This window comes from Pongo abelii, chromosome 15 (assembly GCF_028885655.2).
Source record: "Pongo abelii isolate AG06213 chromosome 15, NHGRI_mPonAbe1-v2.0_pri, whole genome shotgun sequence".
In the NCBI taxonomy this organism is placed as follows: Eukaryota; Metazoa; Chordata; class Mammalia; order Primates; family Hominidae; genus Pongo; species Pongo abelii.
Window position 1 is genome coordinate 109,435,857 of NC_072000.2, and position 121,896 is coordinate 109,557,752.

A 121,896-nucleotide genomic window follows, 5' to 3' on the forward strand; every position below is an offset into this window, starting at 1 on the left:
CTCTGGTGATCTTTTGTATTTCTGTGATATCAGTTGTAATGTCTCTTTTTTGTTTCTGGTTTTGGTTATTTGGGTTGTCTCTCTTTTTTTCTTCATTATCAACTTAGAATATTTTCAGCTTCCATTTATGATGGGCTTATCAGGACATAGCTCCACCATGAGGTGAGGAGGTGTGTCTGATGTGCTTACGGTGGGGTTTAAGTGCTCCCACAAGCCTGCTCTGACAGTCTGTACTTATTTGGGGTAAAAACAAAAACAAAAACAAAAAACCTTAGCTCTGCTGACAAATAATGAGTCATATTTTCCCACAAAGATAATTTTTGAAATAACAAAGGAAATTAAAGAAAAAATGTTTTGGCTGGGCACGGTGGCTCACGCCTGTAATCCCAGCACTTTGGGAGGCCGAGGCGGGTGGATCACGAGGTCAGGAGATCGAGACCATCCTGGCTAACACGGTGAAACCCCGTCTCTACTAAAAATACAAAAAATTAGCTGGGCGCAGTGGCAGGCGCCTGTAGTCCCAGCTACTCAGGAGGCTGAGGCAGGAGAATGGCGTGAACCCAGGAGGCAGAGCTTGCAGTGAGCCGAGATGGCACCACTGCACTCCAGCCTGGGCGACAGAGCGAGACTCCATCTCAAAACAAAACAAAACAAAAAAAGTTTTGCTTCATGGGAAATCCCCAAAGTCCCTCCCCACACCCCATGGGACCAAAGGGCCCTAGACCTCAGGGTGGGGCCTGCAGCGCAGGGAGCAGAGCCGGCAAGGAGCTGCCCTCAGGTGGTTCCTGGCCACACAGCCAGCCTCAGAGCCACTGAGGGGCCTGCCCTGGGCCCTGAGTCTAGAGGCCCCTTCCAGCCTCAATCTTTCTTCCAGGGTAAGCAGCCTGAGAGGCCAAGAGGACAGTCCACCGAACCCTGAGCCCAAGGCCCAGGATTCCTTGCTTAAACGTCCCCAAGCCTGGATCCATCCTCCCGAGGTAGAGCTGCAGGAGCTGTACCCAGTCCCGCTGGCCTGAGGAGCAGCCAGGGGAGGTGGCGTGGTGGTTTTCTGGGGCTGCAATGAGCTCGGACCCACGGGCTGGGTGTAGCATGTGGGCTCATTGAGGCCCCTCACAATGTGGGGAAATCGGAGAGGGGGCTGGCTGGGGCTGGCTCTCCTGCAAGGACTTCTGAGAGTGCCCCAAGGAGCCCTGGGGTCCTCCACTTGCCCCTGGCCTTCCAGGCCCTCACACACCATTGTTGTCAAGACAGAAGAGACTGGGCGCTGTGGTTCACGCCTGTAATCCCAGCACTTTGGGAGGCCGAGGCGGGTGGATCATCTGAGTTCAGGAGTTTGAGACCAGCCTGGCCAACATGGTGAAACCCCGTCTCTAATAAAAAATACAAAAATTAGCCAGGCGTGGTGGCAGGTGCCTTAATCCCAGCTACTTGGGAGGCAGAGGCAGGAGAATCGTTTGCACCCGGGAGGCAGAAGTTGCAGTGAGCTGAAATAAAGCCATTGCACTCAAACCTGGGGTACAAGAGCGAGACTTCTCTCAAAGGAAAAAGAAACCAAAAAAAAGACAGAAGAGAACCTGTTCTGTCTAACTGCCTTTCGCTTGAGTGCGGGGAAGGCAGCCTCCCTTCATACTCATGTCCCAGCCCTGCAAATGTCACAGCAGGACCCACCTGGCTGCCCCTCCCCATACCCAGAGTAACCCTCACCCAGAGTCCCTGGAGGACCCAATCCTCGGGGGCATGCCTGGGGCCCAGCTGCATTCAGGCATCCAGCAACCCATCCAGAGGGCTGGGGCTCCCCAACCATGGCCGGGAGTTAAGGGCTGACCCCAAGGCCAAATCAGAGCATCAAGAAGGTGAAGAGAGATCTGGGAGGGGCTAGGGAGAGGCTGGATCTCTTCCCCATTCACTTCGTGGCCCACCCAGACTGGCCCCAGGGGTGCAGCTGACAGGCCCCACCCTTAGGAACTGCACCCTCCTGACTGGTGTCCTGCAGGCACCCTGAGGCCATCATCCTGGACCCCTGCCCTACATAGGCCTTACAAGGAGGAGCCAGGGTGGACACCCAGACCTCATTGAAAGTAGGGGTGTTCTCAAGGTCCCAGACCTTACTCAGGGACCCCAGTCAGGGGTGGAGAGTGGGAGGCAGAGCCCCTTGCTAGGAGCTTCTAGCCAGGCCTACCTTTTCAGATATGCCAGTGAGCAGCCCCAGCTTTGTTCTCCAAGATAAAGACCCTAGTTACCTCCACTGCTCAGCCTCCCTTGTAGCTAAGTGTAGCCATGTGACTAAGTTCTAGATCAAGTTCCAGATCACAGATAAGTGGAAGTGCCCTGTGGGGCTTCCGGGAAGTCTCCTCTGGGATGTCCCTTATTCTCTGCTAAGAACACAGAGGCAATGGCTGAGCTCCAGCAGCCACTGTGAGGCCATGAAGCCAGGGATCCTAGGGACTAGGATCTGAGAGCCTGGCTCCCAGTGGAAGTGGAGCAATGCCATCATCTCTAGCAAGGCCGTCTCTAGCCTGCCAGCCCCTGAACCTGCTTAGTGTTCGAGAGTAATGAACAACCTTGCTGAAGCCACTGTTCCTTAGGTGTCTGTGGCCTGCAGCTGAGCTTGACTCTGATTCGTAGGCCCGCAACTGGAGGGCCTCTACCTCGAGGGAGTGGGGTGTAGATTTTTCCTGGAGGTGAAGGTTCTCAGCCCTACCCTCTAGCCCACCCACCCAGCTCCAGCCATCTGTTTCTGTCTCGGATGAGAGGGTGCCTCTCAGGACAAAGAGGAAGTAGCTGGAAGGGGAAGGAGCCAGCTGCAGAGAGGAGGAGGTGAGCTGCAGAGAGGAGGAGGTGAGCTGCAGAGAAGAGGAGGTTGGCGTGGAGCACAGGCAGCACCGAGCCTGCCCTGTGAGCTGAGGGCCTGCAGTCTGTGGCTGGAATCAGGAGGGACACCAAGGCAGGACCCCCAGAGGTATGTGCCAATGAGGCCAGGACAGCTGAGAAAAGCCAGGCCTGGGGAAGCGGCTGCTGTCTGCCTCCCTGTGGCCTCAGCCTCCCAGCAACCCCATGTCCAGAGAGTCACACAGCCTCCAGCTAGTCCTGTAGATGACTCACTCCTTCCCCAGCCTGTGCAGCTGGGATAAGCAGGGCCCTGGCTCTCCAGCCAGGTGACAGCTGGGCCATCTACCTCAGCCTGGGACTGGCAGCCATGCCTAATGTCCTGCAGGGCAGGAAATCTGGCACCTTCAGCCATGACCTCTGATGCCTGCAGGGTCTTATGCTATCTACCATGGGACCGGGGGCTACAGCCCTACTCTGCAGGGGTCTCTCAGCTTGAGCCAACCTGGCTGGCGGGCCTCCCAGGTTCCATTGCAGGAGGAGGTGGTGAGGCGCTCTGGGGTCTGTAGTCCTGGGAGGGGCCTTGGACAGGCTCCAAGTCTGAGATGGGGCCTGCAAGAGGCAGGGCCTCTGTGCTCTGAGCTGCCCATCTACCTGGAGCATTTAAGGGAGCAAGGGCCCTCTCTGGTGAGGGCAGGGAGGGTGGGGAGCAGCTGTTCAAGAACAGTCCTGGCACCTCGTTGCCCAGCCACAGCCCAGGATTCCATGTTTCCTCTCATTGACCAGCCACAGCCCAGGATTCCATGTTTTCTCTCCTGAGAGTTAGTGGGGGAGGGCAAAGGCCTGATGCTGGGCCCTGAATCCCCGGGGACAGTGGGGACACGGTGGGCACCCTGAGGTCTCCTCTGTGGGGTGGGGGTAGCATCCCCCAGAGTTCAGCTCTGGGGTGGGGGCGGCACCCAACCCACCTCTGCAGGACCCCCTAGTGTGGGGGGAGTTGGGCCGCAGTGACTTGGCCTGAGTCCCCTGTCCCCACACTTGGTTTATGCTCCTACCCCCAATCCCCCATAACGCTTGGTTTCCAGGGCAGACACAGCCCAGGCCCAACTCCTATGGTGTTCCTGGTGTTTCCACCCCATGCTGAGGCAGGCCATGTTCTCAAAGCCCTCAGCCATGACCCGTGGGAGGACAGCCCAGACGAACCCCAGAGGCCTGGAGGCTGAGCTGGCTGCTCCTGGGTGGACAGCCGACCCACAGAGCCCCTGGGTCCCAGCTCCCAGCCTGGCTGCAGACACTGGCACTCAGCACTGCCCAGGCCCAGGCCCCAAACCTCGGAGACCTCCCCATCCCAGCCAGGGGCCAGCCAGCTCCTGCCCTGGTGGATGTCTCAGTCAGAGGCTGGCCAGCCAGGTGACCATGCTGGGCACAGACCCCTCCCTGCACCCAGGGAGGGTGCCTCTGTGCTTGTGAGGCACCTTTCCCCCATGGTGGCACCAGGGGCAGCCTGACTGCTTGCTTTGGGGGTAGGAGTGGGGGTGGGAGCCCACATCTCATGGGGCCCAGATGGCCTGGCTCCCAGCTCCTTGTGGGGTGACCACTCTGAGGAGACAAGGCAAGTCCCTGCAGCAGAGGACAACCCCCTCTCCCAGCAGTGCAGGGGTCCCACTCCGCCGCCATCTCTGCCCTCTCCACGCCTAGCGTCTCCAGCCAGGGTGCTGCCCAGCTGCCCCCTCTGACCTGTGGCTCTCAGGAGGGGCTGCCGTGGGGCCAAGACAGGAGCCCAGCCCAGGAGGGAAGCAGTTATTTATAGGCCAGCAATAAGAAGACCAAGCAACAAAAGCAGAAACGGCCCTTTCAGACGCAGTTTCAGTTGTGGTTGAAACAGGGAACTGAGATGCAAATACCTAGATACTCACTGAGTGGGAGACCCTGAAAGGGGAGACACAGAAAGCTGGGTTATGTGGCCAGGCACAGACGCCCACCCTGCCCCTCATGCTTGGCCCAGGCTCAGCCCTGGGGACCGCCTTAGCAGTAGTCCCTCCGGCTTGGCCGGGGGACAGGGCAGGTGACATGTGGCCGGCTGCGGGCTCCAACACCCACACGGCTTGTCCTTGTGGAAAGCACATCCCCAACATCCAGGGTGTGACCTCGGGCATGAGTGGGGGGCTTTTGGGGGCTTATGTGGGTGTCTGTGCAGGGGTGTCCCCAGTGCCCAGCTGCCCAGGCACTGAGGGGCAGTTCTGGGCAGAGCTGGAGCTGCTAGTGATGCCAGGCTGCCCTGTGCAGATGCTGAAGCCTCTTCGGAGAGCAGCAGGGGCCCCCACGTGGCCATGCTCCATGACGCCCCACCGCCCGTGGGACAGAGAGGCTGGCACGGTAGGACTGGGGGGGCCCAGGGAGGAGGTGGCTGGGATCAATGGCCTTTCAAGAGCTCTGAGCCAGAGTGGAGAGGACACAAGCAGCCTTGAGTCAAGGGGCCTCCAAGCAGAGGTGCCCTGACCAGTGGGCAAGGGAAGCCTCCCTGGGCTGCTCCAGACCTTCCCTTTATCCCCCTGCTGGAGGTGCTGGGGACAGCCAGTTGCCACGAGCCACAGCATTGCAGAGTGGGCTGCAGGCCCCCTGACCCCCGCCACCACCCTGGGCTGGGGGCCTTCTCTGTATCACCCTCCCCTCTCCCTTGTCCACCGTAGTCCCACCCCAGTGGCAGCCCAGGTCCAGGAAGTCAAGATGGTCTCTGTCTCAGCACTGAAGGGGCCATCATGGCCCAGCCAGAAGTCAAGCCCCCACCTGTCTGGTGACCCTGCGGGTGCTGCCCCATCCAGTTGCAGGTCCTGGGAGTGCTGGCTGTGCTGTGGCTGGGCTCCGTGGCTCTTATCTACCTCTTGTGGCAAGTGCCCCGTTCTCCCACCTGGGGCCAGGTGCAGCCCAAGGACGTGCCCAGGTCCTGGGGGCATGGTTCCAGCCCAGCTTGGGAGCCCCTGGAAGCGGAGGCCAGGCAGCAGAGGGACTCCTGCCAGTAAGTGAGCCCATGGAGGCCTGCGGGGGCAGGTCTCAGTTTGGGGCTGCTGCCTGTGTTTCTGCCCTTGGATCTGCCCATGAGATAAGGGCGGCCCTCTACCAGCTCCTCTAGGAAGGTGCAGGTCACCAGGAAGGGCCACAACCATATGAGCTGGAGTGGGGGCTGGGGACGGGGCAGGCGTGTGGTGCTTTTTGCAGCAAACAGAGGCTGCCACCTGGGGGCTCTGACAGGCTGGAGAACACTGCCTGTGCTGAGGCTCACCCCCTCAGTCCTTCCACCCCTGGGGGTAATGTCACTGTCCCCTCCAGCCCCTCAGCCTTCCTTCCCACCCTTCTTTCCCTGCTGTTGGGGTCCTGGAATCCCAGGACTGCCCTGGAGGAACCTGTTGGGCCATCCTGCACACATCCCCTGGAAATGGGAGCTCACCTGCCCCTGGCCCAATCTTTCCCTTCCAAGCCAGCTCTGGCCACTACCAAGGGCTTCCACACCAGGAGGCCACCCCAGACCCCAGACTCCACAGCTCTGCTCTACTCGGCCCAGCTTCAGGAGCAGCTGCTCCTTGTGGGCAGTGCCTCAGGGCTTGGTGGGGCCAGGACCCCCCAGTCTAGCCTGCTCTGGACCAGGCAGCCCCTCTCAGGCTCCTTCCCAACTTGCTCCTGGGTGTCCCCACCCCAGCAGCATGCTGGGCTCAGGCCCACCCTGCCCAGTCTGTTTTGTTGCCTATACCTTAAACCCTTACCCTGCACTCTTGGCCTGGGCTCATCCCGGGGGCCACCTGAGTGGCAGTTGCTCTGGCTTGGCAGCGGGATGGGGCAGGTGATGTGAGGTGGGCTGGGGGCTCCTGCACCCATACTGAGCCCAGTGTGGCTCTCTCCACAGGCTTGTCCTTGTGGAAAGCATCCCCCAGGACCTGCCATCTGCAGCCGGCAGCCCCTCTGCCCAGCCTCTGGGCCAGGCCTGGCTGCAGCTGCTGGACACTGCCCAGGAGAGCGTCCACGTGGCTTCATACTACTGGTCCCTCACAGGGCCCGACATCGGGGTCAACGACTCATCTTCCCAGCTGGTGCGCTCCGCCCTGGCCCCACCACATCCTGGTGCTGGAAACACAGCAAGTCAGGCTGCCCATCTATGCAGGCGTCTCGGGCACCAGGCCCGGGGGCTCAGCTTGGTGGTGGGGTCTAGCATGGAACAGGGATTAGGCCGCTCCTTTGGGGGCTCTAAGGGCAGAGGTGTCAAGGAGCTGGGCCTCTGGGTGACTAAACACTCAGACTGTGCCTGGTGCAGTTTGGCTCTCACCAAGGGTCATCCAGATACTTGACCTGACCTTGAGCTGTGGGCAGTCATAGGTGGGCCTCCTGAGGAGGGCATGGGTCCTAGTGGGGGTGCGGAGGAGAGGGCAGCCTGAGATCAGCTCTCATGGCTGGCCTGGCCTTGCAGGGAGAGGCCCTTCTGCAGAAGCTGCAGCAGCTGCTGGGCAGGAACATTTCCCTGGCTGTGGCCACCAGCAGCCCAACACTGGCCAGGAAGTCCACTGACCTGCAGGTCCTGGCTGCCCAAGGTGGGTACCTGCACCATGCTGGGCCCCACTGCCCTAGTGTCAGGCATGGGCTGTCTGGCTGGCACCATGGGACAAGGAAAAGAAGTGGGGGTGGGAAAGGTGTCCTGGACTTCCCTAGGACACCCCAGGAGGGCAGGACCCAGGGCTCTGAGGTCCTTTGAGTCAGCTTCACCTGGGCACAGGGCTGGTTCCAAGGAACCAAAAGTGCCATTTTCCACAGGGCAGAGCATGGGTGGCCTCGGAGCCCTGCTGAGCCCAGCAGCTGACCTGTGGGTGAAGGCTCAGGCTGAGACCTCTGGCTGGGGAGCGAGAGGCCATGGGCAGTCACCACAAAGGCAGGCTCTGGAGCTGAGCTGCCCAGAGGGATCCTGGGCCAGTCTATCCCTCAGTGTCCTCACCTATCAAATGGGGATGAGGATAGCAGCAGCAGCTTAGTAGGACTGTTGTGAGGACATCTGAGTGAACCCCACTGTCAAGTTCTTGGGGTCAGGCTCACCATGAAGCTGGCACTTAGCAAGACTTAGTTCATCCCATTGCCTGAACTCTCCACCAGGTGCCCATGTACGACAGGTGCCCATGGGGCGGCTCACCGGGGGCGTTTTGCACTCCAAATTCTGGGTTGTGGATGGACGGCACATATACATGGGCAGTGCCAACATGGACTGGCGGTCTCTGACGCAGGTGAGTGCCAGGGTCCTAACACAGGAGGCCTGCCTGAAGCTTTTCCCCTCCTGCACTCCTGGGGACTTGGCCTGACATCTCAGTGCATCTGGAGAAAGTCGTGTAGTCCTGTTTACAATTCACCATGGTAGAAACAATCGGAGACTGGTCTAATAAATGATGGAATTCTACACAGCCACTGAACTCATGCTGTGGAATCACATTGAATGACATGGAAAGATGTTCTAGTCACATTACCCAGGGAAGCATGCAGATTACAAAACAAGCCTTTTTAGGAAGAGCAGTGCATGAAAAACGTGTCAGAATGGTCATGGCAAAGGCAACCATGGTTATCGCTTGACAGTGGGATTAAGAATGATCCCATTCTTAATGCCTTGATGCATTAAGAATTGTTTTTGTAATAAACATGTATTGCTTTGATCATTGGAATACAATGTTCAAAAACACAGGCACCTGCTGGGCACTCCTCCCACCAGCACACTCTGTTACGGATTCCTACATGCAATGCTTCCCGCAAGTGCGGACCAGTCGGGCAGGGGCTGCACCTGCCCCAGCATCCCCGGCCTGGGTGGAGTGGGGTGGAGGCCCCATAGAGGGGTTTTTCTCCCACAGCGCCTGACTTTGGTCCCTGCAGGTGAAGGAGCTTGGCGCTGTCATCTATAACTGCAGCCACCTGGCCCAAGACCTGGAGAAGACCTTCCAGACCTACTGGGTGCTGGGGGTGCCCAAGGCTGTCCTCCCCAAAACCTGGCCTCAGAACTTCTCATCTCACATCAACCGTTTCCAGCCCTTCCACGGCCTCTTTGATGGGGTGCCCACCACTGCCTACTTCTCAGTAAGACAGGTTGAGAAGGAGCCCATCAGAGGCCCCTGTTCTCCCCTGGCTGGCCAGATCCACAGGGAGCCCTCTGGGCTGGCCCTGCAGACACCAGCAGCATCAGCTGGGTCCTCAGGTAGCCAGCATCAGCTGGGTCCTCAGGTAGCCAGCACCATGGGTGGGGCTGTGACCCTGGGGTGAGCAGCAGGCTGGCATCAGCAGGCTCTGGGCTGTGCCTGGAGGCAGGTTTAGCTCCAGGAGGACAGCTGGTCAGCACCATCCCTGGGAAACAGGCTGCCTGGGAGGTGGTGGGAGGACCTGGGGCCCTGGGAGTCTCCAGACTCCTGGGCGAGGCCAAGCGTCTTAGCTGGGCACTGGAGAGTGAGGGGAACCCCACTTGCTCTGTGGGGAAGGAATGGAAGAGTGAGGGGTAGGCAGATCCTCCTTTATCAGCCCACGGGGGTGGGAGTGGACAGCCCTCCAGCCAGCCTAGGGACTGGTCTGTAGTAGAGGCTGTATCAGAACAAGGGAAGCCTCCCTAGATGGGGATGGGGGTGGCACCCTGAAGGGAGTGGAGAAGCTTCCCTGTGGCCAGGCACTGTTTCTGGGAGGTCAATCCAGCCTAGAGCCCAGGGCAGTCCAGCTGCTTCCCCACTCTCTCTGCCAGGCCTCAGAGCCAGTCCCCAGGACCCTTGTTGAGCCGACTCCTTCTTTCCTCACATTTCCAGGCATCTGGGCCCCCTCCCTCCACCACCACATGGGGCCTCTTGGGTGGTGCATGGTGGGGTCACAAGTCCAGAATGGGCTGGGCTGGCAGAGCTTTCAGGGATCCCTCTCCCGTCACAGGCGTCGCCACCAGCACTCTGTCCCCAGGGCCGCACCCGGGACCTGGAGGCGCTGCTGGCGGTGATGGGGAGCGCCCAGGAGTTCATCTATGCCTGCGTGATGGAGTATTTCCCCACGACGCGCTTCAGCCACCCCCCCAGGTAGGTCTGAGTGGGAGGCGGGCGGCCTGCTCTGCTGACGGGCAGCTCCTGGGCACGTCCCCTCCTGCTGGGACCCCTGTCGGGCCCGGCTTGTAAGCAGAGCCCCGTCCCTCCCCACCCCAAGGTACTGGCCGGTGCTGGACAACGCGCTGCGGGCGGCAGCCTTCAGCAAGGGCGTGCGCGTGCGCCTGCTGGTCAGCTGCGGACTCAACACGGACCCCACCATGTTCCCCTACCTGCGGTCCCTGCAGGCGCTCAGCAACCCCGCGGCCAACGTCTCTGTGGACGTGGTGAGGGCGCGCTCCCGGCCGGGCGTGGGGAAGGCGGCCCTCCTGCCACCCTTCCTGACGCGCTGCCTCTGCTCCCCTAAGAAAGTCTTCATCGTGCCGGTGGGGAATCATTCCAACATCCCCTTCAGCAGGGTGAACCACAGCAAGTTCATGGTTACGGAGAAAGCAGCCTACATAGGTGAGCGCGAACAGATGGCCAGGCACGGGCGAGGTGGTGGCCAGGCATGGGCGAGGGAGGCACTGGCTTTGTGACCGGCGTGGACACCTCAGGACAGAGGGGCTGCTGCTGAAGGGGGACGGGGTCTCCATTGGAGTTCCGGGGACCAGGCCACCCGCCTGTCACCTGGCCCCACAGGGCCCCAGAACACTGAGTCAGGACGCCTGTCCCCGAGTGATGAGGGTGGAGTTCTACCGCGACCAGCTGTGCCTCCCGCACCTAAGCGAGGGGCTTCCCCGGCTGGAGTTTGATGACAGCGGAAGGGCCAGCTGCCAACAGTCCCCAAACCCGTGGCCAGGCCTGGCGCTGAGCGGGCTGCAGAGGGGCCTGGGGGAGCCGGCGCCCCAGTGTCTCCTCCGTCCTCCCCGCAGGCACCTCCAACTGGTCGGAGGATTACTTCAGCAGCACGGCGGGGGTGGGCTTGGTGGTCACCCAGAGCCCTGGCGCGCAGCCCGCGGGGGCCACGGTGCAGGAGCAGCTGCGGCAGCTCTTTGAGCGGGACTGGAGTTCGCGCTACGCCGTCGGCCTGGACGGACAGGCTCCGGGCCAGGACTGCGTTTGGCAGGGCTGAGGGGGGCCCCTTTTTCTCTCGGCGACCCCGCCCCGCACCCGCCCTCCCCTCTGACCCCGGCCTGGGCTTCAGCCGCTTCCTCCCGCAAGCAGCCCGGGTCCGCACTGCGCCAGGATCCGCCTGCGACCGCCCGGGCGCCGCAAACCGCCCGCCTGCTCTCTGATTTCCGAGTCCAGCCCCCCCCAAGCCCCACCTCCTCCAGGGAGCCCTCCAGGAAGCCCCTTCCCTGACTCCTGGCCCACAGGCCAGGCCTAAAAAACACTCGTGGCTTCCCGGTGCCTCTGTGTGAGTCCAGCGCGGGCGGCCCTTCATCCTCTTGCCAAGGGCCCGCCTCCACGCGCCCGCCCCTGCGAAACTGCGCCGCGCGACCGCCGTGGCAGCGCCTCAGCTAGTCCCGGGTCCGCGAGAACCCGGGGCGGGGCGGGGCGGGGACCAGACGGGCCTCCCAGGCCGAGCGAACCCTCCACCTCCCACCCCGCGCCGGGCTGCCGCGCTCCGGAACCGAAATTCCCGCCCCGAGGCTGCCGGGGGAAGCGAGAGGCGCGGAGCCCACGCCTGGAACTCCAGCGGAGGGAACGCAGACCAAGGCGCAGCGCCGCGCACCCACCGCCAGGGGGCAGCTCCTACGGCGCCGGACAGGCGCGGCGCGGGAGGGGAGCCGGGTTGAGGGGACAGAGAGGGCGGGAGGGGACCCGCGGCTGAGGGGACAGGGAGGGCGGGAGGGGACCCGCGACTGAGGGGACAGGGAGGGCGGGAGGGGACCCGGGGCCGAGGGGACGGGGAGGGCGGGAGGGGACGGGGAGGGCGGGAGGGGACCCGCGGCTGAAGGGGCAGAGAGGGCGGGAGGGGACCCGGGGCCGAGGGGACGGGGAGGGCGGGAGGGGACCCGGGGCTGGGGGACAGGGAGGGCGGTAGGGGACCCGCGGCTGAAGGGGCAGAGAGGGCGGGAGGGGACCCGCGGCCGAGGGGACGGGGAGGGCGGGAGGGGACCCGCGGCCGAGGGGACGGGGAGGGCGGGAGGGGACCCGGGGCCGAGGGGACGGGGAGGGCGGGAGGGGACGGGGAGGGCGGGAGGGGACCCGGGGCCGGGGGGACGGGGAGGGCGGGAGGGGACCCGCGGCTGAAGGGACGGGTAGGGCGGGAGGGGACCCGGGGCTGGGGGACGGGGAGGGCGGGAGGGGACCCGGGGCTGGGGGACGGGGAGGGCGGGAGGGAACCTACGACTGAGGGGACGGGGAGGGCGGGAGGGGACCCGGGACTGAGGGGACGGGGAGGGCGGGAGGGGACCCGGGGCTGAGGGGACGGGGAGGGCGGGAGGGGACCCGCGGCTGAAGGGGCAGAGAGGGCCGGAGGGGACCCGCGGCTGAGGGGACGGGGAGGGCGGGAGGGGACCCGGGGCTGAGGGGACGGGGAGGGCGGGAGGGAACCTGCGACTGAGGGGACAGGGAGGACGTGAGGCGACCCGGGGCTGAGTGAGGGGAGGGTGGGAGGGGACCCGCCGCTGAGGGGACAGGTCCTGCGTGCGGGCTGGGGAGACAGGCGGGCGAGGATAGGGGTGCACAGGGCTGTGTGGTTTGTGGGCTGTTGTGCAGGGTGGGTCCAAGAATGTGGGGGCAGGGTTGTCCTGGGGATGCAGTGCCCAGGATTGGTGGATGGGGCTGAGAGGACCAGCATTTGAGCTGGAGGGCAGGAAGGTGACTCCAGTCTGAGACGAGGACTTGGATGCAGCTCCACTGGAACTCACCCTATCCTGGGAGCCACCTGGGCACCTGTCCTGCAGATGCAGGATTTGAACCCAGGTTTGGCAACTCAGTTCTCACTCTTCTGCTATGAATGCTGGGTCAGAAGGCTTCTCAAAGCACCCTGGCTTATCTCACCTGATGGTTCCTGACCAAGACCACAGGGTACCCTCCCCTGGTGGAGGTCCATGGGGCCACACTAGGCTGGAGTTCAGGGATGGCTCAGCCGTATGAAGGAGCACTGGATGCTGAATGGACCCCAGGGTGCCCCGAATGCTCTCGCGGTCTTGAGGCACCACTTTCTTTTCCTACCCTTCTCTAGTTTTTTCTTTCCTACATTTGTGTCCCTGCCACACTGAACTCAGCCGTATCTTCCTCTTCCCTCTTTGCTTTGGGGAAAGCTAGCAAAGTTCATCTCAGATACAGTACAAGTTACTTTTCTGTTCGATTGGTGACCTCATACTTCCCCCATCTAAAGGACACCTTAGACTTCAGCATTCTGTCTGTGCAGAAAGTCTCCTACACCCATCCTGCCTCCCTGCCCAAGCTTGTGAAAAGCTTGCTGCAGATGCTGCAGGGGGATGGGGATCCACACAGCCCTGCAAGGCCTTCAGGAGCCTCTGGGGGCTGCTTTGTATGTGAGCTGCACTTGGCCAAGCCAAGCTCTGACAGTTGCAGTGGCTGCTCCCTGTGGCTTCCTATCCCTCATTCATGCTCCATATCTCCTCAGCAACCATCTGGCAAAAAGCTGCGTGGCAACACCTGGCTCAGAAGCCGATATCATCCCAGACTAAGCTCTGCCCTTCAGGGTTGCACATGTGGGTTTGCTCCCTGGTTCTTGGCCTTATACCTGAATGTGTCTCCGAGCACTTGGCCTGCCAACTATGTTCTAGGAGGGCTCTGTGCTCCAGGCTGTGATTTGGACAACTGGCTGGTGGCCCTCAGCCAGTGAAAGGCCTCTTTCCACACACCTGGGGACTGGCAGTCACACCTCAGTGGCACTGTCAGAGGCCTGCTTCAAGGCAGATGCCTATTCCAAAGGAAATCCAGCTTGACAAGGCTTGGGAGACCCCAGGAGGGTGCCACAATGTGGCCTCTTCTGGGCTATAGCAGACAGACTCTAGAATGACTCCCTTGACCCCCACCTCCTGGTATGCATGCCCTTGTGTGATCTCACCTTGAGTGTGTGCAGGACCTGTGCCTTGTTGTAACCAATAGAATACAGAGGTAATGGGATATCACTCCTGTGACACCCTGTGATCATGTGACATAAGATTATACCATTATCAAGGAATAGCAGTCTATCCCTTGCTAGCTTTAAAAAGTGAGCTGCTAGGCTATGAGCTGTCCTATGAAGAGGCCCATGCAGCAGGGTACTGGGGTCGCCTCCAGCCCCCAACTAGCAAGAAACTGGGGCCCTCAATCATCCCATCCACAAGGAGTTGAGTGCGGCTAGCAACAACGTGAGCTTCAGAAGTGGCTCCTTTCCTGGACATACCTGAAGGGGAGACCACAGCCCCAGCTGACATCTTGATTGTAGCCTAATGGGACCTTGAGCAGAGAACCCAACAAAGCCTTGGGCTCCTGATCCACAGAAACTGGGAGATCATAAATGTGTGTTGTTTTAAGTTGCTAATTTGTAGTGATGTTCTTATGCAGCATAGATAACTCATACACAGAGAACTAAGGCCACGCCAGAACCCTGTGGGGGCCCCTGCTGCTCAGCCACTCCTCACATGCTGGGACAGCTGTCTCTCTGGCCTCTAGCACCAAGGTCCCCACTATCCCAGGCCTTGACTCTTGGATCAGAGAGGGACAAAAGCCCCATGGAGCCAAGCAGACTCCTCCCCCTGGGCTGCACTCACCTAGCTTGTCTGGCACACACAAGTTGGAGTAGAGGAGGCAAGAAGCCCTGGGAAGGGAGAGGGTGACAGCCTTGCTTAACTGGGATGAGTGTCCACCAAATTTCCCTTCCCCCTTCCGCTGCTCATGAGCTCCCAGGGGACCTGTGTCAGTTCACTTTCTAGAGGCTTCTATGTGCCCTGACTTGGATGACACCCACGGGCCTCCCCAACTCAGCACAGGGAACATATGCCCATGGTGGCATGGGGAAAGAACCCAGCCTCTCCCCTGCCGAGGCTCCTGCACCCCACAGCTGTCACCCCTCTGGAACCTCTCAGGGCAGCACGAGTGGTAGCCTCGGAATGGCCTTCACCCTCCAGGCACTGCAGTCCTCCAGACTGGCTCACAGCCCAGCTCTTCTCCCATACCCACAGCCATGAAAGCAGCCACCTCCCCAGGGGGCCATGAGCACTTCTCACCAGGAGCCCACCTAGGCCAGGAGGGAGCTGGGGGCAAGTTCCAACTGCCCCCTTGAACACTGCGTACCCATGAACCTGGCAGGAGCATCTGAGGGCAGCTGGGAAGAGATCTGACCACTGAAAGACTGTAGGGAACCCCTTGAACCTCACTCCGCTACCCCATGTGGATTTGCTTCCTGTGGGCTGCCCAAGAGAGCCTCTGTGGTGAAGGAAGCTTCTGAGGATGGGCCATTAAAGATGGCCAAGGACACCTTTCTGTGCTGTCCCCACTCTGCACTCCATCTCCCATCCCACACTGCCTCCACAGGGAGGGAGGGAGGGAGGGTTGTGCGTCTGTGTCCCTGCCACACTGTGAACTCAGCCCTATCTTCCTTGTCTTCCTCACAGCCTCTGGCTCAGAGGAGGACCTGGACAAATGGATGATATGTAGGCAACCACTCTAATGTTCCTCATTGACTGTTCTCTAGAGCTGCTTAGTAGAGACCGGGAGTGTGTGGGAGGAAAGCACTGGTAAACTTCGACCCTGAGACAGAAGACCTCAGCAGCCTTCACCATGGGATGCAGCACTTTCTTTATTGCCCATCCAGGGAACAGCCAAGCCAGCTCCATCTGCATTCTGGCTGCAGTGTGTACATTAGGGGACTCAGGGGCCACAGTGTGGGACCGTGCACGCTGGCAAGGCACTGGCGGATGCTGGCAGGCTAGTGGACATGGATAGATGAGAATGACAACTCACAGATGTCCTAGCTTCTGCTGGCCCGGCTGCCAGCCACTGGCCATCACCCTTTTGCCCAGCATGTGTGCATTGTCACCCAAAACATCTTGAAGCTTGCCATTAGTGAGGCATTCAACAAAGAAGTAAGCTAAGTGAGTAGGAAACAGTGTTTCCTGGAATATACCACACTCTGCCTGAAATAGGAAACCTATGTTTGCCGGGAAGCAGCAGCAGCAGGAAAGAAGTTATACCAAAAACTACTTGTCCACCACAGACATTATAATCCTTTCCTCAAAGAAACAGTCATGTTCTGTTGGGTATTATGGACAGGTCTCTGGAAATTTATCTAATAAAGACCAACAAACTTCCCCAGCAGTGCCTCTGAGTACCGTGTGAATTCTGGTGTCTTGTGGAAGTCAGGGTGCCTTCTTTGCATCCAAAGCTTTGAGGGAGCTGGGAAGCTTTGGTTCCATTTTAGGAGGGCTGTGTGATGGTGACAAAGATGTTCTGGTCATTTCTGCCCTGTTCTCAGTTCTGTGAAGTGAGGTGGATGTAATGGGCTGTGGGATGGGGTGCTCCATATGTGTGTGTAGGCTTTACTTTCCAACTTAGTTGTTTGCATCTCTCTTGTACTGACGAGCCATACCTCTCAGCCTTCATTTGGTCCCAGGCCTGAGCCTTTGCCTTCATCATCAGCTTTTCTGTCCTGCTCTAGCAGGATTAACTCTGTTCTTGCCGCGGATGTCACCATCTCTCTGGAGTCCAACCCAGTGCCCACAGGCCCGACCAGTTCACCCTCTTCCTTCTCTTCGGGGGAGAAACTTTCTCGGGCATCAAAAAAGGTGATTGTTTCTTCTTGAAGTTTTTGTTCTTCCAGCTCTGCCTCATCTTCGGTGTTTTTGCTTTTCTTGGTAGGAGATGAGGAGAATCCTAATTTGGGAAATCGGAACCAGCCTGCCTTCTCCTGTTTTTTAGGCAGTTCTGCCTCTGGTCGTGCCTCAGGCTGTGTTTGAATGGGAGCAGATCTCTGGACATCATTTTTGGAATCAACACCTGTCTCATCAACAGAAGAGGAAAACCCAATGTTTGGAAGCCAAAACCAGAGCAGACCAGATTTTTTACTTTCTGATTTGTCTTTTGGAGCCCTGCCTTCATCTGCCAGTGGTGTGGTTGCCTCTTGGCTATCATCAGGGGGAAACTCAAGAATTTCTGCTGGCTCCTCATCTGAACAGCTGTCTGCAAGCTGGTGGCCAGAAGGAACTTCAAATGTGAGTGTTTGCTGTCCCAGTACATTGATGCTGGAAGAGATCATCTCAAATGGTTCTCCAGTGTCAGGCTGGAGATCTCCAGAAACGGAGTCTACTCCTGGGGTGGCTTGTATGGGAGCCTCTTCTGCACCCTCCTGAGTCCTAGAGTGTTGAGTCATTGTTGTGTACACTCTAGCCTGCGTGTGGGGCTCTGGGATTTTCACTTTTAATAAGGAAAATCCATACGAAGGTGTTTGAATCTCAGATGTGGGGATCTCTGATTCCCGCACAATCTGAGTGGAAAAAGTCCTGGGTGCTGAGAGATCTACAAACTCTGGTGTCACTATGCTGTGTATAGTGACCTCTTGACTTTCAACCTGAGCACCCTGAATATGCACTCTGACCTTTGAAATTGGGGGAGCTTCCAAAGGCAGGTTAAGGTCCACAGGCTGCTCCCTGGGGACCCCAGCACCTGCCTTCAGGATGCTGGCTCCCCAGAGCCCCGGACTTTCCTTACAAAGGGCTGTATCAATATTGGCCTCTGGACACTGCACTTCCCTCACAGTGGGGATGAACACATCATCCTCTGAGCTGGGGGCAGGGAAGGAGAACCTGGGTACCATTAATTTGGGGAATTTGACAGTTAGGACAGAATCTTCCCACAGTTGATCCACATTAACCACAGAAATCTGGGACGGCATATCAGTACTTGAAGCTTTCAATTTAAGTGGACCTTCAGGCTGGGAAGACCATTTCTCTGTTTTATCCTCCATGCTGGCAAGGTCATGTCCTGGCTTGGAAAGAGGAGTCTCATCGATTTCTCCTGGAAGAACCTGGGTTTCTGGAAGCCTCATCCCAGGTATCTGAAAAGGGAGAGGTCCTTTGGATGGATGGATCCTGACCTCAGAAGTGGAAAGCTCATCCCCAGTCATCCCAGCAGTGGAGAGGTGCAGCTTCAAGCCTGTGCTGTCAAGATCACAGCTTAGAATATCTGTGAATGATTTGCTCTCAGAAGCTGTCACTTCTGCATCTGCCTCTGGGAGCTGTAGGGACATACTTGCCTCCACGTTTGACCCAGAAACAAGGAACTGTTTGACTTTAGCTGCTGCTTCACCCCCTGTTGCTGCCGGTGCCTGTGTCTGAGCCACTTCCGGCTTTCCCGCCCCGCCTCTGTCCCTGGAAGAGCGCCTAAGGCTGGGCATGCGGAACTTGGGCATTTTAAACCAGCTTTCCTGCGAGTCCCTGGTCGTGGCTTCCTCCTCTGGGCTTTCCACTGTGGGGACTTCAGCATCTGGTTTTCTACAGGATGGCTGGAGGGGGTCTTCAGGTGTGGGGGCTATCCCCTCCCCACAAGGCTGGCTTGCTGGGACATCCCCGAGCCCACATCCTCTGCTGTCACCTTCGGTAGACGGATCATGTTTAGGAAGAGGCAGGTCAGCTTCAGGCTGGCTCACCTCCACCTTGGCCTTGGAGGATCTGAGATCAGGTTTGGCAAAGCCCAAACTGGGAATGTGGACCTGTGGCCGGTGGAGGTTCACACCCTCACCTCCTGTGGCACTTGCTGTTGCACCAAGTCCTCCCCTACCACCGTCACTGCTGGCCTTTTCTGTGTCTTGAAAGCTACCCCCTGCTGTGGCACTAGAAAGAGAAGGATCCATGTCTCTCTGTGGCAGGCTGACCCCACTCTTAGAAGCCTTCATTTTGGGACGTGCAAGTTTTGGCATGGCAAAGCCAGGCTTTGTGCTCTTTCCCTTCTCTCCATCCCTCTCAGGAGGCAGATCCATGTGGATGGCAGACTGCGGTGCCACTTCATCCTTGTCTAAAACCAGGCTGAGTTTTGAGTCCTCCATGCTGCATTCTGGGTCCATCTTTGGCCCTGCTTCCTTCTTCGGGGACCACCTAAATGATGGAAGCTTAATCTTAGGCATTTTCAAGGGACTCCCTTTCCCTTCGTGGTCAGCATCTTCAGAAGGGGCTTCTCCAGGGGCCACTACTGATGTCTGCAAGGAGGCCACAAGCTCTTCCGGGCCCTGGGACACAGAGGTGCCTGGGGATGGCAGCTGGGTGCTTGGCAAGGGGCACTGCACTCCTTCTCCAGGGCCAAGAGGAGACATGACTGGGGCACCCACTGCTGCATGTAGGTCTCCCTCAGGAACTGCCATTTGGGGGACTGAAAACACAAACTTTGGTTTATAGAATTTAGGAAAAGACACCTGACCAAGAGAAACAGGAATCATGGAATTCAGTGGGCCAGAGTGACTCTCAGTTTGAGATGTTGGAACTCCCTCTGGAGGCTGCAGGTCAGCGGAGCACTCTGTCTTGCGAAGAGGAATATCAGCCTGAGACCCAGAAGGAATTTCCAGAGCAAGCTCAGGGGCCAAGGCAGCTCTGGGAACAGTCACCTTGTATTTTGTAAGTGTAACATCCTCACAGGGAGAGAGAATAGAAGATTCAAAGTGAGGACCAGTGAGATCAAGCCGGGATGATGGAAACCCAGCCAAACCAACCTTAGGCATCTGCATGGATGGCTCTGAACCAGCTGAAACCTGTTGTAATTCAAAACTTGAGGATTCTGAAGATGATAAGGGAATCGTGGAAACACCTATGCTAGACTTTGCACCTGAGACTAAACTATCTTTAGGAGTTTTGGTAGAAGAAAATGAAACTTTGGGCATTTTCAAATGCAGTTTCTTATACTTCGAATCCACTCCAACTTCTCCAACAGCAAGCCCCAAGTTACCATCGCGAGATGCATCATGAAGATCACCTTCACAAACAACAGATTCCACAATGGGAAATGCGGAAGTCTTCTCATGGAATGTAACATGTCCTTCGATTTCAGAGGAAGACATGGAAACTTTCTTTGACGACCATTCAAAACCAGAGGTGCTCAGTTTTGGCCCTTGAAACTTACTGTCTTTCGCAGCTACATCCTCGTGGGCCAGGGACAGGTCCCCCTCAAGCTGCGCGCCGTCCACCATGGATCCAGGGGCCTGGACATCCATCTCCACGCTGGGCAGAGACACCTCCACGTCGGGGGCCGTCACCTCTGCCTTTGGGCCTTTCAGGTGCAGCTTGGGGCCCTTGACGTCCACCTGGGGGCCCTTGAGGTCCACTTTGGGCATCTTTAAACTGGGCATCTGCACCTTGGGCAGGTGCCCTTTGAGGCCAGTTCCTTTGGGCATGTGGCCCTCCGGGAGCTTCACATCCACCTGGCCAGCTTGGACCTTCAGGTCAGCCAAAGGGGGCTGAATGCTGAGGTCACTGGTCTTGAGATCCTCCTGCATGGAGGGGAGGCTCACATCGGCCTCCACCTTCGGCACAGACACATCCACCGAGGCCTCAATGGACTTGCCTGCGGCGGACACCCCAAAGGACCGCATCTTGAACTTGGGCATTTTGAACTTGCTGTCTTTGGCAGTCACGTCCTTGTCGGCCAGGGACACATCCCCCTCCAGCCGCGCACCACCCAGCTCAGCTCCTGGGGCCTGCATGTCTACCTCCACGCTGGGCAGAGACACCTCCACATCAGAGGCTGTGACTTCTGCCTTGGGGCCTTTCAGGTCCAGCTTGGGGCCCTTGACGTCCACCTGGGGGCCCTTGAGGTCCACTTTGGGCATCTTCAAACTGGGCATCTGCACCTTGGGCAGATGTCCTTTGAGGCCGGCTCCCTCGAGCACGTGGCCTTCCGGGAGCTTCACATCCACCTGGCCAGCCTGGACCTTCAGGTCGGCAGAAGGGGGCTGAATGCTGAGGTCAGCGGTCTTCAGGTCCCCCTGCATGGAGGGGAGGCTCACGTCGGCCTCCACCTTGGGTGCAGACACATCCACCGAGGCCTCGGTGGACTTCCCTGGGGCCGATACCCCGAACGACGGCATCTTGAATTTGGGCATTTTGAACTTGCTATCTTTGGCAGTCACGTCCTTGTCAGCCAGGGACAGGTCTCCCTCCAGCCCTGCACCATCCAGCTTGGCCTTCGGGACCTGGACATCCACCTCCATGCTGGGCAGAGACACCTCGATATTGGGGGCTGTCACTTCCGCCTTGGGGCCTTTCAGGTCCAGCTTGGGGCCCTTAACATCTATCTGGGGACCCTTGAGGTCCACTTTGGGCATCTTGAAACTGGGCATCTGCACCTTGGGCAGGTGCCCTTTGAGGCCGGCTCCCTCGGGCAATTGGCCCTCTGGGAGCTTCACGTCCACCTGGCCAGCCTGAACCTCCAGGTCGGCGGAAGGGGTCTGAATGCTGAGGTGAGTGGTCTTCAGGTCCCCTTGCATGGAGGGGAGGCTCACATCGGCCTCCACCTTGGGTGCAGACATATCCACCGAGGCCTCGATGGACTTGCCTGGGGCCGACACCCCGAACGATGGCATCTTGAACTTGGGCATTTTGAACTTGCTGTCTTTGGCAGTCACATCCTTGTCGGCCAGGGACAGGTCCCCCTCCAGCCGCGCACCATCCAGCTTGGCTTTCGGGGCCCTGACATCCACCTCCACGCTGGGCAGAGACACCTCCACATCGGGGGCTGTCACTTCCACCTTGGGGTCTTCTAGGTCCAGCTTGGGGCCCTTGATGTCTATTTGGGGGCCCTTGAGGTCCACTTTGGACACCTTGAAACTGGGCATCTGCAGCTTGGGCAGGTGCCCTTTGAGGCCGGCTCCCTCGTGCACGGGGCCCTCCAGGAGTTTCACGTCCACCTGGCCAGCCTGGAGCTCCAGGTCAGCGGAAGGGGGCTGAATGCTGAGGTCAGTGGTCTTCAGGTCCCCCTGCATGGAGGGGAGGCTCACGTCGGCCTCCACCTTGGGTGCAGACAGGTCCACGGAGGCCTCGATGGACTTCCCTGGGGCCGACACCCCAAATGACGGCATCTTGAACTTGGGCATTTTGAACTTGCTGTCCTTGGCCGTCACGTCCTTGTCGGCCAGGGACAGGTCACCCTCCAGCCGCGCGCCATCCAGCTTCGCTCCCGGGGCCTGGATGTCCACCTCCACGCTGGGCAGAGACATATCCACGTCGTGGGCTGTGACCTCTACCTTGGGACCTTTCAGGTCCAGCTTGGGGCCCCTGACGTCCACCTGGGGGCCCTTGAGGTCCACTTTGGGCATCTTGAAACTGGGCATCTCCACCTTGGGCAGGTGCCCTTTGAGGCCGGCTCCCTCGGGCATGTGGCCTTCTGGAAGCTTCAAGTCCACCTGGCCAGCCTGGACCTCCAGGTCAGCAGAAGGGGGCTGAATGCTGAGGTCAGTGGTCTTGAGGTCCCCCTGCATGGAAAGGAGACTCACGTCGGCCTCCACCTTCGGCACAGACACATCCACCGAGGCCTCAATGGACTTGCCTGGGGCCGACACCCCGAATGATGGCATCTTGAACTTGGGCATTTTGAACTTGCTATCTTTGGCAGTCACGTCCTTGTCGGCCAGGGACAGGTCACCCTCCAGCCGCGCACTGTCCAGCATGGCTCCCGGGGCCTCGACGTCCACCTCCACGCTGGGCAGAGACACCTCCACGTCGGGGGCCGTCACCTCCGCCTTGGGGCCTTTCAGGTCCAGCTTGGGGCCCTTGACATCTATCTGGGGGCCCTTGAGATCCACTTTGGGCATCTTGAAACTGGGCATCTGCACCTTGGGCAGGTGCCCTTTGAGACCAGTTCCTTTGGGCATGTGGCCCTCCTGGAGCTTCACGTCCACCTGGCCAGCTTGGACCTTCAGGTCGACGGAAGGGGGCTGAATGCTGAGGTCAGTGGTCTTCAGGTCCCCCTGCATGAAGGGGAGACTCACGTCGGCCTCCACCTTAGGTGCAGACACATCCACCGAGGCCTCGATGGACTTCCCTGGGGCCGATACCCTGAACGACGGCATCTTGAATTTGGGCATTTTGAACTTGCTGTCTTTGGCAGTCACGTCCTTGTCAGCCAGGGACAGGTCTCCCTCCAGCCCTGCACCATCCAGCTTGGCCTTCGGGACCTGGACATCCACCTCCATGCTGGGCAGAGACACCTCGATATCGGGGGCTGTCACTTCCGCCTTGGGGCCTTTCAGGTCCAGCTTGGGGCCCTTAACATCTATCTGGGGACCCTTGAGGTCCACTTTGGACATCTTGAAACTGGGCATCTGCACCTTGGGCAGGTGCCCTTTAAGCCCGGCTCCCTCGGGCAAGTGGCCCTCTGGGAGCTTCACGTCCACCTGGCCAGCCTGAACCTCCAGGTCGGCAGAAGGGGGCTGAATGCTGAGGTCAGTGGTCTTCAGGTCCCCCTGCATGGAGGGGAGGCTCACATCGGCCTCCACCTTGGGTACAGACATGTCCACCGAGGCCTCGATGGACTTGCCTGGGGCCGACACCCCGAATGATGGCATCTTGACCTTGGGCATTTTGAACTTGCTGTCTTTGGCAGTCACATCCTTGTCGGCCAGGGACAGGTCCCCCTCCAGCCGCGCACCATCCAGCTTGGCTTTTGGGGCCTTGACGTCCACCTCCATGCTGGGCAGAGACACCTCCACATCGGGGGCTGTCACTTCCACCTTGGGGTCTTCTAGGTCCAGCTTGGGGCCCTTGATGTCTATTTGGGGGCCCTTGAGGTCCACTTTGGACACCTTGAAACTGGGCATCTGCAGCTTGGGCAGGTGCCCTTTGAGGCCGGCTCCCTCGTGCACGGGGCCCTCCGGGAGTTTCACGTCCACCTGGCCAGCCTGGAGCTCCAGGTCAGCGGAAGGGGGCTGAATGCTGAGGTCAGTGGTCTTCAGGTCCCCCTGCATGGAGGGGAGGCTCACGTCAGCCTCCACCTTGGGTGCAGACAGGTCCACGGAGGCCTCGATGGACTTCCCTGGGGCCGACACCCCAAATGACGGCATCTTGAACTTGGGCATTTTGAACTTGCTGTCCTTGGCCGTCACGTCCTTGTCGGCCAGGGACAGGTCACCCTCCAGCTGCGCGCCATCCAGCTTCGCTCCCGGGGCCTGGATGTCCACCTCCACGCTGGGCAGAGACATATCCACGTCGTGGGCTGTGACCTCTACCTTGGGATCTTTCAGGTCCAGCTTGGGGCCCCTGACGTCCACCTGGGGGCTCTTGAGGTCCACTTTGGGCATCTTGAAACTGGGCATCTCCACCTTGGGCAGGTGCCCTTTGAGGCCGGCTCCCTCGGGCATGTGGCCTTCTGGAAGCTTCAAGTCCACCTGGCCAGCCTGGACCTCCAGGTCAGCGGAAGGGGGCTGAATGCTGAGGTCAGTGGTCTTCAGGTCCTCCTGCATGGAAAGGAGACTCACGTCGGCCTCCACCTTCGGCGCAGACACATCCACCGAGGCCTCGATGGACTTGCCTGGGGCCGACACCCCAAATGATGGCATCTTGAACTTGGGCATTTTGAACTTGCTGTCTTTGGCAGTCACGTCCTTGTCGGCCAGGGACAGGTCACCCTCCAGCCGCGCACTGTCCAGCATGGCTCCCGGGGCCTCGACGTCCACCTCCACGCTGGGCAGAGACACCTCCACGTCGGGGGCCGTCACCTCCGCCTTGGGGCCTTTCAGGTCCAGCTTGGGGCCCTTGACATCTATCTGGGGGCCCTTGAGATCCACTTTGGGCATCTTGAAACTGGGCATCTGCACCTTGGGCAGGTGCCCTTTGAGACCAGTTCCTTTGGGCATGTGGCCCTCCTGGAGCTTCACGTCCACCTGGCCAGCTTGGACCTTCAGGTCGACGGAAGGGGGCTGAATGCTGAGGTCAGTGGTCTTCAGGTCCCCCTGCATGGAGGGGAGACTCACGTCGGCCTCCACCTTAGGTGCAGACACATCCACCGAGGCCTCGATGGACTTCCCTGGGGCCGATACCCTGAACGACGGCATCTTGAATTTGGGCATTTTGAACTTGCTGTCTTTGGCAGTCACGTCCTTGTCAGCCAGGGACAGGTCTCCCTCCAGCCCTGCACCATCCACCTTGGCCTTCGGGACCTGGACATCCACCTCCATGCTGGGCAGAGACACCTCGATATCGGGGGCTGTCACTTCCGCCTTGGGGCCTTTCAGGTCCAGCTTGGGGCCCTTAACATCTATCTGGGGACCCTTGAGGTCCACTTTAGACATCTTGAAACTGGGCATCTGCACCTTGGGCAGGTGCCCTTTAAGGCCAGCTCCCTCGGGCAAGTGGCCCTCTGGGAGCTTCACGTCCACCTGGCCAGCCTGAACCTCCAGGTCGGCAGAAGGGGGCTGAATGCTGAGGTGAGTGGTCTTCAGGTCCCCCTGCATGGAGGGGAGGCTCACATCGGCCTCCACCTTGGGTGCAGACATGTCCACCGAGGCCTCGATGGACTTGCCTGGGGCCGACACCCCGAACGATGGCATCTTGACCTTGGGCATTTTGAACTTGCTGTCTTTGGCAGTCACATCCTTGTCGGCCAGGGACAGGTCCCCCTCCAGCCGCGCACCATCCAGCTTGGCTTTTGGGGCCTCAACGTCCACCTCCATGCTGGGCAGAGACACCTCCACATCGGGGGCTGTCACTTCCACCTTGGGGTCTTCTAGGTCCAGCTTGGGGCCCTTGATGTCTATTTGGGGGCCCTTGAGGTCCACTTTGGGCACCTTGAAACTGGGCATCTGCAGCTTGGGCAGGTGCCCTTTGAGGCCGGCTCCCTCGTGCACGGGGCCCTCCGGGAGTTTCACGTCCACCTGGCCAGCCTGGAGCTCCAGGTCAGCGGAAGGGGGCTGAATGCTGAGGTCAGTGGTCTTCAGGTCCCCCTGCATGGAGGGGAGGCTCACGTCGGCCTCCACCTTGGGTGCAGACAGGTCCACGGAGGCCTCGATGGACTTCCCTGGGGCCGACACCCCAAATGACGGCATCTTGAACTTGGGCATTTTGAACTTGCTGTCCTTGGCCGTCACGTCCTTGTCGGCCAGGGACAGATCCCCCTCCAGCTGCATGCCATCCAGCTTCGCTCCCGGGGCCTGGATGTCCACCTCCACGCTGGGCAGAGACACGTCCACGTCGTGGGCCGTGACCTCTACCTTGGGACCTTTCAGGTCCAGCTTGGGGCCCCTGACGTCCACCTGGGGGCTCTTGAGGTCCACTTTGGGCATCTTGAAACTGGGCATCTCCACCTTGGGCAGGTGCCCTTTGAGGCCGGCTCCCTCGGGCATGTGGCCTTCTGGAAGCTTCAAGTCCACCTGGCCAGCCTGGACCTCCAGGTCAGCGGAAGGGGGCTGAATGCTGAGGTCAGTGGTCTTGAGGTCCCCCTGCATGGAAAGGAGACTCACGTCGGCCTCCACCTTCGGGACAGACACATCCACTGAGGCCTCGATGGACTTGCCTGGGGCCGACACCCCGAATGATGGCATCTTGAACTTGGGCATTTTGAACTTGCTGTCTTTGGCAGTCACATCCTTGTCGGCCACGGACAGGTCACCCTCCAGCCGCGCACTGTCCAGCTTGGCTCCCGGGGCCTCGACGTCCACCTCCATGCTGGGCAGAGACACCTCCACGTCGGGGGCCGTCACCTCCGCCTTGGGACCTTTCAGGTCCAGCTTGGGGCCCTTGATGTCTATCTGGGGGCCCTTGAGATCCACTTTGGGCATCTTGAAACTGGGCATCTGCACCTTGGGCAGGTGCCCTTTGAGACCAGTTCCTTTAGGCATGTGGCCCTCCGGGAGCTTCACGTCCACCTGGCCAGCCTGGACCTTCAGGTCGACGGAAGGGGGCTGAATGCTGAGGTCAGTGGTCTTCAGGTCCCCCTGCATGGAGGGGAGACTCACATCGGCCTCCACCTTGGGTGCAGACACGTCCACCGAGGCCTCGATGGACTTGCCTGGGGCGGACACCCCAAAGGACGGCATCTTGAACTTGGGCATTTTGAACTTGCTGTCTTTGGCAGTCACGTCCTTGTCAGCCAGGGACAGGTCCCCCTCCAGCCGCGCACCACCCAGCTCAGCTCCTGGGGCCTGCATGTCTACCTCCACGCTGGGCAGAGACACCTCCATATCAGAGGCTGTGACTTCGACCTTAGGGCCTTTCAGGTCCAGCTTGGGGCCCTTAACATCTATCTGGGGACCCTTGAGGTCCACTTTGGGCATCTTGAAACTTGGCATCTGCACCTTGGGCAGGTGCCCCTTAAGGCTGGCTCCCTCGGGCAAGTGGCCTTCCGGGAGCTTCACGTCCACCTGGCCAGCCTGAACCTCCAGGTCGGCGGAAGGGGGCTGAATGCTGAGGTGAGTGGTCTTCAGGTCCCCCTGCATGGAGGGGAGACTCACGTCGGCCTCCACCTTGGGTGCAGACACATCCACCGAGGCCTCGATGGACTTCCCTGGTGCAGACACCCCAAATGACGGCATCTTGAACTTGGGCATTTTGAACTTGCTGTCTTTGGCAGTCACGTCCTTGTCAGCCAGGGACAGGTCTCCCTGCAGCTCTGCACCATCCAGCTTGGCCTTCGGGGCCTGGACATCCACCTCCATGCTGGGCAGAGACACCTCAACATTGGGGGCTGTCACTTCCGCCTTGGGGCCTTTCAGGTCCAGCTTGGGGCCCTTAACATCTATATGGGGGCCCTTGAGGTCCACTTTGGGCATCTTGAAACTGGGCATCTGCACCTTGGGCAGGTGTCCTTTGAGTCCTGCTCCCTCGGGCACGGGGCCCTCTGGGAGTTTCAGGACCACTTGGCCAGCCTGGACCTCCAGGTCAGCGGAATGGGGCTGAACCCTTAGGTCAGTGGCCTTGAGTTCTCCCTGCATGGACGGGAGGCTCACGTCGGCCTCCACCTTCGGTGCAGACACATCCTCTGAGGCCTCAATGGACTTGCCTGGGGAAGACACCCCGAAGGACGGCATCTTGAACTTGGGCATTTTGAACTTGCTGTCTTTGGCCGTCACGTCCTTGTCGGCCAGGGACAGGTCCCCGTCCAGCCGCACGCCATCCAGCTTCGCTGCTGGGGCCTGGATGTCCGCCTCCATGCTGGGTAGAGACACATCCACGTCGTGGGCCGTGACCTCTGCCTTGGGACCCTTCAGATCCACCTGGGGGCCCTTGAGGTCCACTTTGGGCATCTTGAAACCGGGCATCTCCACCTTTGGCAGGCGTCCTTTGAGGCCAGCTCCCTCGGACACGGGGCCCTCCGAGAGCTTCACGGTCACCTGGCCAGCCTGAACCTCCAGGTCAGCGGAAGGGGGCTGAATGCTGAGGTCAGTGGTCTTGAGGTCCCCCTGCATGGAGGGGAGGCTCACGTCGGCCTCCACCTTTGGCCCAGACACATCCACCGAGGTCTCGATGGACTTGCCTGGGACCGACACCCCGAACGATGGCATCTTGAACTTGGGCATTTTGAACTTGCTGTCTTTGGCAGTCACGTCCTTGTCGGCCACGGACAGGTCACCCTCCAGCCGCGCACTGTCCAGCTTGGCTCCCGGGGCCTCGACGTCCACCTCCACGCTGGGCAGAGACACCTCCATGTCGGGGGCCGTCACCTCCGCCTTGGGGCCTTTCAGGTCCAGCTTGGGGCCCTTGACGTCCATCTGGGGGCCCTTGAGATCCACTTTGGGCATCTTGAAACTGGGCACCTGCACCTTGGGCAGGTGCCCTTTGAGGCCAGTTCCTTTGGGCATGTGGCCCTCTGGGAGCTTCACATCCACCTGGCCAGCTTGGACCTTCAGGTCGGCGGAAGGGGGCTGAATGCTGAGGTCAGTGGTCTTGCGTTCCTCCTGCATGGAGGGGAGGCTCACATCGGCCTCCACCTTCGGCACAGACACATCCACCAAGGCCTCGATGGACTTGCCTGGGGCGGACACCCCGAAGGACGGCATCTTGAACTTGGGCATTTTGAACTTGCTGTCTTTGGCAGTCACGTCCTTGTTGGCCAGGGACAGGTCCTCCTCCAGCCACGTACCACCCAGCTCAGCTCCTGGGGCCTGCATGTCTACCTCCACGCTGGGCAGAGACACCTCCACATCAGAGGCTGTGACTTCCGCCTTGGGGCCTTTCAGGTCCAGCTTGGGGCCCTTGACGTCCAGCTGGGGGCCCCTGAGGTCCACTTTGGGCATCTTCAAACTGGGCACCTGCACCTTGGGCAGGTGTCCTTTGAGGCCGGCTCCCTCGGGCACATGGCCCTCCGGGAGCTTCACATCCACCTGGCCAGCCTGGACCTTCAGGTCGGCAGAAGGGGGCTGAATGCTGAGGTCAGCGGTCTTCAGGTCCCCCTGCATGGAGGGGAGACTCACGTCGGCCTCCACCTTGGGTGCAGACACATCCACTGGGGCCTCGATGGACTTCCCTGGGGCCGATACCCCGAACGACGGCATCTTGAATTTGGGCATTTTGAACTTGCTGTCTCTGGCAGTCACGTCCTTGTCAGCCAGGGACAGGTCTCCCTCCAGCCCTGCACCATCCAGCTTGGCCTTCGGGGCCTGGACATCCACCTCCATGCTGGGCAGAGAGACCTCGATATCGGGGGCTGTCACTTCCGCCTTGGGGCCTTTCAGGTCCAGCTTGGGGCCCTTAACATCTATCTGGGGACCCTTGAGGTCCACTTTGGGCATCTTGAAACTGGGCATCTGCACCTTGGGCAGGTGCCCTTTAAGGCCGGCTCCCTCGGGCAAGTGGCCCTCCGGGAGCTTCACCTCCACCTGGCCAGCCCGAACCTCCAGGTCGGCGGAAGGGGTCTGAATGCTGAGGTGAGTGGTCTTCAGGTCCCCCTGCATGGAGGGGAGGCTCACGTCGCCCTCCACCTTGGGTGCAGACACGTCCACCGAGGCCTCGATGGACTTGTCTGGGGCAGACACCCCGAAGGACGGCATCTTGAACTTGGGCATTTTGAACTTGCTGTCTTTGGCAGTCACGTCCTTGTCGACCAGGGACACATCCCCCTCCAGCTGCGCACTATCCAGCTTGGCCTTCGGGGCCTGGACGTCCACCTCCACGCTGGGCAGAGACACCTCAACATCGGGGACTCTCACTTCCACCTTGGAGTCTTTTAGGTCCAGCTTGGGGCCCTTGTCGTCCACCTTGGGGACCTTGAGGTCCACTTTGGGCATCTTCAAACTGGGCATCTCCACCTTGGGCAGGTGCCCTTTGAGGCCGGCTCCCTCGGGCATGTGGCCCTCTGGGAGTTTCACATCCACCTGGCCAGCCTGGACCTTCAGTTCGGCAGAAGGGGGCTGAATGCTGAGGTCAGCGGTCTTCAGGTCCCCCTGCATGGAGGGGAGGCTCATGTCGGCCTCCACCTTGGGTGCAGACACATCCACCGAGGCCTCGATGGACTTCCCTGGGGCCGATACCCCGAACGACGGCATCTTGAATTTGGGCATTTTGAACTTGCTGTCTTTGGCAGTCACGTCCTTGTCAGCCAGGGACAGATCTCCCTCCAGCCCTGCACCATCCAGCTTGGCCTTAGGGGCTTGGACATCCACCTCCATGCTGGGCAGAGACACCTCGATATCGGGGGCTGTCACTTCCGCCTTGGGGCCTTTCAGGTCCAGCTTGGGGCCCTTAACATCTATCTGGGGGCCCTTGAGGTCCACTTTGGGCATCTTGAAACTGGGCACCTGCACCTTGGGCAGGTGCCCTTTGAGGCCGGCTCTGTCGGGCACGGGGCCCTCTGGGAGCTTCACGTCCACCTGGCCAGCCTGAACCTCCAGGTCAGCGGAAGGGGGCTGAATGCTGAGGTGAGTGGCCTTGAGGTCCCCCTGCATGGAGGGGAGGCTCATGTCGGCCTCCACCTTCAGAGCAGACACATCCACCGAGGCCTCGATGGACTTGCCTGAGGTCGACAGCCCGAACGATGGCATCTTGAACTTGGGCATTTTGAACTTGCTGTCTTTGGCAGTCACATCCTTGTCGGCCAGGGACAGGTCACCCTCCAGCCGCGCACTGTCCAGCTTGGCTTTCGGGGCCTCGACGTCCACCTCCACGCTGGGCAGAGACACCTCCACGTTGGGGGCCGTCACCTCTGCCTTGGGGCCTTTCAGGTCCAGCTTGGGGCCCTTGTCGTCCACCTTGGGGCCCTTGAGGTCCACTTTGGGCATCTTGAAACTGGGCATCTCCACCTTGGGCATGTGCCCTTTGAGGCTGGCTCCATCGGGCACAGGGCCCTCCGGGAGCTTCACATCCACCTCGCCAGCCTGGACTTTCAGGTCGGCAGAAGGGGGCTGAATGCTGAGGTCAGTGGTCTTGCGTTCCTCCTGCATGGAGGGGAGGCTCACGTCGGCCTCCACCTTGGGTGCAGACACATCCACCGAGGCCTCGATGGACTTCCCTGGGGCCGATACCCCGAACGACGGCATCTTGAATTTGGGCATTTTGAACCTGCTGTCTTTGGCGGCCACGTCCTTTTCTTTCAGAATTTCTTCCTTTTTTAAGCGTTTTTCGTCGTGTGTTAGTTGTATTTTTGTTGTGTTTGTCATTGAGTCACTGTCTTCTTTGTCTTTTAATCCTTCCTCTGTTCTCTGTTCTCTTCTGTCGGCTGTTTCTATGGCCTGTCCTGCCCTTCGCTGCTGTGTGTCTTGTGTGGCTTTTTCTCTGCCTGTCTTTGTGTGCTTGCTTGGCGACCATCCTAAGGAGGGTATCTTGAACTTGGGCATTCTCATCTGTCCTTCTGTGTCTTCCCCGTCCTTGTCCTGTTCCTCAGTGATCCTTGTCCTCTGTAGTCCTTCCTCTCCATCTCCTTCACCCTCCTGTGCTTCTGCATGTGTGGTTGGTTCACTACCCGGCACCCACCCTGCTCCTTCCACCTCCTCACCCTTCAGGCCAGTAGCCGCTTTTGAGGACGCATCCTGTCTCTTCCCTCGCTGTGGGGTACTAAGGCGCCTTTCTCTTTCTGGCTCTTTTTCTGTGGAAAATGCAAATTTTGGTGTCTTTAAATCGTGTATTCGCACCCTAATTTCTGGTGGGCTGATCTGTGTGCCTCCTTCGGTTCTGTCTCTCAAGGACAGTCTGGCGATCCCGATTTCCAGGCTCTGCAGTCCTTCGCCTTCACCCTCCCGGCTGATTCCAGGAGCTGGCTGGGCCCTGGGCTTCCTCTGGGCCAGTGCTGTCTCCTGTGCCTGCCCCTCCAGGGTCTTTCCGTGGAGCCTGGCTGCCCTGAGTCCCCCTTCCTGAGGGGTTCCCTCGCAAAGTCTAGGGTCACCGAGCTCTGTGGGCAACTGCATGCTCTGAGCAGGCATCACTTCTCGATCCTGTTCTGCTCTGTCCTCTCTCCTGCTGCCTCTGGCAGCCCCAGTGTCCTCGAGGCCATCACCCCAGGGCCCCAACTCTTCCAGGACCCCAGCACGGCCCACCCCACTCTGGGACCCCCTGCCTGGCTGTCCTGTCGATGAAGGGCCCTGTCCCGAGCCTGTCCTGAATCTCAGGTTGAGGAACTTCCGCCTCCTCTGGCTGCCCGGCCCTGCCTTCTGCTCTTGGCGCTCCACCGTGAGCTGGGCCTCTGTGTCTGTGCTTGTAGGGGACACGTCATGTGTATCCCTGGGCTCGTAGGCCTCTGACGAGCTGTGTGACCTCTGGGGTCCTGGCCCCCGCTTGCTCTTTATGGATTGAAATTTTGGCCAAGAGAGCCTCTCCCTCTGGGTCTGCCTGCCTCTACCCACCCTGGGTTGGGGGATGAGTCTCTCTTGGTCCCCATCTCCTTCCAGAGTTTTCGTGGGGGTCTCTCTGCACCCATCAGCAACATCTGTGTCCTGAAACATAGGGAGAGGGAATCTGTTAGTGCCAGTCCAAGAAGCCTGAGGCCCTGGCCCAGGGACAGATGGGGTGGGAGTGCTATCCCCTCCCAGGCTCAGCCAGCAGGATAGTGAAGCCAGCTGGGGCCCTGCCTCGCGGGCATAGTGGTCTCACCTCCTTCTCCTTATCCTGTGGGCCGTGCTGGGCATCGCTGGAAGCCCACTCTTCATCCTGTGGGGCAGGGAGCTGCCGTCGGATTTTGAACTGAACCTTGTATGGCTCTGAGTATTGAAGGATTTTGAGAGCATCTTCATATTTTATGTTGTCAAAGAACACGGTTGCACTGAGCAGCTGATCCCCTAGACCAAGAAAGAGCAGCCCCAGGGCCGGGTGTGTGAATGAGACGGGGTCTGCTGTCTTGCCTTGGCTGGCGAGGAGGGCCCCGGGGCATGAATAGGGGGAATCCCACTGAGTCTGCCCCACCAGTCCCCCACTGAGTGCCTCAGGCACAGGGAAGGTGGATGGGGTCCCCCATTTTACTAGATGCAGTGGGTGATCCCAGCCTCAAGCTGTTGAGCAGAGATGTGAGGAGGTCATCCTAAGCTCCAGGTGTGGCTCCTGTCCCCCTCAATACCCCCTCCAGGTCCCTCCCATCCTGGTGGGGAGAATGGTGACCCCAGGGATGGAACTGCCATGGCACCTTCTCTCAAGTTAAAAAGCTTGGCTGCTGAGGAGTCCTTCAGCACTTGCTTGACGAAGATCCCCTGGTCCCCACCACCTGTGACACTGTAGCCACTGGCTCCTGCCTCCACCTCTGTCTTCAGCGTCACCTCTGTTGCCTCCTGGGCGGCCTGGAGCAGAAGCATGTCAGGGCCATGGTGAGCATGTGCCAGTCCCACCATAAGCATCCCTGCTGGGGCCTGTGTCTCCAGAGGATGAGCACCCCACCATCCTTCCCATCAGCCCAGACAACACAGAGCAGGGTAGGGTACCCACCAGGTGGGCTCAGGTAGCTGTCTCTGAGCTCTGGAGGAAGCCAGCTGGAACCTGCCAGAACTCTTGTCCCCACCCCAACCTGCCAGGACTTAGGCACAGCCTGTCCATGCCACCAGGCCCAGCAGGGCACCAGGAGCAGCGCAGAACAGATTCTGCTTTCCCTGTGGCCAAAGTTTCCCTTTTCCAGCTCCTTCATGCATTCTTCACAAACACGTGACGCACCAGTGGTGTGCAGGGCACCTGATGCTCAAGACAAGGAAGAACAGCAACGCCAAGGAAAATACGGGACATTGGGTGCAGTCTGCCAGACCTGGGACAGGATGGGGCCTGTGTCCTGCAGAGCTCTTGGACTGCTGGGGCCTCCAAGGAATAAAACCAGTTGCTTGAGAGGCAGAGTGCCCTCATCATTGGGTGCTAGCAGAGTCTAGCACCTTCCATAGTTACATGGCCTGGGTGCTGACTGGCCCTTTCAGCCCCACGGCTTGAATATGCAACGGACACCAGCACTGCCCCATTGCACAGAGGAGAAAATTGAGGTCTGTACAGCCAGGTCTACCCGGCCAGGAGCTTGGCTATGCATCAAACTCCACACCAGGGACGGGTGGAGAGGGTCAGGACCACATTTAGCCTTCTGGAGCCCCTGCCCTTCCCCAGGCCTGACAAGGGGGACAAGAACACCCCTCCTCCCTAGGTCACGGGGCACACTGCCAGCCTCTTTGCTGCTCCCCTGTCTGCCCTGACCTCGGACTCTCTGGCTGGATCCCTTGAGGACGGACACACCTCTGTGACCCTCAGCTCTTGCTGTACCCACCTCTGGACGACTCATCCTGAAAAATGTCCGTGAGTCCCCTGAATCTCGCTTCCACCAGGATCTCCGTCTCCCAGCAGAACCTTGCCTGCCGGGGGCGTCTTCCTGCAGCCACAAGTGTTGGGAGTTAGGCACCTGCCCCAGCTCAGGGACAGGGAGGGGCACAGGTAAGCTGGTGCCAGACCAGGAGCCCTCCCTTCAGAGGGGCCCAGAACTTCCAACACGCAGCTGCGTGCAGAGAGAGCCGAGCTCCTCCAGGCACATCCACAGAGAAAAGGCAACTCTTGGCCTTCCTGCTTTCCAACAGGGCCCAGCCTACAGCCCACAGCACCCACCCTACAGCCCACAGCGCCCATAGGGAAGCCCCACAGCAACTGGAGTTTTGTATGGAGGGAGATAAGAAATTCAAATTGTACAAAAATGAATCCTTTCATAGACATGGCTCCTCTGATCCCTTCCCTGAGTCCTTGTCTCCAGAGGTAGCCATGGGGCCCTGTCCCCAAAGACAGCATGAGTGTGTTACACAGGTGCAGGGATGCACACACCCTGTGCCCCTGAAACACAAACACAGTAACACGAGGCCTGTCCCCATCAGCCCATACGCATGCTCACAAGAGCTGCAGGGCACCTCCATCCCACTGTGCCCTGGCCAGCCACAGGGAGGGACCCAAGGGCACAGAGGAGTCTGAGAGGACATCTGAGTGGGCACTGCCCAGTGGGCAGCAGGGCAGGGCAGCAAGGCTGCACAGACATGCGTGAGTTGCCCACACAGGGCGATGCAGGAGGAGACCTGGGTGCCTATGGGGCTCTGCCCAGCAGGCTCACCTGGAGTCCAAAGTCAGCAGCCTCAGTCGTGTATTCGTAGACAGGTGAAGACCCCTGTGGCCGTGGTCGAATGACTTCATCCGCAGGCCCTTCAGTCACCTGATGGGAGAGAATCCAGTTACTTTTGCCACTCGGTTCTCCCAGGGCCCAGGGAGAATGGGGGCAGGGTATGAGGAGGACACACTTCCTCCTGCTCTCACTTACAGAGTGCTCATCTTCAGTTTCTGCATCTGGCTCCCCAGGCTGCAGCTGTCGGCCGGACACTGCAGAGAGAGTGGCTGTCAGTGGAGACAAGCAGGCTGGGGGAGCAGATCGTGGCCCGGGGGAGGGAGCCAGGAGTGTATGTACACTGTGGAGGTGTCATAGTCCTTTCCTGGACAATGGATCTCAGAGCAAATTCAGGGGCTGGGGGAAGATCTATAGCCACTGGGCTGGAGACGCTGTGGCATCAGGTCAGGTAGCAGTGAATTGAGACTGGACTTATTCCAAGTTGGAACAGATTTAGTCCGAGAAAGTTACTAAACAAACACAAGGTGTTTGTTATTGTATAACCACACCCTGGGAGGATCAGAATCCAGAGCTGCTAGAATATATTATCTAAAGTGTCCAGCAGCCACCAAAAAATTACAAGTTATGCAAAGAAACGAACGTATGGTCCATACTGAGAAACAAAGCAGTGAATGGAAAGTGTCTCTAAATGTCCACTAATGCTGGGTTTAATACAGACTTCAAAGAAACTATTAAAAGTTTGTTCAGGCCGGGCACGGTGGCTCACGCCTGTAATCCCAGGACTTTGGGAGGCTGAGGCGGGTGGATCACCTGAGGTCGGGAGTTCGAGACCAGCCTGACCAACATGGAGAAACCCCATCTCTACTAAAAATACAAAATTAGCCAGGCATGGTGGCACATGCCTGTAATCCCAGCTACTCGGGAAGCTGAGGGAGGAGAATCGCTTGAACCCAGGAGGCGGAGGTTGTGGTGAGCCGAGATTGCGCCATTGTACTCCAGCCTGGGCAACAAGAGTGAAACTCCGTCTCAAAAAGAAAAAAAAGTTTGTTGAAAACACAAAAACAAATCATGTTTAAAAAAATTAATGGAAAATATGTTAACAATGGCTCAATGAAGAGAGAATCTCATAAAGAAATAAAACTTATTTTTTAAAAGGCAAGCAAAAATTCTGGAGTTGAAAATTTACTACTGGGGTTCACCAACAGATTTGAGATACCAGAAGAATTATCAACTTGTAGATTAATATAAATTAACCAATTTGAAGAATGGGGGTCAGGGGGAAGATTGTTTGAAGAAAAACAGAGTCTCAGAGCATTAACCAGAAGATAAAGAGGCAGAAGAGAGAGTTGAAGAAGTGATAGCTGAAAACAATCTGCAGAATCCAAGAAGCGCGACCAAACCTAAGCAGGAGAAACACAGAGATCCACACCTAGACACGTCATAGTCAAAATGCTTAAGAGAAAGGGCCCCATCACATAATAAGGGCACAAAAATACAACTAATACCTGAATCACATCAAAACCATAGAAGCTACAAGAAAATGGAACAATATATTCAAAGGGCTGAAAGAAACTGTTGTCAACGAAGAATTTGATATCAAGCAACCTATCCTTCAAAAATAAAGGCAAAACAGTCTGGGCATGCTGGCTTATGCCTGTAATCCCAGCACTTTGGGAGGCTGAAGTGGGAGGATTGCTTGAGCCCAGAAACTCAAGGCCAGCCTGAGCAATATAGTAAGATCTCATCCCTACAAAAAAAATTTTTTTTTTTTTTTTTTTTGAGACGGAGTCTCACTCTGTCACCCAGGATGAAGTGCAGTGGCACGATCTTGGCTCACTGCAACCTCCGCCTCCCAGGTTCAAGTGATTCTTCTGCCTCAGCCTCCCGAGTAGCTGGGACTACAGACACACGCTACCATGCCCGGCTAATTTTCATATTTTTAGTAGAGACGGGGTTTCACCATGTTGGCCAGGCTGGTCTCGAACTCTTGACCTCATGATCCACCTGCCTCAGTCTCCCAAAGTGCTGGGATTACAGGCGTGAGCTACCGTGTCCGGCCCAAAATTTTTTTTAAAAATTAGCGGGGCATGGTGGTGCATGCCTATAGTCCCAGCTGCTCAGGAGGCTGAGGCGGGAGGATAGCTTAAGCCTGAGAGGTTGAGGCTGCAGTGAGCTGTGATTGCACCACTTCACTCCAGTCAGACAGAGCAAGACTCTGTCTCAAAAAAATAAAAATTTAAATTTAAAAAAAGGAAAAATAAAGGCATTCCCAAATGAACAAAGACTTGGAAATGTCATTGCTAGCAAATCTGCCTTACAAGATACACTAAAGAAGTCCTTCGGACTGAAAGGAACTAATACCAGACACTAAGTCAAATGCACAGGAAGAAATGAAGAATGCAGAAAATGGTAACTATGTAGGCAAATATAAAAGAATCTACGGATATATATTGTCCTCGTTTTATTTCTTAACTTCTTTCAAAAACAGAGGATTGTATAAAGCAAAGATTGACAAACTTTTCTTGAAAAAGGCAATATAGTGGCTATTTTAAGCTTACCAGGCCAGGTGATCTCTGTTGCAACTCTGCAGCCATAGCACAGAAGCAGCTATAGATTACAGATAATATGTAAATAAATGAGCAAAACTGTTTCAACAAAACTTTACTTGTAAAACAAAAAGGAGGCTGGATTTAGAAGACAGGCAATAGTCTGTGAACCACTTATATAAGGCAACAATTCCAACACTGTATTGTTAGGATTATAACATACATAGATGCAGTATATATGTGACAATAATAGCAAAAAGGAGTAGGAGGAGAGGGTATACAGTCAGCCTTTCACATCAGTGGTTTCTGTATCCTGAGTTCAATGAAACTTGGGTCAAAAATGTTCTCCCAAAAATTGCATCTGTACTGAACATGTATAGACTTTTTTTTCTTGTCATTATTCCCTAAACAATATGGTATACCAGCTATTTACATAGCATTTACATTGTATTAGGTATTATAAGTAATCTAGAGATGATTTAAAGTATAGGGGAGGGAAGATGTATGTAGGTTATTTGCAAATACTACACTGCTTTATAGAAGGGACTTGAGCATCCATGAATTTTGGTATCTGAGGGAGGTCCTAGAAGCAATCCCTCATGGATGCTGAGGCACAAGGGTACCTGGACCAAAGTTTCTATAATTTACCAGAATTAAGCTGGCATTGCCTGGGGCTGGGAGTGGGAAGGGAGATTGATTGTAAATGGGGTTGAGAAAATTTGGAAGGTGATGGAGGTGTTCCAGAACTGGATTGTGGATTGCACAACTCTATAAGGTTAGTAAAATGATTGAATTGTACATTTGCAATGGGTGGGTTCTATGGTTTATAAACTGTACCTCAATGGAACTGTAAAAGAAAAAGGTAATTAACTGTATAAAACAAAAATAAGTCAGCATGGTGGCTCACGCCTGTAATCCCAGCACTTTGGGAGGCCAAGGAGGGCAGATCACTTGAGGCCAGGAGTTTGAGACCAGCCTGACCAACATGGTGAAATGCTGTCTCTACTAAAAATACAAACATTAGCTGGGCATGGTGGTGCACGTCTGTAATCCCAGCTACTCAAGAAGCAGAGGCAGGAGAATCACTTGAACCCAGGAGGTGGAGGTTGCAGTGAGCCGAGATTGTTCCACTGCACTCCAGCCTCGGCAACAGACCAAGACTCTGTCTTCAAAAAAAAAATAACAAAAAAAATAAAATGTATCTTAGAATTTTACAAATATAGAAGTAAAGCATATGACAGGATAGGGATGGAGTGCAAAAGTTGCTGTTGTGGGCCAGGCGCGGTGGCTCACGCCTGTAATCCCAGCACTTTGGAAGGCCGAGGCAGGCGGATCATGAGGTCAGGAGACCAAGACCATCCTGGCTAACACGGTGAAACCCCATCTCTACTAAAAATACAAAAAAGTAGCCGGGCGAGGTGGTGGGCGCCTGTAGTCCCAGCTACTCGGGAGGCTGAGGCAGGAGAATGGCGTGAACCCCGGGGGGTGGAGCCGGCAGTGGGGCGAGATCGCGCCACTGCACTCCAGCCTGGGCGACAACAAGACTCCGTCTCAAAAAAAAAAAAAGTTGCTGTTGTGAAGATCTTACATTATACTTAAAGTAGGACAATCTTACTTGAAATTATACTGTAATAAGTTAAATATTCAGAGTATAAACCATAATGCAACCATTAAAAAAATAAAAAGATGTATAGGTAATAAGCCAATAGTGGAACCAAAATGGAATACTAGGCTGGGCACAGTGGCTTGTGCCGTAATCCCAGCACTTTAGGAGACCGAGGCAGGAGGATCACTTGAGGCCAGGAGTTTGAGACTAGCCTGGGCAACACAGTGAGACCTCATCTCTAGAAAATATTTAAAAATTAGCCATGCATGGTGGTGCACATCTGTAGTCCCAGCTACTCGGGAGGCTGAAGTGGGAGGATCACTTGAGCCCAGGAAGTTAAGGCTGCAGTGAGCCGAGCTCGTGCCACTGCACTCCAGCCGGGGCAGCAGAGCAAGACCCTGTCTCAAAAAACAAACAAACCAAAAAACACCCAGATCTCTTTTTTGAAACACTGCAGTAAAAACTGGCAAAACTGAAAGGAGAAATAAACAAATCCACAATTATTATACAATAGGAGATTTTAGCACTCTTAGGAAATGATAACCATACAAAGTAGAATAGGGGAAGATACAAAACACTTGAAGCACCCATCAACCAACGAGACCAAACTGGCACTGGGAGAACACTCCTGACAGCAGCCGGTGCATGCTGCTCTCAGGTGCACAGGGGACAGTCACTGAGACAGGCCCCATGCTGGCTCAGAAACCTGTCTCGACAAATTTAAAATAACTTCAGTCATCCTAGTTCTCTTCTCTGACCCCCAGTGGAATCAAGACAGTGTGGCAGAAACACAAATCAGTGAACAGAAAACAAAGTCCAGAACAGCCCCACACTTACATGGCCAATTAATTCTTGTTTGTTTGTTTGTTTTGTTTTGAGACAGGGTCTCACTCTGTCGCTCAGGCTGGAATGCAGTGGCACAATCTCAGCTCACAGCAACTTCTGCCTCCTGGGTTCAAGCGTTTCTGGTGCCTCATCCTCCCGAGTAGCTGGGATTACAGGCATGCGCCATCATGCCTCACTAATTTTTTTTTTTTGGTACTTTTAGTACAGATGGGGTTTCACCATGTTGCCCAGGCTTGTCTTGAACTCCTGGCCTCAAGTGATCCACCTGCCTTGGCCTCCCAAAGTACAGGCGTGAGCCACCATGCCCGGCCAAATTCTTGTCAAAGCAGCCCAGTTATTCCAATAGAAAGCAAAGTCTTTTCACCGAATGGTCCTGAAACAGCTGGGTATTTACTGGGAAACCAATAAACCTGGACCCTTCCATACCATCACTCATGAAAATGAATTCGAAATGAATCATAGAGGGAAATGTAAAACCAAAAACTATAAAACTTCTAGAAGAAAATATAGGATAACTTCTTTACCACCTTGAGAGCAGCAAAGTTTTCTTAGGACACAGAAGGTAAGGATCATAGAACGAAAACTGATATATTTAAGTTCTCATAATTTAAAACACTAGCCTTAAGAGCTTTCATTTTCCTCAGAAAATGAAAAGGCAGTGAATGGATCTGGCAAAGGACTTGCATGGAGCCCGTGTACAACTCAACAGAAGACAAAAAGCTCAACTAAAAATGGGCAGAAGATTTGAACAGACATTTCACAAAAGAAGATGTACGAGTGTTCAATAAGTACAAGAAAAGATGCTCAACATTTTCAGTCATCAGGAAAATGCAAATCAAGACCAATGGAACAGAACAGAGATCCCAGAAACAGACACACATACACAAAGCTGTGATGACCTGTTCAATAAATGGCCTGGGATCCATTGGATATCCATATGAAAAACATTAATCTTCGCCCCACCTCAGCCAGAGAAAATTAATTTCATGTGGATTACAGATCCAAAATTAAAGGCTTAACAATAAAACTTCTAGAAAATAAATAGAAATTACTTTTGGAGTAGGGGAAAAATTCTTAAACAGAACACACAAAAAAATGACAGATATTGGTCTATATTAAAATTAAGAGCTTCTGGCCGGGCGCAGTGGCTCACGCCTGTAATCCCAACACTTTGGGAGGCCGAGGCGGGTGGATCATGAGGTCAGGAGATCGAGACCATCCTGGCTAACACAGTGAAACCCTGTCTCTACTAAAAATACAAAAAATTAGCCGGGCGTAGTGGCAGGTGCCTGTAGTCCCAGCTACTCGGGAGGCTGAGGCAGGAGAATGGTGTGAACCCGGGAGGCGGAGCATGCAGTGAGCCGAGATTATGCCACTGAACTCCAGCCTGGGCAACACAGCGAGACTCCATCTCAAAAAAAAAAAAGAAAGAAAAGAAAAAAGAATTAGAGCTTCTGTTCATCAAAAAACACCACTAAAGGCATGAAATGTAAATTAGTATAGCCATGATAGAAAACACTATGGATGGTTCCTCAAAAAATTAAAAATAGAACTACCATTTGATCCAGCAGTCCCACTACTGGGTATATATCCAAAGGAAATGAAATCGATAAATTGCAGCTATCTTTGCCCAAAACACAGATTGGGCGAAGACACCTGCAATACATTTACCAAGCAAAGGCCTCCAACCCAGAATGCACAAAGAATCCTTGCAAACCAAAAGACAAACAACCTGATAGAAACATGGGCAAGAAAACACTGGAAAGTTAGCTCATAGAAGAGGATATTCAACCAGCCGATTAGTATATGGAAAGATGGCCAGCATTTCTAGTCATCTGGGCAATGCCAACAAAACCACGAGGTGCCATATCCTCCCAGGATAATGGCTGAAATGGAAAAGTCGAGGGGGACCACCTGGAGACAAGGCCTGGGGAAGCCGGAACTCCGTCCTGGTGTGGGTTGGGGGTGAGCTGGCACAACCACTTGGAAACAGCCTGGTAGAGTCTATCAAAGCCTGACACGCCTTACCCTGTGGCCCAGCAACTCATAGCCAGGGGCAGAGCCAAGAAATATGCACACATATGTCCCTCAAAAGATGGTTGCAGGAACATCCATCTCAGTATAATTTGCAGCACCCAGAAACTAGAGATTCAAATGTCCATCAACAGTAGAATAAAAAAAAAAAGAGAGGTATTTGTCCAATGGAACAGTATATGGTATAAACTGTGCCTACGTGCAGCGTGGATGAAGTTCACAAACACAAGGTTGAAATAAAGAAGCTAGATATAAAAAGCGCTCGTACCGGGGGAGCCCGTCACATCCAGCTCACAGTCAGGCTCAGGACACCTAGGGCTGAAGTCGCCAGGGGGAGCGGGCAGACAGGGTCTCCTGGAGAGGACTAATTACTTGGGTGTGCCATGGTTTGTACCCTTTCTCCATAAAAAATTTTAGAATTCTATATAAAATCAAACACAATTATAAACTTTACACTAATAAATCTGAAAATTTAGATTGATTGCATATATTCCTAGAAAACCCACAAGAAGAACCAAACTCGTCCAACCCAGGGCCCATAGGCCGCATGTGGCCCAGGACAGCTTTGAATACGGCTTGACACAAATTCATAAACTTCCTAAAACTTTATTATATTCTTTGCAATTGTTTCTTTTAGCTCATCAGCTATCATTAGTGTATTTTATGTGTGACCCAAGACAATTCTTCTTCTTCCAATGAGGCCCAGGGAGGCCAAAAGATAGGACGCCCCTGATGGATAATCCAAGTAGTTTTGTAACGATTTAAAAATCAACATGGTGAAACCCCATCTCTACTAAAAATACAAAAATTAGCTGGGCATGGTGGCGGGCACCTGCAATCCCAGCTACTCGGGAGGCTGAGGCAGGAGAATCACTTGAACCCAGAAGGCAGAGGTTGCAGTGAGCCAAGATCACGCCATTGCACTCCAGCCTGGGCAACAAAAGCAAAACTCTGTCTCAAAAAAAAATAAAGAAAAAGAAAAAATCAAATCCCTTATTTAAAACCATCCCACAAAAAGAACTCCGAATTATACTCTAAATATTCCCCACTCCGAATTATACTCTAAATATTCCAAGAAGAAACAGTACCAATCTTACACCAACTCTGGCGCCCTGGCCTGGGCTCCAGGGCCTCCCTCCTGCAGTGACGAGGAGGGTCTCAGACCTAAGGCCCCCATCTCTGCCCCAGACCCAGTTGCTGGTAGGACACTGATTGGGAAGGAGCATGTCCCTATCCTTTGGGGTGGTGTTCTGGCCTCCGGGACCAGCTGCTCCCTGTCCCCTGCAGTAGGTGTCCTGGCCTTGGGGACTGTCCCATGAAGAGAGATGGGGAGGCCCAGTCCCGGCAGTAGTCTAGGTCTGGCTGCTGCTCTGGCCAATGTGCCGTGTGGCCCTGAGCAAGCTCATCCCCTCTCTGAGCTTTCATTCCCTCATGGATACGTGGACCACCCTGCCTGCCCTGACTGGAGGTTGCTGGGCTACAGACACTGCTCCCGCAGAGGCACCCCCAGGGCCATGCCTGCTCATCCCGAGACCACCTCTGCCTGCGCAGGCCCCTGCCGCTCCCTCGCTGCTTCACAGGCCTTTCGTTGCCCTACAGCCCAGGTCCCCTCTGGCTCTGGTCTCAGGCCTGGCAGGGCTGGAGGATGGCATCTCCTGGAGGAGGTTCTCTCAAGCGAAGGAAGAGAAGGGCAGGAGGTGAGGGCAGGCAGGGCTGGGTCAGTGCCAGGAGGCATCAACACTCATCCCCACATCATCCCGCCCCCGCCACCTTCCTACTGCTCAGGTGGCCAGCCCCAGACCCCAGGCCTCCATGACCTCCCAGCAGAGCCACAACTTCCGTTTCCCCCACCTGCCAGACCAGCCTTGCGCAAGGTGTCAGCCCAAGAATTGTACCCCTGGCAACCCCATGGCGCGATCTCCTCCACAGGCCCCTTCTCCCTAACCAGGCAGTGAAGGGGCAAGGCCCTGTCTCCCTTCTGCACAGCTCTGTCCTGGCCACCTGGACCCATCTCACTCACCTTGGCATTCAGACACTGCCCCACCACCTGACGCACCCCCAACCTGCACAGACAGACCTTGGCCAGCCCCACCGCTCTGCCTCCCAGATGGCTGCCAAACCCTCCACTCCTTGCCCGCCTGCCCCTGCCACTCCCTCCACACGGCCCTGCCAGGGCTCCCCAGTGCACCCCACAACCCTGAGGGACCACCAGCTGGGGCCACCCCGACCCCTCTGGAGCTGCCTGGAGCTCCAGCCACACCAAACCCACAGCAAATTCGTGGGACGGGGCGGTGCCAAGGAAAGGGACAAGAATCTGGCCAGAGCCTGCCCACCGCTAAGCCAAGGGCAATGGCAGGTAAGCCACTCTCTGGCCTCAGTTTCCCTTCCTGCTCTGCCCAGACCCTGCCCCTCAATCCCCAAGATGGGTAACATATGTGAAAACTGAGGCTGGGAGAGGGGAGCCACTTACCCAAGGGGACCCAGCCAGTAGGTGTGGAGCTGGGGCAACTACCTAGCAGGGCTGGGGGCAGAGGAGGGTCCCTGGGTCACTTGGCCCACAGCTGCTCCCCTGCCAGCAGGTGGAGCTGGGGTCATGAGTGGGGAGGGGCTCCACTGCCTCGGAGACCGGGTGTCCCAGGCCCTGCCCAGCACTCAGGGTGGGGCAGGTGTTCTGAGGCTGCCCAGAAACCCAGCCGCCTCCCGCTCCCTCCGCAGCCTCCCCAGCCAAAAAGCCCCACCCAGCAGGCAGGAGCCTGGATGGGTTGGGGGTGGGGGGCAGCTGCCGTGAGGCCCAAGAAAGGGTCAGAAGGGCAACTCCTCGGAGAAGGGACTCGCCAGGCAGGGAAACACAGGTCTGCTGGGCTGGGGGTGGGCACCACGGTCAAGGGCCCCTAAGCTGGGCACAGCCGGCTGCACTCCCAAATCTCTCCAGGGTAGTCTTGTGGGTGTTGGGGCCGGTGAGGGAGGGTGTCGACAGCAAGCCCTGGGCACACCCTGTGCTGGGAACCTGCGTGGGGGAAGGAGGAGGAGACGTGACCAGCCCTGCTCCTGCTGGCCCTCATGCCTGGTCCTGCCGCTGGCCCACGCGGGACAGTCCCCAGCCCCACCCTCAGCCACTGCACTGGGAGCGGCTGTTCCTACACTGCCTGTGGTGGGGATGGAGTGCAGAGGCTCAGCGAGCGGCAGACCCGCCTCTGGCCACAGAGCTGCGGAGTGGGGACCCCTCGAGCCGCTGGGCTGGCAGGAGCCTGGCCCAGGAACACAAACAGGAAGGGGGAAATCCCGCCCGCCTCGGGATAAGGCTGCCCAGCCAGGCTACCGGCCTCGGACCCGCACCAGTGGGGAGAGAGAGGAAGTCCCCCAGTATCCCAGTCCCCCACCAAGAGCACCGCCTCCCAGGCCCGAGGTCCTGAGGAAGCCCCGCCTCGGCCCCAGAGTGCAGGGGAGGCCGCCTCGGCCCCGCCCCGCCTCCGGTTCTCCCAGACAGGCTCTGCAAGTGGCCCCATCATCTGAATCATGACACTGCTTGTTGACGGTCACCAAAGCCCCACTTCACAGAGGAGAATGTGGAGGTGACTTGCCTGAGCCAGACCCAGCTGGTCAGGCTGTTGGCACCTGGTTCCTTCCCCAATGCCCTTCTCGCACTCCCCGGGCCCCCAGCGCCCTGGCCTCAACACTACCATTAACATTCCTGCGGGTGAAAACTTGAACCTTGGGGAGGGACCCCAGGACCCAGGTCAGTCCCTTGCATGCCAGGGCAGGTGGGGGTGGCACCACAGTGAAAGCCGCAGAGGACACCCACCCTGGCCCAGAAAAGCTGCCTCCCCGAGAACTGGACTATTCTGGGGCAGGGCCTGAGCAGGCGGGGCCTCAGGAAGTGTGTTTGGGGGAGGAGCAGATCCTGGCCGGGAGGCGGGGTGCGGGGGTGGGGAGGGGCGGAGCAGGAGGGGAGAAGGAACACAGGCTGGGGAGTGCGGCAGAGGCTTACCAACACCCCTGCTCCACAGCTGGGTCCAAATTGAGGACTCCCACCAGCCACCAGCTAAATGAGAGTTCTTGGAGGGTCCAGAACAGGTCCGTGGGGGGAAGAGGTGGATTTTGCTTAAACAAAAATCCAAGTTTGCATCTAAACTGGCAGCCCCAGGGCCCCATCTCTGGCCTCCAGGTGGGAGGGCATGGTTGGGTGCATTTGCAAGTCACCAGGCCCCTGGGGGCTGGCAGGGAGGAGACTGGCTCTCCAGTGGCCAGAAAAGTCCATTCTGGGTGGGAGGAATGAATGGCCCACTCCAGGTTTGCAGGTGTGTGTGCACACGTGTGTGCTCACAGGATGAACGTGCTCAGGTGCTAGGGCGTGTGTGCACTTGTGTGTCTGGCCTGGGCTCCTCCCTCTGAACACCCATGGACACCCCAGAGTGAGGCCATGGAGGCGGCAGCCCTGTGGGAGTCACTGCCCTCGGGCTGGAAGCCCGGTGCCCACCCAGACACAGGCGCACACAGCCGGCCGCACTTGGGCCTCACCCAGTCGTGGAACTTCATGAAGAAAGTGCCAAGCGGGCTGACTGTCATGAGACCTTCAGACTTTCCTGAGCAACATCCCCCGCCCCTCCCCGATGCTTCTTGAGATAACTTTCTCGGGATGAGCTCAGGCTCTCGCTCCTGCCTGTGTCTGCTTCCAAGGCTGCAGGAGGGCCGGGAAGCCAGACTCAGTCCCCTAGACCTGGGAGCTGGGCTCCTTGCCCATCCAGCAGCCATTCCCCACTGCAGCCCAGCTGCACCCGTGAGGCTATTCACATCACCCTCTCCCAAAACAACCTTCCGTAGCTCCCTGGTGCCGTCCATCGGTCAGACTGGCCTGGCAGCCTCTCCGTGCCTGCTCTAGCCCTAGCCGACATCCCCAGCCTCTCCAGCCCTCACTGTGCCTGCCTGGGCCACAGGCTCTCTTTCTCTGGGCTTTCCCAGGCTGTCTTCTCTGCTGGGCAAATTCACAGACTGAGCTTGGCCACCCTGCCATGGCTTCTGGACACTGCCTGCTCCCTGGTCCCCAGAACACTTTGCTCACCAAGCACTCAGAGCCTGGCACACAGTAGGTGCATAATAAATGCTAGTGCAGGCAGTGCATGGGAAAAAGGAAGGAGCTTGTCAGATCTCCTGGAAAAGTCTGAGGGTGGGAGCCAGTTGATGGGGATGGGAGGGCAGCAGGTGGGCCCAGTTCATCTCCTTCTGCTCCTGGAGAAACTGAGGCACAGGGTAGCACATGAGCCACCTCTCCAAGGGATTTGGCAGCCAAAAGGAACAGCCCCATGCTCCCATCCATCCCAGGCGGGCTAGCCTGAGCCAGTTTCCCTGGGCTGAAAGGCCGGCCCCACAGACGTCCAGGGCAGTGTGACCCTGTGATGGGGCTACCCATTGCCCCAGGCCCCCACAGCCCACCTCGGGCACCCCCAGGAGAGTAAACCTGGCCTTTGGAAGCAACCACCCTCCACAGCCACCCAGGGCCCCTGTGCACCAAGCAAGCACAGGGTCATCTGAGGACCCTTCCCCAGGCCCCACGCCCACCTTGGGGACTTGCAGACCTGCGGCTGCCCTGAGTGCAGGTGCGCTTGGCATTCACCTCCCCCCACACCCAGGCTCCTTGGAAACAAGAGCCACTGTCCCCTACCTGCCCAGGGCCCACAGCTCGGTGTCCTGCCACACACCTTGCATGGCCTGGGCTCCGCCGGCACCCCAGGGACCAGGACCCAGGAGAAGGGGCCCCGGGGCTTTCTCCCTGACATCCCTGCCCAGCCCGCTGGCCCTGGCTGGAGCCACGGTGAACTAACACCCCTGCCCGTCCGTCAGCTGCAGGTCAGCGGGATGCCTAGCCCAGCTCTGTTCCTCCAGCCCCCCTTGCTGGTGGCCTGCGGGCCCCCACAGACCCGCGGAAGAGTGAGGCAAGCAGGTGTCCGGGCATGGGCACAGGAGCCACTTACCAAGGAAGCTACAGACGCTCTCCCAACTGGCCCAAAAGTGAAGATCCCAACTGGCCACCTCCCCCTGCCACGCCCGGTTCTTCCCTCCACAGCTCCTCCCTCTATTGTCCCGCCTCCGCCTGCTCCTAGGGCTGGCTCTGGACCCTGCCAGGACCCCCGCATCCCACCAGAGGGAGTAGGCGGGTCCCCTGATGGGCCAGGAGCCTGGCCAGCCCCCAACACTCACTCAGCTTCTTGGAGCTGGGGACCCCACCCTGAGTGCCCCCCCAAGCCTGAGCAGCTGACTGCAGAAGAACAGACCGCTCTGAGTCACACAGCCAGCCCAGTCTGGTGAGTGCCTTAGTGTGCGCCAGGTCCTGCAGTGTGGACAGACACAGGCCTGAGGCAGGTCCCTCCCAGGCAGGCTCTGCACAAGCCCTGTGTCTCAGTTTCCCTATGGGGGCCAGGACAGAGGCTGGCCCAGAAGGGAGGAGAGGCATAGCCTAAGGGCAGGGCTGAGCCCACTGGGCCAGTGACCTTGGGGCCTGGTCATCTGCCACCTGCCTGAGCCCCCAGGGTAGCCGACCCTAGCCTCCCTTCAGCCCGCTCAGCCCAAACTCACAGCGGCCGCCACACCTCGAAGCACCAGGGTATCTGGTAAGCAGGGTGTGGTGGGGCTCAGGAACCAGCATTTTTTGAAACAGGGTCTCTCTCTCACCCAGGCTGGAGTGCAGTGGTGCGATCATGGCTCACTGCAGCCTCAAACTCCTGGACTCAAACCATCCTCCCGTGTCAGCCTCTCAAGTGGCTGGGGCTCCAGGTGGCGCCACCACACCTGGCTAATTTTAAAAAGTTTTTGTAGAGATAGGATCCTACTATATTGTCTAGGCTGATCTCATACGCATGGGCTCAGGTGATCCTCCCGCCTTGGCCTCCCAAGTGGCTGGGGCTGCAGGCACACACCAGCACGCCTGGCTAATTTTTAAATTTTTTGTAGAGACAAGGTCTCCCTGTATTGCCCAGGCTAGTCTCAAACTCCTGGGCTCAAGTGATCTTTCTGCCTCAGCCTCCCAAACTGCTGGGATTACAGGTGTGAGCCTCTGCACTGGCCTAGCGTTTTTTTTTTAACAAGCCTCCCATCCTTCCCAGTCATTTCAATGCAAGTGGTGGCTGAGAAACACCTGAGTCCCATGACCCCAAGTCCCCCACTATCCAGAGCTCCAGCTGCCTGGCCCACCTCCTGGTCACCTCACCCTGCTGCACCCCGGGCCCTTAGCCCCCACTCCTCTTTGCTCTGGGCAGCCAGGAGGCTCCAGCAGGACTCAACCAGCTGTGCTATGTGTAGCCCCCTTGGGATCCCAGGGTGACAGCCCTGTGCCCGTAGCCTGGGTGTGGACCTGCCTCCAACAGGCAGTCTGGAGCAGGCCCGCACAGCCGAGGCCCAGCCCAGGCCTCAGGGGCAGCGAGGGGTCAGACCCGGCCTGGGAGGTCAGCAATGGAACGGCTTGCACCTGCACCAGGCCCCAGCGGCATGGGAAGAGGTGGGAAGGTGCGGCTGGGAGGGCTGCCCCCGCCACGGGATGCCAGGGTGGCCTGAGGTGGGCACAGAGAGAAGGGGTCCCCAAGTAGGCCAGAGGACTGCGAGGGCGGGGAAGGCTCTGTCCCAGCCCCAGGGTAGGGGCACTGGCTGGCAAATGGGGTGGGAGAGGCCTCAGGGGCTCCTCAGTCCTGAAAGGCGGGGACCTGATCCCAGGCCCCTTCTGGGCCTCCCCGCATTGCAATACCCTAAAAAGGCCGACACAAGAACCTAACGGCCACAAAGATAGAAAACGACTCTATTCACACGGAGGCAGGAAAGCTGGCCACGTCTGCTCCAGGGACACTCCCAGACAGCTCTCACCTGGGAACGCTGTTTACCTGTTTACCACCTGACACCCACACTCAGCCAGGCAGGGCAGGGCAGGGCTGGCTGAGTCAGCGCCGTACCTAGAGGCCCAGCCCGGCTGGAGTGGGACAGGAAGGAGACGCTGGCACAGAGCGGGGCCATCACGCCAGACACAGCACTGACCCCCGAAAGAGCCTTTGCTGGGGCCCCCACCCCAGCTACGCCCACCTCACAGCAGCCAGAGGGAGGTGCCCTGCAGAGCTGGCCACAGCGCCGGCCGCGCAAGCCCTTCCCAGACCCTCCCTGCAGTGCGGCGAGTGTGGTCCGCCAAGCCCTGGAACACATGACCGAGATCTCCTCCTGGGGCACCCTCACCAACACGGACAGCCATGGGAACGCACCACACCCCGCCCCAGGCCCTCTCCAGACTCTAAGCACGTGCCACTTGCTCTGCCTGGGGCACCCTCCCAGCTCAGATCCTGGACTTGCTCCCCCGCCAGGCAGTCAGCACCGAGCCCTCGGCTCCAGAGCCCCGGGCGGTGGGTGCCCACAGCACGGTGCAGACACACAGCAAGGGATGGGGTCAGGCTGGAGGCCCTGGGCTCTGGCTCAGGGCCACTCACTGGGAAGGGTAAGAGCTGGAGAGCCACGCTTCACACCCTGCCCCTGTTGCTACCCAGTCCCAAAAGAGGCACACTTGACCACCAGCAGGCGGGTGCTGGGCAGGGCCTTGCCCACCTGCCTCGGTTCCCGGGGGCCCCACCTACCGGACCCCTGGCACCACGTGGTGGGACTCAGTGGTCAGGCAGGTGTCTGATCAGCTGGAGGGACGGCAAGCAGGGCATCTGCTAAGCCACCACATCACAGACCCTGAGACCTAGGCCATCCAGCATGTCCCATGATGCACACTGCACAGCTAGTCCTGGCTGAGAGCTGCTAGGACCCAGGAGCAGCTAGGAGTCGCCATGGGAACTCGGCTGCTGGCGGGGGTCAGGCAGGGCTGAGGGCAGTGGATGGTGAATCAGCCGGGAGGAGGCCAAGGCGTGAAGCTCGGCATTCTCAGGGCATGTGTCACCAAGGAGCCCGCGGTGCTGGCTCACCCAGAAGCCAGGCCTGCCAGGCAGCAGGAGCAGGCCGAGGACCGAAGGCTGTAGCCCTAAACAAAGGGGCCTTAACTCCACCCAGTTGGGCTGAGTCATGGGGCCTCCTGCCCACCCACACGCCCTCACCTGACAGCCCCTCCAGCCGGCAGGGCTCACACGGACATAGCCCAGTGAGGCTCCCCCAAGTGTCCCGCCCCTGCCACATCCCGGGCACCCCTAGCTGCCCCTGCTTGGCTATACCCTCAGCAGCGTCCAGGCAGGGGTGTGGCTTGAGATCCCTTTCCGGACTCCTGCCTGGAACAGCCTGTGCAATTGCCTAGCCTCCCACCACTGCCACCCCTGCAGGAAGGAGTCCCTCCCAAGAGCTCTGCAGAGAGCAGGCCCCGATGCCACTCCCACCCTCACAAGCACACACTGGGTCAGCAAGTCCGAGTCTGCGCAGCAGAGCTGGCAGGGCAGGGGAGGGCGGTGGCTGCAAAAACCTCTGCGGGCCTCTGTGGGGTGCGGGGATGGGGGAGTACCGCCTCCCGTCCCAGCCCCTCCCCACCCCCTGCCTCCTGGGCCCAGCTCCATGTTTCCATTTTAGAAAGTGCTTCTGACTATTAAATATTTATCCGAGCAAGGAAGGCCTTGACTCCCGGCCAGCCTATGACTTCCAAAAAAAGAAAAATAAAGGGAAATGTGGAGGCCCAGGCTGAGTGCAGGTGGGGCCTGGTGGAGACACCCTCAAGCTCACAGCGTGGCCGGGGATCCCATCACCCTTAGAGGGGGTGGAGGGGAGCAGAGGAGCATGCCCCATCCTCCTTGTGTGCCCAGTTAAGACTCCACTAAGCTCTCTTAGCTAACCTGGCCTCCACGTCCCCCACGGAGCAGCTTCCTTCCCACCAAAACTGCCCTAAGACCTATGGGGCTCCCCGGTGCCCTCAGGACAAAGCCCTCCCTCCAGCAGCTGGCGCTGCCACCTCTCCATCCTCACCCCACCCCGTCCCAGATGCACTGGGTTGAACACCTTGCAGGTCCCTGACTTCGCCCTCAGCCTCTGCAAGCTCCTCCTGCTCTGCCTCCGCTTCTTTTTCGTGGCCAGTCCCGGTCTCCATTGGGCCAGTTGTCCTCCAGGGGTTCCTCTCTGGCCCTTCTGTGCCCCCTAAGGCTGCACTGGCCACAAAAATGGGATTCACATTTGTTGACTGAACAGTGGGTGGATCCTTGCTCTGCTGAGCTATGACCTCCCAAGTCCCAGGGCTCACGGGGTGGCTTTGAGACCCAGAAGGATGGGTGAACAGGCAGCCAGACAGACAAGGAAGCACCCCCACAGCTCACACCATCCCTGAGTGCAGGGTCTGCCTCTGCCAGCCGGAAGACCAAGCTGGGAGAGTGTGGCATTTTACTCCTGAAGTGGGTGGCAGGGACCCCCAGATGGCCAGTGCCCCCCACTTGCTGGGGCTTGGGGGCCTTTCCTCCCCAGCACCTATACTTCTCCACATCTGGCCAAGCCAGCCCCTAGCTGAGCCTGAAACACAGAGGCCTTCCGCATAGGTGTCACAAGAGGAAGGATACAGAGCGGGCCAGAGTCTAAGGGAGAGCTGGGAGTGAGCCCAGCAACCCAGGGGGCTTCCCAGAAGAGGCAGCTCCTAGCCCAGCCCAGGACAGAGCTTGGCCAAATGGAGAGAAGGCAATGAGGGCATTCCTGTTGTAGGCCCAGCCACGATGAGCCCAGATGGGAGTGGGCACTCAGCTTCCTGGGCATGGAGAAGGCCGGGAGGGAGCGGGCTCCTGGGGCATTGGAACTGGAGGCTCTGCGGGCTTGACCCTCCTGTCCACTTCTGAGCCTCATCCCCTTCCCTGAGCTGTACCAGGTGGGTACTGCCTGAGGCTTGGGGCAGGAGCCAGAGGCCAGCAGGCAGCCCAGCTTCCGTTTCCCCACCAGGGAAAGAGCTGGGGTTGTTGTTAGGAACACACTTATAGCATCACTGTCGGTGGCTTCTGAGAGGCCACCTCACTGGAGGGCAGTCCAGGATGCCCTCTGCTGCCTCCTCCTCAAGGCCCATTCTTGCCACTAGCGGCTGCAGAGGGGCTCCTTTGCCTGCGGTCACCCTGCCTGGTGGGGCAGGGCAGAGCCAGCACCTGTCAGAACAGCATGTCACCGACCAAAGCGTGCGACATTCTGCTCTGGCCCCTAAGAGCCCAGGGAGTCACTGCCTCACTGTCCCCAGCCTCAGTGTCCTTGTCTGCAGAATGGGAATACAGCCCTCCCCCAGTGTGGACGACCCAGTCAGGGAGACACCAGGGTGGCAACAGGCCCGCCCGCGCTGTCACTCGGCATCCCTGGCTGCATGGAGCTAGCAGCACAGGCAGCTGCATCACTCCTGTCCCCGAATGTGAGGTCCTGACCCACATTTGCAGCCCGAGGCCCTGAAGAGGGCACCAGCGAGGCACAGAACAGCGAGACCACCTCCACAGCTGCCCTGCTTTGCACTCTTCTTGGGAAAGGGCCCAGTCATCTCATGACTGCCACCCTAGAGAAGAGACCACACACACATCTTCGCATGGTACCACCACCTGCGGCCTTCCCAACACGGTGGTGCTTTCCTGGGGGGGTCGTGGGAGGTGCTCAGACCACGCCGGGGCAGCAGGTGCAGGGCTGGGGCCAGGGCCGGGTGGGGGTTCCCTGTTTCCCCAGTTATCAGGAGCCCAGCTCTGCCCCTGGGAAAGAGGCAACCTGCCCGTGGAGTAGGCAAGGGTGTGACACCCAGAGCCCACTGGGAGTGAACTGGCTGGTGTTACAGTCGGCAGCGCTCTGTGGGGTGGTCCCAGCATGGCCACCAGGGGGCAGCCTCGGCACAAAAGCCGCCCAGGAGATGGCTCCCTGCCGGGCTGGTGCCTGGTGTGGCTGGCAGAGGGCAGGTTTGGACTAGACAGGAAGACGAGAGCAGGGGAGAGTCTGCCCATCTCCAGCCTGCTGAGAGGGGACTGCAGGTGGAAAAGGCCTGGACCAAATCCAGGCTGGGAAAGGCAGTAGATGGCAGGGTGCTTGTCAGGAATGCACATTCCTGGGCTGCAGCGTTGGGGAGGGTCTGGGAACCGGTGTGCTGGACAGAACTCCCAAGGGCTCTGATCTTGCAAGTCTCCTACCAAAGCTCCAGCAAGAGCCACTGACCTTATTCCCGAAGAGCGGATGGTTCCGTAGGCTGGACACAGGGAGGGACTGCCCCAGACGGGCTGGGAACCACGAAGCTAGCACAAGCCTCTGTGGAGGCAGGGGGTGGATGAGATGGTCCTGGACCCTGCAGCTTGGGAGTCTCTGGGTGCCCGTGAGTGAGGAGGAAGCAGAGCAGAAGGGCTGTGCAGGGAAGCTGGGGGCAGGGTAGTGGTCCCATGCCTGGGGGCCCTGCCTTTCTCCCTCTGAGGAGGTCGACCTGCAGCCATGTGGGCAGGGCCAGTCATAGTGAAAGAGGAGGGGGCCAGGGGCCTCCAGCCCACCGGAGCCATCATCCTCCCGCTGCTGTGCCCAGACACCTTGGGCTCCCATCTGCGACACCGTGAAGCAGGTGCTGTAGGGGCCTCCCTGCTCTGGAGCCCCTCAGACAAGCCTCCCACCCTAAGTGCGCACCAGACAGGCCACAGCAGGGGCCTTGGTAGTGCCTGCTGCAGCTGGGGGGCATGCCCAGGCCAAGGGCACCCCTCTGCACCTGCAGCGTTGTGGGCACCATCAGCATTGACCTGTTTTCCCCAAGGAGTGGGGTCCAGCCTGCACCAGTGCCAGCCAGCTCAACCCCCTGGCCGGTAACTGCCAATGCCCTGGGTGTGGTCAGCTGCAGCAGCACAGACCCAGTGCCCAAGGGACTGCCCCCCCCCCCCCAGCCCTGCCCTCCAAGATGCTGAGACACCCAGGCCCTGGAACCAGGCCCAGTGCAGGGACAGACACACAAAAAGCAGCAGGTACACATTCTGTAGCCTGCGGCTCAGAGGGAGGCTACTGACCATCCCTGGGGGCATGCCAGTAGGTAGCACCCACTTTCCCTTGCCCAGCACTGTGGGACCCTGTGGCCTGACTTTGACCCCATTCAGGCCCCTCACCAGGCCCCAGACCTCAGGCCTAGCCCTGCCACAGCCTCCACTTAGCCAGCGACCCCACCACACAGCCACACAGTAGACGCAGCCCAGCCCTGCCTGGAAGCCCTGGACCAAAGTGGAGAGCCCAGACTCCTGTACCAGCCTGGCTGCTCTCCCCCAAAGCAGGTGAGAGGGCAAGCCTGGTGCAGGTGCCCCGGGTCCCGGCGGCCCCGGCTTTCACGGCCCTTGCAGACACCAGCCCTGCTCCAGAGCGCGGTGGCACCTCCCAGGAGGCCGCCTCTCGACCAGACAGCGTCCCAGGAGCGGGGCAGGAGCGAGAAGGAGAGACAGACAGGGACCGCGAGTGACAGAGGGAGTGAGCGACAGAGACGAGTCAGCCACCGAGAAACAGTGAGCGACAGAGACAGCCTCAGAGGCCGGGAGAGGAGCAGGGACCTACAGCCGCGGACAGGTAGAACGCGAGGCACGGGAGAAGAGACTCCAGCGGCCGGGAAGGCCCAGAACCACGCGCGAGTCCCGCAGGCGTCCCCGAGTCCCCCGCCCCCAAGGCCCGCACTGCGCGCCCCTGGACACGCCCCGGCGCGCGCCCTCGCGCGTAGCCCACCCGCCCCAGGGGAGCGGGCTGCAGGCGGGGAGGGGCGCACCGCTGCCGGGGGTTCCGGGCCAGGTGGGCAGCACCATGTGGAAGCAGTCGCACATCGCGGCGGCCAGGCGGTGCAGGCCTGGCGGCCCGTCGCGTCCAGTCGCTGGTCCCGGCTCCGGCGCACCGGGCGGGCGGGCGGGAGCCGCGCTCTGCCCGGCTGCTCTGCGCTGCCGCGGGCGGCCGACCTCGGACTGCGGACACCGCGCGCCAGGCTACCCAGCCGCTCAGCGAGGACCCCGCCCGGCTCCGCCCAGCCCTGCCGGGCCACTGCGGAGCGCGCTCGCGGGCGGTGCCGCCGGCCTCATTCAGCCCATTGGCTGCCGCAGCCGCGGCCCCGCCCCTCCCGGCCAGGCCCCGCCCCACCCCGCGCCCCCGGCCCGCCTGTCGCGTCCGCAGAATTAACTTTGGACTCCCGCCAGGGAGCGACCTCTGGATCCCCGCACGGAGGCCCCTGGACTTGCCGCTGTCTTCACCTCCCATTCCGGGGGAGACAGACACTTTAGTCACAAGCTGGGGTTGGGGGCAGCCTGCGGGGACAACAGTGGTCGCGGGCACCGCAGGAGGTGATCTGGCAGCATAAGGACAAGATAGAATTCTGCAGGGGCTGGTGGGTGGCAGATACGAGGACGCGGCTGAGAGCGTGCAGCGGGAACAGGGCGCCCCGGGCAGGGCTGTGGGGTGGGCGCTGCGTGCGGGAGCGTCCAGCGCTAGGGGCCGTCCTGGAGCCAGAACCCCGCCCAGAGTCATCCTTTCTGCTGATTCTTGTCAAGAGCCTAGGGCCTAGGACACAGCGGCAACCAGCACCCCACTGGCCCTGCCCCAGGGGCTCCAGGTCTGGTGTAGACACAATCAAGCCTGTAAGGATGAGGCGTTCTGCAGGGCGGCACTGCCCTGGGGGCGGGGGAACGGGGGTCCTGGAAGGCTCCTGACAGTGTAAGCTGGGACCTTAGGGGTGAGGCATGTGCCAGGCAGTGTAGGAAGAGTGTTCTGGAGAGAGGGGACAGAGTAGCCTGCGTGCAGAGAATGGGGGCAAAAGGGCTGGGGTTGAAAGTCAGGCCCAGTGGGCGGGGACAGGGCAGCAAGGCGGCTGAGGGGGGGTCTTGTCGGTAGGAGGTGTCACCTAAGGCTCCAAGCAGGGTCTCTGAGCGTGGTGAGAGCTGAGGAAAGACTGCGCAGGTGGCTGGGGTGTTGGCATGGGGCACAGCTGGAAACAGGAGCAGTGGAACCAGGGCCATGGTGTGGGAGAGAGTGAAAAGATATTCAGGCAGAGGGGACTTGGTGAGGATCAGAGTGCAGAGGGTGGGAGCCTCCCTGGGATCTAGCTTGGGCACCACACAGAGGCAGCACACCTGGGGGTGTGGACAGGGAGGGCAGGGGCCCAAGGGAGTTCTAAGAGTTTGGTGACGCCTGGCCTGGTGTAGACCCGAGCCGGGCACACCCCAGAAGGAGTGGAGTTCTGCAGGGATTGTGGGGGGAGGCAGGGCTGGAAGAGACCCAGGAGAGGACCGCCACCTCCATGAGGAGCTGCCTGGCAGTGTCCAGTGGTGTGGGTCAGATGCGGGGACACACACACACACATACACCGACACACACACACGGACACACATACGGATACACACACACATACATACACACAGAGACACACAGACACACATGGACAGAGACACAGACACACAGATACATACACAGGTACACACAGAGGCACACTCACACACAGACACAGACACAGAGACACACAGACACATACTCACACATAGAGACACACACAAACACACATGCTCTGTCATACACACACACACACACACACGGACACCTTTTCCTGGGGTGGGAAGAGGCCAGGCTATACCGGAAGGGCCAGGCAGACACAGACACTCATAGACAAGATCACAAACTCACCAAGACACAGACAGAGGCCACCTGGGATATTTGATACACTCAGGCCTGCATGCATGAACACCCACACCAGGATACAGACCCATGCACGTGTACACATACACACAGGGGCACACGCATTCCTGGGCTCATTTGGAGACCACGCACAGCTAGTGGGCCCAGGTGAGCCACCCGGGCACGATGACTCACTCTAGACAGTTCCCGTTAGCCGCGCTGCAGCCACCGGGCAGCCATCCAGCAGCAGGTCAGACGGACGCCAGAGCCACTGCCGGGAAGAGGCCCTGGCAGCCTCCTGCCAATGAGCCCAGGCATGATGGGCACAACCTTTTCCCTCATGTGGGGACCTGGCGCAGGTCTTACCCCACCCCCTCGCAGTGTCCTTCTTTCAGGGCTGAGCAGTGTTGCCTGGGGTCCAGAGGCCCTGCACTAACCTCCCTCCCCAGGAGCCCACCCTGCTCTGCTAACCTGGAATCAGTTACTCCCTGGGCACAGGGAGAGAGCCACTAGGGTGCCCGGGTGCATACAAAGTCATGTGGCCTCCTGCGTCCCCATCCAAATGAACTGGCCCCTCTCCTGATTGTCTGGCATGATCTGCACAGGGCTATGGGGACTCCCCCTGGCTTTGCAGGATGGGTGAGGATGGAGCCCTGGGTGGGGAAGCCGGGGCTGCCCCCGACATGTTCCTGTCCCTGGGCTACTACCTGCTGCCCCTGCCTCTGTTTTCCTTCAGCAAGATGAGAGAACTCTCCAGGCCATCTTGGTGGGGGCCGAGTGAGAGCGCAAGTTCAGCGTGGCGTCACGGGAGTGTGGGGACCCCACACTTGGGAGGACTTTGCCCTGGTCCTGCCCCTCAGCATGGGGTGGCTGAGATCTTCCCCTAGCTGTGTCCACTGGGCCTGTCCACCCCTGGCTAAGAAATGGTCCCAGAACCAACCACGGCTGCCCAGGTCCAGGAACTTCGCCTCTGCCCTGCACGGGGCTGCCCACTTCCAAGGTAGGCAGAGACACACACACGCAGCTGCGCCGTGCTCCCCTGTGGCCCCAGAATTCAGGATGGGGTCTGGGCAGGGCCTGCTCCACCCGGAGGCCGTCCCTCCCTTCTCCTGCCCATTCTGAGACAGAGGGCTGGTGTCTCTCTGCAGTGGCCCTGAGTGCTGGGGCCGCGGTCTGATTGTGACTGTCGGGGAGCGGGGGACTGCCCCTCCCACTCTCCTTCTGGGGGTCTTCTCCTAGCTTGAGGGTTAAGCTGACAGTGTTCTGAGTAAGACACCTTGGGGTGTCTGTCCAGAGAGCTTCCCCACCTCGGGGAACCTGGGGTCCTGAGAGCTCTATCTCACTCCAGATGCCACTGAGAGGGCCTGCAACTTGGGCAGTGTACCCCTACAAACAGGCAGGCTGCGGCTATGTGCAGTTGAGGACTGGCTCCCCGGGGGCCAGCCAGAATCCCTCCTCCCGCCCACCAGGGCCTCAGCAGCTGAAACAGGGCTCCAGGGTCACAGCTGTGGCAGCAGGGGAGAAGATGAGAGGGGCTGCCAGCCCCCATCCCGGTCCCTCCCCGCCAGCTGAAGCCTGTGCTCTTGTCATCACGCCCAGCTCCAGTCTCCTCCCCATGTGCCCCTCTGAGGACAGATGCCCAGCTAGGGAGGACCACAGAAGCGGGCCTGGGCTGAGGAATTCATGCCCCCACCCACAGCATCCTTGGACACAAGCCCAACTCACAGCCACCTCTAGCACATACAAGGCCCCACACCTGCTGTAGGTGTCACCCCCAGGGAGAGGGCGTCGCATGCTCTGTCCTGTGCACACAGCCTCCACCTCCTCCCTGGACCACTGAGATGGGGACACTGGCCCAGCCCACTGGTTGCCCACAGCCTTCCTGAGGCTGGGTGCCAGGGCTTGGGGTGCAAGCCCTGGCGGGGCCTGGGTGAGGAGCCGAGGTTCCCCAGGCCCTGACCATCAGCAAAGCCGCTGCCCTGCCCCCATAGCCTGACTGGCGCTGCTTGCCTCCATCCTCTGCAGGCAGGGATGCCCACAGCATCAATGATTGATGCTTGCTGCGGCAGCTGCAGCAACATAAGCAAAAATAGCTCTGCTGTGGTCCCTGCCCCGCCCCAGCCACAGCCTTGCATCCAGCCCAGCCTCGTGCCCAGATGGAGGGGTGCAGGGTGAGGTGGGAGCATCTAGGACTGTCTCAGCTGCCGCCTGCCCCTGCTCAGTCTTTTATAAGGAGATGATGGGGGAAGACCCCTGTGACCAGGTGGGGGACACTTGTCCACCCTGCCTCCCACTGTTGCCTGACCACACTGACTCCTGACCTCTAACCGCCTCACTCTCCCCCAAAGCCGGGTGCCCATTTCAGGCCTGGGTATTGTCCCCAGGTCCACTTCCTCTGCACCCACACAGCTGGGATCAGGAAATTGGCAGTAGTGGGGCATGTCAGGGTGCTGCCATCGTTCCACTCGGATGGGTTTCTTTCAACCCATGTCTTCATCAGGCTCTCTGGCTCAGCAGTCCATGTGGGCTAGCCTGGGATCTGAGCAGCAGCAGGTTCCCATGCTGCCGCCTGCAAGCCCTGCCATTCCTGCTGCCGGAGGTGAGGACAGGCACACTCCCCAACTTGCCCTAGGGACTTGGGGCTGAGGATCCCAGAGGACCAGGATGCCTGGGTGCTTCCGGGGACCCCTCCCCAGCCAGTCCTTGCTCATCAGGTGATGCTGGGAGATCCCAAGGTGACTGTGGGGCTCTGTGCGTAGGTGGCACTTGCCCCAGGACCCAGGCTGGCCCCTTCCTCCTGAGACTAGGGTAGGGAAGCTTGGCTCCTCTGCAGAAGGGGAGGTGCTCCCCACACACCCATTGAGCAGGGCTGGGGCTCAGGGTGGACCGAGGTGGCTGGAGAGGTCCTGGGAGGGCCACATGGGCTCCTCGTCCCAACCACACTCCACCTGCCCCCTCCATGGCCCTCGGGAGTCATGGCTAATGTCCCTCACACCCAGGCTTTAATGGGAACCCACCCTCTCTGGCCCAGTCTCCCCTAGCAGCTGGGCCAATTCAATTTGAGCAGTGCCTGCTCCGATCGCCAACCTGGAAGCCTTATCCTCAGCTCGTGCCTTTCAGGCTGTGCCATGAAGCAGGATGGTCTGCCCAGAAGCTGGCCCAAGAAGCCAGCGGCGGCCTAGCAGCCACCTGGGCTGCCCCCACCTCCTCCTGCAACCAGGGTTGGGCACCTGATGTCAAGGTTGCCACTGCCATTTCCTCTGCACCTTGGCTTCCCCGAGGCAGCACTTCTCAGTGGGTTACAAGGGGTCACTCAGGCATATTAGTTCCCTGCTGCTGCCATAACAAAATACCACCAGCACAGTGGTTGAAAACAGCATGTGCGCATTTATCAACTCCAGTTCTAGGTGTGGGCAGGACGGTGTGCCTTCTGGAGGCTTCAGGGGAGATCTGTTTCCTGGTCCTTTCAGCCTCCAGAGGCATCTGCAGTCTCGTATCACTCTGGCTGTGCTTCCATCTTTGCGTCTCCTCTCTGACTCTGACCTTCCTGCTTCCTTCTCAGGACCTTTGTGATTACACGCATCATCCAGGCTCCACTCCTCCTCTCAAGAGCCTTAATTTAAGCCCATCTAGAAAGTGTCTTTGACCCTGTGAGGTCACATATCCACAGGTTCCAGGGATTAGGATGTGGACATCTCTGTGGGGCCCTGTCCAGCTGCCACACCAGCTCTTCAACCCATATGGGTCATTTTTATCCTCCAACCATCCTGGGGGTACCGTGCTCCCCACGCACTTCACATGGAAGCTGAAGCCCAGACGGGGGTGGGGAATTGCAGAGAACCAGGAGAGGAGCTCTTGTCCCAGCTCTGCTTCTCATGCAGGCCTTTGGGGCGGGGCCTCAGTTTCCCCACCTGTACACAAGAACAACACTCCTCCTGCCCCCCTCCCAGTTCTCTGGGCCTCAAGGACGGCAAGGACTGTGCAGTGGATGAGGGGCAGCAGTGGGAACGGGCACTGCCCTTAAGCTGGCAAGACAGGCCCAGGCCTGGTCTACAAACCCAGCCAGCTCCTGATCACCATCCTTAGGGTCACTGCGGTGCTGGGGTGGCCAAGCCAAGGTCCAGTCCTGGACAGTCTGACCAAAGAGCTTCCATACTGCATGGCCTGGCTGCTCTGCCCCTCAGGAAGGAGCGGAGACAGGAGGCTGGGTCTAAGGTGCAGAGAATGATGTCATCTTGTCATTTGTAAAATTAAATTGTTCTGTAGCTTGGCTGAGAAGGACCAGGGAGGGAAGGGGTGATTCAAGCAAGGACAGAGTCCAGGCAGGGCCCCAGGCCCCAGGGTGGGAGAAAAGCGAGCCTGAGGTAGATAGGAGGTGGACAGCAGGTGGCATGGTTCAGGGCTTCACCAGGGCCAGGCCCTCCCCTTACCCAGAGGAGGTGGTGATGGGGGCCAGTCTGGGAAGGCCAGGGAGGAGATGGAGTCAAGGTTGACTCCTTGAGTTTGGGGGTCAGGGCAGATGGCAGAAGGCCTGGAAGCCCGGAGGGGAGCTGGCAGAGGCCAGCCTAGCTCCTTGGTCGTCCAGTGGCTGGAGAGGGGCTTTCCGCCAGCCCTGCTCTGCCCTGGTCTGGCTGGTGACAAAGGAGAGGAGCACTCCGTGGGGCCTGCGAGGGAGGGGTGGAGCCTCCCCGCCGCTCCTTCCCCCAGGAATGGGGACGAGTTAGGCGTGGGTGAGGTTTTGGGATTCAGGAGTCAGCAAGACAGACTTGGCTCTCGCCAGGGAGAGGTGGGGTCCTGAGGGGCCGTCGCTCAGCTGCACCACAGAGGGGTCCGCGGCGCGGCAAGTTAGGCTGCGGGGCGCCGGGAGAAGGGGCTGCGGGTGACGGGTGCGCTGGGACGGACCTGGGGAGCTCGTCGTGAGGAAGAAAGAACCACTCTAGGGCCAGGCACGGTGGCTCAAGCCTGTAATCCCAGCATTTGGGAGGCCGAGGCGGGTGGATCACGAGGTCAGGAGATCGAGACCATCCTGGCTAACACGGTGAAACCCAGTCTCTATTAAAATACAAAAAAATCAGCTGGGCGTGGTGGCGGGCGCCTGTAGTCCCAGCTACTCGGGAGGCTGAGGCAGAAGAATGGGGTGAACCCGGGAGGCGGAGCTTGCAGTGAGTCGAGATCGCGCCACTGAACTCCAGCCTGGGCGACAGAGCGAGACTCCGTCTCAAAAAAAAAGAACCACTCGGGCGGCGAACTGAGCACGGACAGAAAGCTCGAGCGGCCCGGCGCCCAGGGCTCGGCCAGTGGGGAAGCCCGATCCCACCCGCGGCGGAGGCGGCCCGGGGCAGGGAGGGCGGGTCCGGGGCGGGTCCTGGAGGGCGGGGGCCGGCGCTGGCCTCGCCCCGGATGCGTGATGACGCCACGGCGGCGGACGCCGGAAGCGGAGCTGGCGCACGCCGTTGCCAGGCAACGGGGCGGCGCAGGCAGGAGGGAACGGCTGGTTGCAGGTTTCTCTCGGCCTGGCCCAGCGCGGCCCCGCCGAGGCGGCGACCAAGGTGGGTGCGGGGCCCGGGCCCAGGCCCAGGACACGCGGGGACTCTCGGGAGCCGTGGGCCAGGCGCTTAGCTGGCCACCTCGGGCCCCGTCCAGGCTCAGGCGGTCCAGGGCTGCCTGCGGGCCGCGTGCGAGAGGGACTCTCGGGAGGCCCCGGGGCGCCGCACCCACTCCTTCCCACTTGGGCCTCCCGCGGGCGCCCGGCTCACGCTCCTCTGGCCAGCGTGGGCCTCCCAGGCTCCCTCGCGGCTCTCTCCAGAGCAGGAGCCCCACCTTGGGCCGCCCCTCTCACACCTGCCGTGGGTCTGGTACGCGCCCCTGTGTTGGACTCCGCGCCCGCGCGCGTGGGAGGAAGCCAGGACTCCCGGGCGACCGGGCCGTGCCTGTGGTTTGTGTCAGTTCCACAGCAGCACGTGGGCACTTTCCACCGTCAGCCACTGGGCAGCCCGGGGCACTCCTGCAGCGTCCCCAGGCCCTCTCCAGGGCAGGGGAAGGTTGGGCAGTCCTGGGCGGCCAGCACCCCGGCATTTATGTCTCCTGAGCAGCTGCTCATCGGGCCTCTGCTGGCCTGGCGGCTCCAAGATGCAAGGCCGGCGGGAGCTGGGGGGAGAGCCTTTGAGTGACCTCCAGGAGGAAGCAGCCAGCGCTTCCCTCCGAGTGGCACCTGAGAGGCTGAGTGATGACAGTTTGGAATGGAGACGGACCTGCCCCGACCTTCTCCTGTCCGATGGGAAAGCCAGCATCTCCATGCCCCGTGAGGGCGGTTCCACCTGCGCTGCCCGATGTCCTGACCCTGGGGAACACAGCGGCACTTGGGGGGAGTTTGAAGGCTTTCGGGAATCTTCAGCCGAGTCTGGACAATTCTCACAGTCCCTTGAACTCCTGGAGGGACCCACAGAACCCCAGCCACCGAAAACCACTTCTGCCGCAAAAGAGTGCAGTTCTCACCAACCATGCCAGGGTGGACCTTGGGTGACAGGAACTTCTGCCGTCTCACCTTCTGAGGTATTTCTACTGTGCTGTGGTCACCATGTTGAGTGGGATGTGTACACACCAAGAGGCCTGCAGCCCTCGAGTGCTGTGGCGTGCTGGCCAGGGAGGGGGCTGACAGCCTCAGAGCGTCTGCTTGTCTCCTGGCCTTCGTCCCTGGCCATGTGGTTGGCAGTCCCATCCTGAGGCCAGGGAAGGAATGAGTTGGCAGAGGAGGCTGCAGAAATGGGTCACACCAAGGCCAGGTGGGGGCCACCTGAGCTGGGTCGCTCTCTCTGACCATTCCTCCCCCAGCCTGTCCACTCCCCATTGGCGGGGGCTGCACTGGCCCCAGCTCAGGGCATTTGAGGAGGAGCTTTTTGTCTGAATTCTGAATCTGCTAAGTTCAGAAGTCTCAGAGATTCTAAAATCACGTGATCACATTTCAACTTGCTTGTAATGAATTGGGTGACGCCAGATCCAACCTGTCCGAGAGCTTGTAATGAATCGGGTGATGCCCATTCCGACCTGTCCAGGAGCCAGGGTCCCAGCCTTCAGCCCCCTGCCCCCTGCTCTCTTTCAGAGCAGACTGCCGGGTGTTTACCGTTTGGTGACACTTCTGCTCCCTCTCTTTTCCTGTCTTCTTGCTTCCATTGTTCCTCTTTTCTCTGCCACTTCTTCCCAAATGGTTCATCCCAAGCCCCATCATGAGAGATAAGAAATAAAACCACTAAGGAAGGAAATAAAGATATTGCAGTTCTCAGGGCTGGCCTGTTTTCTTTTTCTTTTTTTTTTTTTTGAGACAGAGTCTTACGCTGTGGCTGAGGCTGGAGTGCAGTGGCACTGTGTCGGCTCACTGCAACCTCTGTCTCCTGGGTTCAAGCAGTTCTCCTGCCTCAGCCTCCCGAGTAGCTGGGATTACAGGTGCCCAACACCACGCCTGGCTAACTTTTATATATATATATATATATGTATTTAGTAGAGACTGGGTTTTACCGTGTTGGCCAGGCTGGTCTTGAACTCCTGACCTCAGGTGATCCGCCCACCTCGGCCTCTCAAAGTGCTGGGATTACAGGCATGAGCCACCGTGCCTGGCCAGACTGTTTTCTGAAGCAGTTTCCCTGGAATCCTGATGAGATCCACTCTTAATAGAGTAAGGTCTGCTGTGATGCTTGTTTTGAATACAGGATTTGTTTTCCAGCATGATTGATGTATTAGGGAACGATTTGAGCATAGTTGAAATTTCACAAGAAAGAGTAGATAAATGCAGAAAACTGCCCCCAGCTGAGCTGGGGCCCGTTGGAATACATGAGACTCGCACACGCACACCTTCACACAGCGCTCAGTGCCCCGATGTAGCACACCTGTCAACACCTGGTGTTAGGACTTCGCCCGGTTCAGACCGCCCTCCTCCTACCCCTTCACACTAACTCAGCCTGCGAGCCTTCGTCTTTTCCAAGGTAAAGTGCTGTGCTTATTGTAGTATGTATAATTTCTTTTTTTTTTTTTTTTTTGAGGCGGAGTCTCGCTCTGTCACCCAGGCTGGAGTGCAGGGGCGCAATCTGAGCTCACTGCAACCTCTGCCCCCCCGGGTTCAAGCGATTCTCCTGCCTCAGCCTCCTAAGTAGCTGGGATTATAGGCGCGTACCACCATGCCCAGCTAATTTTTGTATTTTTAGTAGAGATGGGGTTTCACCATGTTGGCCAGGCTGGTCTCGAACTGCTGACCTCGTGATCCGCCCACCTGGGGCTCCCAAAGTGCCAGGATTACAGGCGTGAGCCACTGCGCCGGGCCGCATGTGTAATTTCTTAACCAAACATGGAAAACAGCACTAACATTATTGGGTGGCCATCTTTTTTCATGTGTCACTGATGAAGTTTGAATGTTTTGCCCTAACCCCACCTTTCCCGTGAGTCCTCTGGTTTTGTGTGATTTTGCTAACTTGGTGATTTTTAGGAATGCATATGTCAAGTGATAGTAACACTAATGGTATGATCAATTACAAATTTCATTTCTATCACAATTATTTCTTTGGAATAAGGTAACATTATGTACGTCTTTCTCCTAACTTTGGTATGCTTTTCTTCTTTTCTTTTCAGCCCATTCTCAGCTATGAGAACATTTTAAAGTGTGCTTTTCAAGAAATAACAGTCCAGCAGGCAGCTGAAGACGTTTCCACCATAGACCATTTCCTAGAAATAAGCAGTGAAGAAAAACCTGGCCTTGAATGTGTACATAAATTGTGGTAATGAACTTAAGAAATATTTCTTACAGCAACTGCTTTTGTACTTTTGTTTGATAAAAGTAGGTGTGTGAGGCTTTGTTTTTGCCTTTATAGAGAGTAGCATCTCTCCTGAGGTCCCTGCCATCTGTGGGTCATAGGGGTCCTATGAGAAGCGGGCAGCACGATTGATGCTCCAGCTGTGGCCTTCCACTCTGAGCCCTGTTCATCCCCCTCCCCAACCAGTTCACCTGGAGCAGCTGGACCCGAGCCCAGCCCCTCTTGGGTCTCAGTGCCAGTGCTGGTGGAGTGGGTGGGGGCCTCGCATTCAGTGTGAGTGGCTGGTGGGCCTGGGCAGTGGGCACAGAGCAGGGGCCTTCTGGGGGACTTGGCTGAGTGGGCACTGGCTGCCTCATGGTCCTCAGCCACAGAGTTCTAGAAAACATTCCACACTCTGGAGCCCCATTGTCAGCCCCAGGCCCAGCCCCAGGGGTGCTCCCGGTGCTGCCTGCAGGGCCGCGGGCTCCTAGGGGAAAGTGCACCCGTGGTCACTCGCAGATGGCCATTTTCCAGGGACACACTTTCAACTGAGCATTGAAGACAAACAGTGCTCTAGTGGATTAGGCAGCAGTGGTTGAGAAGCTCGAGGTAAGTTGGCCCAAGGCCCCAGAGGGAGGAGGGAAGTGAAGGTTGAGGTGAGCTAGCTTCCCTGTCCCTCGGTGTGGTCTGTGGAGTGGGTCTCCCAGCAGCCAGGGGAGAGCCAGGTCAGCCTGCTGATTTTTTGTGTCTCTGAGCAGGCCTGGACTTTCAGAGAGCTCTGCAGACAGGCCATTCTGGGCTCCAGCCCTGGCCCACTGTGGCCTCTACTGGGGTCCAACCCAGCGCCTGCCCCAGGGTACCCTCTACAGGGGCTTGAGGACAGAGGCCTGGAACCCAGAAGGCCACAACCAGCGTTGCCCAGATGGCCAGCGTGCCCTCTGTATGTGGTGCTTCTGCAAAGCATGATCCCTGGGGAAAAACTGCAAAGAATGTGGTCCCAGCAAGCTGACGGTGGGGTGGGCACTGTACTGGTGGTATTGACATCTCTGTCCCCAGCAGCACGACTCGCGGACCCAGAGGCATGGGGAGTCCTGGGTGTCAGGACTTGGCAGGGCTGGACACTCGTGGGACAGAAGGCTGGATGGTACTTTGGGGGTGGAGTAGAGCGTGGTTTGTGTGTTCTGAAACACTGGGGTATTTTTGGAAATGGTCTGGTGTTTAGCACATCTGCTCTTCTTCTGTACTTATCTGGAGTGCAGTGGCGCGATCTCAGCTCACTACAACCTCCGCCTCCTAGGCTTAAGCGATCTTCCCGCCTCAGCCTCCTGAGTACTGGGACTACAGGCACCCGCCACTACACCCAGCTAATTTTTGTATTTCTTGTAGAGACAGGGTTTTGCTATGTTGCTCAGGCTGGTCTCAAACTCCTGAGCTCAAGTGATTTGCCCTCCTGTCTCCCAAAGTGCTGGCTTTACAGGTGTGAGCTGCTGCACCTACCCTTGCATTCATTTTCCCTTCCCTACTAGAGCGTGAACTTCCTACAGGCAGACCTTCTCAGTCCCTCACAGTACGTAGCAGTGACGTGTGGCACATAGTAGACATTCATCGTTGGTTTGTTCATTTGTTCTCGTAAGCATGCACTGGTACTCTTAGTTTGTGAGCATCTATTTTGTACTCAGCACAGTTCTAGGTACTTGAGTGAACAAAACCAGCAAAATATCTGCCATCATGGAGCTTCCACTCCTTGGAGGAGATAGTAACTGCAGTGAGTAAGCTACTCCAGGGCAGGTGCTGTGAGGGATAGAGGGGGCACATGTTGTTTGAATAAAAGTATAAATGAACAAATAAATGAGACAGCCCAGTGCTCCTGCAGGGAACGCTGTTTTTTTGTTTGTTTGTTTGTTTGTTTTTTTGAGACAGAGTCTCACTCTGTTGCCCAGGCTGGAGTGCAGTGGCACAATCTCCGCTCCCTGCAACCTCCGCCTCCTGGGTTCAAGCGATTCTCCTGCCTCAACCTCCCCAGTAGCTGGGATTACAGGCACCCATCAGCACGCCTGGCTAATTTTTTGTATTTTTAGTAGAGATGGGGTTTCACTATGTTGGCCAGGCAGATCTTGAACTCCTGACCTCCTGATCTGTCTGCCTCAGCCTCCCAAAGTGCTGGGATTACAGGCGTGAGCCACTGTGCCCAGCCCGGGAACGCTGCTTTTAGAGTTCTTAACAGCCATACGCCTCTTGGCTTGTGTGCCTCTCGGCTTGCGGGTAAAGGCCAGGCGCCCCACTGTGTGCCTCAGGCCGTGCCTCGTGATCTCCTCAGAAGGCTTTCAAGGTCACCTTTTAACAATTGCATCTGTTTTTCAGTAACGAATCCAGAAAACTCTGGAGAGCCCTTCAGAGCATACACACCACGTCTACTTCTCAGTGCCTCTGGAGCGAGTCCCGTTGCCAGGAGAACTTCTTTCTTGTTCTCGGAATAGATGCTGCGCAGAAGGTAGGCGGTTTGGGTTGACACAGGGCTCCTGGGAGTGTGGTTGAATTTCACTGTAGCCAGTGGCCCTTGGCTGCGCCCAAGGGGTGGGTGCAGGCAGAAGTGTGGGTTCAGATGGGTTATAGCCACTAGGTGGCCCCATAAACGTGTCAAGGCCATTGAATGAATCCCGAATGCTTGAGGTAGGAGCCAGCAAAGCCTAGAGCAGGAGGTAGGGAAAGGCTCTGGAAGAAACGGGCCTGAGCCTGCAGCAGACAACGCATACAGAGATGTGCATCAGTGCACACACACTGATGCACACACGCCACCACACACTGCTGCGCGCACACACTGCCACGCACACGCCACTGCTGCTGAGCGCACACACCGCCACGTGCACATACTGCTGCCGCGCGCAACACACCACACACACCGCCACGTGCACCACTGCCACGCACAGACTGCCGTGCATGTGCTGAAGCTCCTGGGCTGTCACAGAAAACGCCAGTCATAGGGAGGGCCGCCTTTCAGCGATCTAGATTTCAAGGATCTTTCTTCATTCTTCAATATTACGGAAATTTTCAAACATGGAAAACTCAAAAAGGGCCAGCCAGGCAGGCAGATTGGCCCTGGTGAAGACGGGCATGAAGATGGTTGCCCTCTTGGCCCATGGGCCACATTGGGCTGGCCAGGAAGGAAGTGAAGGGCAGAAAGGAACAGAGAGGCTCCCAGTGAGAACAGCCCTGACTGTGTCACTGTGTGAGGAAAACAGAGAACCAGGAGGCTAGGAAATGGGGGAGGCCTGAATAGAAACCTCAGATGCGGGCCAGCTCTGAGTGGCAGCAGCCTGAAGGGTGTGTCTGAAAGGGGCCCTGAAGACATTATTCCCATTGAACAGTTGAGGGGCGCTGAGGTCCTGAAGGGGAGCGAGGCCTGTGAGCTGGGGATGAGGCAGCGAGTGGCAGGGCTACACAGGGGAAACTGGTAAGCTGACCTTCAGAGGGGCCTGAGAGAACTTTGCAGTTTTAGCGTGAAACTAGTAGAGGGGCTCAGGGGAAAAGGAAACAGGAGACAAAATGGTGACTGTACTGGCTGTCTGATGGGGTCTGTCTCCTTAGAACCTTTCTGGAGGCGAGGGCCACATCATGGAAGATTGTGACCTCAAAGAGCCTGAAGGACTCCTCACTGTCAGCAGCTTCTGTCTCCAGCATTGCAAAGCCCTGATCCAGACCAAGGTGAGTGGCCACCAAGGAGAGGCCTCAGGGAACCGCGCTGGCGGTGTCCACACATGTGGAGCCCTCCGCTTTCTCTGCAAGGAGAGGCCTCGGGGGACTGCGTTGGTGGTGTCCACACATGTGGAGCCCTCCGCTTTCTCTGATGTGAGTCAGTTGCTTGTTTTCTTCCTTTGAGTCTTGTGGATTTCCAGAAAACAAACATTTCTGCTATTTAGGGCAGACAGGCAAATTGTTAACACCACTGCAGGGTGCCAAGGAATATAAATATCATCCGGAAAGACTCTTAGGCCAGAGGACCCAGGATATGGGTGGGTCACACAGGAGAACTGGCAGGAGAAGCCAGGCAGAGAAGAGAGCTGCAGGGAAGCTGAGACTCCAGGTGTGGATGATGAGGCTGGAAGGATGAGGCAGGACCAGGCTGTGACTGTTGGGCCAGGGGATGTTGACTCCGCCTGGGCAGCTGTCGTGAACGGATCTGACTGGCGGCTTCAGTCATAGGCCGCTTACCTTACACAGGGTCTGCCCACAGCTTTTCTCTCATGAGCTGCTGTTCTTGCCGCAGAGTCACTTCATCACATCATCACAGCCGGGCTCAAGGCGGAAGAGGGGATGGGCAGAGAAGGGGACTTCTTCCTGCAGCTCTCTCTTTTATCAGGGGGAAGAAAAGCTTTTCTGGGCTGGAGTCTGGAACCCACCCTCAGACCAGGTATTGCAGGAGGGGTGAGATGGCCAGGCCTAGCTCACCTGGTTTCCTGCTCACCCTGGAGACCTGGGACCCTGGAACAGTCGGGGCTCATTGTGTACACCCAGAAGATGGTGGGAGGGGCGCAAGGGCGGCCGTCAGCATGAAGAGTGACACGCAGGGAGGCGCAGGGTAAAGTACTGCCCTGTGGCTGGTAGGAGGTGACAAGGACCTGAGACTGAGCTGGGACAGCAGGAAGGTTGCATAGCACAGGAGGCGGCCAGGGTCAGCTTCTGGGCAGGAATTTGGCATGAATGTGGCACTGTCCCCAGGTGACGTGGGGTGGGTGCCCTGCATGGTCAGCACACAGGTGACGGTGACAGGTGCCATGGGGCAACAGGAGAGGGCCCTCATTGGCCATCTTCACAGGCTGTCCATCTTTTTGAAAAACACCGTAGCACAGGAGGATTGTCCTAGAGCAGCAGGCCGTAAAGAAATGTTCGTGGCTGTGTTGTTCACAACAGCCGATGGGGGAGACGTCCAGCCGCAGCTGTTTGGGGGAAGTCTGTGGTGTAGTCCAAGAGTGGCCACTGCAGGGCTGTGAGTGTGGAAGGTAGTGGCAGCCTCCACCAAGGAGTGCCAGACACGTAGCACAAGGGCCAGAGACCCCGCCTAAGATGTGGGCCCACTGCTGTCTTCGGGGCTGGCTGCAGGCCAGAGCCATAGACCGAACCATGAGGAAGCCCCGGCATGTTTTCCCTGTGCACCTCTCTGGTGACATCCCATGATGAGAAGGCTTCTAAGAGGAGAACCAAGGAGAGAACACTAGGGGGCCGAGAGGCAGGGGGCGGCCAGGGGCAAACGCCCAAGCGAGCGCTTCTCATTGCCCGGGGTGCGCGTGCCTGACTGCTGTCCTCTCATCTCAGCTCTCGGGGCGGCCTGGCAGCAGACAGGGGAGGCTGATGACATGCAGCCGCTTCCTGAAGACCCCCTCATGCGGAGGTGGCCAGCACATCACTATTCCAAGGAAAAAGATGTTCACTCCACGCAAGCTCAAATTGACACTCTTTAATAGCGATGTTTGCTAAAATCAGGAGTACTTTGTACCTTTATGAGGAATTTTTCATTTTCTTCCTGGCTGGGTTGATGTGGAAACCAGAACTGTCTGTGGAGCTGTTTTCCAGACCCCAGGCCCATTCCTGGGATCTCTCCAACAGGACCTGTCCTGTGCTCTGGGCTCGTCTCAGGTCTGACCAGGAGATGGAGGATGTGTCCTTGGCAAAGCCAAGGGGGACAGAGGTTTCTGGGTGCCATGGCAGGCTGTCGGGGTCCAGGTGGCACCCATGGGCCCCCTGCCCCATGTGAATGCTGCTGGCACCTGGTGGGGGGTGCCCAGGGATAGACCCTGGGCATGGATGGCTTCTGGGCTGCTTAGTCCAGGCGGAACAACTTGTGGTCAAATCCATGAGTTCAGAGGAAAAGGGGAAGGCACTGAAAAGTCACCAGAGACAGCTGTTGAGACCGCTCAGAAGCCCTCTGTCTGTCACACTCTGCCCTGGCTGCTGTGTGGTCAGGGCACCATGAGGGTGTGCAGATGTGCTGTTCCCTCAAAGCCTCGCAGGTGCCCTCACTGCCTGGGCCCCTGCCCAGCAGCCTCAAGGACGGGCCTTTCTCCCTCATGGTTGTGGACAGGAGGTCGCACCACTGGCCTGCGAGAGCTTCTGGTGGGCCCGTGGCTTCCCCTAATTATCTGTTAAGGAAAACTGTGCTCTTTGAAGAGAAGAGCCAAGAAGTCAGCCCTGACTTTTGTAAAATTTTATTAAATAAAACCGCCTAGATAAGCCTGTTCTCACTGGTTCATCTGGGGGGACTGATACCTGAAATCCTGTCCCCAGGGGAGGCCTGAAGTGTAAGCAAGCAGCCACCCTGGCTGTCTCTTTTCCAGCCAAGGCCACACGGGGGACCGTAGCCTCCATGTCACCGTGGTATCAGTGGGATGTGTGCAGTGATGGGCAGGATATTCCATCGTGAGGGAGGAGGAAGCGGATGTCCCTGCACAAACCCTGGCCGCGGCCACCCAGCTGCACAGCCAGCACCATGTTGCACGTGGCTCTAGGTCTGTGATGAGGATCATTCCTTTTGGTTTGTTTGTTTTTGGGTATCACATGTTGTGGAAAGCTGCCTTTATTTTCATTTTCAGCAAGGTGAAAGTGGGGATTTAGAGACTTTTTCTAACACACCTCCTTCAAAGGCACTGTTCTCCTTCAAAGGCACTGTCCTCCTTCAAAGGCACTGTCCTCCTTCAAAGGCACTGTTCTCCTTCAAAGGCACTGTCCTCCTTCAAAGGCACTGTTCTCCTTCAAAGGCACTGTCCTCCTTCAAAGGCACTGTCTTTTGGGCCCTGCCAGCAGAGCCCCTCCAGGAGATGCCCTGGTTTCCTAACCTTTAAAAGTTAGACTTTTAACAAGCCAAAATACTCCATCCTGCTCCTCCCACTCCAAGATTCGGGTTCAGACTGTGCCATGGCATCATGGTGTCACCCGTGGTGGCCTTTCCTCCTCACCTGGCTGGACGTTGGTGACCCACAGACCTCAGAAGGCCAAGCCTTTCTTCTGACTTCTCTGTGGCACCCAGTAGAGAAGAGAGGCCCTGCTGCTCTTGTCCCCAGAGGGGAGTGAGAGGAAGAGGCCCCTCACAGTCAGGTAAGGAGGGACCAGGCAGTGTACATGCAAACTGCTTGCCCACTAGTGCGGCTGCCAAGCCCCCAGGGTCTGGAGGACCCTGCAACAGGCAAGTCCAAAGCTCCCTGGACTCCCTCAGGTCCACACTGAGTGCTCAGGAAGAAAGTGCCAAAAGCTGGGAGTGGGGGCAGGGAGCTGACGGACACTCCCCTGAGAACGCCCCTCTCATAGACATGCTGGAATTTTTGTTCCCAAAGTCTGGAGGCCCAGCAGGGGAGCTGGGACAGTGGGCAGGAGGCAAGCCCCCAAAGGCTGAGGAAGAGGCAGCAGGGCTGCAAGACGCCCCAGGCACAAGGCGAGGGGCTGGAATGGAGAGCAAAGGAAGCCTCCAGTGGCTGAAAAGGACGGCAGTCCGGCCGAAGAACGGAGAAATCGTGCAGCCCCCAAAGCCAGTGGCTTGGCTGCGACACACAGGCTGATGTCCAGAATCACTGTGCTCAGAGCTCAGACCCCACCGAAGCCGTGCCCTGATGCCACCCTCAGGGCGTCTGAAGGCCTAACTACAGCTGCAGAGAAGTCCAGAGCTAGCTCAATTACAGGGAAGGACAACTCTGTTCCCACTCTGGCAACCTCACAATGGAAGGCACGTGCCCCTCTCTGGAAATAAACATTGTTTGCTTCAGCCTCGATTGTTCTTTTATATGAACTGTCTAGCCTACATTACAAGACACATGAAAAGGCAAGAAAACGTGAGCTACAGTGAGCAGCAGAAGCAGAGACAGCTCCAGTGGTAACACTGAAGTCAAGGGCCTTGAAGGAACTCTGGGGAGGTGGGGAGGGCCTGTGGAAATGGCGGGTGACATTCACCAAGAGATAGAGACGGTCAGCAGAAACAGGGACACTTCAGTAAAGGACAAAATGAAGATGCTAGAAATGAAAAATACAGTATATAAATGAATAATCTTTAGATGGGTTTAACAGCAGACTGGACACCACAGAGGAATGGATCAGTTAACTTGAAGATTGGTCACTAGAGAAGATCCAAACACACAGAGAGGGGAGGGAAAACGACAGAGGGTCCAAGATCTGTGGGCCAAAGTCAGATGGCCTAACTGGGTGTAACTGCAGTCCCAGAGCAGGAACAGGAGAGAATAAAGAAGAAATATTCCAAGACCAAATCGCTAAGAACTTTCTGAAATTCATGAAAGAAAATAATCCACAAATCCAAGAATCTCTGTAACTGCAAGGAGGTGACGTGGAGAAAACCGTACCTGAACACATCCCACAGGCCTTAAAGGCAGCTAGGGTGGAAACATGAGATTCATATAGAGAAGCAATGATAGGAACAATGGCTCACTTCCCACCAGAAGGCCACGCACGCACCCACATCTGTGGTGCTGAAGGGAAAAGGAAGGTCAACTTAGAAGTTCACATACATTGAAATATTCTTTAGGCTGGTCACAGGGGCTCTCACCTGTAATCCCAGCACTTTGGGAGGCTGAGACAGGTGGATCACCTGAGATCAGGAGTTTGAGACCAGCCTGGCCAACATGGAGAAACCCCATCTCTACTAAAAGTACAAAAATTAGCCAGGCATGGTGGTGCATGCCTATAATCCCAGCTACTTGGGAGGCTGAGACAAGAGAGTTACTTGAACCTGGGAGGGGAAGGTTGCAGTGAGCCGAGATCACGCCATTGCACTCCAGTCTGGGCAACAGAGCGAGACTCTATCTCAAAAAAAAAAAAAAAAAAAAAAGAAAAAAAATATTCTTTAGAAATGAAGGCATTATCAGCCAGGATACAGAAACCACACCAGTTATCTGAAGAGGAAAAAATATAAAGAATTACTAGGCCCGGTGTGTGGTTCACACCTGTAATCCCAGCACTTTGAGAGGCCAAGGTGGAGGGAACGCTTGAGGCCGGGAGTTTGAGACCAGGCTGGGCAACATAGTGAGACCCCATCTCTACAAAAAAGTAAAAAAAAAAAATTAGCCTGGTGTGGTGGCGCTCACCTGCAGTCCCAGCTACTCAGGAGGCTGAGGTGGGAGGACTGCTTGAGCCCAGGAGTTAGAGGCTGCAGTGAGCTGTGATCACACCACTGCACTCCAGCCTGGGCAACAGAGTAAGACCCTATCTCTTAAAAAAAAAAAAAAAAAGAATTAAGTAGTAAAAGTTGGTTAACTACTAAAAGGGTCTTGGTTTGGTTTGGCTTGGGTTAGAGATAGGGTCTTGCGATGTTGCCCATGCTCGTTTTGAACTCCTGAACTCAAGCAATCCTCCTGCCTTGGCCTTTTGTTTTTCGTTTTTCAATAAAGACTTACTTAATAGGCCCTGAAGTAGCAGGTGTGGGAAAGCAGCTTCTCTGGGTTGGCGGTGAGGTACTGTGAGGAATTAAGGCCTGGCCAAGGCCCCCTGCCCTCCCAGGCTGAGATGCAGGCCTTTCACAGTGAGTGTGACTGTATAGGAACAGGCCTAGGCAAAGGAGCTGAGCTGGAGCTGGTGTGCAGGGACAGCTGGCAGGACAGGTGCCCCCAGGAGCACCCTACTGGAGTGGCTCAGGAGCAGAGCCAGTGCAAACACGGGGCATGCTGGGGCCCATCGTGCCATGCTGGGCTCCTGTGCCAAATAATACTGATAGAGGACCAGACCCAAGAGGGAAGCCCCCTCTCCCAGCCAGCTGCTGCCCCTTCCCAGCTGTCCCCAGTCAGTGCTGAGTATAGACCGGTGCAGAGCCAGCCGTTTCTGCCCACCTCGGCCTCAGATGGACACTCTCTCCTGGGCCCATGGGTGTGGCAAAGGCCCTTCCTCCCGCAGATGCCAGGCTTGCATCGAGGCTGACAGCTTTCGTCTGCCTGCTCCTGCTTTCTAACCTTTTTGTCCTTCATAAGTATTTCCCCAAATAAACTTCTTGAATGTGTAAATCTATCCTGGCCTTTGATTCCTAGAGGCCCTGAAGGAACGTGACCATCACCTGACCTGAGTGACACTGCAAAGCCCTCATTCTTTCTAGCGGACATGGAATTCTCTCCAAGCAGATGAGATGCTGAGCCGTCAGCCACATCAGAGGCCAGGGACATGGCCTTCAGAGGCTTTGGCCATCATGCAAAACACCTGGCCACCCTGAAGCCTCTATGCTGAAGAAATGTCTGGAGCGATCCCACAGAGATGCTGACAGATGCCCAAGGACCCAGCTGCTGGAGCCTTCCGGCCAGCATGCCAGCCCTGGGAGGAAGGAAGCCTTCAGGGTGGGGTGCATACAGCTGCAGCCGCTGCCTGACAGCAGTGGCCTGACAGATCCCAGCAAGAACCACCCGGCTGAGCCCAGCCAAGCCGTGGCATGAGATCATGGCAGTAACAGATGGTAGGTGCTGCACGCTGTGAAGCTAGTGATGGCGGCTACACAGCAGGAGGTCACGAGAACATGTCCAGATAACCAGTGGGTCCATAGAGGTCACTGGAAACTTAGTAATTGAAACTGAATAATGAAAATGGCACTGATCAAAATCTGAGTGAAAGCAGTGCATAGAATGAAATTTATAGCTTTAAATGTTTATATCAGAAAGTACGAAAAGTACAAAACCACCTAAGATTTCATGTTAATGTGCAAGAAAAAGAGCAAATTAAACCAAAAGTAAGCAGAAAGAAGGAAATAAAACTGAGAGCCAAAATCAACAAAATGGAAAATGGCAGAATACTAGGAAAAAGGGATGGTCCTAAGTGAAGACGTAAGAGCATGTGATGTGCGGCTCTCGCATGACTCCTGATTCAAACAAACCAAATGTAGAGACAACTTGCAATAACACACAGCGAGGAAAAGTAGGCAGCCTCTGCCCAACACAGCCAGGAGACAGCCTCGGAAATCGGAGAAAATATTTGGAAACCATATATCTGATAAGGGGTTAATATCCAAAATACATAAGGAACTCAAACAACAGGAAGAAAACCCAGGTAACCTGATTGAAAAAATAGGAAAAGGACCTGAACAGACATTTTTCTTTTTTTTCTCTGTCATCCAGGCTGGGGTGCAGTGGTGCGATGTTAGCTCACTGCAAACTCTGCCTCCTGAGTTCAAGTGATTCTCCTGCCTCAGCCTCCCGAGTAGCTGGGACTACAGGTGCCGCCACCATGCCCAGCTAATTTTTGTATTTTTAGTAGAGACAGGGTTTCACCATGTTGGCCAGACTGGTCTCGAACTCCTGACCTCAGGTGATCCACCCCCCTCGGCCTCCCAAAGTGCTGGGATTATAGGCGTGAGCCACCGCGCCCAGCCGAGCAGACATTTTCCAAAAATATATATATATATCTATTTTTATATATATATATTTATATATATATGTATACACACACACAAATGGCCAACAGCTATACAAAACCAGTGCTCCATATCAGTAATCATCAGGGAAATGCAAATCAAGACTGCAATAAGATACCCCCTCACACCTGTTAGGATGGCTATTCTAAACAGATGAAATGTCGGTGATGGTGTAGAGAAATGGGAATGCTTGTGCACTGTTGGTGGGAGTGTAAAGTAGTGCCGCCATTATGGAAAACAGTATGGAGGTGCCAGAAAAAGTTAAAAATAGAACTACCATATCATCCAGCAATCCCACTACTGGGTATTTATCCAAAGGAAAGGAAATCAGTATGTTGAAGAGATACCCGCACCCCCATGTTTACTGCAGCACTAGTCACCATAGCCAAGCTATGGAACCAACCTAGGTGTCCAACAACAGATGAATGGATAAAGAAAATGTGGTACATACGCACAATGGGATACTATTCAGCTGTAAAAAAAAAAAAAAAGAAATCCTCTCATTTGCAACTATCTAGATGAACCTGAAGCATTTATGCTAAGCGAAATAAGCTGGTACGGAAAGACAGACCCCACATGATCTCACTCATATGTGGAACCCAAAAAGTCAAACTTGCCAGGCTTGGTGGCTCATGCCTGTAATCCCAGCACTTTGGGAGGCCAAGGCAAGAGGATCACGTGAGTCCAGGAGTTTGAAACCAGCCTGGGCAACAGAGTGATAACTCATCTCTACACAAATACAAAATAAAGGCCGGGGCCTGACGTGGTGGCTCACGCCTGTAATCCAAGCACTTTGGGAGGCCAAGGCAGGTGGATCAAGTCAATAGATCAAGACCCTCCTGGCCAACATGGTGAAACCCTGTCTCTACTAAAACAAAAATTGGCTGGGCATGGTGGTGTGTGCCTGTAGTCCCAGCTACTCGGGAGGCTGAGGCAGGAGAATTGCTTGAACCCAAAAGGCATAGGTTGCAGTGAGCCAAGATCGGGCCACTGCAGTCCAGCCTGGCAACAGAGCGAGACTCTGTCTCTAAATAAATAAATAAAATAAAATAAAGGCTGGGCATGGTGGCTCATGGCTGTAGTCCCAGGACTTTGGGAGGCCAAGCCGGGCAGATCACTTGACGTCAGGAGTTTGAGACCAGCCTGACCAACATGGTGAAACCCCGTCTCTACTAAAATACAAAAATTAGCCAGGCGTGATGGTGCGTGCCTGTAATCCCAACTACTCGGGAGGCTGAGGCAGGAGAATCACTTGGACCCGGGAGGCAGAGGTTGCATTGAGCCAAGATCGTAATCACTGCACTCCAGTCTGGGTGACAGAGCGAGACTCTGTCTCAAAAAAAAAAAAAAAAAAAAAAAAAAAACTCAACCCAAGAGGTTGAGGCTGCAGTGAGCCACGTTTGCGCTACTGCACTCCAGCGTGGGTAAGAGCAAGACCCTGTCTCAAAAAAGAGGGAAATTCATAGATGCAGAGTAGAATGGTGGTTGCCAGGGGCTGAGGGAGGGTGGCTGGGGAGATGGTGGTGAAAAGATGCAAAATTTCATTTGGAAGGAATGAGCTCAGGGGATCTCTTGTACACAAGGACTGTAATCAGTAACAATGGATTATATTATTGAAAACCACTAGGAGAGACAGGGTATGGTGGCTCACGCCTGTAATCCCAGTACTTTGGGAGGCTGAGGCGGGCGGATCACGAGGTCAGGAGTTTGAGACCAGCCTGGCCAACATGATGAAACCCCATCTCTACTAATAATACAAAAATTAGCCTGGTGTGGTGGCACATGCCTGTAGTCCCAGCTACTCAGGAGGCCGAGGCAGGAGAATCGCTTGAACCTGGGAGGTGGAGGTTGCAGTGAGCAGAGATTGCACCACTGCACTCCAGCCTGGGCGGCAGAGCAAGACTCCATCTCAAAAAAAATAATAAAACCACTAGGAGAGTAGATTTAAGTGTTCTCACCCCAAAAAGTGACGAGTATATGTGGCAGTGCATATTAATTAGCTCGACTTAGCTGTTTCACAGTGTACACATATTTCAAAACATGTTGTACATGATAAACATGCAATTTTTATTTGTCAATTTAAAAATTAATTTTTTTTTTTTTTTTTTTTGAGACAGAGTCTCACTCTGTCACCCAGGCTGGAGTGCAGTGGTGCCATCTCGGCTCACTGCAACCTCTGCCTCCCAGGTTCAAGCGATTCTCCTGCCTTAGCCTCCCGAGTAGCTGTGACTACAGGCCACCATGCCTGGCTAATTTTTGTATTTTTAGTAGAGACGGAGTTTCTCCATATTGGCCAGGCTGGTCTCGAACTCCTGGCCTCGTGATCCGCCCGCCTTAGCCTCCCAAAGTGTTGGGATTACAGGCATGAGCCACCACGCCCGGCCTAAAAATTTATTATTATTATTATTTATTTTTTTTTTTTTGAGATGGAGTGTCGCTTTGTTGCCCAGGCTGGAGTGCAGTGGCACAATCTCGGCTCACTGCAGCCTCCTCCTCCTGGGTTCAAGCAATTCTCTGCTTCAGCTTCCCAAGTAGCTGGGATTACAGGCACCCGCCACCACGCCTGGCTAATTTTTGTATTTTTAGTAGAGACAGGGTTTCACCATCTTGGCCGGGCTGGTCTTGAACTCCTGACCTCATGATCCACCCACCTCAGCCTCCCAAAGTGCTGGGATTACAGGCGTGAGCCACCGCGCCCGACCAAAAAAAATAATTTTTTAAAAAAGAACAGCAACACACACAACCTGGGCAAACGTCACGACATGTAAAGGCCAGGGCCTGCAGGTGCCCATTCACAAGCACATCAGGCCCACAAATCCTGTTGGCTCAGTGGGGACGCACCTCCCCTACCTTAACCCATAGCAGCTACAGGGTGTCTTCCCGTGTAAACTGTTGCCAAGCAGACACTGACAATTCTGGCATGTTCTGGACTCTACTATGTACCTCAATTTTTAAAAGTTAAAAAGGAAATAAAGGGGCCGGGTGCGGTGGCTCACGCCTGTAATCCCAACACTTTGGGTGGCCGAGGCATGCGGATCACGAGGTCAGGAGATTGAGACCATCCTGGCTAACACGGTGAAACCCCGTCTCTACTAAAAATACAAAGAATTAGCCGGGCATGGTGGCGGGAGCCTGTAGTCCCAGCTACTCGGGAGGCTGAGGCAGGAGAATGGCGTGAACCCGGGAGGCGGAGCTTGCAGTGAGCGGAGATCGTGCCACTGCACTCCAGCCTAGGCGACAGAGCGAGACTCCATCTCCAAAAAAAAAAGAAAAGGACAATTTAGGGAGAAAATCAAAGACATTTGACTATGAAGCAGGTGTTAGATATTAAAGAATTCTCCCTAATTTTCCACTTACAATATTGTATAAACCAAAAAGCATCTGAGGCAGCTCTCAATCAAGTCAGAGGTTTATTTTGCCAGCGCCCAGGAAAAAGAAACACAAAACCACAGGAACAGTCTGTGATCTGTGCTTTTTCCAAAGAGAGCAAGATTTGGGGACTTCAATACATACATATATTTTATGAGACGGAATCTTGCCCTGTTGCCCAGGCTGGAGTGCAGTGGCGCAATCTCGGCTCACTGCAACCTCTGCCTCCCAGGTTCGTCACGCAGTCGTCTCTCGCTCAGCAAATTGTGCTTTCGTAAGATACAGCAGACAAGCACAGCTGCCTGTGGAGGCCTGTGGCCTTCTACCTGCAGCTGTTTGCTCAGAAACAAAAAGAAAGGTGGTTTCTTGAATGAGTCAGTTTCCAGCTTAATTTTTCCCTTTGGCATAGTGAATTTGGGGGCCCTGAAATTGTATTTTTCTTTCACAATGGTATTGTGGTTGTGTAAGAAAATGTTTTTTTTTGGCCGGGCGCATTGGCTCACACCTGTAATACCAGCACTTTGGGAGGTCAAAGCAAGAGGATCACCTGAGGTCAGGAGTTTGAGATAAGCCTAGCCAACATGTTGAAACCCCGCCTCTACTAAAAATACAAAAAATTAGCTGGGCATGGTAGCGGGCACCTGTAATCCCAGGTACTTGGGAGGCTGAGGAAGGAGAATTGCTTGAACCCGGGAGACAGAGGTTGCAGTGAGCTGAGATCGCGCCACTGCACTCCAGCCTGGGCGACGAGCGAAACTCCACCTCAAAAAATAAATAAATAAATAAAAGTCTTTTAAAAAAAGTTTAACCTGGCCGGGCGTGGTGGCTGACACCTGTAATCCCAGCACTTTGGGAGGCCGAGGCGAGCGGATCACGAGGTAGGAGTTCAAGACCAGCCTGGCCAACATGGTGAAACCCTGTCTGTACTAATAATACAAAAATTAGCTGGGCGTGGTGGCACAGGCCTGTAGTCCCAGCTACTCGGGAGGCTGAGGCAGGAGAATTGCTCGTACCGGGGAGGCAGAGGTTGCAAGGAGTTGAGATCACATGCCACTGCACTCCAGCCTGGGTGACGGAGGGAGACTCAGTCTCAAAAAAAAAAAAAAAAAAGGAAAGAAGTTTAACGTGTTTTTAGGGTCAAAATGTCTCAACATCTGGGATTTGTTTTAAAATTCTTTCAGAAACTCAAAAAGGCCGGGTGCGGTGGCTCATGACTCTAATTCCAGCACTTTGGGAGGCCAAGGCGGGCAGATCACTTGAGGTCAGGAGTTTGAGACCAGTCTGGCCAACATGGCGAAATCCCGTCTCTACTAAAAATAATTAGCCGGGCGTGGTGGTGGGCACCTATAACCCACGCTACTCGGGAGGCTGAAGCTGAGGCAGGAGAATCGCTTGAACCTAGGAGTGAGCCAAGATTGCGCCACTGCACTCCAGCCTAGGTGACAGAGTAAGAGACTCTGTCTCAAATTAAAAAAAAAAAAAGAATGAACAGTGCTAATACCTGGTCAGCCCAGGCAGCAGACCCGGGGCTCAGTGTCCTGCTTCCCAGCTCTGGGCTCCAGGTGTGTGAACTGTCCCAAGCAAGCCTGCCTGCTTCGGGACAGCACCTCTACCTCTGGCTGGGAGCTCTGCCTGGCCCTCAACTTGCATCCAGAAGGCAAAGCACGGGGAACCATGAGGCCACAGTCGAGGACCAAGTGTTTGGGGTGGTAGCAGGGGTTGTGGCCTCCTGGGGACCCTCCCAGTCCCCAGTGACCCTCAGCACCAGACTGGCCAGGCCCACGGGCAAGGAGGAAAATGCACGGCCCGTGCTCCTGGCAGCTGCACCCAGTGTGACCACGGCTGAGCAGCTCTGCAGGAGTGGTGGCCCCGTGGTCACAGGGACAGGATCACAAACCAGGATCCTCCAACAGGCTGGGATCTGACCACTTCCCCGGCCCTCACCCCCAGCACCCCCTCCAGCTGTACATGCACATACATGTAGTTGCACACACACGTGCACACCCTCCTACACCACCCAGCCAGTCCCCACAGCAGGCAGCCAGGATGGAGGCAGCACCTTTCCACCTGCGTCTCACTGTGGGACTGGACTTAGGCTGACTCGGTACAGCCAGTCCCCAGGACAGGCTGGGCCTCTGGCCAGGGTCGGGAGGCAGAGGCACCGCCCCGACGGAGCTCTCGGAGCTGGGTAGTGCCCCTTCTTGTTCTCCTGCCCCTCAGTGGGTGGCTGGTCCTGCTGGGTGCCTGGGTCCAGCACAGCTGTCACAGGCCAGGCCACCAGCCTAGGTGGGAAGAACAGGGTGAAGACGGCAGAACCCCTGGGAGAGCTTCTTGGGACCAGATCTTCAGCTTGTGGGCAGCAAGCACCCTACCTGGCTCTTGCCCTGCGGGCTGCCCAGCTTCATCACTGGTGGGGTCAATGGTGGGGCAGCCCCTCCTGGGGCCCAGCACCACAGTACCCTCTGTCCCCAGCCCTGCCCAGCTCTTTGTAGGGTCCTGGAACGCCCCTTCTCTGACCCCAGCGGGAAATGAACCCACCCGTAATGAAAGTCCTGTCAACCAAATGCAGCCCATGGGCCTGGCTGTGCTCTGCATCAGCTCCAGTAAGAGGATCACCGGGCAGCCTGGCAGGCAGGTTCGCCTGGCATGCCAGATTTCTCCGCAGCTTGCGATGGAGGCACTTGCAGGGAGGCACATGTGTGAGTGCAGGACAGAGGAGCTTTCATCAGGCAGAGGCTGCGTGTTTGTAACATCTTGTCCAGGGTGCTTTGTTTTGAATCTGAGGTGGTTTTCGACTCCACTCTGGGCGTCCACCCAACAGGTGCCTGTGGACACCCACCCGCTCCCCCCCGGCTCCATGCAACTTGCTAACCTTCAAGCAGATCAGTGTAACTACCCTCCAGTCCGATGGTCTGCAGGAATGTGGGGGCAGCAAGGTCACAGGGCCTCGGGCCAACCCAGGGATGGGGGTAGTTTATACATTTGGGGCTTTTTCACAAAAAGATGAGGGTGCTGAAGGGTCCCTGAAGGCCCCAGAGGTGGCAGGGCTGGGCCAGGCAGTGAGACCCAGCATGGCGTCTACAGGCCGACAGGAACCGCTGCACAGTGGCCGTGGCAAACAGGCTGCTCAGAGCGTATCATTTTTAGGGCCTTTCCTGGACCTTCCACTCCAGCTCTCTAGGTTTTCCAAACCTCTTGTTCTGGCATTGACCAAACTGTCACCCAAGAAGCAGGCCCTCAGTGCACCTCCAGTTCATCCAGCTGGTTCTGACAGCTTCAGGAACAGTCCATGGAGCTGCTCCCAGCCTCCTCTGCAAGGCTCCTGCCAGGCTCCTCTGCTCAGTGCAGAGGCTCATTCAGGCCTAGTGTGGGAGGCAAGGGGGGGGCGGATCTGAGAAGCCGGGGCTTATCTCCCAGGGGCACAGCAGAGTGAGGGATGGGCCAATGAAGTGTACGCCTGCAAGGGGCAGCAAGCAGCCCCAAGGGCTTAAACTGTGTCCAGCTGCAGCAAGTCTGCTGGAGTGACCAAGCAGCATGTGTCACCTCAACTGAGGGCTGCACTTGGCAGTCACATCTTCCCAGACGGGCGATTGCCACTCCTGAGAATACTGCAAAGGTTCATCACTGAGAAAGGGAGGTTACCCTCGAACCCTCAGGCATCCACACATCACAACTCCCCTCCCTGCTTGGCTCCACTACAAACCCTGAGCAGGCACTGAGGACACAGCCACCTCCACACAGGGCATGAGAAGGAACAATGGCCTTCCTGTAAATGCAGCGACCCAGCACACACAGCACTGCCACATGGAAAGCTTGGTTCAGGTCACAGCAAAATCCCAGTTAAGGATGTGGCTCGCTGGTTGCAGATAGAAACTTCTAGCAACCCAGAAACCAACTGTGAGAGTTTATGAGGGACGTGATCCCACCACTCAGTCTTTAGGTAGACACCAAGGCAACACATCAAGCGTTCGCACCTCAGACACCCACCCACCCACCCCAGCCAGGCCCTTTCCGGTGGCTCCGCCAGCCTGCTCATCCGGCTACGCGGACTCCACAGGGTGAGCACGCTGACACTTGTTCTGCAGTTTGCTGCTGCGTCCTGCTTCCATCACTGCCGTGCCCACTTCACTAAGGAGTGAACCTGGGAGAAGGCGCCTGGCCCAGATGTGGCCCAGCAGGGATCCAGGCCCAGAGGGCTGGGCTCAGCCCTGTGGAGATCGCCCCCCCCCCCCCGCCCCCGAAGAAATCCTGCACAGGCATCTGTGGGCAGAGCAGGCAGCATTCTCCAAGGTGCGCTGTCACCCATGAAAGGAAGATGGGTTCCCTGGGAGGAGTCTGCTATCTTCATACTGGTTCCATGTCTTCAAATAAATGTGCATTACTTTATAACCTTAGAAACCGAACTTCTGAGGCAGAAGGGGCTCCGAAGCTGTGTGCAAGGCACGCTGCACGTGAGGGGCACCCACCACACGTCAGGAAACGCCCCTGTGAAACTCTCAACTAACATGCCCGCTCCCCTCAGTTTGGCCAGAAGCAAACTGCAGAGAACAGTGCCAAAAGTTTAGATGACTGGAATTTGTATTTCTGTTTCTGAATAAACATTTTGTAAACAAAATTATTAAACACTTGGAAAATTTGTTCCCAATTAAAGTCAATTTGTACCTACACACTTAAAAATACCACATACATGGCCAGGTGCGGTGGCTCACGCCTGTATTCCCAGCACTTTGGGAGGCCGAGGCGGGTGGATCACCTGAGGTCGGGAGTTCGAGACCAGTCTCACCAACATGGTGAAACCCCATCTCTACTAAAAACATAAAAATTAGCTGGGCCTGGTGGCGCATGCCTGTAATCCCAGCTACTCGGGAGGCTGAGGCAGGAGAATCGCTTGAACCTGGGAGGCAGAGGTTGCAGTGAGCCAAGGTCACGCCATTGCACTCCAGCCTGGGCAGCAAGAGTTAAACTCTGTCAAAAAACCAAGAATGCCACACGCGGTGGCTCACGCCTGTAATCCTAGCATTTTGGGAGGCTGAAACAGGTGAATCATGAGGTCAGGAGTTTGAGACCATCCCAGCAACATGGTGAAACCCCGTGTCTACTAAAAATACAACAAATTAGCTGGGCATGGTGGTGGGCGCCTGTAATCCCAGCTACTCAGGAGGCTGAAGCAGGAGAATTGCTTGAACCTGGGAGGCAGAGGTTGCGGTGAGCCAAGATTGCACCACTGCACTCCAGCCTGGGAGACAGAGCGAGACTCCATCAAAAAACAAAAAACAAAAGCCACACACACGGACTAAACTTGTAGAGAAATGCTTAGAAAACAGCTGATTACTCAGCCACTGCACACCACGGCGGAAACAAGCAGGCTTTGGTATAGTGTCACAGGTGAACACGGTGCGAGTCCAGGGAATGAGGCTCCGGCTACACTTCTAAGTCATGGCAGCTGTTCTCTCCTGCCCCTGTGGTCCTTCCACACACCCAGTCTGTTTTCCGACCAAGCTCCCTAAAGCTCTCAAGTCACATTCTCTGAGCAGTTTGTAATTTTGAAGGCTACCAAAACAGGCACTACAACTACTACTAATGCTGAACAAATGATGTTTTTAAAAGATAAAAATGCTATACAGAAACAAAATAGTGCTTTAGATTTATTCCTATAAAACACATACCCTTTAAACTAGGGTCCATGAGGATTAACTTTCGACATCGGGGGCTGTCAGAGGTCGTGGACACCCCCAGCCCCAGCTGGGTGCTGAACAATGTAAAAAGAATTTGCTCTGCAACCCTATGTGTGTGTGTGGGGAGGGGGGGGATAAAAGTAACCCAGCGTCCATTTAATGCAGCCAAGTGAAATTCCTTTCACCACCTTACAAAGCACCATTAGATAATACAGCAGAACTGATCCTGCAGAAAGGTTGCTGGAGGGTCAGGCCGTGGTCGTAACTAACACCACATTCCCATTTTGTTTGCTGGATAATTTTTTAATAAAGTGAGGTTTACATCACCAATATTTAAGAACGGCTATATGCACAAAAGAAAACACGCCTTTTTGGTTAAGGGGTGAGGAAGTTAGAGAAAGCATGAGAAACAGGGAGCATGGGGGGTGAGGCGGGGCAGGAGTGCAAGGCTGCAGGCACCCCCAGCTCACTCCCTGCCTGCAGCAGCACCCATGACGCTACAGATCAAGGGGCTATGAATGACATGAATTCAGATTCCTTTCATTCTAGACTTCAACCTAGCCTTAACCTTTTGTTTTAGCACCAGTCTAACAGAGCAGCGCAGGCGTCTCTCATCCAGCAGCAATGCTATTTCCTCACCCAGGGCAGGTGCCTGGGCTGACCCTGACGGGAGCCTCCAGGAACACTGCCTTGAGAAGGCACCACCGAGGGGCTATGAGGTCCCTGAAGACCAACTGGTGCCGGTGATCTCCAAACAGACAAATATTTGACCTTTGTCTTCAATGACATTTACATATAAATAGACATAAATAAAATCCTCCATAATTTATGCTTAAGTCTAGGAAGATGTGGCTCCCACAGATTTTCTAATGACAAAAGTGTAGCTGTGTGCGCTTCTTGATTTTCACCCAGGTCTCACTGTAGCACAGAACATAATGAAGAAGTATCACACACACATTTAAAGTAAAACATGATACATTCACACTGTTGACTCAGACTGTAGTGATGCTCACTGCCAAAAAAAAAAAACAAAAAAAACAAAAAAAAACCCTTATTTAAACCTTGAAAAAATGAAACACACCAACTGCAATTGTTTAGGCTATAAAAGTTCTAATGTAGCAGCAAAGGATGTTTATAGAAAAAATATACTTTTAAGAAAATAGCTGAAAAAATCTAAAGAGATAAGGTATAAAAAGTTTAAAAAATATATCTTAAGACAAAATACTGCCCAAAACACGTAAAACTGAATTGTAAAAATTCACCTAGCTAAATGTAAAGGAGGTTGATGCAGCTGTGGCTCGCCGTCCTCTACAGTGGGGGACACAAAGAGACACGAGGGGCCCAAGGCTGTGGGGACGTCAGAACTGGCCCAGAGACGAGAAGCCTTCCAGGAGAACAGCTTCTGCCTGGCCCTCCAAAGGGGGGAAGTGAGTGGGACAGGCCTAGGGCTGCAGACCCTACTGGTAATGGGCTGTTCTGGGATTTCTCAGAATCAGCAGACAGGGCAGCAAGGCTGCGCCGCTGGCGGCCGGCACACCCTCCGTGGGAGCCAGTGCTCACGTGTCAATGCGTCAGAGGCGGCTGTGAGCGCTCAGGGCTCCTGGCTCAGGTCTCCACCAGGATCTCCACCACGTGGTCCAGCTCGCCCAGGTCGGACTTGCAGCTGGAGCTAGGGCCCGGGGTGGCCGGAGCCAAGCCATCAAGCCCTTCACAGGGGCCCGGCCTGGCACCCCCCATCATGCCTGTCAGTACTGTGTCTAGGTCGTAGTAGGGGCTGTCCACGTCTGAGAACAGCTCTTCCATGCAGCTGGGGTTTTTAGTCTCCAGCGTTTCAAATATCTGATCAAGTGACTTGTGAAAGCTTCCTCTGTTTTCTCGAGGACCATCCATCTCCCAGGCGCCACTCTGCGGGTGCCTTGGTGCCTGTGCTGAGGTGACTGGGCAAAGGTCAGAAACTGGACCCTGTGTGTGGCTGTCTCCCAAGCCAGAGGCAGGATGTGCCCCCTCCTGCTCCCACGCTGCACGGCACAGGATCTCCGTGGAGACCAAGCGGTCGAGCGGCGCCCGCTCTGCAGCCTGGGGTGCCACTGCACGCCACGTCCCATCCTGCGTCATCTCCTCTTGGATCTGCCGGACCGTGTTGGCAATGAGGACTGAGCGGCACAGGTTGGGCTCCACAAGCATGTGGCAAAGCTGCAGCTTCACCAGAGACATGTCCAGGAGTGACTGCCGCTGCAGGCTGTATGAGGACACGGTCTTCAAGCCGGCCAGGGCTCCCTCCACGTCTTCCTCGTGGCCAACACATTTCCTCTTCAGTCCTCGTGCAAACATTGTGTCCTGCAGAAACCAAGGAAGATACCACTTAGCACACGGCAGACTCTCTAGCGGACAGCGCCCCTTGGATTTCGTCTGGCTGCCCTGACTGTACGCAAGGAGCAGCAACTCCGTAACTGGCAGGGACGTAACAGAGCTGTAACTCCGTAACAGAGCTGAGACGTGGAGCCCAGTGGGAGACCCCCACCCCCAGATCAGCTGCCATCCTGCCTAATCCAGGCACAGTCACGTTGTTAGAAACGACAAACCTCTAAACTGTACCACAACAGTGTTCTCCAGCAAAAAAGATAAATGAACTAAAAATAGGAGAAATATATAAGAGAAATGTAAGTGTTCGAGAGCTTGGCTGAAAATCTGTTTCAAAAAATCTAATTGTGGTGTGTACAAAAGAAGAGACCCTGGGGTAACATGAGATTAACGTGAACTGTGCCAGCCCGCAGAGGGCACAGGGCTGGGGACGGACAGGGCCGGGCACACACACATACCATTCTGACTTCCCTCAGGATCCTGCCTCGGACAAAGTCACTTCTGCGTTCAGAAGAGTTAGTGCCTTCCCCACTCAATGCTTCCACTAAAAGCCTCTATATGTCGCAGACAGCCGCGCTGGAAAGCTGTGCTACCAAGAACGTGCAGGGGAAGGACTGCGGGGCTGTATGCTCATCTCATGCAGCCAGTGGGCTGTGTTTCGTGCAATATTCTCCGAGGGACACAGGGTCTCCTGGCCAAGCCCATGTGGCCCTGGACAGCCCCTTGCTCCCACACCCGCCCATGCTGCCTGCCTTAGGGATCACACCCATTCCTTGGCCCCCCCGCCCCCGCCCCTACCAGTTCATTTCTCCCAAGGTGCAGAGGCTCTGCCTCGCTGCTTTCTACTTGACATCCCTCAGGTCAATGCCCTCCACTCGAGAGCGCTGACGAGCTCGTACAACTATGGCCTCAGGGGCCACCTCCCCTCTCATCTCAACTCCTTTCTCTTCAAAGGAACCAAAACATGGCAGGGTGCGTGTGTGTGTTCGTGTCTGGAGCAGGGGGCGTGGGTTCCCCACCAGTGTGTTGTGGCAGCCCAGAGCTGGCCAAGGCAGCGTTTCTCAGCGTGTGCCTCAGCATTGGCGCTGTTGGTTGAAGATGCAGATTCCTGGATCTTACCCCACACCTGGGCAACTCCGGGATGGCACCTGAGGCTCAGCCTCGCTGGGCAGGTTCCACTAAGACACACAGCACGGATGCACTAGACGGACATTAGCCATGTCTACTCTTAGAAGTACAAGTCTGTGCAAACTGGTTTTTTTTTTTTTTTAACTGATTCTAAATTGGGACATCTCTGGGGCATTAAAGGCAGAGCAGACAGGAGGGTGGGCTCTGGCTTTTGACAGGTGCCATTGCCAGTGCCGCCTGTGGGGAGCTGGGAGGATGACAGCTGGCTCAGGGCCACACTGGCCGGCAGAGTCTGACAGGACAAGCATCTCATGCATGATTAAGTTTCTCTCTTCTCATGCTTGTAATGTAGTGAAATACTATTTCAAATAATTCAAGTTATGCATAAATAGGGTTACAATCTTTTGAATATGCAAACTTTGGAACTTCTTTTTCTCTTAGTCAGTCTGATGGCTCCCTGTGACGAGGGTATACCCAGGTGCTTTTGGAAAGCTGGGGTATGGGAGGCATATGCTGTCTCTGCTCAGGGTCTGGAGACCAAGGATGGGAAGTTTTGCAGTGCGGGAGAACGGGCTGCCAACCATACCCCTTCCCAGGAACCCCTCTGTGAGGCTCCCACCTGCTGGTCCTCCCCTTGAATTAACAGAAGAAAGGTTCCCCCTGTTCTCTGAATTTCCTTTCAGTGTCATAGATCTCATCCCCTGTGCGTTTAACACACGTAAATTTTATAAAACTAAGTGACCTCTTGGGCATTTATCCCAGAGAAAAAACCAATGTTCATGCAAAAAACATGTTCCAGAATGTCCACAGCAGCTTTATTTGTAATAACTCCAAATCGGAAACAAAGAAAATGTACCCTTCACCTGGGCACAGTGACACACACTCTGCTCCATTCATGCCACCAAATCCTACTCTGCAACAGAAAGGAATGAACTGTTGATACACAGGACGGATCCTTCTACAGGGGAATCAGGCTGAGGGAGAAAAGCCAACCTCAGAAGGGTGCTTGCTGTGGGATCCCATTTATGCCACATTGTCATGCTGACCCAGAGCTGAGGGGTGGCACGGCTAGAAAGGAACCTGCGCAGGGAGATCTCGGGGGTGAGGGGCCCTTCTGCTCCTGGGCTGTGGGGGTGGTTCTACTCTGACTGCACAGCACCAGACACGCACACATGCGCCTGCAGCAGCCGTGTGATCACATGGACCTGGGGCCTGGCTGTGCATCCTACGAGGATGCCAACCCTGGGGAGCAGAGGAAGGGCACACGGCACCTCCTGAACACTGCTCTGCAACCTCCCCTGGTTCTACAATTATTTCAAAATTAAAATTAAAAGAAAACTTATATAACCCTAGCTTATTTCCCCTACAGCACCCATTTCCCCAGAGCAGCATGCAGGTCACCACGGGCACAACCCTCAGGCTGTGCACCGCCTCTCACACCCACATACACCAGCTTCTCAACTAATTCTAAATGAAGGACAGTTTACCACCAAAACACATTTAAACATTTCTATTACTTTTGGTAAATATTCAAGTCCTTTGTGTCAGCCACAAATTTAACTTTTCAAAGGTTTTCGTCCCAATCCATTGTTTAAATCACTGGCTTAAAACTGCTAAGTATATTGAGAATTAGCATAAGGCTATGTCAAACTACAAAGGACACTCTGCGTTAGGGAAAAGATTAAGTCCCACGGGTTCCTCTGTGGGAAGTCAATATACCTTTTAGGTTTTTAGTTTCTCTTTCAACCTATCTCAATCCCAAGCCTGCGTAACAATGGATTAATTTAGGACCCAAACCAAATCCTCTTGAACAGCATGCATTAAGCCCAAGTTGACAGACAGAAGAACCCCTGGCTGCCTCCCCTGACTCTGGAAACCCAGCAGCACAACCCCCATAATGTGGGGCCTACAGGAGGTCAGCACGACTGACCAGGGCAATCAGGGCAACTCACAGAAGGAACAAGAATACCAATGGGACAGACCAAGAAGACCCACAACCACACTGGGAACCAGCTCAAGAAGCTGTCCCAAGCTCCTAGGACCCTCCAGGTTCCACTTTCCTTTCCTCTGAGTCCTTAGAAATGCCAGGTCATGAGTCCAAACCCAACGACAGACCCTCCCGCCCTTTTCTGAAAGCCAGATATGGACACTAGAAGCCTCCCACTGGGGATCTTAAGAGGATGAATTCAGTGCTTGGCCTGGTGCTGTCAGCAGGCCTAAGGGCAGCACTAGCAATACGTGACCATCGGAAATCACCCTAATAACATCTGCTCTAAGCGAGGGAATATACGAACAAACGATGGCAGAACCACGTACAGAAACAGAACTCTCAGCCATCATCTGCGGCAATCAGTCCGAAACCAGCCCTTTACCTACAGTAACCGGCCAGGAACTACACACAAAAACAGAACTCTCAGCCATTATCTGCCTCAATCAGTCCAAAACCAGCCCTTTACCTACAGTAACCGGCCAGGAACTACACACAAAAACAGAACTCTCAGCCATTATCTGCCGCAATCAGTCCGAAACCAGCCCTTTACCTTCAGTAACCAGCCAGGAAGCCAGGTTGCCCTAGTCAGACCTGCAGGAAGCCTGGCTGCTTTCTCTAGGAACAATCCAGGAAGCTAAACAATCATTTCCATAGCAAGCAGCCCAAAATGGCCAAGACATGATTAGTAACTGACAACCTCTCCAGTTTTTGTCCCTGCTTCCAATTTAGGACCAACCAGAGAAAGCCAAACGTGTTCTAAGCCATCTCACAGGAGCCCCACTTCTTTTTTTTGTTGTTGTGTCACCCAGGCTGGAGTGCAGTGGCATGATCTCAGCTCACTGCAACCTCCGCCTCCCAGGTTCAAGGGATTCTCCTGCCTCAGCCTCCTGAGTAGCTGGGATTACAAGGGTGTACCACCAGGCCTGGCTAATTTTTGTATTTTCAGTAGAGAAGGGGTTTTACCATGTTGGCCAGGCTGGTCTCAAACTCCTGACCTCAGGTGATCCACTCACCTTGGCCTCCCGAAGTGCTGGGATTACAGGCGTGAGCCACCGTGCCAGGCCAGGAGCCCCACTTCTAATTGGCCATCCCAGTCCCCCAAGTCAGCAGCCTCCATCAGCCATCCCTGAGCTTCCCTGGTTTCCACTGTAAAGCTCTCCTGTTCCCTCGCCTGCCTATGAGTTTCTGCCAATCATGAGAGAGGAGGGCCGCACCCTTGCTAGGGGAAGCTCTGGATAAACAGCTTCTGCCTGTTCTCACCTGGTTGCTTATTTCCACAGCTCACCATAGACAATCTGGAAGAGCATCAAAAACCATAAAACAAATTTTCTCCCAGGATCCCATCCACTCAGAAAAACACAGTCACCACCTGGGTTCCTCCTTTCCAGTCGTTTCTCCCAGCACTTTCCTCTCTGCACAAGGGAGGGAAGTTTCACACTACTGACAATTTTCCCAATCACAAATGATACCAGTTTCTAACTTTAGGTGCTTTGGTATTTCTAGCATTTGGCTTCCTTAACCTCGACTCTTCACTTACTGGGGTGATGCACAGGTACATTTTTAAGAGGCTTGATAAACATTATTAAACTGCATCCTAAGAAAGTGGAACGCTCCACCAACTTTCTCCTGCACTAATTTCTGCACACTTGCTGGTAAAGCTTCCTCTTGCTTTGCCAAGTCTCTAAGCCCCACAGCTAAGCATTCCTTCCCTCCTCCACTGAGCTCCACATCTGCGTTCCTGTCCTGTTCCACAGCTGCTCTTCTGCCAGGACCAGACACCCCGGCCTCCCTGTGTAGGTCCTTTTCTGGCCATGCCACCCTTCAGCTCTGGGTCAGCCCAACAATGTGGCATAAATGGGATCCCACAGCAAGCACCCTTCTGAGGTTGGCTTTTCTCCCTCAGCATAATTCTCTTGAGATCCTTGCAAACTCTTGTGTGTCAATAGTTCACAACGGAGTAGGATTTGGAGGCACAGATGGAGCAGAGTGTCAGCACACCCCAGTTGAAGGGGACTTTTTCCTTGTTTCCAGTTTGGAGTTATTACACATAAAGCTGCTATGGACATTCTAGAACATGTTTTTGCATGAACATTGGTTTTTCATTTCTCTTGGATAAATGCCAAAGAAATAATCATTTTATAAAATTTAGGAGTGTTAAATGCACAGGCAATGAGATCTATCACACGGAAAGGAAATTCAGAGAACAAGGGGAACCTTTTTTCTGTCTATTCAAGGACAGGACCAGCAGGTGTGAGCCTCCAGAAAGGCTCCTGGGGAGGGGGGGGACAGTCCTTGGCCTAGTTTCATCACTCTCAGTTGTAAGCATTCTTTTTTTTTTAGATGGAGTCTCACTCTGTCACCCAGGCTGGAGTGCAGTGGTGTAATCTCGGCTCACTGCAACCTCCACCTCCCAGGTTCAAGCGATTCTCCTGCCTCATCTTCCCTCAACTTCCCAAGTAGCTGGGATTATAGGCATGCACTACCACGCCCAGCTAATTTTTTGTATTTTTAATAGAGACAGGGTTTCGCCATGTTGGCCAGGCTGGTCTCGAACTCCTGACCTCAAGTGATTGGCCCACCTCAGCCTCCCAAAGTGCTGGGATTACAGGAGTGAGCCACCACACCCAGCCACAAGCATTCTTTTAGGACTTAAACAGCCCGGGCACAGTGGCTCATACCTGTAATCCCAGCACTTTGGGAGGCTAAGGCAGGCGGATCACCAGGTCAGGAGATTGAGACCATCCTGGCCAACACAATGAAACCCCGTCTCTACTAAAAATACAAAAAATTAGCCGGGTGTGGTGGCACATGCCTGTAGTCCCAGCTACCTGGGAGGCTGAGGCAGGAGAACTGCTTGAACCCGGAAGGTGGAGGTTGCAGTGAGCAGAGATTGCACCACTGCACTGCAGCCTGAACGACAGAGCGAGACTCCGTCTCAAAAAAAAAAAACCACTTAAAACAAGTTGAACGTATACGATCTGGTGTATTCTGACAAAGGAATGCAACTCAGCAACATACCTCAATGATTTATGCAATATGGATAAATTTCAAAACATTATGCTGAATAAAAGCAGGAAGACACACACAAAAATATGTACTGTAGGACTCTATTGACCTGAACCTTCAGGACAGGCAAAGCTAATCCAAGTTGTGAAAACACAGAAGGGCAGCCACCCTCGGGGTGGGAAATGCTACAAGGGGCCAGAAAGGATCCTCCAGGATGATGGAGATTCTCTCTCGCTCCTTCTAGGACTTGTGTAACCCAGAGACCTGCATAGATGTGCCTGGGTTACACGAGTCCTACAAGGGACGAGAGAGAATCCCCATCATCCTCCACTGCATCCCATCCCATGCACAGATCCCATTCTGGTACCATGAGAATATCCCTGTTCAGTCACTTCAAATCATTCCTGTCCAATGTTCCAAATCTCCAGCAGCTGTTAATTCTGTGTTGTACCCAGTATTTTAAAATGCTGACAAGTTTATTACTATTAATACAAAAAAGAGTAAAGCTCACAGGTGCTTTTTACAGTCGCATGACCCCCAAAGAGCCCTCACCCAGAACACGTGTTGAGGAGTGAAGAGGATAAGGTTGGGCCTGGAGAAGCTAGCCTGTGAGGATCACCCTGAATTGGGTTATATCTGTGTTTGAGACAAAGTCAGCAAGAGCATGGTCTTAACCAGCCCTGAGGGATGGCTGGGCTGGGCCCAGCTCCCTGAGGGCCTCCTGTGTGACTCTGGCCTGAGGCTGCTTAACTCCTTCTAATATGGAATGAGGAAAGGCCCTATACCATACCGGTGGGGCTGTGGAGCCTAGCTCCCTGCTCAGTTTTTTTTTTTTTTTAAGACAGAGTCTCATTCTGTCCCCCAGGCTGGAGTGCAGTGATGCAATCTCAGTTCACTGCAACCTCCACCTCCCAGGTTCAAGCGATTCTCCTGCCTCAGCCTCCCGAGTAGCTGGGACTACAGGCACGCGCCACCACACCCGGCTAATTTTTGTATTTTTTGTAGAGACCGGGTTTCATCATGTTGGCCAGGCTGATCTCGAACTCCCGACCTCAGGCAATCCGCCCATCTCGGCCTCCCAAAGTGCCGGATTACAGGCGTGAGCCACCATGTCTGGGCCCCTGCTCAGTTTTGAAGCTCTTTCTACACATCTAGTTAAATGCCTAAAATCCCACCAACTCCACAGGGTGTCACCAGGAGAGCCAAGCCCTCAGTCAACTCCCAGCACTGCCCTCAGGCTTCTAAAGCAAGCACCGACCAGACAGAGAAAAACGAAGAGGGCCAGACGGACTGAGGACATGTCCGACATGGCAGGTGGAAGAGCCAACAGGCCACTAGGGACAGAGCAACCTAAGCCCACCGAGGCAGAGGCCAGCAGGCAGCGGCCCCGCAGTGCTGCTCAGGCAAGCAGAGTACAGCTCGGGGACCGGTCCTTCACTACAGCAACAGAGGCCACACCTTCGTGGCTGAGCAATACCGCAAGGCTGGCTGAAAATGCAGATTCCCAGATTCTGATCAGTAGGGCTGGGACGGTTGGGGACAGACTCAACTCTGACCTAACCTGTCACCTTCACAGCTGGACTTGCAGCCACTTCGAAGTTTCGGGTTTTTAAGCAAATCAACAATTTCCATTTCTCACACATCAGATAAGCTTTGAAATACTTTATTGAAAAAACAGGGAGAAGAGGAGCAATGTCTGCAGTCTTGAGTACTGAGTGGGAGCTCCACCTTCCACTACAGTCTGCTGGAGGCTGTTCATGAACAATTACTGATATGTTAATTTCAGGTATTTGGTTTTGTTTTTTTTTTGAGATGGAGTCTCGCTCTGTCGCCCAGGATGGAGTGCAATGGCATGATCTCGGCTCACTGCGACCTCTGCCTTTCGGGTTCAAGCGATTCTCCTGCCTCAGCCTCCCGTGTAGCTAGGATTACGATTACAGGCATGCGCCATCACGCCCAGCTAATTTTTGTATTTTTAGTAGAGACGGGGTTTCACCATGTTGGCCAGCTGGTCTCGAACTCGGGACCTCAGGTGATCCACCCGCCTAGGCCTCCTCTCAAAGTGCTGGGAGGTGTGAGCTACCGCGCCCAGCCAATTGCAGGTACTTTTGTTACTTGGAACGATACACACCCCTTCTTTTCCCTGAAAACATGTTCCAATGGCAAGCTGAGGGAAACTTCCTAGCCCCTTTTCCAAGATAAAGCCTACTACTCTTCCTAGAAAAAGGGTGTTAACTCACTTTGTATTCTGGATTTCCACCCTAATTATAAAACACGGTGACACTTGAAAATAGTGTGGTTGTACGTAGAAAGTTGATAAAACGTAAGTTTTGTGAACAGGCCATGTTTTTCTGTGGTTCACTTTGAGAGAACGGTTATCTGGGTCCTGCCGTCTCGTGCGTCCCCCACGAAGGCCACAGGACAGACGAGGCAGCGGAGACCCTCTATTCCAGCAAGCTGGCGGAGCCTTTGTCACGACGATCCTGTCTGCGGGACGAGAAGCGTTTGGAAACGCGGAGGGAAGCTTGCCTCTGACCTCTGCCAGTGTCTCGGGGACTTTCCCTAGTCCCACCTCGGACCGCCGGAGGAGCCCAGGGAAGACGGCGCTGGCCGACCCGCCCGGGGTCTGGGCCTCCTCCCACACCCTCGGCCCTCTCCGCGGCCGGGCTGCAATTGAGGGGGCTGCGGCGCGCCCCGGCCCGGTTAGCGGGGTTGGCCCAGGGCAGGGCGGGAGCGGCCGTCGCGGGGCGCGCCTGGCTTTCCCTCCGCTGCAACTAGAGCCGAGGTACGGCAAACGCCGCTGCGTACCCCAGCCAGGCCCTCGTGAAGCGGCTCCCGCGTGGCGCCGCCCGGAGGCCTCGGCAAAGCCCCAGCTCCGCACTCCGCAAGGAACGCAGACGGCGGCCCGGGCCCCTCTGTTCCCCGGACCCCCTCAGCAGCGACCACCCCGCGGGGGAACCAGCGCCCAGGAGGGCGGCGAGGGCGCCGCGGCAGCCCCAGCGGTAGTCCCGGGCGCCGCCTCCGCCCCGGACCCAGCGCCAGGAGCCACGGACTCCGCGCACCGCCCCCAGGCTCCTCCGCGCCCTGCAGCACAAAAGTGCACGCCGCCGTAGACGCCCTAGCGGTCCGCCAGGCCCGCTCACCTGACCCGCGAGGCCGCCCGCCAGGTCCTTTGCTCAGCCACCGCCACCGCCGCTGCCGCCAGCTTCCCGCCGCTGAGGGAGGAGCGCCCGCCGGCTCGGGGCGGGGCGTGCGACCGCCACTCGGCGTCCACAAAGGGTCGACGCTGCGCTCTCCGCGCGCTGCGCCCGCTGATTGGCCACTCGCGGGCCGGGGGCGGGGCCTCTTGTTCAAACCCACGCGGGCGGGGCATCTGTGGCGCGTGTTCCCGCGCTGCGGCTACGGCCGTTGGGGCTCGCGCGCGCCCTCGGTTGCCCCGCCCCCGCCCCCGCGCCCGGCCCCGCCACGCCCACGCCCCGCCGGCTCCCAGGTCTCCCCGCGCCCAGTCCGGCCCCGCCCCGCCAGCTCCCAGGTCTCCGCCAGCTCCCAGGTCTCCTCCGTCAGCTCCCAGGTCTCCGCGCGTCTGGCCCTGAACTGAACGCGCCTGCGCCTGGGGCCCACGTGGGGCCCTCGGGCGGGCGTGGCGGGGCCAACAGAGGTTTGGACTCTCTCGCTTCTTCCTGCCTCAACTTCTCTGCCTAGGCATCCGTGCCGGGGTCGGGAGGAGCCGGGCCCGGCAGTTCCCGGGCGGCCTGGGCTCCGAGGTCTATCCAAGCCTCTCCAGAAACCGGGGTTATCTCTAAAGGCTTCCTAGGTTTACACGTAAGAAATGTAACGTGAAAGTAGAAAGCAGGGGACACGTGTTTTAAATCTCTTAGTGGAAAAGGTTTTAAATAGGATGCAAGAACCTGCAATCATTGACTTAAGTAATACTCTTTGAGCGCCTGCAGCAGGCCCGGCAGGCGTGGCTGCAGCTGAGAACCGAGTGCTGGTAGTTGGGGGGGGAATCCTCAGATGAATCCGCAGGTGCGTCGGTGGTAAATGCTGAAATGCTGTCGGGAAACCTGGGAGTGACGTGGGGGCGCTGCTCACATAGGTCTCTAGGATAAGGGGCGTCTTAAAGCACCAAAAGGAAGAGTGGAAGAGAATTCCAGGAGAGGAATGGCTGGGACAAAGCCCGAGGCAGGGGCAGGGGGCCGGAGGCAGGAGCACGTCTCAGTGCAGTGAGAAAGAACCCTGTGATCTCGTGGGAAAGTTTAAGTGTGAGGGGTGGAGGGACTTTTGGGCTATTCTGGGAGTGGGATGGAGACTACTAGCATGGTCAGCAGAGAAGGAACTGGGATCTGAATTGTGCTTGAAAAGAATCACTGTTCTTATTTAAAAAAAAAAAAAAAAAAGTCTCTTTCGCCCAGGCTGGAGAACAGTGGCGTGATTATGGCTCACTGTATCCTCGAACTCTTGTGCTTGAGTGGTTCTCACGCCTCAGCCTCCCAGGTAGCTGGGACTACAGAAGTGTGCCACTACACCAAGCTTTTTTTTTTTTTTTTTTTTGGTAATTTTGTAGAGACGGTATTGCCTTGTTACACAAGCTGGTCTCCAACTCCTGGCCTTAAGTGATCCTCTTACCTTGGCGTCCCAAAGTTCTGGGATTACAGGCATGAGTCACCACAACCACCAAGAATCACTGTTGGTAATAGATTTGGAGGAGGTGGCAGGAAGGCTGGAAGTAGAAAATCCCATTAGGTTACTGCCCAGGTAAAAGAAAATGGAACTTGATAAAAATGACTGCCTGAGAATTTAAAGTTTATGCATGTCAAAGTGAAAAGGCGAATGAGGAAAAAAGTTTTTCCTGGCTGTATCCCACATAAAGGTTAAATTCCTTAATATACAGATATTCTGCAAATGCAAATGAAATCTAGATCACCAAAGAAAAGTGGTTTGGAAATAGTGGCACCCACCTGTAATCCCAGCTACTCCGGAGGCTGGGGTGAGATAATCCCTTGAGCCCAGGAGTTGGAGGCTGCAGTGAACTATGATTGCACCACTGCACTCCAGCCTGGGCAGCAGAGTGAGACCCCATCTCTTAAAAAAAGAAAAGAAAAGTGGGCATAGAATATAAACACAGTTCAGAGCAAAGAAAATACAAATGCTCCTATACAGGCGAATAGATGCGCAGCCCCAATCGGAACAAGAGCAGTGGAAATTAAAGCTATGCTGGAGTGCTGTTTGCCACAGGTCAAATTGGCAAAGATCTAAAATAATGTCTGGAGTAAGATAATATCTTCCAGAGCGTATTAGTCTATTCTCATGCTGCTAATAAAGACATACCTGAGACTGGGTAATTTATAAAGAAAAAGAGGTTTAATGGACTCGCAATCATGGCAGAAAGCAAAGGAAAAGCGAAGGGACGTCTTACACAGTGGCAGGCAAGAGAGCGTGTGCGGGGAGCTTCCCTTTATAAAACCATCAGATCTCAGGAAATGTATTCACTATCCGGAGAACAGAACAGGAAAGACCTGCCCCATGATTCAGTTACCTCCCGCCGGGTCCCTCCCACGACATGGGAATTATAGGAGCTACAATTCAAGATGAGATTTGGTGTGATATTTTGACATATATATACAAAGTATAATGATCCATCAAGGCAGTTAACATATCCATCACCTCAAACATCATTTCTTTTGCATTGGGAACATTCAAAATCCTCTCCTCTACCTATTAGAAAATATGCAGTAAGTTACTGTTAACTGTAGTCATAAAATATTAACAGGCTTGCTAGGACATAGGACCAGAAAAAACATAGAAGAAGTCTATGGTTACACCAGGATTGGAGTCATATTTTTCAGTAACAACTAATGTATTCAGGAAAATTGATGACAAGGAGAACTAGAATCCATTAAAAAAAAGACTCAAATTGAAGAAATAGCATCAGTCTTACACAGAGTCTTCCAAATGATAAAGGGGAACTCTTCTTACCAATTTGTTCTACAGGGCTAACAAATTTGATACTAAAACTCGAAAGGGACATGATGGAAGAAAACACACAGGCTATTCTCTCATGAACATTGTTTAAAATTCCAAACCACATATTAGCAAATCAGATCCAATGATAATGTAAAAAAGGTAACTCATCACAACCAAGTTGGGTGTACTCCAGGAACTGGAGTACAGTTGATTTCACATTGCAAGCTCAACATGATTCATGAGAATAGAATGAAGGAGAAAAAAAGTATGAAAATCTCAGTGTAGAAGCATCTAGTAAAATTCAACACCCCTTCATGGTATAATCTTTAGCAAACTAAATATACAAGTACAAAGTTAGGGACAGCCTCAAGACCACCCTCAAATTTGAAATTCATTAGGACTCAGAGAATTCCCTAGAAGCTATTGTACTCGTGGTGATGGTTTATTACCATGAAAAGTCTCATTAAAATTAACCAAGGGAAGAGGTGCATGGGGCAGGGGCCAGGAGAGGCCATGCAGAGACTCCAGTTGTCCTCTTAGTGGAGTCATAGATAGTGGTATTGCTGGGGAAAATGTGTCACTGGGCCTGAGTCCAGAGTTCATTTATTTCCCAAGTGAATATATACATTTATTCTATTGCCAGTCAAAATCCCAGGATATTTTTGAAACCTCACAAAATGCTATTAAAAATCCAGAGAAATGGCCGGGCACAGTGGCTCATGCCTGTAATCCCAGCACTTTGGGAGGCTGAGGTGGGCGGATTACCTGAGTTCAGGAGTTCGAGACCAGCCTGGCCAACATGGTGAAACCCCGTCTCTACTAAAAATACAAAAATTAGCCAGGCGTGGTGGCATGTGCCTGTAATCCCGCTACTCGGGAGGCTGAGGCATGAGAATTGCTTGAACACAGGAGGCGGAGGTTGCAGTGAGCTGAGATTGCGCCACTGCATTCCAGCCTGGGCGACAGAGCGAGACTCTGTCTCAAAAAATAAATAAATAAACATAAAAAATAAAATAAAAATCTAGAGAAATACATGTGGAAGGCTAGCCTATAGATAAAGTAAGAAAAAAGAAAAGTATTAAGGAGGAGACCCACCTCTATATTAGTTACCTTTTGCTGTGTGACACACTTTCCCAAACTTAGTAGATTCAAAAGGCAGCCTTTTATTTGCTGGCATTTCTGCAGTTGGCATTTCGGCTGGGGTCAGCATCCTGTGTCTCATGAGGCATCAGCTGAGCTCACTCAAGCGTTTGGGTCTTGGCAGAGATGACTGACTTATCTCTGCTCTGTCATCCTCCGGAAGGCCAGCCCAGGCAGGAGACCTGCCGGCGGCACCAATACAGGGGCTCTTTTTATACTTTCCTCTGCTCTGCTCACATGTGCCAATGTCCAGGTGGCCAAAACACATCTGGCCAAGCCTAGGGCCAGTGTGGACATGACAATTCCCTGGAGGACATTATTATTGTTACTATTATTTTGAGACAGAATCCCACTCTGTCGCCCAGGCTGGAGTGCAATGGTGTGATGCTCTCAACTCACTGCAACCTCTGCCTCCTGAGTTCAAGCGATTCTCCTGCCTCAGCCTCCCTAGTAGCTGGGATTACAGGCACCCGCCACCATACCTGGCTAATTTTTGTATCTTTAGTAGAGACAGGGTTTCGCCATGTTGGCCAGGCTGGTCTCAAACTCCTGACCTCAAGTGATCCGCCCGCCTTAGCCTCCCAAAGTGCTGGGATTACAGGCGTGAGCCACTGCACCCAGCCTATTATCATTATTATTTTGAGACAAGGTCTTGCTCTGTGGCCCAGGCTGAAGTGCAGTGGTGCTCACCGCAGCCTTGACCTCCCCCAGCTGAAATGATTCTCTCGCCTCAGCCTCCCAAGTAGCTTGGGCTACCGGCACACACCACCACACCTAACCAAACGTTACTGTAGTCTACTACATCTTACCACATACTTGAACATACTGTAAGTAAACTTAAATATATACTTAGTAATGACAGATATTGGTGTATACTGTAGTAAAATTAAACAAATATATACAGATGCTCCTCCACTTAGGATGAAATTATGTTTCAAAAACCCCTTGTAATTTGAAAATATCAAAAATAAGTTGAGAATGCATTTAATACATCTAACCTACCAAACATACCTTAGCCTAGCCCATCTTACACATCTCAAAACACTTAGTTTAACCTACAGTTGAGTAAAACCATGTAACGCAAAGCCTATTTTATAATAAAATATTGGCTATCTCATGTAATGTATTGAATACCCTACTTTCAACTTTTTCACCATCACTGAAACTGAAAACAGAATGGTTGGATGGGTGCTTGGAAGTACGGTTCCTACTGAATGCGTATTGCTTTTGCACCATTGTAAAGTCAAAAAATCGTAAGTCAAACAATCATAAGTCAGAGATCATCTCTATCTACAAGAATCCACAGGAAATGCTAAAATGAATAGTGAAATGGTGAAAATGGTAAAGGTTTCTCCTATTACCGGTAACGAGACAACGATTCTTCATCTCCTGACTCATCTCCGCTCTGACTCATTTCTACCCAGCGTTGTACTCTAGGACCTAGCTATTGTAAGAAGGCAAGAAAAAGAGAGAAAAGGTATGAAGGTTTGAAAATGAACTAAAATTATCATTAATTTCAGAAAGTTGGAATTTGAATGTAGAAAATCCAAACGATGCTGGGCGCGGTGGCTCACACCTCTAATCCCAGCACTTTGAGAGACCAAGGCAGGAGGCTCACTTGAGGCCAGGAGTTTGACACCAGACCAGGCAACATAGTGAGACCTTGTTTCTACAAAAAATTTTTAAAAATTAGCCACATGGGCCAGGCACAGTGGCTCACGCCTGTTATCCCAGCACTTTGGGAGGCCAAGGCAAGCGGATCATGAGGTCAGGAATTCAAGACCAGACTGGCCAATACGGTGAAACCCCGTCTCTACTAAAAATACAAAAATTAGCCAGGTGTGGTGGCACGCAACTGTAGTCCCAGCTACTTGGGAGGCTGAGGCAGAAGAATCACTTGAACCAGGGAGGTGGAGGTTGCAGTGAGCGGAGATTGTGCCACTGCACTCTAGCCTGGGTGACAGAGCAAGACTCCGTCTCAAAAAAAGAAAAACAAAATAAAATAATAAAATTAGTCACGTGTAGTGATGCACATCTGTAGTCCCAGTTACTCAGGAGGCTGAAGCAAGAAGATTGCTTAAGCCTGGGAGGTTGAGACTATAGTGAGCCATGACTGTACCACTGTCACTCTGGGTGACAGAGCAAGACTCTGTCAAGAAAGAGTCTCAGAAGAGAGAGAGGAAGGGAGGGATGGAGGAAGGAAGGAGAGAAGGAGGAAGAAAGGGAGGGAGGGAATCCCCAGATAAATTGTTCAAATTAATAAAAAGTTAATGTGTAAACAAATTGTATACTAACCTAAGAGGATGGATGGGTTTGTAATAAGCAGCTGAGTCTCAGCCAATCATAGCAGCTGAATATCCAGCCAGTCAGAGGCTGAAGGCTGCCAAAACATGACCAAACAAGGCAAACACCAAATGCAACCAATCAGGTTATTTCTGTATGTCATTTCCTCTTCTCTGGCTATAAATATAGCCTGCAGAGATTGCTGGATGATGCATTCTAAACCATTTTCAGTCTGGACTGTTTCCCAGGTACACGAATGTTTTCTCTGCTTACTTAAACTCAGTTATATTTAACTTGTCTTGGATTTTTATTTTTTAATATAGCCAATACAGGAAAATCAATTCTATTTGTATATATAAGAAACCATTGGCCAGGCGTGGTGGCTCACGCCTGTAATCCCAGCACTTTGGGAGTCTGAGGCAGGCGGATCGTGAGGTCAGGAGTTCCAGACCAGCCTGGCCAACATGGTGAAACCCCGTCTCTACTAAAAATACAAAAAATCAGCTGGGCATGGTGTTGGGTGCTTGTAATCCCAGCTACTTGGGAGGCTGAGGCAGGAAAATCGCTTAAACCCAGGAGGTGGAGGTTGCAGTGAGCCAAGATAATGTCATTGCACTCCAGCCCAGGCGACAGTGTGAGACTCCATCTCAGAAAAAAAAAAAAAAAAAAAAAAAGCCAGAAACCATTATAAAATACTTTTTTAATGATGTCATTTGCAAACCACTAAAAACATCAGCACCTAGGGATAAATCTAACATTGAATATGCAAGACCTCTACACAGAATACTACACAACATTGCTGAGAGAAATCTAAATAAATGGAGGAAGAAACCAGACATATGGATTGGAAGACTTACTCCTGTAAAGATATCAGAGATCTCAAAATTTATCTTCAGATTCAAAGCAATCTCAGTCAAAATACCAACCTTTTATGGGAATTGACAAACTGATTCTCACATTTTTAGGGCAATACAAAGTGCCAGAAAGAGCCAAAACAACCTTGAAAAACAAGAAAGTGGTGAGCTGGACAATCACTCTGGAGATGTATGTGGCAGGATCTACCAGACCTGAGCACACGCCGAGCCTCTGACTTAGCACTGCTTGTCAGGACCTGCCCAGTAGAAAGGCATGCATATGTTCACAAAAAGATTTATACAATAAAAATGTATAGCAGGGTTATTCATAGTAGCCTTGTGAAAGTTGTCAGATTCAAAGTGGAATCACTTGTGACAATCCCCTGGCTAAATGGAGCTGGGGAAGGGCATGAAGGGAGGTCTCCCATGTACGATTTGCCTGATTACAAGAACTATCATGAGATGTTTCCAAACCACAGGTCACTACACAAGTCACACAAGGACAGCTAGCTGCTTATACAACAACACTTGCCTGACACGTGGCCTCACAACCCCAATCCAAAACTGCAAGAGCCTAGCCAACTCCCAGATTACAAGTCCTACCTAGCAACTACCAACACTTGCCAGTCAGAACTCACCAGCTCAGGGCCAGGCGCAGTGGCTCATGCCAGTAATCCCAGCATTCTGAGAGGTTTAAGTGGGAGGATCACTTGAGGCCAGGAGTTCAAGACCAGCCTGGGCAACATAGTGAGACCCTGTCTCTATAAAAAAGAATTTAATTTAAAACTATGAAAAATAAAAACTCACCAGCTCTTATAAGACGCTTCCAGCTCCAATATACTTTCTTTCAAAATAACTTGTGTAGCCTACACTTTCCCTAATAAAACCCTAACCTTTTCCCTTCGTTCTCTGGACATACCAGAGACCACCATGGTCTGTATGTATGTCCCAGATTGCAGTCCTACTTCTTACACCCAAATACAACCTTTTATTTAAACTTAGAGATTCAACTCTCTCTGTTTTTTTTTAAACTTTTATTTTTGGGGGGACAGAGTCTCGCTATGTCGCCCATTGTGGAGTACAATAGTGCAATCTCGGCTCACTGCAACCTCCACCTCCCGGGTTCAAGCGGTTCTCCTGCCTCAGCCTCCTGAGTAGCTGGGGTTACAGGCGTGCACCACCACACCCAGCTAATTTTTTGTATTTTTAGTAGAGATGGGGTTTCACCATGTTGTCCAGGCTGGTCTCGAATTCCTGACCTTGTGATCCACCCACCTCAGCCTCCCAAAGTGCTGGGATTACAGGCGCGAGCCACTCCACCCAGTGAAAGCTCCAACCTGAAAACAACCCAAATGTCTGTCCCCAAGAGAATGGACACTGGAGGTGGGTATTTTCAACAGTGGCACACTGTTGTGAGATGAGATGAGCAAACATTGCTGCACACAAACAAATGGATGGGTCCCACAAGCATAACGTTTCGGGAGAGAAGCCAAACTCAGGAGTAATGACTGCTTCCACAGATGGAAAGCTCAGATTAGGCAGGGGGCACCGTGCCAGAGAACGGCCCTCGGGCAGCATGGGAGTCTCCCAGGACCTGGAGACCATCACTGTCTTGACCTGAATGGTGGTGTTGAATCTGTTTTGTGTGCTCCCTTTCAGGGCATTCTGTGTTTTGACTTAAATAAATAAGTACATTAAGCCAGGTGGGGTGGCTCACACCTGTAATCCCAGCACTTCGGGAGGCCGAGGTGGGTGGATCACGAAGTCAAGAGATCGAGACCATCCTGGCCAACATGGTGAAACCCTGTTTGTACCAAAAATACAAAAATTACCTGGGCGTGGTGGCGCATGTCTGTAATCCCAGCTACTTGGGAGGCTGAGGCAGGAGAATCGCTTGAACCTGGGAGGCAGAGGTTGCAGTGAGCTGCGATAGGGCCAATGCAATCCAGCCTGGCGACAGACAGACACTCCATCTCAAAAAAAAAAAAAAAAAGTACATTAAGTACTATGTATCGTACAATGTATCTATGGCTGGATCCCCAGGGGCTATCTCTGGGTGGTGCCCTGGTGGCTGGGGCTCAGGCCAGGCTAGAAGGCTCCATGTCCATCTTTTTGTTCCTTTGGAATTACCTCCCATGCATATGTATTACCTAGTCAAGGAAAAAAAGGCTTCTGTTTAATTTAAAAAAAAAATGCATTCAGCTTTTCAGCCTCACAGCTGAGCCCCTTCACTTGGGAGCAGCCTGGGTGCATTTGTGCACAGTTCAGATTCCAGGCAGGACACTGCTATGGCCCTACCCACCCCCTCATCACTCATCCTGACTCCTGGGGCCAACCCTGGGGCTGTGGGAGGTTGGGGCTGTGGTAGGGTGGAGACCTCAGGCCCATATGTACCAGGAAGTCCCCAGAGAGCCAGTGAGGAGATGCTCAGGACACGCCTGTCAAGGCAGGCCCTCAGCCTGTGACTAAGCCTCTCAGCCATCTTTTTCTTTTCCTTTATGTTGTTTAATATTTTTGTCACAAAGAGCCATGGTCACTGGCAGAGCTGTCACTATTTAAATGGTAGAAAGTGCCCCTTTTGGGGCTGGGCATGGTGGCTCACGCCTGTAATCCTCACATTTTGGGGGACCAAGGTGGGAGGATCACTTGAGTTCAGGAGTTTGAGACCAGCCTGGGTAACATAGCAAGACCCCATCTACAAAAAATCAAGAAATTAGCCGGGCGTGGTGTATTGGTTTGTTTTCACACTGCTATAAAGTACTGCCCAAGACTGGGTCATTTATAAAGGAAAGAGATTTAATTGACTTACAGTTCAACATGGCTGGGGAGGCCTCAGGAAACTTATAATCCTGGTGGCCATCAAAGGGGAAGCAAGACACCTTCATAAGGTGGCAGAAAGAAGTGCCAAGCAAAGAGGGAAGAGCCCTTTGCAAACCATCAGATCTCTTGAGAACAAATTCACTACGTGAGAGCAGCATGGGGGCACCGCCACCCCCATAACTCTGTTACCTCCACTTGCTCTCTCCCTTGACAGGTGGGGATTATGGGGAGTACAATTCAAGATGAGATTTGGGTGGGGACACAAAGTCTAACCATATCACGTGGTGTCGCCTGCCTGTGGTTCCAGCTACTCAAGAGGCTGAAGTGGGAGGATCGCTTGAGCCCAGGAGGTCGAGGCTGCAGTTAAGCTGAGATAGTGCCATTGCACTCCAGTCCGGGTAACAGAGCCAACGGATTGGCTGCAATAACAGAAACTGAAAGGAAAATAAATCTCGGGACCCCAAAATCACTAAGCCAATGGGAAAAGTCAAGCTGGGAACGCCATCAGCAAATCTGCCTCCCATCCTATTCCTAAATAAAATAGCTACAAACATAAAAAAGCTATGTCCTTCCCTCAAAATTGTCCACAGGAAAATTCCTTGTGGACAAAAGACAGGGAGAACTCAAGAGTCCTCCCTCTGCTCCGGTGAGACAAACGCACAGCTGATGGCTCCTTTGCCCTATTGTTTCACTAAGCCAGACTAAGGCATAAGTGACTATTCCTATAAATTGTGTATTCAATTAAAGGCTAATCAGAAACTCAAAAGAATACAAATGTTTGTCTCTTTTTTACCTATCACCTAGAAGCCCCCTTCCCAATTTGAATTGTCCCACCTTTCCAGACCATTGAAACGATTCTCCTGCCTCAGTCTTCTGAGTAGCCAGGACTACAGGCACCCACCACCATGTTTGGCTAATTTTTGTGTTTTCAGTAGAGATGGGGTTTCACCATGTTGGCCAGGCTGGTCTGGAACTCCTGACCTCAGGTGATCCACCTGCCTCAGCCTCCCAAAGTGTTGGGATTACAGGTATGAGCCATGCATCCAGCCTCAGATACGTTTTGGTTTACCAATTTGGTAACCAACAGAAAGGACTCTGAGGCCGGGCGTGGTGGCTCACGCCTGTAATCCCAGCACTTTGGGAGGCCGAGATGGGCGGATCACGATGTCAGGGGATCGAGACCATCCTGGCTAACGCAGTGAAACCCCGTCTCTATTAAAAATACAAAAAAATTAGCCGGGCATGGTGGCGGGCGCCTGTAGTCCCAGCTACTCAGGAGGCTGAGGCAGGAGAATGGCGTGAACCTGGGAGGCGGCGCTTTCAGTGAGCCAAGATTGCACCACTACACTCCAGCCTGGGCGACAGAGCGAGACTCTGTCTCAAAAAAAAAAAAAAAAGAAAAGACTCTGAGTGGAGGTGACCCCGATCTTCAGCAAATCTATCAGTGCTTGGTACCAGCTTGAGCTCTCTTTACAGCTCAAACCAATAGGACAATTTGCTGAAGACTGGGAGCTTCCCTCCCTCCAGAGAATCCCAGATCTCCCAAAATTTGGTTGAGATCTACAGTTTATTTTTCTGTACAACTGTCAGAGGCGTGTGAACCAGAGCAACTCCACCTTCAATATGGGCTGGGTAAAATGAGGCTGAAACCTACTGGGCTGCATTCCCAGACGGTTAAGGCATTCCAAGTCACAGAATGAGACTAGGAAGTTGGCATAAGATACAGGTCATAAAGACCTTGCTGATTAAAAACAGGTTGCAGTAAAGAAGCCAGCTAAAACCCACCAAAACCAAGATGACCACAAGAGTGACCTCTGGTCGTCCTCACTGCTACACTCCCCCTAGCACCATGAGAGTTTACAAGTGCCATGGTAACGTCAGGAAGTTACCCTATATGGTCTAAAAAGAGGAGGCATGAATAATACACTCTTGTTTAGCATATCATCAAAAAGTAACCATAAAAATGGGCCATCAGCAGCCCTCAGGCCTGCTCTGTCTACGGAGTAGCCATTCTTTTATTCCTTTACTTTCCTAACATTTATTTCCCTTTACGTACTTGCCCTGATTCTTTCTTGTGCGAGATCTAACAACCCTCTCTTGGGGTCTTGATCGGGACCCCTTTCTTGTAACACAACTCCTTTTTTTGAAGTTTTACTTGCTTCCAACAAGGAAGGCAAGTTTTCCTGCTTCCATGACGATGGAAGGCAGGTAACTCCTTTCTGGAGTTTGAGCTCGCTTTCAACAGGGAAGGCAAATTTGAGTTTTCCCCTGCTTCTAGAATGGAAGATGGCAGTCTTCAGCCTGAGACCCATTCCTAGGTAAGTAGCTTAATTGGGTTTTCGTCTTGGCTAAAGTTATGATTAACAACCAGCTGGTCTCAATTTCTCTTTACCATTAGAGTGCTCAGTAATCATATTCTTGGGATCTTTTTTAAAAAAATGTTTTCCGGTCTTTCTCCCATTAGATTTGACCCACTCTACCTGCCTTGGTCAAATCCGAATGAGAATTCCAAATTATGGGGAACAAGGACTTTCTGAATTACCTAAAATTCCTCACAGATGCAAAAGAGAAAAACAAAACAAAACCATGCTCTTGGTTTCCGTGTTCGCTCCCCGTCACGCTCTTGCTTTCCGTGTTCGCTCCCCGTCACGCTCTTGCTTTCCGTGTTTGCTCCCCGTCATGCTCTTGGTTTCCGTGTTCACTTCCCATCATGCTCCTGGTTTCCGTGTTTGCTTCCTGTCTTACTTTTCTTCCACCCTGTTCCTCCTTCCCCTTCACCAACTTCAGTACCAAGAAAAAAATCTAGAGGTGTCTAATGACTCAAATCCTGTAAAGAACTCAGAACAATGGCGCCACTCACCCCTTTTGGGGTGTTCTGTTTTCTTTGTGGCGTTTCAAGAGTCATGGACAGGTTCTTCTGGGTCTAAGGCTCTGGCTCCTGTTGTATTACCTGTATTCTTTGGCTTTGTAGGGGTACCAGAGATGACCTTGTGCTATGAGAGGATTTGAGCTTGGTGTTTGTAATCATGGTGGGCGAGAGCTACAAAGGTTAGGGGTGGCTGAGGACAGTTTATAGGAAGTGGTCTTGGCTGAGATTTTTTCCTCCTGGGAAGTTGTTGTTTAGGATCCTAATTCTAGTTCGGAGGTGCATTTTAAAGGGTCTTCTCCATTGCCTTGTATGCACATTTGCATGAGGAACTCAACTGTTGTTTTCATAGGTAAATGAGAGACTGAGTTTCCTCAGCTCCAAAGAGAAAGGACATTTTACTTTTCCCAGTGGAAAGGTGCCCCTGGGTGAATGGGGGCCAAGCAGGAGTGTCCAGGGGGTTGACCCACTGCGATGTGCAACAGTCCTACAGGAAACCCCCAACAAAATTAGTTTAAAAGGTTGTCCAGGAAGCGCATAGAAGAGTGGCTCACTCCGCACTTTGAGCCCTTCTGGAGGTACTTAGACATCCTGAGAGAGAAATTGAGACACTTAGACCTCCGGAGAGAGAAATTGAGACACGTGAGAGGGCAGCAATGACTCGTGGTGACACTGTGAAGTCCCACCCACAACCAGCACAGTTTGACCCATGACACTTCCTAGGCCACAGGTCACTTCCTCCTTTTGAGAAAAAAATGTGGGAAACAAATCATCTAAGAATGAGGAAAGCCAAGGAAAGCGACGCCTCTTGGGACCCCCGTTTGGTTTTATGATGCCTCTGTTTGCAACTGTTTGTATAAAATGGACATATTATGATCTTTCTGTGCACAATTACGTCAAGGAAAATGCAGAGCCTGAGGGTCGGCCTGCAACTGTCAAGTTCCTAAGTGGGTTTTTTTCTGTTTTTTCTTTTGTTTTGAGACAGTCTCACTCTGTCACCCAGGGTGGAGTGCTGTGGCACCATCTCGGCTCACCACAACCTCCACCTCTTGGTTTCAAGCGATTCTCCTACCTTAGCCTCCCAAGTAGCTGGGATTACAGGCACCCGCCACCATGCCCAGGCTAATTTTTGTATTTTTTAGTAGAGACAGAGTTTCACCATGTTGGCAAAGCTGGTCTTGAACTCCCGACTTCAGGTCATCTGCCTGCCTCGGCCTCCCAAAGTACTGGGATTACAGGCGTGAGCCACCACACCCGGCCAAAGTTCCTAAGTTCTCTATCTCTCTGCTATGTTTTCCCTGCTTTAAGTCTGCTGTTACTTTTCTACTGAGATAAAATCCACTGTTTGCATCCAACCATTTCTTTTTGTTATTGTTTCCGCAAACCAATGAGTTTGTATTAATATCGCATGGCTAGAGTTCTAAAGTAAAAGCTATAGGATCTTTGTATGAGTGTGTATGTGTGTGTTTATGTGTACATACATGTATTTTGTTATGTGTTTTTGGCCACAGGTACCAAATTGGCTTAAAGTTATAGAGTACTCATAAATTAAATGATAACCGAAATGCTTTTCAAGTTCATGTGACTTAAAATCTTTAATAAGCTAGCTTTAAAATTTTGGTAAGGTGATATTAGAACAGTCTTATGAATTGTCGGCATACTTTTTTTTTTTTTTTGAGATGGAGTTTCGCGCTTGTTGCCCAGGCTGGAGTGCAATAGCGCAATCTTGGCTCACCGCAACCTCCGCCTCCCGGGTTCACCCGATTCTCCTGCTTCAGCCTCCCAAGTAGCTGGGATTACAGGCATGTGCCACCACACCCGGCTAATTTTGTATTTTTAGTAGACACAGGGTTTCTCCATGTTGGTCAGGCTGGGGTCTCAAACGCCCAACCTCAGGTGATCTGCCTGCCTTGACCTCCCAAAGTGCTGGGATTACAGGTGTGAGTCACTGTGCCCGGCCAGCATACATTTCTATTTGCATTTATTGATCAAGAGATTTCATTCTTATCCCTGCCAAATAATAAACGGTGCCAACATTTGGCATAAAGCTCATTAAACTATAAACCCAGCCCAACACAGAATGATCTCAGCTTGGGTAAGTTTTCCTGGTTGTGTAATTTTTGATAAATAAGACGTTAATATTGTTTTAATGAAAACAGTTAAATCTTGAATTATTTAGTAAAATAACCATATATTTAATCTTAAGGTTTCTACTTACCTAAATACCTGAAATTCACAGGCTATAAAATAGTTGACAGGGAAATAACTTTAAATGATGACTATCACAGTTTTCATAAATAATGCAGGTAAACTATGAATATAAAATAATTAGGTATATGTAATGGGATATATACTTGTAGACAAATGCCATAATTTAGAACCTAAAGTTTAATATTAAGTTAAATAGTAGATATTTCATTAAATAGGTATTTTTCAATTAAAAAATATACTAAGAAAACATTCTTTCTAAAAAATGTGTGTTCTTGTTAAAAGATGAATAATTTTTGTCTAATTTATTTATTGTTATTTTTATGATTATATATATTTTTTGAGACTGAGTCTATTGCCCAGGTGGAGTGCAGTGGGTGGCATGATCTCAGCTCACTGCAACCTCCACCTCCCGGGTTCAAGTGATTCTCCTGCCTTTTTTTTTTTTGAGACAGAGTCTCACTCTGTTGCCCAGGCTGGAGTGCAGTGGCATGATCTTGGCTCACTGCAACCTCCACTTCTCGGGTTCAAGCGATTCTCCTGCCTCAGCCTCCCGAGTAGCTGGGATTACAGGCACCCGCCATCATGCCCAGCTAATTTTTGTATTTTTGTAGAGACAGGGTTTCACCATTTTGGCCAGGCTGGTCTCGAACTGCTGACCTCAGGTTATCTGCCCACCTCAGCCTCCCAAAGTGCTGGGATTATAGGCGTGAGCCACCGCACCCGGCCAATTTTTGTGTAATTTAAAGCTTTCTTAAAGGTTATGTATAAAACAGGGTAAAGGGAACCAGAAAATAAGAGAGATGCAAAGAAAGCTATAAAAGGCCATGGCCCGGCGCGGTGGCTCATGCCTGTTATCCCAGCACTTTGGGAGGCTGAGGTGGGCAGATCATCCGAGGTCGGGAGTTCAAGACCAGCCTGGCCAACATGGTGAAACCCTGTCTCTACAAAAATACAGAAATTAGCTAGGCATGATGGCGGGTGCCTGTAATCCCAGCTACTCAGGAGGCTGAGGCAGGAGAATTGCTTGAACCTGGGAGGCGGAGGTTGCGGTGAGCCGAGATCGTGCCACTGCCCTCCAGCCTGGGCAATAGAGTGAGACTCCGTCTCAAAAAAAAAAAAAAAAAAAAAAAAGGCTGGGCACGGTGGCTCATGCCTGTAATCCAGCACTTTGAGAGGCTGAGGTGGGCGTTATCACCTGAGGTCAGGAGTTCCAGACCAGCCTGACCAACATGGTGAAACCCCGTTTCTATTAAAAATACAAAATTAGCCAAGCGTGGTGGCACATGCCTGTAATCCTAGCTACTTGGGATGCTGAGGCAGGAGAATTGCTTGAACCTGGGAGACAGGTTGCAGTGAGCTGAGATCGCACCATTGCACTCCACCCTAGGCAACAAGGAGCAAAATTACGTCTCAAAAAAAAAAAAAAAGAAAGTTATAAAAATAAAGAGGCATTTTTAGTATAAAAAAAAAAAAGTTGGCTTGGTGCAGTGGCTCATGCCTGTAATCCTTTTTAGCACTTTGGGAGGCCGAGGCAGGTGGATCACCTGAGGTCAAGAATTCGAGACCAGCCTGGCCAACATGGTGAAATGCCATGTCTACAAAAATATAAAAATTAGCCAGGCATGACAGCACATGCCTGTAATCCCAGCTACTCGGGAGGCTGAGGCAGGAGAATTGCTTGAACCCAGGAGGCAGAGGTTGCAGTGAGTCAAGATCGTGCCACTGCACTCCAGCCTGTATGACAGAGCAAGACTCTGTCTCAAAAAAAAAAAAAAAAAGCTTAGAAAAAAATAATTTTATATGAGAAAGAATCTTGTTTGGTGAATTTTTGTCCTAGAATAAAATGACTGGTTGTTCATGAAAGAAGGATGTTCAGGACAAACCAGAAAGTCCAAACATGTCACGAATGGTCTGTGTAAATCATAAGAGGATTTATGGAAAAAACTTTTATAGTTGTCATAATTAAAGGGAAATTGTTTATAATGGTCTTTCTAGAGATTAGATTTTGATATTTAAAAACTTCCTAACAAATTGGTTTGAACAATGAAATTTTCCTAAGGTATTGCTTTCTTAATAAAGTTACACAACATTATTATTTTTGTATGCAAAGTTCAACTTCATTGCACCTCTCTGTTTTCAGCTTTCTCTCCCCTTTTAATAGGCCTGAAAGAATAACTCTGTCCTTCAACTAGTGTTTAACTCCTGTAAGTTTTTTATTCTTCAGGTTGTTTATTGTGGCCTGATGCTAGAAAATGTTTTGTCTTAGAGCTCTAAAGGACGTGTTTCCTTCCAACATAATATTCTGTGCTCTTGCTTTAAATTGTTCTATGGATCCAAAAATTTTCGCTTGTGACCCAGGAAACACTCTTCCTATTACGGAATGAGACCACCACTTCTCCTGTTGTCCTTCCCAGCTTCTCCCCCACCTCCCTGTTTCCCTAGTTTATAAGACAGGAGAAAAGGCAGAAAGCAAAAAGCTGGAAAGAAACAGAAGTAAGATAAATAGCTAGATGACCTTGGCGCCACCACCTGGCCCTGGTGGTTAAAATAATAATGATAATAATAATATTAACCCCTGACCAAAACTACTGGTGTTATCTGTAAATTCCAGACATTGTATGAGAAAGCACTGTGAAACTTTTTGTTCCGTTAGCCGATGTATGCAGCCCCCAGTCACGTTCCTCTCGCTTGCTTGATCTATATGGCCCTTTCATGTGGACCCCTTAGAGTTGTAAGCCCTTAAAAGGGCCAGGAATTTCTTTTTCCGGGAGCTCAGCTCTGGAGACGCGAGTCTGCCGACACTCCCAGCTGAATAAAAACCTCTTCCTTCTTTAATCCGGTGTCTGAGGAGTTTTGTCTGTGACTCGTCCTGCTACACTATGTGTAACTAATTCAAGTACCTTGTCATGAGTTCTGCCTTGCCGGTGATCTAAATGGATTCCCCATAGGGAACAGCACTCATACTGCAGAAGGTCTTTTCTTTTGCCTTTGGGTAACTGGCTTTTTACACTTATTGGAATAATTCCTAAGTGGTGATTTGCCTAGAAAAACTGAGATTAAAATGTTTTTAAATTAAAGTTATTACATCTGTGTAATTTTCTGTACGTGCTTTTAAAGTCCTTGTGCCATTAAGTTACAGGGCTTTGACTCCTGGGTCTAAAAAGGACACCAAGTCCTGCTAATTTTTTTTTTTTTTTTTGAGACAGAGTCCTGCTCTGTCACCCAGGCTGGAGTGCAGTGGCGCGATCTCTGCTCACTGCAACCTCCGCCTCCTGGGTTCAAGCGATTCTCCTGCCTCAGCTTCCCGAGTAGCTGGGATTACAGGTTCGTACCACCATGCCCGGCTATTTTGTATTTTTAGTAGAGACAGGGTTTCACCTTGTTGGCCAGGCTGGTTTGGAACTCCTCACCTCAGGAGTTCCCAACCACCCACCTCGGCCTCCCAAGGTGTTGGAATTACAGGCATGAGCCACCCCCACTAGCCAAAGTCCTGCTAAATCTTAAACATTGACAGCAGTTAAAGCCTCATCCTCAGTCCTGATAGAAGATGCCAATCAAAATAAACCGCGTTCCTGAGACACAGGCCAGAAATCAAACCAAAACCAGTTAAAACGGTTCAGTTCCTGAAGGCCCAGGGACTATCTCGGAAGAGGTGGGTGTGTAAGATTGTAAGGGGTGATTTTGAGAGATAAGTTAACCATTAATGTTGAAGGCACACTGATGCAAGACCAGCATATGGGCCTCTGTGTCAAATTAACAAGGTTTTCTTGGAGTATTAACCCAGTCCTTAATAAAAGGTTATAAAAGGCTTATGGAAATTGTATTTTATGGTCAACATAATTAAAATTGTATAGATTGGGCTAGGTGCAGTGGCTCATGCCTGCAATCCCAGCACTTTGGGAGGGCCGAGGTGGGCAGATCACTTGAGGTCAGGAATTCAAGACCAGTCTGGCCAGCATGATGAAACTCCATCTCTACTAAAAATACAAAAAAATTAGCTGGGCATGGTGGCGTACACCTGTAATCCCAGCTACTTAGGAGGCTGAGGCAGGAGAATCACTTGAGCATAGGAGGGAGAGGTTGCAGCGAGCCGAGATCCCACCACTGCACTCCAGCCTGGGTGACAGAGCGAGACTCCGTCTCAAAAAAAGAAAAGAAAAATTGTATAGATTGTTGTGCACTTGGTTTCTCAAGTCACCCACCTGGCCCTCTTCCACGTGTGCTTTCCTTTCCTTCATTCCTGTTCTGAAGCTCGTTAATAAACATTCACCCCTGCTCTGAAACTTACCTCAGTTTCTCCTTCTGCTTATGCCCCTTGGTCGAATTCTTCTGAGGAGGTAAGAATTGAGGTTGCCGTAGACCTGTACGGATTCGCTGCCAGTAACTCAGATACCTTTCACCAGTAACATGTCAACGGAAAGAATCAAACTCTGTTAAACATTTGAAGAGATTTATTTTGAGCCAAATATGAGTGACCATGGCCCGTGACAGAGCCCTCAGGAGGTCCTGGGAACATGTGCCCAAGGTGGCTGGGGTGCAGCTTGGTTTTATACAATTTAGGGAGACACAGACATCAATCAAACACATTTAAGAAATACATAAGGCCGGCCGGGTGCGGTGGCTCACACCTGTAATCCCAGCACTTTGGGAGGCCGAGATGGGTGGATCACCTGAGGTCAGGAATTCAAGACCAGTCTGGCCAACATGGTAAAACCCTGTCTCTATGAAAATACAAACATTAGCTGGGCATGATGGCAGGCGCCTGTAATCCCAGCTACTTGGGAGGCTGAGGCAGGAGAATCGCTTGAACCCGGGAGGTGGAGGTTGCAGTGAGCCGAGATTGCGCCACTGCACTCCAGCCTGGGCAATAGAGTGAGACTCCATCTCAAAAAAAAAAAAAGAAAAAGAAAAAGAAACACATTGGTTCGGTCCAAAAAGGTGGGACAACTTGAAGCAGGGAGTGGGGACAACCTTCCATGGGTAACAGACCACAAGGAATTTCCTTGTGGGCAATTTGTGTGGGAGGTATGTAGCTTTTTAATCTTTGTGGCTGTCTTGTTTAGGAATAGGATTGGAGGGAGGTCTGCCTGCCAGCAGTTCCCAGGTTGACTTTTCACTTTGGCTTAGTGATTTTGGGGTCCCCATATTTTCCTTTCACACTAGCAAATACCCCAAAACCTTCCCACACCCCCGTGACCACAGTTCCTTTGCTGTTCTTGGTCTCAAACTCCTGGGGTGCACTCTTTCTCCACCAGTGGCGTGATCATCGCTCACTGCAGCCTCAACCTCCCGGGCTCAATCCATCCTCCCACCTCAGCCTCCCGAGCAGCTGAGACAAGCGCACACCACCATGCCCAGCTAATTTTTGTATTTTTGGTAGAGGCAGGATTTTCCTATGTTGCCCAGGCTAGTCTTGAACTCCTGGACTCAAGCGATCTTTTCACTGCAGCTTCCCAAAGTGCTGGGATTACAGTCGTGAGTCACCATGCTGGCCTCCTGAGGCCTTTATGTACCTATGGGCTTGCCAGCCGTCCTCCACCCTCCTCTCCTCTCCAAGCCACTAGGGGCCTTGGGCCAAACTTTGTGGGCCCTGCCCTGCCCTGCCCGACCCTTGCACTTGCCCTTCCCACCAGCCCCTCCTCGTGAGCCTCTGTGCATCCCTCCTCTCCGCCCTCTCCCAGTGTTGCAGGGCTCCGGAGCCCAGCCCTCACACCGCCCCTCTTCCCCGCCTACTCCCCAGGCGCCTCTCCAGTCCTGGATTAAACGCCATCCACCCTGCACCAAAAGAACCAGGAGGCCACTGCGTGTCAGCCGTGCCCTTATTTCAAGCACCCCAGTTTAGGCCAAATTCTAAGAACATGTGCCCTCCCAGATTCCCCTGTGCCAGCCCCTGGAACTGGTGCGGAGGTTCCACTCCCAAGGTTGGGCCGGTTTACACGGCAGAGTAGAGCTCAACACTGATTCCCAAGTGGGCCTGACCTAGTCCCGGGAGCCTTGAAAAGAGGACAGTTTTCTGTGGCTGGTGACAGGAGGGGGAGTCAGGGAGGTCCAAGCGTGGGAAGGCTTCAAGGTGCCGATGCTGGTTTGAAGACGGGGCGGGGGGCCTGAGAAGGAATATGAGCACCCCCAGAAGCAGGGAGCAGCCATCGGTGACACCACGAGGAGGCGGGGACCTCAGTCCCACACCTGGCTTCCCAGCGACAGGAGCGAGCTTGGAAGGCAACCCTGAGCTCCATACCAGAGTGTGGCCAGCTGACGCCTGACTCCAGCCTAAGCCCAGACCCACAGGCTGCGAGCTAAGAAAGCTGGGCTGCTTGAAACCACGAAATGTGTGGTAACAGGAAAGGAAGACCACCAGCTACCTGAGGCTCCTCCGAAGCGTTGGGTTCCTCCTGCAGCCTCTTTCTTTCACCTCTACCTCCCATCTGCCCGCCAGCGTCCTCGGCTCCACCTTCACACAGATCAGGATCTGCCCACCTGCAACCGCCCGCGCCACTGCCCGGTTCGGAGGCTCACCTGCACCCTTGGGCCGCCTCCAGACACTTGTATCTCTTCCTGAGTATCCAGGCACTTTCACGCCAGCCAGGGGGCCCTTAAATGCAAGTTGGCTGCATTGGCCTCTGCTCAGGAGTCCCTGGCACCGCCGTCTCAGGTGCTCAGAGACGTCTCAGGTGCTCCATTGTCGATGCCTGGCTTCCCGGGCTCTTGCTCCCCGTGGATTCTCACCACTTCTCAAGCACCTGAAGTGTTTCCCTGCCCTGGGCTTTTGCCCTGTGCCTGACCCAGACAAGCTGCAAGGCTGTTCCCCACTTCCACTGGTCTGGGCTCAAAAGCACCTGCTCAGAGAGGCCATCCATGGTGCTGTCTGCAGCCCACTCAGCCCTTCCCAGCATAGATGACCCTGGCACATTGTATACTGGTCTTACTAATCTTCCTAAGAAAGCAGTGACCTGGATACGGTTATTGTCTCCATTTTCCAGATGAGGACAGCGAGGCACAGAGAAGTTGGGTCACTCGTCCAAGGTCCCAGACAGTAAAGGGCAGTGCTGGGGTCTCAGCTCAGGCCCTGGGGTCCCAATGTCCACACGTGAATCCTCAGCATCACACATGTATCTCTTTCCAGGCAGAGGGCAAATTGGCTTGCTGTCCAAGATAATAAAGATAGCTTCTCCCTCTGGGCAGAAACTGGGCAGGTTTGCTAGCAGTCCTTTAAATGACTGGTGTTTCCTAACCCAGGGTTCCTCAGCTGTGTGTACAGCATCCACCGGGGCCACTCCTCATTGTCTGTGGGGCTGGGGGCTGGGGGTATATGAAGCTCGTGCTGCCTGCTGTGCTGTGAATAACAAAGCCTTTGTCTCAGACCCAGGTGTCTCATGTCTTGCCCATGTTCAGAACACTGGCAGTCTCACTGTTCATTTGCAAACAGAGTGAACTCTCAGACCCTTCATTTCTTCCTTTTTCCTACTTCCCCTTTCCCTCCTCCTTGAGGGCCGGCTTTTAACCTGCCAAGGGGGCCAAGAAAGAGACATTGGAGAGGGCTGGGGATTGCACAAGTAAGTAAAAGCATCGGGGATGAAGAATTTGAGGACTCTCGTTTCGGAGAAGGGAGTTGCAAATTAGGAAAGTGGTCAGGCTGGACCAACTTCTGGCCGGGTGGATTGAAATTGGAGATATCAGTACAAATCCAGTTCCAATATGGATAGCTGGAAATACAGATGTATATCTATGTGTGTATATATATCTATGTGTGTTTGTATATCTATGTGTGTGAGTATATCTATGTGTGTGTGTATAAGCATATGTATTTTCTACAGCTCTGGAAACAGTGAGCACCCCTAGTGCCCAGATCTTGGATTATTATTATATTATTTTTTGAGATGGAGCTTTGCTCTTGTCACCCAGGCTGGAGTACAATGGCGTGATCTCAGCTCACCGTAACTTCTGCCTCCTGGGTTCAAGCGATTCTCCTGCCTCAGCCTCCCGAGTAGCTGGGACTACAGGCACGTGCAACCACACCCAGCTAATTTTTGTATTATTAGTAGAGACGGGGTTTCACTCTGTTGGCCGAGCTGGTCTTGAACTCCCGACCTCAGGTGATTCACCCGCCTCGGCCTCCCAAAGTGCTGGGATTACAGGTGTGAGCAACTGTGCCCGGCCTTCTCTACCATTTTGTGAAACAGAATGAAAGTCCTCACCAGGGCCACGCCCTTGAACTTCTCAGCATGTAGAACTCTGAGCTAAGTAAACCTCTTTT

General features: G+C 54.6%; 4 protein-coding genes across 13 annotated transcripts; 2 read left to right on the forward strand and 2 right to left on the reverse strand.

The window, feature by feature from the left end:
- Positions 1-5,091: 5,091 nt before the first annotated feature.
- Positions 5,092-11,075, forward strand: PLD4 (phospholipase D family member 4). The gene is made up of 9 exons (XM_054530592.2): positions 5,092-5,202; positions 5,649-5,842; positions 6,725-6,908; positions 7,283-7,403; positions 7,957-8,084; positions 8,719-8,919; positions 9,748-9,887; positions 10,012-10,355; positions 10,766-11,075. Exons 1-9 carry the CDS (start codon positions 5,092-5,094, stop codon positions 10,963-10,965), a joined length of 1,623 nt encoding a protein of 540 aa, XP_054386567.2. The 3' UTR covers positions 10,966-11,075.
- Positions 11,076-15,579: 4,504 nt separating this feature from the next.
- On the reverse strand, positions 15,580-56,176 carry AHNAK2 (AHNAK nucleoprotein 2). 3 transcript variants are annotated; one of them, XM_024231542.3, is made up of 8 exons: positions 48,251-49,325; positions 37,808-37,856; positions 35,445-35,503; positions 35,241-35,339; positions 34,419-34,520; positions 33,312-33,462; positions 32,786-32,970; positions 15,580-32,628 (listed from the first exon to the last, which is right to left on the reverse strand). In XM_024231542.3, the coding sequence occupies exons 1-8, from the start codon at positions 48,410-48,412 to the stop codon at positions 16,390-16,392; spliced, it is 17,046 nt and encodes a 5,681-aa protein (XP_024087310.3). In that variant the 5' UTR covers positions 48,413-49,325; the 3' UTR covers positions 15,580-16,389. The 3 variants fall into 3 exon arrangements, with proteins under 3 accessions (XP_024087310.3, XP_024087311.3, XP_024087312.3); XM_024231543.3 differs by lacking the exons at positions 37,808-37,856; positions 48,251-49,325 and adding an exon at positions 55,936-56,176; XM_024231544.3 differs by lacking the exon at positions 37,808-37,856 and having other exon boundaries at positions 48,251-48,476.
- A 7,049-nt stretch (positions 56,177-63,225) lies between these two features.
- CLBA1 (clathrin binding box of aftiphilin containing 1) lies at positions 63,226-97,715 on the forward strand. 8 transcript variants are annotated; one of them, XM_054530594.2, is made up of 6 exons: positions 63,263-64,373; positions 66,438-66,583; positions 68,960-69,089; positions 70,184-70,300; positions 70,863-71,006; positions 71,909-72,823. In XM_054530594.2, exons 1-6 carry the CDS (start codon positions 63,951-63,953, stop codon positions 72,068-72,070), a joined length of 1,122 nt encoding a protein of 373 aa, XP_054386569.1. In that variant the 5' UTR covers positions 63,263-63,950; the 3' UTR covers positions 72,071-72,823. The 8 variants fall into 8 exon arrangements, with proteins under 8 accessions (XP_002825212.1, XP_054386569.1, XP_054386571.1 ...); XM_054530596.2 differs by having other exon boundaries at positions 70,956-71,006; XM_002825166.5 differs by lacking the exon at positions 70,863-71,006 and having other exon boundaries at positions 63,226-64,373.
- Positions 87,302-98,954, reverse strand: CDCA4 (cell division cycle associated 4). The gene is made up of 2 exons (XM_002825168.6): positions 98,648-98,954; positions 87,302-89,356 (listed from the first exon to the last, which is right to left on the reverse strand). Exon 2 carries the CDS (start codon positions 89,348-89,350, stop codon positions 88,625-88,627), a length of 726 nt encoding a protein of 241 aa, XP_002825214.1. The 5' UTR covers positions 89,351-89,356; positions 98,648-98,954; the 3' UTR covers positions 87,302-88,624.
- Positions 98,955-121,896: the final 22,942 nt, after the last annotated feature.

What these genes read in the sequence shown, in the direction of transcription:
- PLD4 (XM_054530592.2), top strand. Translation starts at nt 5,092, where the DNA reads ATGCCAGGCTGCCCTGTGCAGATGCTGAAGCCTCTTCGGAGAGCAGCA. An exon ending in CAGCAGAGGGACTCCTGCCA is followed by an intron (nt 5,843 to 6,724) that starts GTAAGTGAGCCC and finishes CTCTCTCCACAG; the next exon opens with GCTTGTCCTTGTGGAAAGCA. An exon ending in CCACCACTGCCTACTTCTCA is followed by an intron (nt 8,920 to 9,747) that starts GTAAGACAGGTT and finishes CTCCCGTCACAG; the next exon opens with GCGTCGCCACCAGCACTCTG.
- AHNAK2 (XM_024231542.3), bottom strand. Translation starts at nt 48,412, where the DNA reads ATGCGGGGGTCCTGGCAGGGTCCAGAGCCAGCCCTAGGAGCAGGCGGA. An exon ending in AAACTGAAGATGAGCACTCT is followed by an intron (nt 35,340 to 35,444) that starts GTAAGTGAGAGC and finishes CTCTCCCATCAG; the next exon opens with GTGACTGAAGGGCCTGCGGA. An exon ending in GCTTTTTAACTTGAGAGAAG is followed by an intron (nt 32,971 to 33,311) that starts GTGCCATGGCAG and finishes TTCTTGGTCTAG; the next exon opens with GGGATCAGCTGCTCAGTGCA.
- CLBA1 (XM_054530594.2), top strand. Translation starts at nt 63,951, where the DNA reads ATGCAAGGCCGGCGGGAGCTGGGGGGAGAGCCTTTGAGTGACCTCCAG. An exon ending in GAATGTGTACATAAATTGTG is followed by an intron (nt 66,584 to 68,959) that starts GTAATGAACTTA and finishes TCTGTTTTTCAG; the next exon opens with TAACGAATCCAGAAAACTCT. An exon ending in AAGCCCTGATCCAGACCAAG is followed by an intron (nt 70,301 to 70,862) that starts GTGAGTGGCCAC and finishes TTCTTGCCGCAG; the next exon opens with AGTCACTTCATCACATCATC.
- CDCA4 (XM_002825168.6), bottom strand. Translation starts at nt 89,350, where the DNA reads ATGTTTGCACGAGGACTGAAGAGGAAATGTGTTGGCCACGAGGAAGAC.